The sequence below is a fragment of the Stegodyphus dumicola genome, chromosome X1 (genome assembly GCF_044657685.1).
Source record: "Stegodyphus dumicola isolate Sdum_Otavi_A_Nest chromosome X1, ASM4465768v1".
Classification (NCBI taxonomy): Eukaryota; Metazoa; Arthropoda; class Arachnida; order Araneae; family Eresidae; genus Stegodyphus; species Stegodyphus dumicola.
This window is the reverse complement of record NC_140780.1, coordinates 105,629,645-105,773,823: the sequence shown is the minus strand read 5'-3', so window position 1 is coordinate 105,773,823 and position 144,179 is coordinate 105,629,645. Positions and strand designations below refer to the sequence as shown.

Here is a 144,179-nt window from a genome sequence, read left to right as displayed (position 1 = left end):
TTCGAATTGTACACGAAGCGGACACCATCAGTACGTCACCTTAAGGCATTTGGAACGATTGCCTATGTGGGAATTCCAAAGGCTAAAAGAAATTCTAAGCTTGATCCAAAGGCAACGAAGGGCCGATTGATTGGGTACAGTGTACGAACAAAAGGGTACAAGATTTGGTTGGAAAATGAGCAAAAGGTAGTAGAAACCCTAAATGCTACTTTTAAAGAGTCAATTGGAATGCAGAAGAGTGGCAGTGGAGCTGCACTGGGCACCCTTCCTGATTTGGAATCTGAAGAAAGGGTAGAGTTCCAATCTAATGATACTCCAGTTGGCTATTTTCCTGAAATAGAGGAAAGAACCGATACCAATGTACCTTCTTCTACAATTGGCACTGACACTCAATCTACATTGAGACAAGTAACTTGGCTTCGTAAACCTGTTCCAAGGCCAGACGGCACTCGTACGGATGTGTATTATTTTGAGAGGGGGTGTAATCAAAGACTGCGATCGCCAAATGATGTAGAAAGGTATTGCATTGAACATAATATTCAGTATGATCCTACCTTGTTTGATTTCTTGGGAAGCAACACTTATAGTGGTGAAATCGACCCAACTGGTACTCCTTCAACGTCATATACCCGAGATAGCTGACTAGAGGTTTCAATTCCAAACACTTATAACCAGGCAATGAAATCCACAGAAAAGCTTAAATGGATAGAGGCAATGGAAGAGGAAATGGCCAACATGCCAAAGCATAAGATATGGCATCTTGTTCCACTTCCTAAAGACAAGACTCCACTAGGTTGCAGGTGGATTTTCAACATTAAACGTGACGAATTTGGAAACATTGTTTGTTTTAAAGCTCGTTTAGTGGCTCAGGGTTATCAGCAAATTAAATACGATACCTATGGTGAAACCTACTCTCCTGTAGTCAACTTTTCAGTAATAAGGCTCTTTTTCTCCCTTTTAGTCGCACATCTTGGATGGGGAAATATACAATGCGACGTAAAAAGTGCCTATGTCTACGCTCCTTTATCAGAGGAAATTTACATGTCCCAACCTCAGGGTTTTGTAGAGCGAGATAAAGAAACTTTTGTATGTCGTTTAGATAGAGCCTTGTATGGTTTGCATCAGAGTGGGCGATTATGGTACTACGAGTTGGATAGAACACTATGTAACTTAGGGTTTATCAAGTTTGAGTGGTGCAATTGTATCGTTTTAAAGATTTTGCCATTCTGTTGGTTTATGTTGATGATATAGTTGTGTTTGGAAAAAGTGAAGTTCAGGCTAAAAGAATATTAAAAGTCCTGAGTTCACATTTCGATTTGAAAATTTTGGGTAAAACAAGAAAGCTTCTGGGTGTGGAATTTGAATATGAGAACAATAGTGTTTTAATTCATCAGCAATTATATATAGAAGACATAGTTGATCGATTCAAGTCTTTTAAAATACAAATTACTTCCCTTCCAATATTTAAAGGTGTGAAATACTCAAAGTCTCAAAGTCCCAGTACACAAGAAGAAACGACTGAAATTATGAATTATCCTTATAGAAATGTTTTGGGATGTCTCTCGTTTCTTTGCAATCGTACTCGTCCGGATATAGCTTATGCTGTTAATATATTTTCTCAGTTCCAAAGCAATCCTGGTAAGTTTCACTGGGAAGGATTACTTAAACTTTTAGGGTACGTTTCCAATACCAGACAGCACAAACTTAAACTGGTATGCAAGGAACTGAAGCTCAATATATATTCAGATTCGGATTTTGCTTCAAGCAGGGATGATATGGTGTCTATTAGTGGACAAATAGCTTTGTTGGGAGAATCACCTGTATCTTGGCGTACATTTAAAGAAAGGGGAGTGAGTTTGTCTACTATGGAGGCTGAATTTATCTCCATGACTGAATCAGCAAAAGAATTAATTTGGTTTAAAAATATTTTGGATGAATGCATTCAGTTTAAAATTGCAAGTAACTATGTTTCAAAACCAATATTGTTTGCTGATAATATGGCTGCTATATGTTTTACAAAATCACCCGTTGAAAACTCAAGGACAATACATATAGATGTGAAACTATTTTTCATTCGTGATCTATTGATCAGGGAAATTTTTGATTTAAAATATGTTCCAAGTAAAGATAATCTGGCTGATCCCATGACAAAACCACTGACTAAGCATAACCTGATAAGATTTTGTGGAACAATTTTCATATGAAATTTGTTTTTATGTGTATTTAAGTTAAGAGTTTTGTTTATTTGAAAATAATATGTTATAAGTCATATGTGATAGGTAAATGTAAAACTATATAGTGTAGAATGTTGTATGAGTGACCAGGGCCCTGGGTAAATGTATTGAGTGTATGATCATACATATGTCTTTGTACTGTTTTGTAACATGTTGAACTTTCTTGCTATGGTAAATTTTTGAATAATGGGATAAGATGTTCCCAAAGGAAAATTTTCTTAAAAATTTCTGAATGCAATTGTGATATTTATTTATTCTTGTTTTGAATTTCGTAAAGATCCTGGCATTCAGTTTTTATTTCAGGTCGGAGATGATGATGTGGGAGGCATTTGTTGGAAAATATAGCTTATTTTAAACCTTTTACTGCATCATCTCTCCTCCTTGAAATGTTTATTTAGTTTAGTCCTTATTTTAATGTAATATAGTAGTTACTTTTACTTCTTTTTCTTGCTGCCACTGTTTGCATTGAGAACGGACTGTTTCAACCCAATTAAGATGCAAAAACGAAAGTGATGTTACGTCATCTGAAAAGCCGATTTGTGCCGATAGCTGATTGGTTGCCGTGAGATGACGTCATTCCTACTTCGGCTCTGGCTCAACCCTTCTAGTTCCTGCTTTCCTGGCACTTGAGTGAGCGGTTTCCAGCCCCTTCAGAAGGATGCATGCAGTCCGGTGATTAAAGTGCCTTGGTTCCGGTTTGCGGGATGGCTGTTCCTGAATAAAGTTCCTTGGTGCCTGTCCGCGGGATGATTGTTCCGGAAAAAGTTCCTTGGTTCATATCCATAAAATGATTGTTCCAGAGGCTACCATATGAGTGACTGCTGTGAGCGGCATCCATGCTCTTCAATAAAGGCGGCATTTAAAACATGTGAGCGGCGATTCCTCGTGCAAACGGAGTTAGGCCGGTTTTAAGTGCTTTCAAGAACTTGATTTAAATTTCAGGTGTTTTTCTCGACCATTGATCATGGACGTTTTGAATGTGCAGCCAATTTCATTTTTAAGCCGCATAATTAATGGTTAGGACATTTTTGTTTGTATTGAATGCCAGTGTTATGGAGACCAGGTAAAAATATTATTTGATGAATGATGGTTATATTATATTTTTCCTAAGACTCTGATATTGTTGAAATTTATTTTCTGTGTTTTTATTCTTTATTATATTGTTAATAAATTGATTAAGTTTAAAACCTTTTTATTGTCTTCAATGTCTGCACAAACATATTATCTCAGGGAGCTTTTATTGCTACTACTGCTAAATGTTTAATTTCTTTAAACTTTAAACTTTGCTTTAGCATCATTTTGGTTATGGGCACCAGCCCCTGAGTTATTTTTAGTGCAGACTTTTGAAGTTTAAAGTTAATTTAGGACTTAAGAGATTGGGGGGGGGCGGTTTTTTGTTAAAATTCAAATATGTTTACTGTTAGTGTCATGCATAATATTGCTAAACTTGATGGATGTAATTATTTTACATGGTCTAAAGATATGAAATTTGTTTTAAATGAAAAAAATGCATGGCTTTTGGTCAAAGGTATTGAAAATGTCCTGATTTAAATGATGTTAAGGGTATTACAAAAGAAATTATTGCCGACTATCAAAATAGAAGTCGATTGGCATTATCGTTAATTTATATGAATGTAAGCCCTGAATATAGAAACTTGATATGTGAAATTGATGACCCGGTAGTGGCATGGAATACGCTTGCCAAATACTTCCAGCCAGATTATCGGTTTAGACATATGTCCCTGTTTTCAGAGTTCTTAAATTGTAAAATTAAGCCAAATGAAAGTATTAGTTTCTTTTCTTCTAAATTAAAACGCGTAACTGAACAATTAGCTGATATTAATCAGGCTGTAAGAGACGTATATATATGTTTCCAGTTTCTTAGGTTCCTTCCAGATAAATTTGATCAAGTAGTTCAGAACGTTTTGAGGTGGCCAGATGAAAAGTTCATATTTAAAGATGTTGAACTTGAAATACTAGCAGAGGAAACGCGTCTTGGTTTAAGAGAGATATATAGGGAAAATTCTAATAAGACTGTAGAAGTCCAAAGTACTCACAGTGAACCCAAATTTAAGCAGATTAAAGGGCTCAAGTGTTATAAATGTGGCCGTCCAGGTCATATTCAAAAATACTGTAGAATGAAAGGTAATTTTTCAAGATCACCCTCACCTGCTTCCTCTGTTTCCTCAGCTGTATCTAGTAGTAATAAAGCATCTCCTAAGTGTAAGAATAAACCCAAGTTGAGTAAAGATAAAAATAATTCCCATGCCCAGTCCCATTTTATAGCTCAAGCTAATGTTAACAATTTGGAGGAAAACGATGATAGTTGGATTTTTGATACTGCAGCATCTCATCATTTTTGTAAAAATCGTGAAGTGTTTGATATTTTTTCTTCTGTGAAAAATGAGAATATGCTAGTAGCTATTGATGGGGTAACTTTTCCAATTCATGGGAAGGGTACTGTTAAAATGAAATTTGGGGATACGATTATTTTGCTTAAAGATGTGTTATACTTACCTGAACTGAGACGAAATTTAATATCTGGACCTAGGGTGGATATCAATGGAGCGAGATTTTATGGTAAAAATGGGCAAATTAAAGTTGCTGATGATAAAAATGAAACTTTGTACAAGGCTAAGTTGATAGGAAGTAACTATCATGTATTCCCGAAAATAGTCAAAAAGGGGGGCATATCTGTAAAATTTGAGGCATCCACAGTTCCGCATAATAATAGTGAATTATGGCATGGTCGGTTTGGTCATATAAATTATGTTACTATTGTCAGGACTAGTAAGAGACATTCAGTTCGAGGTCTTCCTGTGTTAAAGCACTCACCTAATTTGTTTTGTGAACATTGCCAAATCAATAAGCAAAGACGAATCTCCTATAGATCCTTAGAAGGTATTCAAGTAAAGAGACCGCTTGAAAGGGTTTTTTCTGATGTATGGGGACCTATTAACATTCCAGGTAGGAATGGTGAACGTTATTTCGTTTCCTTTATTGACGAATATTCTCGTTATGTGGTAGTGTACCCCATTGTGGAGAAAAGTCAGGTGTTTGAAGTATTTGAAAGGCATATAGCACGTGCGGAAAGATCTTTGAACCTTAAGTTGAAATACTTTAGGACTGACAATGGGCGAGAATATGATAATGATCAATTCAGGTCATATTGTAATAAAAATGGTGCAAAGCACGAATTTACAGATGTATATACTCCGGAACAGAATGGAGTTTGTGAGAGATTTAATCAGACAGCTGTCAACAACGTACGTGCAATCTTACACGATAGTGGAATGAGTTCCGAATTTTGGTCAGATGCAGTAATGTATTTTTCATATTCATTTAATAGAATTTGTCATAAGGGCCAAGATAGAACCCCATTCGAATTGTACACGAAGCGGACACCATCAGTACGTCACCTTAAGGCATTTGGAACGATTGCCTATGTGGGAATTCCAAAGGCTAAAAGAAATTCTAAGCTTGATCCAAAGGCAACGAAGGGCCGATTGATTGGGTACAGTGTACGAACAAAAGGGTACAAGATTTGGTTGGAAAATGAGCAAAAGGTAGTAGAAACCCTAAATGCTACTTTTAAAGAGTCAATTGGAATGCAGAAGAGTGGCAGTGGAGCTGCACTGGGCACCCTTCCTGATTTGGAATCTGAAGAAAGGGTAGAGTTCCAATCTAATGATACTCCAGTTGGCTATTTTCCTGAAATAGAGGAAAGAACCGATACCAATGTACCTTCTTCTACAATTGGCACTGACACTCAATCTACATTGAGACAAGTAACTTGGCTTCGTAAACCTGTTCCAAGGCCAGACGGCACTCGTACGGATGTGTATTATTTTGAGAGGGGGTGTAATCAAAGACTGCGATCGCCAAATGATGTAGAAAGGTATTGCATTGAACATAATATTCAGTATGATCCTACCTTGTTTGATTTCTTGGGAAGCAACACTTATAGTGGTGAAATCGACCCAACTGGTACTCCTTCAACGTCATATACCCGAGATAGCTGACTAGAGGTTTCAATTCCAAACACTTATAACCAGGCAATGAAATCCACAGAAAAGCTTAAATGGATAGAGGCAATGGAAGAGGAAATGGCCAACATGCCAAAGCATAAGATATGGCATCTTGTTCCACTTCCTAAAGACAAGACTCCACTAGGTTGCAGGTGGATTTTCAACATTAAACGTGACGAATTTGGAAACATTGTTTGTTTTAAAGCTCGTTTAGTGGCTCAGGGTTATCAGCAAATTAAATACGATACCTATGGTGAAACCTACTCTCCTGTAGTCAACTTTTCAGTAATAAGGCTCTTTTTCTCCCTTTTAGTCGCACATCTTGGATGGGGAAATATACAATGCGACGTAAAAAGTGCCTATGTCTACGCTCCTTTATCAGAGGAAATTTACATGTCCCAACCTCAGGGTTTTGTAGAGCGAGATAAAGAAACTTTTGTATGTCGTTTAGATAGAGCCTTGTATGGTTTGCATCAGAGTGGGCGATTATGGTACTACGAGTTGGATAGAACACTATGTAACTTAGGGTTTATCAAGTTTGAGTGGTGCAATTGTATCGTTTTAAAGATTTTGCCATTCTGTTGGTTTATGTTGATGATATAGTTGTGTTTGGAAAAAGTGAAGTTCAGGCTAAAAGAATATTAAAAGTCCTGAGTTCACATTTCGATTTGAAAATTTTGGGTAAAACAAGAAAGCTTCTGGGTGTGGAATTTGAATATGAGAACAATAGTGTTTTAATTCATCAGCAATTATATATAGAAGACATAGTTGATCGATTCAAGTCTTTTAAAATACAAATTACTTCCCTTCCAATATTTAAAGGTGTGAAATACTCAAAGTCTCAAAGTCCCAGTACACAAGAAGAAACGACTGAAATTATGAATTATCCTTATAGAAATGTTTTGGGATGTCTCTCGTTTCTTTGCAATCGTACTCGTCCGGATATAGCTTATGCTGTTAATATATTTTCTCAGTTCCAAAGCAATCCTGGTAAGTTTCACTGGGAAGGATTACTTAAACTTTTAGGGTACGTTTCCAATACCAGACAGCACAAACTTAAACTGGTATGCAAGGAACTGAAGCTCAATATATATTCAGATTCGGATTTTGCTTCAAGCAGGGATGATATGGTGTCTATTAGTGGACAAATAGCTTTGTTGGGAGAATCACCTGTATCTTGGCGTACATTTAAAGAAAGGGGAGTGAGTTTGTCTACTATGGAGGCTGAATTTATCTCCATGACTGAATCAGCAAAAGAATTAATTTGGTTTAAAAATATTTTGGATGAATGCATTCAGTTTAAAATTGCAAGTAACTATGTTTCAAAACCAATATTGTTTGCTGATAATATGGCTGCTATATGTTTTACAAAATCACCCGTTGAAAACTCAAGGACAATACATATAGATGTGAAACTATTTTTCATTCGTGATCTATTGATCAGGGAAATTTTTGATTTAAAATATGTTCCAAGTAAAGATAATCTGGCTGATCCCATGACAAAACCACTGACTAAGCATAACCTGATAAGATTTTGTGGAACAATTTTCATATGAAATTTGTTTTTATGTGTATTTAAGTTAAGAGTTTTGTTTATTTGAAAATAATATGTTATAAGTCATATGTGATAGGTAAATGTAAAACTATATAGTGTAGAATGTTGTATGAGTGACCAGGGCCCTGGGTAAATGTATTGAGTGTATGATCATACATATGTCTTTGTACTGTTTTGTAACATGTTGAACTTTCTTGCTATGGTAAATTTTTGAATAATGGGATAAGATGTTCCCAAAGGAAAATTTTCTTAAAAATTTCTGAATGCAATTGTGATATTTATTTATTCTTGTTTTGAATTTCGTAAAGATCCTGGCATTCAGTTTTTATTTCAGGTCGGAGATGATGATGTGGGAGGCATTTGTTGGAAAATATAGCTTATTTTAAACCTTTTACTGCATCATCTCTCCTCCTTGAAATGTTTATTTAGTTTAGTCCTTATTTTAATGTAATATAGTAGTTACTTTTACTTCTTTTTCTTGCTGCCACTGTTTGCATTGAGAACGGACTGTTTCAACCCAATTAAGATGCAAAAACGAAAGTGATGTTACGTCATCTGAAAAGCCGATTTGTGCCGATAGCTGATTGGTTGCCGTGAGATGACGTCATTCCTACTTCGGCTCTGGCTCAACCCTTCTAGTTCCTGCTTTCCTGGCACTTGAGTGAGCGGTTTCCAGCCCCTTCAGAAGGATGCATGCAGTCCGGTGATTAAAGTGCCTTGGTTCCGGTTTGCGGGATGGCTGTTCCTGAATAAAGTTCCTTGGTGCCTGTCCGCGGGATGATTGTTCCGGAAAAAGTTCCTTGGTTCATATCCATAAAATGATTGTTCCAGAGGCTACCATATGAGTGACTGCTGTGAGCGGCATCCATGCTCTTCAATAAAGGCGGCATTTAAAACATGTGAGCGGCGATTCCTCGTGCAAACGGAGTTAGGCCGGTTTTAAGTGCTTTCAAGAACTTGATTTAAATTTCAGGTGTTTTTCTCGACCATTGATCATGGACGTTTTGAATGTGCAGCCAATTTCATTTTTAAGCCGCATAATTAATGGTTAGGACATTTTTGTTTGTATTGAATGCCAGTGTTATGGAGACCAGGTAAAAATATTATTTGATGAATGATGGTTATATTATATTTTTCCTAAGACTCTGATATTGTTGAAATTTATTTTCTGTGTTTTTATTCTTTATTATATTGTTAATAAATTGATTAAGTTTAAAACCTTTTTATTGTCTTCAATGTCTGCACAAACATATTATCTCAGGGAGCTTTTATTGCTACTACTGCTAAATGTTTAATTTCTTTAAACTTTAAACTTTGCTTTAGCATCATTTTGGTTATGGGCACCAGCCCCTGAGTTATTTTTAGTGCAGACTTTTGAAGTTTAAAGTTAATTTAGGACTTAAGAGATTGGGGGGGGGCGGTTTTTTGTTAAAATTCAAATATGTTTACTGTTAGTGTCATGCATAATATTGCTAAACTTGATGGATGTAATTATTTTACATGGTCTAAAGATATGAAATTTGTTTTAAATGAAAAAAATGCATGGCTTTTGGTCAAAGGTATTGAAAATGTCCTGATTTAAATGATGTTAAGGGTATTACAAAAGAAATTATTGCCGACTATCAAAATAGAAGTCGATTGGCATTATCGTTAATTTATATGAATGTAAGCCCTGAATATAGAAACTTGATATGTGAAATTGATGACCCGGTAGTGGCATGGAATACGCTTGCCAAATACTTCCAGCCAGATTATCGGTTTAGACATATGTCCCTGTTTTCAGAGTTCTTAAATTGTAAAATTAAGCCAAATGAAAGTATTAGTTTCTTTTCTTCTAAATTAAAACGCGTAACTGAACAATTAGCTGATATTAATCAGGCTGTAAGAGACGTATATATATGTTTCCAGTTTCTTAGGTTCCTTCCAGATAAATTTGATCAAGTAGTTCAGAACGTTTTGAGGTGGCCAGATGAAAAGTTCATATTTAAAGATGTTGAACTTGAAATACTAGCAGAGGAAACGCGTCTTGGTTTAAGAGAGATATATAGGGAAAATTCTAATAAGACTGTAGAAGTCCAAAGTACTCACAGTGAACCCAAATTTAAGCAGATTAAAGGGCTCAAGTGTTATAAATGTGGCCGTCCAGGTCATATTCAAAAATACTGTAGAATGAAAGGTAATTTTTCAAGATCACCCTCACCTGCTTCCTCTGTTTCCTCAGCTGTATCTAGTAGTAATAAAGCATCTCCTAAGTGTAAGAATAAACCCAAGTTGAGTAAAGATAAAAATAATTCCCATGCCCAGTCCCATTTTATAGCTCAAGCTAATGTTAACAATTTGGAGGAAAACGATGATAGTTGGATTTTTGATACTGCAGCATCTCATCATTTTTGTAAAAATCGTGAAGTGTTTGATATTTTTTCTTCTGTGGAAAATGAGAATATGCTAGTAGCTATTGATGGGGTAACTTTTCCAATTCATGGGAAGGGTACTGTTAAAATGAAATTTGGGGATACGATTATTTTGCTTAAAGATGTGTTATACTTACCTGAACTGAGACGAAATTTAATATCTGGACCTAGGGTGGATATCAATGGAGCGAGATTTTATGGTAAAAATGGGCAAATTAAAGTTGCTGATGATAAAAATGAAACTTTGTACAAGGCTAAGTTGATAGGAAGTAACTATCATGTATTCCCGAAAATAGTCAAAAAGGGGGGCATATCTGTAAAATTTGAGGCATCCACAGTTCCGCATAATAATAGTGAATTATGGCATGGTCGGTTTGGTCATATAAATTATGTTACTATTGTCAGGACTAGTAAGAGACATTCAGTTCGAGGTCTTCCTGTGTTAAAGCACTCACCTAATTTGTTTTGTGAACATTGCCAAATCAATAAGCAAAGACGAATCTCCTATAGATCCTTAGAAGGTATTCAAGTAAAGAGACCGCTTGAAAGGGTTTTTTCTGATGTATGGGGACCTATTAACATTCCAGGTAGGAATGGTGAACGTTATTTCGTTTCCTTTATTGACGAATATTCTCGTTATGTGGTAGTGTACCCCATTGTGGAGAAAAGTCAGGTGTTTGAAGTATTTGAAAGGCATATAGCACGTGCGGAAAGATCTTTGAACCTTAAGTTGAAATACTTTAGGACTGACAATGGGCGAGAATATGATAATGATCAATTCAGGTCATATTGTAATAAAAATGGTGCAAAGCACGAATTTACAGATGTATATACTCCGGAACAGAATGGAGTTTGTGAGAGATTTAATCAGACAGCTGTCAACAACGTACGTGCAATCTTACACGATAGTGGAATGAGTTCCGAATTTTGGTCAGATGCAGTAATGTATTTTTCATATTCATTTAATAGAATTTGTCATAAGGGCCAAGATAGAACCCCATTCGAATTGTACACGAAGCGGACACCATCAGTACGTCACCTTAAGGCATTTGGAACGATTGCCTATGTGGGAATTCCAAAGGCTAAAAGAAATTCTAAGCTTGATCCAAAGGCAACGAAGGGCCGATTGATTGGGTACAGTGTACGAACAAAAGGGTACAAGATTTGGTTGGAAAATGAGCAAAAGGTAGTAGAAACCCTAAATGCTACTTTTAAAGAGTCAATTGGAATGCAGAAGAGTGGCAGTGGAGCTGCACTGGGCACCCTTCCTGATTTGGAATCTGAAGAAAGGGTAGAGTTCCAATCTAATGATACTCCAGTTGGCTATTTTCCTGAAATAGAGGAAAGAACCGATACCAATGTACCTTCTTCTACAATTGGCACTGACACTCAATCTACATTGAGACAAGTAACTTGGCTTCGTAAACCTGTTCCAAGGCCAGACGGCACTCGTACGGATGTGTATTATTTTGAGAGGGGGTGTAATCAAAGACTGCGATCGCCAAATGATGTAGAAAGGTATTGCATTGAACATAATATTCAGTATGATCCTACCTTGTTTGATTTCTTGGGAAGCAACACTTATAGTGGTGAAATCGACCCAACTGGTACTCCTTCAACGTCATATACCCGAGATAGCTGACTAGAGGTTTCAATTCCAAACACTTATAACCAGGCAATGAAATCCACAGAAAAGCTTAAATGGATAGAGGCAATGGAAGAGGAAATGGCCAACATGCCAAAGCATAAGATATGGCATCTTGTTCCACTTCCTAAAGACAAGACTCCACTAGGTTGCAGGTGGATTTTCAACATTAAACGTGACGAATTTGGAAACATTGTTTGTTTTAAAGCTCGTTTAGTGGCTCAGGGTTATCAGCAAATTAAATACGATACCTATGGTGAAACCTACTCTCCTGTAGTCAACTTTTCAGTAATAAGGCTCTTTTTCTCCCTTTTAGTCGCACATCTTGGATGGGGAAATATACAATGCGACGTAAAAAGTGCCTATCTCTACGCTCCTTTATCAGAGGAAATTTACATGTCCCAACCTCAGGGTTTTGTAGAGCGAGATAAAGAAACTTTTGTATGTCGTTTAGATAGAGCCTTGTATGGTTTGCATCAGAGTGGGCGATTATGGTACTACGAGTTGGATAGAACACTATGTAACTTAGGGTTTATCAAGTTTGAGTGGTGCAATTGTATCGTTTTAAAGATTTTGCCATTCTGTTGGTTTATGTTGATGATATAGTTGTGTTTGGAAAAAGTGAAGTTCAGGCTAAAAGAATATTAAAAGTCCTGAGTTCACATTTCGATTTGAAAATTTTGGGTAAAACAAGAAAGCTTCTGGGTGTGGAATTTGAATATGAGAACAATAGTGTTTTAATTCATCAGCAATTATATATAGAAGACATAGTTGATCGATTCAAGTCTTTTAAAATACAAATTACTTCCCTTCCAATATTTAAAGGTGTGAAATACTCAAAGTCTCAAAGTCCCAGTACACAAGAAGAAACGACTGAAATTATGAATTATCCTTATAGAAATGTTTTGGGATGTCTCTCGTTTCTTTGCAATCGTACTCGTCCGGATATAGCTTATGCTGTTAATATATTTTCTCAGTTCCAAAGCAATCCTGGTAAGTTTCACTGGGAAGGATTACTTAAACTTTTAGGGTACGTTTCCAATACCAGACAGCACAAACTTAAACTGGTATGCAAGGAACTGAAGCTCAATATATATTCAGATTCGGATTTTGCTTCAAGCAGGGATGATATGGTGTCTATTAGTGGACAAATAGCTTTGTTGGGAGAATCACCTGTATCTTGGCGTACATTTAAAGAAAGGGGAGTGAGTTTGTCTACTATGGAGGCTGAATTTATCTCCATGACTGAATCAGCAAAAGAATTAATTTGGTTTAAAAATATTTTGGATGAATGCATTCAGTTTAAAATTGCAAGTAACTATGTTTCAAAACCAATATTGTTTGCTGATAATATGGCTGCTATATGTTTTACAAAATCACCCGTTGAAAACTCAAGGACAATACATATAGATGTGAAACTATTTTTCATTCGTGATCTATTGATCAGGGAAATTTTTGATTTAAAATATGTTCCAAGTAAAGATAATCTGGCTGATCCCATGACAAAACCACTGACTAAGCATAACCTGATAAGATTTTGTGGAACAATTTTCATATGAAATTTGTTTTTATGTGTATTTAAGTTAAGAGTTTTGTTTATTTGAAAATAATATGTTATAAGTCATATGTGATAGGTAAATGTAAAACTATATAGTGTAGAATGTTGTATGAGTGACCAGGGCCCTGGGTAAATGTATTGAGTGTATGATCATACATATGTCTTTGTACTGTTTTGTAACATGTTGAACTTTCTTGCTATGGTAAATTTTTGAATAATGGGATAAGATGTTCCCAAAGGAAAATTTTCTTAAAAATTTCTGAATGCAATTGTGATATTTATTTATTCTTGTTTTGAATTTCGTAAAGATCCTGGCATTCAGTTTTTATTTCAGGTCGGAGATGATGATGTGGGAGGCATTTGTTGGAAAATATAGCTTATTTTAAACCTTTTACTGCATCATCTCTCCTCCTTGAAATGTTTATTTAGTTTAGTCCTTATTTTAATGTAATATAGTAGTTACTTTTACTTCTTTTTCTTGCTGCCACTGTTTGCATTGAGAACGGACTGTTTCAACCCAATTAAGATGCAAAAACGAAAGTGATGTTACGTCATCTGAAAAGCCGATTTGTGCCGATAGCTGATTGGTTGCCGTGAGATGACGTCATTCCTACTTCGGCTCTGGCTCAACCCTTCTAGTTCCTGCTTTCCTGGCACTTGAGTGAGCGGTTTCCAGCCCCTTCAGAAGGATGCATGCAGTCCGGTGATTAAAGTGCCTTGGTTCCGGTTTGCGGGATGGCTGTTCCTGAATAAAGTTCCTTGGTGCCTGTCCGCGGGATGATTGTTCCGGAAAAAGTTCCTTGGTTCATATCCATAAAATGATTGTTCCAGAGGCTACCATATGAGTGACTGCTGTGAGCGGCATCCATGCTCTTCAATAAAGGCGGCATTTAAAACATGTGAGCGGCGATTCCTCGTGCAAACGGAGTTAGGCCGGTTTTAAGTGCTTTCAAGAACTTGATTTAAATTTCAGGTGTTTTTCTCGACCATTGATCATGGACGTTTTGAATGTGCAGCCAATTTCATTTTTAAGCCGCATAATTAATGGTTAGGACATTTTTGTTTGTATTGAATGCCAGTGTTATGGAGACCAGGTAAAAATATTATTTGATGAATGATGGTTATATTATATTTTTCCTAAGACTCTGATATTGTTGAAATTTATTTTCTGTGTTTTTATTCTTTATTATATTGTTAATAAATTGATTAAGTTTAAAACCTTTTTATTGTCTTCAATGTCTGCACAAACATATTATCTCAGGGAGCTTTTATTGCTACTACTGCTAAATGTTTAATTTCTTTAAACTTTAAACTTTGCTTTAGCATCATTTTGGTTATGGGCACCAGCCCCTGAGTTATTTTTAGTGCAGACTTTTGAAGTTTAAAGTTAATTTAGGACTTAAGAGATTGGGGGGGCGGTTTTTTGTTAAAATTCAAATATGTTTACTGTTAGTGTCATGCATAATATTGCTAAACTTGATGGATGTAATTATTTTACATGGTCTAAAGATATGAAATTTGTTTTAAATGAAAAAAATGCATGGCTTTTGGTCAAAGGTATTGAAAATGTCCTGATTTAAATGATGTTAAGGGTATTACAAAAGAAATTATTGCCGACTATCAAAATAGAAGTCGATTGGCATTATCGTTAATTTATATGAATGTAAGCCCTGAATATAGAAACTTGATATGTGAAATTGATGACCCGGTAGTGGCATGGAATACGCTTGCCAAATACTTCCAGCCAGATTATCGGTTTAGACATATGTCCCTGTTTTCAGAGTTCTTAAATTGTAAAATTAAGCCAAATGAAAGTATTAGTTTCTTTTCTTCTAAATTAAAACGCGTAACTGAACAATTAGCTGATATTAATCAGGCTGTAAGAGACGTATATATATGTTTCCAGTTTCTTAGGTTCCTTCCAGATAAATTTGATCAAGTAGTTCAGAACGTTTTGAGGTGGCCAGATGAAAAGTTCATATTTAAAGATGTTGAACTTGAAATACTAGCAGAGGAAACGCGTCTTGGTTTAAGAGAGATATATAGGGAAAATTCTAATAAGACTGTAGAAGTCCAAAGTACTCACAGTGAACCCAAATTTAAGCAGATTAAAGGGCTCAAGTGTTATAAATGTGGCCGTCCAGGTCATATTCAAAAATACTGTAGAATGAAAGGTAATTTTTCAAGATCACCCTCACCTGCTTCCTCTGTTTCCTCAGCTGTATCTAGTAGTAATAAAGCATCTCCTAAGTGTAAGAATAAACCCAAGTTGAGTAAAGATAAAAATAATTCCCATGCCCAGTCCCATTTTATAGCTCAAGCTAATGTTAACAATTTGGAGGAAAACGATGATAGTTGGATTTTTGATACTGCAGCATCTCATCATTTTTGTAAAAATCGTGAAGTGTTTGATATTTTTTCTTCTGTGAAAAATGAGAATATGCTAGTAGCTATTGATGGGGTAACTTTTCCAATTCATGGGAAGGGTACTGTTAAAATGAAATTTGGGGATACGATTATTTTGCTTAAAGATGTGTTATACTTACCTGAACTGAGACGAAATTTAATATCTGGACCTAGGGTGGATATCAATGGAGCGAGATTTTATGGTAAAAATGGGCAAATTAAAGTTGCTGATGATAAAAATGAAACTTTGTACAAGGCTAAGTTGATAGGAAGTAACTATCATGTATTCCCGAAAATAGTCAAAAAGGGGGGCATATCTGTAAAATTTGAGGCATCCACAGTTCCGCATAATAATAGTGAATTATGGCATGGTCGGTTTGGTCATATAAATTATGTTACTATTGTCAGGACTAGTAAGAGACATTCAGTTCGAGGTCTTCCTGTGTTAAAGCACTCACCTAATTTGTTTTGTGAACATTGCCAAATCAATAAGCAAAGACGAATCTCCTATAGATCCTTAGAAGGTATTCAAGTAAAGAGACCGCTTGAAAGGGTTTTTTCTGATGTATGGGGACCTATTAACATTCCAGGTAGGAATGGTGAACGTTATTTCGTTTCCTTTATTGACGAATATTCTCGTTATGTGGTAGTGTACCCCATTGTGGAGAAAAGTCAGGTGTTTGAAGTATTTGAAAGGCATATAGCACGTGCGGAAAGATCTTTGAACCTTAAGTTGAAATACTTTAGGACTGACAATGGGCGAGAATATGATAATGATCAATTCAGGTCATATTGTAATAAAAATGGTGCAAAGCACGAATTTACAGATGTATATACTCCGGAACAGAATGGAGTTTGTGAGAGATTTAATCAGACAGCTGTCAACAACGTACGTGCAATCTTACACGATAGTGGAATGAGTTCCGAATTTTGGTCAGATGCAGTAATGTATTTTTCATATTCATTTAATAGAATTTGTCATAAGGGCCAAGATAGAACCCCATTCGAATTGTACACGAAGCGGACACCATCAGTACGTCACCTTAAGGCATTTGGAACGATTGCCTATGTGGGAATTCCAAAGGCTAAAAGAAATTCTAAGCTTGATCCAAAGGCAACGAAGGGCCGATTGATTGGGTACAGTGTACGAACAAAAGGGTACAAGATTTGGTTGGAAAATGAGCAAAAGGTAGTAGAAACCCTAAATGCTACTTTTAAAGAGTCAATTGGAATGCAGAAGAGTGGCAGTGGAGCTGCACTGGGCACCCTTCCTGATTTGGAATCTGAAGAAAGGGTAGAGTTCCAATCTAATGATACTCCAGTTGGCTATTTTCCTGAAATAGAGGAAAGAACCGATACCAATGTACCTTCTTCTACAATTGGCACTGACACTCAATCTACATTGAGACAAGTAACTTGGCTTCGTAAACCTGTTCCAAGGCCAGACGGCACTCGTACGGATGTGTATTATTTTGAGAGGGGGTGTAATCAAAGACTGCGATCGCCAAATGATGTAGAAAGGTATTGCATTGAACATAATATTCAGTATGATCCTACCTTGTTTGATTTCTTGGGAAGCAACACTTATAGTGGTGAAATCGACCCAACTGGTACTCCTTCAACGTCATATACCCGAGATAGCTGACTAGAGGTTTCAATTCCAAACACTTATAACCAGGCAATGAAATCCACAGAAAAGCTTAAATGGATAGAGGCAATGGAAGAGGAAATGGCCAACATGCCAAAGCATAAGATATGGCATCTTGTTCCACTTCCTAAAGACAAGACTCCACTAGGTTGCAGGTGGATTTTCAACATTAAACGTGACGAATTTGGAAACATTGTTTGTTTTAAAGCTCGTTTAGTGGCTCAGGGTTATCAGCAAATTAAATACGATACCTATGGTGAAACCTACTCTCCTGTAGTCAACTTTTCAGTAATAAGGCTCTTTTTCTCCCTTTTAGTCGCACATCTTGGATGGGGAAATATACAATGCGACGTAAAAAGTGCCTATGTCTACGCTCCTTTATCAGAGGAAATTTACATGTCCCAACCTCAGGGTTTTGTAGAGCGAGATAAAGAAACTTTTGTATGTCGTTTAGATAGAGCCTTGTATGGTTTGCATCAGAGTGGGCGATTATGGTACTACGAGTTGGATAGAACACTATGTAACTTAGGGTTTATCAAGTTTGAGTGGTGCAATTGTATCGTTTTAAAGATTTTGCCATTCTGTTGGTTTATGTTGATGATATAGTTGTGTTTGGAAAAAGTGAAGTTCAGGCTAAAAGAATATTAAAAGTCCTGAGTTCACATTTCGATTTGAAAATTTTGGGTAAAACAAGAAAGCTTCTGGGTGTGGAATTTGAATATGAGAACAATAGTGTTTTAATTCATCAGCAATTATATATAGAAGACATAGTTGATCGATTCAAGTCTTTTAAAATACAAATTACTTCCCTTCCAATATTTAAAGGTGTGAAATACTCAAAGTCTCAAAGTCCCAGTACACAAGAAGAAACGACTGAAATTATGAATTATCCTTATAGAAATGTTTTGGGATGTCTCTCGTTTCTTTGCAATCGTACTCGTCCGGATATAGCTTATGCTGTTAATATATTTTCTCAGTTCCAAAGCAATCCTGGTAAGTTTCACTGGGAAGGATTACTTAAACTTTTAGGGTACGTTTCCAATACCAGACAGCACAAACTTAAACTGGTATGCAAGGAACTGAAGCTCAATATATATTCAGATTCGGATTTTGCTTCAAGCAGGGATGATATGGTGTCTATTAGTGGACAAATAGCTTTGTTGGGAGAATCACCTGTATCTTGGCGTACATTTAAAGAAAGGGGAGTGAGTTTGTCTACTATGGAGGCTGAATTTATCTCCATGACTGAATCAGCAAAAGAATTAATTTGGTTTAAAAATATTTTGGATGAATGCATTCAGTTTAAAATTGCAAGTAACTATGTTTCAAAACCAATATTGTTTGCTGATAATATGGCTGCTATATGTTTTACAAAATCACCCGTTGAAAACTCAAGGACAATACATATAGATGTGAAACTATTTTTCATTCGTGATCTATTGATCAGGGAAATTTTTGATTTAAAATATGTTCCAAGTAAAGATAATCTGGCTGATCCCATGACAAAACCACTGACTAAGCATAACCTGATAAGATTTTGTGGAACAATTTTCATATGAAATTTGTTTTTATGTGTATTTAAGTTAAGAGTTTTGTTTATTTGAAAATAATATGTTATAAGTCATATGTGATAGGTAAATGTAAAACTATATAGTGTAGAATGTTGTATGAGTGACCAGGGCCCTGGGTAAATGTATTGAGTGTATGATCATACATATGTCTTTGTACTGTTTTGTAACATGTTGAACTTTCTTGCTATGGTAAATTTTTGAATAATGGGATAAGATGTTCCCAAAGGAAAATTTTCTTAAAAATTTCTGAATGCAATTGTGATATTTATTTATTCTTGTTTTGAATTTCGTAAAGATACTGGCATTCAGTTTTTATTTCAGGTCGGAGATGATGATGTGGGAGGCATTTGTTGGAAAATATAGCTTATTTTAAACCTTTTACTGCATCATCTCTCCTCCTTGAAATGTTTATTTAGTTTAGTCCTTATTTTAATGTAATATAGTAGTTACTTTTACTTCTTTTTCTTGCTGCCACTGTTTGCATTGAGAACGGACTGTTTCAACCCAATTAAGATGCAAAAACGAAAGTGATGTTACGTCATCTGAAAAGCCGATTTGTGCCGATAGCTGATTGGTTGCCGTGAGATGACGTCATTCCTACTTCGGCTCTGGCTCAACCCTTCTAGTTCCTGCTTTCCTGGCACTTGAGTGAGCGGTTTCCAGCCCCTTCAGAAGGATGCATGCAGTCCGGTGATTAAAGTGCCTTGGTTCCGGTTTGCGGGATGGCTGTTCCTGAATAAAGTTCCTTGGTGCCTGTCCGCGGGATGATTGTTCCGGAAAAAGTTCCTTGGTTCATATCCATAAAATGATTGTTCCAGAGGCTACCATATGAGTGACTGCTGTGAGCGGCATCCATGCTCTTCAATAAAGGCGGCATTTAAAACATGTGAGCGGCGATTCCTCGTGCAAACGGAGTTAGGCCGGTTTTAAGTGCTTTCAAGAACTTGATTTAAATTTCAGGTGTTTTTCTCGACCATTGATCATGGACGTTTTGAATGTGCAGCCAATTTCATTTTTAAGCCGCATAATTAATGGTTAGGACATTTTTGTTTGTATTGAATGCCAGTGTTATGGAGACCAGGTAAAAATATTATTTGATGAATGATGGTTATATTATATTTTTCCTAAGACTCTGATATTGTTGAAATTTATTTTCTGTGTTTTTATTCTTTATTATATTGTTAATAAATTGATTAAGTTTAAAACCTTTTTATTGTCTTCAATGTCTGCACAAACATATTATCTCAGGGAGCTTTTATTGCTACTACTGCTAAATGTTTAATTTCTTTAAACTTTAAACTTTGCTTTAGCATCATTTTGGTTATGGGCACCAGCCCCTGAGTTATTTTTAGTGCAGACTTTTGAAGTTTAAAGTTAATTTAGGACTTAAGAGATTGGGGGGGGGGGCGGTTTTTTGTTAAAATTCAAATATGTTTACTGTTAGTGTCATGCATAATATTGCTAAACTTGATGGATGTAATTATTTTACATGGTCTAAAGATATGAAATTTGTTTTAAATGAAAAAAATGCATGGCTTTTGGTCAAAGGTATTGAAAATGTCCTGATTTAAATGATGTTAAGGGTATTACAAAAGAAATTATTGCCGACTATCAAAATAGAAGTCGATTGGCATTATCGTTAATTTATATGAATGTAAGCCCTGAATATAGAAACTTGATATGTGAAATTGATGACCCGGTAGTGGCATGGAATACGCTTGCCAAATACTTCCAGCCAGATTATCGGTTTAGACATATGTCCCTGTTTTCAGAGTTCTTAAATTGTAAAATTAAGCCAAATGAAAGTATTAGTTTCTTTTCTTCTAAATTAAAACGCGTAACTGAACAATTAGCTGATATTAATCAGGCTGTAAGAGACGTATATATATGTTTCCAGTTTCTTAGGTTCCTTCCAGATAAATTTGATCAAGTAGTTCAGAACGTTTTGAGGTGGCCAGATGAAAAGTTCATATTTAAAGATGTTGAACTTGAAATACTAGCAGAGGAAACGCGTCTTGGTTTAAGAGAGATATATAGGGAAAATTCTAATAAGACTGTAGAAGTCCAAAGTACTCACAGTGAACCCAAATTTAAGCAGATTAAAGGGCTCAAGTGTTATAAATGTGGCCGTCCAGGTCATATTCAAAAATACTGTAGAATGAAAGGTAATTTTTCAAGATCACCCTCACCTGCTTCCTCTGTTTCCTCAGCTGTATCTAGTAGTAATAAAGCATCTCCTAAGTGTAAGAATAAACCCAAGTTGAGTAAAGATAAAAATAATTCCCATGCCCAGTCCCATTTTATAGCTCAAGCTAATGTTAACAATTTGGAGGAAAACGATGATAGTTGGATTTTTGATACTGCAGCATCTCATCATTTTTGTAAAAATCGTGAAGTGTTTGATATTTTTTCTTCTGTGAAAAATGAGAATATGCTAGTAGCTATTGATGGGGTAACTTTTCCAATTCATGGGAAGGGTACTGTTAAAATGAAATTTGGGGATACGATTATTTTGCTTAAAGATGTGTTATACTTACCTGAACTGAGACGAAATTTAATATCTGGACCTAGGGTGGATATCAATGGAGCGAGATTTTATGGTAAAAATGGGCAAATTAAAGTTGCTGATGATAAAAATGAAACTTTGTACAAGGCTAAGTTGATAGGAAGTAACTATCATGTATTCCCGAAAATAGTCAAAAAGGGGGGCATATCTGTAAAATTTGAGGCATCCACAGTTCCGCATAATAATAGTGAATTATGGCATGGTCGGTTTGGTCATATAAATTATGTTACTATTGTCAGGACTAGTAAGAGACATTCAGTTCGAGGTCTTCCTGTGTTAAAGCACTCACCTAATTTGTTTTGTGAACATTGCCAAATCAATAAGCAAAGACGAATCTCCTATAGATCCTTAGAAGGTATTCAAGTAAAGAGACCGCTTGAAAGGGTTTTTTCTGATGTATGGGGACCTATTAACATTCCAGGTAGGAATGGTGAACGTTATTTCGTTTCCTTTATTGACGAATATTCTCGTTATGTGGTAGTGTACCCCATTGTGGAGAAAAGTCAGGTGTTTGAAGTATTTGAAAGGCATATAGCACGTGCGGAAAGATCTTTGAACCTTAAGTTGAAATACTTTAGGACTGACAATGGGCGAGAATATGATAATGATCAATTCAGGTCATATTGTAATAAAAATGGTGCAAAGCACGAATTTACAGATGTATATACTCCGGAACAGAATGGAGTTTGTGAGAGATTTAATCAGACAGCTGTCAACAACGTACGTGCAATCTTACACGATAGTGGAATGAGTTCCGAATTTTGGTCAGATGCAGTAATGTATTTTTCATATTCATTTAATAGAATTTGTCATAAGGGCCAAGATAGAACCCCATTCGAATTGTACACGAAGCGGACACCATCAGTACGTCACCTTAAGGCATTTGGAACGATTGCCTATGTGGGAATTCCAAAGGCTAAAAGAAATTCTAAGCTTGATCCAAAGGCAACGAAGGGCCGATTGATTGGGTACAGTGTACGAACAAAAGGGTACAAGATTTGGTTGGAAAATGAGCAAAAGGTAGTAGAAACCCTAAATGCTACTTTTAAAGAGTCAATTGGAATGCAGAAGAGTGGCAGTGGAGCTGCACTGGGCACCCTTCCTGATTTGGAATCTGAAGAAAGGGTAGAGTTCCAATCTAATGATACTCCAGTTGGCTATTTTCCTGAAATAGAGGAAAGAACCGATACCAATGTACCTTCTTCTACAATTGGCACTGACACTCAATCTACATTGAGACAAGTAACTTGGCTTCGTAAACCTGTTCCAAGGCCAGACGGCACTCGTACGGATGTGTATTATTTTGAGAGGGGGTGTAATCAAAGACTGCGATCGCCAAATGATGTAGAAAGGTATTGCATTGAACATAATATTCAGTATGATCCTACCTTGTTTGATTTCTTGGGAAGCAACACTTATAGTGGTGAAATCGACCCAACTGGTACTCCTTCAACGTCATATACCCGAGATAGCTGACTAGAGGTTTCAATTCCAAACACTTATAACCAGGCAATGAAATCCACAGAAAAGCTTAAATGGATAGAGGCAATGGAAGAGGAAATGGCCAACATGCCAAAGCATAAGATATGGCATCTTGTTCCACTTCCTAAAGACAAGACTCCACTAGGTTGCAGGTGGATTTTCAACATTAAACGTGACGAATTTGGAAACATTGTTTGTTTTAAAGCTCGTTTAGTGGCTCAGGGTTATCAGCAAATTAAATACGATACCTATGGTGAAACCTACTCTCCTGTAGTCAACTTTTCAGTAATAAGGCTCTTTTTCTCCCTTTTAGTCGCACATCTTGGATGGGGAATATACAATGCGACGTAAAAAGTGCCTATCTCTACGCTCCTTTATCAGAGGAAATTTACATGTCCCAACCTCAGGGTTTTGTAGAGCGAGATGAAGAAACTTTTGTATGTCGTTTAGATAGAGCCTTGTATGGTTTGCATCAGAGTGGGCGATTATGGTACTACGAGTTGGATAGAACACTATGTAACTTAGGGTTTATCAAGTTTGAGTGGTGCAATTGTATCGTTTTAAAGATTTTGCCATTCTGTTGGTTTATGTTGATGATATAGTTGTGTTTGGAAAAAGTGAAGTTCAGGCTAAAAGAATATTAAAAGTCCTGAGTTCACATTTCGATTTGAAAATTTTGGGTAAAACAAGAAAGCTTCTGGGTGTGGAATTTGAATATGAGAACAATAGTGTTTTAATTCATCAGCAATTATATATAGAAGACATAGTTGATCGATTCAAGTCTTTTAAAATACAAATTACTTCCCTTCCAATATTTAAAGGTGTGAAATACTCAAAGTCTCAAAGTCCCAGTACACAAGAAGAAACGACTGAAATTATGAATTATCCTTATAGAAATGTTTTGGGATGTCTCTCGTTTCTTTGCAATCGTACTCGTCCGGATATAGCTTATGCTGTTAATATATTTTCTCAGTTCCAAAGCAATCCTGGTAAGTTTCACTGGGAAGGATTACTTAAACTTTTAGGGTACGTTTCCAATACCAGACAGCACAAACTTAAACTGGTATGCAAGGAACTGAAGCTCAATATATATTCAGATTCGGATTTTGCTTCAAGCAGGGATGATATGGTGTCTATTAGTGGACAAATAGCTTTGTTGGGAGAATCACCTGTATCTTGGCGTACATTTAAAGAAAGGGGAGTGAGTTTGTCTACTATGGAGGCTGAATTTATCTCCATGACTGAATCAGCAAAAGAATTAATTTGGTTTAAAAATATTTTGGATGAATGCATTCAGTTTAAAATTGCAAGTAACTATGTTTCAAAACCAATATTGTTTGCTGATAATATGGCTGCTATATGTTTTACAAAATCACCCGTTGAAAACTCAAGGACAATACATATAGATGTGAAACTATTTTTCATTCGTGATCTATTGATCAGGGAAATTTTTGATTTAAAATATGTTCCAAGTAAAGATAATCTTGCTGATCCCATGACAAAACCACTGACTAAGCATAACCTGATAAGATTTTGTGGAACAATTTTCATATGAAATTTGTTTTTATGTGTATTTAAGTTAAGAGTTTTGTTTATTTGAAAATAATATGTTATAAGTCATATGTGATAGGTAAATGTAAAACTATATAGTGTAGAATGTTGTATGAGTGACCAGGGCCCTGGGTAAATGTATTGAGTGTATGATCATACATATGTCTTTGTACTGTTTTGTAACATGTTGAACTTTCTTGCTATGGTAAATTTTTGAATAATGGGATAAGATGTTCCCAAAGGAAAATTTTCTTAAAAATTTCTGAATGCAATTGTGATATTTATTTATTCTTGTTTTGAATTTCGTAAAGATACTGGCATTCAGTTTTTATTTCAGGTCGGAGATGATGATGTGGGAGGCATTTGTTGGAAAATATAGCTTATTTTAAACCTTTTACTGCATCATCTCTCCTCCTTGAAATGTTTATTTAGTTTAGTCCTTATTTTAATGTAATATAGTAGTTACTTTTACTTCTTTTTCTTGCTGCCACTGTTTGCATTGAGAACGGACTGTTTCAACCCAATTAAGATGCAAAAACGAAAGTGATGTTACGTCATCTGAAAAGCCGATTTGTGCCGATAGCTGATTGGTTGCCGTGAGATGACGTCATTCCTACTTCGGCTCTGGCTCAACCCTTCTAGTTCCTGCTTTCCTGGCACTTGAGTGAGCGGTTTCCAGCCCCTTCAGAAGGATGCATGCAGTCCGGTGATTAAAGTGCCTTGGTTCCGGTTTGCGGGATGGCTGTTCCTGAATAAAGTTCCTTGGTGCCTGTCCGCGGGATGATTGTTCCGGAAAAAGTTCCTTGGTTCATATCCATAAAATGATTGTTCCAGAGGCTACCATATGAGTGACTGCTGTGAGCGGCATCCATGCTCTTCAATGAAGGCGGCATTTAAAACATGTGAGCGGCGATTCCTCGTGCAAACGGAGTTAGGCCGGTTTTAAGTGCTTTCAAGAACTTGATTTAAATTTCAGGTGTTTTTCTCGACCATTGATCATGGACGTTTTGAATGTGCAGCCAATTTCATTTTTAAGCCGCATAATTAATGGTTAGGACATTTTTGTTTGTATTGAATGCCAGTGTTATGGAGACCAGGTAAAAATATTATTTGATGAATGATGGTTATATTATATTTTTCCTAAGACTCTGATATTGTTGAAATTTATTTTCTGTGTTTTTATTCTTTATTATATTGTTAATAAATTGATTAAGTTTAAAACCTTTTTATTGTCTTCAATGTCTGCACAAACATATTATCTCAGGGAGCTTTTATTGCTACTACTGCTAAATGTTTAATTTCTTTAAACTTTAAACTTTGCTTTAGCATCATTTTGGTTATGGGCACCAGCCCCTGAATTATTTTTAGTGCAGACTTTTGAAGTTTAAAGTTAATTTAGGACTTAAGAGATTGGGGGGGGGCGGATTTTTGTTAAAATTCAAATATGTTTACTGTTAGTGTCATGCATAATATTGCTAAACTTGATGGATGTAATTATTTTACATGGTCTAAAGATATGAAATTTGTTTTAAATGAAAAAAATGCATGCCTTTTGGTCAAAGGTATTGAAAATGTCCTGATTTAAATGATGTTAAGGGTATTACAAAAGAAATTATTGCCGACTATCAAAATAGAAGTCGATTGGCATTATCGTTAATTTATATGAATGTAAGCCCTGAATATAGAAACTTGATATGTGAAATTGATGACCCGGTAGTGGCATGGAATACGCTTGCCAAATACTTCCAGCCAGATTATCGGTTTAGACATATGTCCCTGTTTTCAGAGTTCTTAAATTGTAAAATTAAGCCAAATGAAAGTATTAGTTTCTTTTCTTCTAAATTAAAACGCGTAACTGAACAATTAGCTGATATTAATCAGGCTGTAAGAGACGTATATATATGTTTCCAGTTTCTTAGGTTCCTTCCAGATAAATTTGATCAAGTAGTTCAGAACGTTTTGAGGTGGCCAGATGAAAAGTTCATATTTAAAGATGTTGAACTTGAAATACTAGCAGAGGAAACGCGTCTTGGTTTAAGAGAGATATATAGGGAAAATTCTAATAAGACTGTAGAAGTCCAAAGTACTCACAGTGAACCCAAATTTAAGCAGATTAAAGGGCTCAAGTGTTATAAATGTGGCCGTCCAGGTCATATTCAAAAATACTGTAGAATGAAAGGTAATTTTTCAAGATCACCCTCACCTGCTTCCTCTGTTTCCTCAGCTGTATCTAGTAGTAATAAAGCATCTCCTAAGTGTAAGAATAAACCCAAGTTGAGTAAAGATAAAAATAATTCCCATGCCCAGTCCCATTTTATAGCTCAAGCTAATGTTAACAATTTGGAGGAAAACGATGATAGTTGGATTTTTGATACTGCAGCATCTCATCATTTTTGTAAAAATCGTGAAGTGTTTGATATTTTTTCTTCTGTGAAAAATGAGAATATGCTAGTAGCTATTGATGGGGTAACTTTTCCAATTCATGGGAAGGGTACTGTTAAAATGAAATTTGGGGATACGATTATTTTGCTTAAAGATGTGTTATACTTACCTGAACTGAGACGAAATTTAATATCTGGACCTAGGGTGGATATCAATGGAGCGAGATTTTATGGTAAAAATGGGCAAATTAAAGTTGCTGATGATAAAAATGAAACTTTGTACAAGGCTAAGTTGATAGGAAGTAACTATCATGTATTCCCGAAAATAGTCAAAAAGGGGGGCATATCTGTAAAATTTGAGGCATCCACAGTTCCGCATAATAATAGTGAATTATGGCATGGTCGGTTTGGTCATATAAATTATGTTACTATTGTCAGGACTAGTAAGAGACATTCAGTTCGAGGTCTTCCTGTGTTAAAGCACTCACCTAATTTGTTTTGTGAACATTGCCAAATCAATAAGCAAAGACGAATCTCCTATAGATCCTTAGAAGGTATTCAAGTAAAGAGACCGCTTGAAAGGGTTTTTTCTGATGTATGGGGACCTATTAACATTCCAGGTAGGAATGGTGAACGTTATTTCGTTTCCTTTATTGACGAATATTCTCGTTATGTGGTAGTGTACCCCATTGTGGAGAAAAGTCAGGTGTTTGAAGTATTTGAAAGGCATATAGCACGTGCGGAAAGATCTTTGAACCTTAAGTTGAAATACTTTAGGACTGACAATGGGCGAGAATATGATAATGATCAATTCAGGTCATATTGTAATAAAAATGGTGCAAAGCACGAATTTACAGATGTATATACTCCGGAACAGAATGGAGTTTGTGAGAGATTTAATCAGACAGCTGTCAACAACGTACGTGCAATCTTACACGATAGTGGAATGAGTTCCGAATTTTGGTCAGATGCAGTAATGTATTTTTCATATTCATTTAATAGAATTTGTCATAAGGGCCAAGATAGAACCCCATTCGAATTGTACACGAAGCGGACACCATCAGTACGTCACCTTAAGGCATTTGGAACGATTGCCTATGTGGGAATTCCAAAGGCTAAAAGAAATTCTAAGCTTGATCCAAAGGCAACGAAGGGCCGATTGATTGGGTACAGTGTACGAACAAAAGGGTACAAGATTTGGTTGGAAAATGAGCAAAAGGTAGTAGAAACCCTAAATGCTACTTTTAAAGAGTCAATTGGAATGCAGAAGAGTGGCAGTGGAGCTGCACTGGGCACCCTTCCTGATTTGGAATCTGAAGAAAGGGTAGAGTTCCAATCTAATGATACTCCAGTTGGCTATTTTCCTGAAATAGAGGAAAGAACCGATACCAATGTACCTTCTTCTACAATTGGCACTGACACTCAATCTACATTGAGACAAGTAACTTGGCTTCGTAAACCTGTTCCAAGGCCAGACGGCACTCGTACGGATGTGTATTATTTTGAGAGGGGGTGTAATCAAAGACTGCGATCGCCAAATGATGTAGAAAGGTATTGCATTGAACATAATATTCAGTATGATCCTACCTTGTTTGATTTCTTGGGAAGCAACACTTATAGTGGTGAAATCGACCCAACTGGTACTCCTTCAACGTCATATACCCGAGATAGCTGACTAGAGGTTTCAATTCCAAACACTTATAACCAGGCAATGAAATCCACAGAAAAGCTTAAATGGATAGAGGCAATGGAAGAGGAAATGGCCAACATGCCAAAGCATAAGATATGGCATCTTGTTCCACTTCCTAAAGACAAGACTCCACTAGGTTGCAGGTGGATTTTCAACATTAAACGTGACGAATTTGGAAACATTGTTTGTTTTAAAGCTCGTTTAGTGGCTCAGGGTTATCAGCAAATTAAATACGATACCTATGGTGAAACCTACTCTCCTGTAGTCAACTTTTCAGTAATAAGGCTCTTTTTCTCCCTTTTAGTCGCACATCTTGGATGGGGAAATATACAATGCGACGTAAAAAGTGCCTATCTCTACGCTCCTTTATCAGAGGAAATTTACATGTCCCAACCTCAGGGTTTTGTAGAGCGAGATAAAGAAACTTTTGTATGTCGTTTAGATAGAGCCTTGTATGGTTTGCATCAGAGTGGGCGATTATGGTACTACGAGTTGGATAGAACACTATGTAACTTAGGGTTTATCAAGTTTGAGTGGTGCAATTGTATCGTTTTAAAGATTTTGCCATTCTGTTGGTTTATGTTGATGATATAGTTGTGTTTGGAAAAAGTGAAGTTCAGGCTAAAAGAATATTAAAAGTCCTGAGTTCACATTTCGATTTGAAAATTTTGGGTAAAACAAGAAAGCTTCTGGGTGTGGAATTTGAATATGAGAACAATAGTGTTTTAATTCATCAGCAATTATATATAGAAGACATAGTTGATCGATTCAAGTCTTTTAAAATACAAATTACTTCCCTTCCAATATTTAAAGGTGTGAAATACTCAAAGTCTCAAAGTCCCAGTACACAAGAAGAAACGACTGAAATTATGAATTATCCTTATAGAAATGTTTTGGGATGTCTCTCGTTTCTTTGCAATCGTACTCGTCCGGATATAGCTTATGCTGTTAATATATTTTCTCAGTTCCAAAGCAATCCTGGTAAGTTTCACTGGGAAGGATTACTTAAACTTTTAGGGTACGTTTCCAATACCAGACAGCACAAACTTAAACTGGTATGCAAGGAACTGAAGCTCAATATATATTCAGATTCGGATTTTGCTTCAAGCAGGGATGATATGGTGTCTATTAGTGGACAAATAGCTTTGTTGGGAGAATCACCTGTATCTTGGCGTACATTTAAAGAAAGGGGAGTGAGTTTGTCTACTATGGAGGCTGAATTTATCTCCATGACTGAATCAGCAAAAGAATTAATTTGGTTTAAAAATATTTTGGATGAATGCATTCAGTTTAAAATTGCAAGTAACTATGTTTCAAAACCAATATTGTTTGCTGATAATATGGCTGCTATATGTTTTACAAAATCACCCGTTGAAAACTCAAGGACAATACATATAGATGTGAAACTATTTTTCATTCGTGATCTATTGATCAGGGAAATTTTTGATTTAAAATATGTTCCAAGTAAAGATAATCTTGCTGATCCCATGACAAAACCACTGACTAAGCATAACCTGATAAGATTTTGTGGAACAATTTTCATATGAAATTTGTTTTTGTGTGTATTTAAGTTAAGAGTTTTGTTTATTTGAAAATAATATGTTATAAGTCATATGTGATAGGTAAATGTAAAACTATATAGTGTAGAATGTTGTATGAGTGACCAGGGCCCTGGGTAAATGTATTGAGTGTATGATCATACATATGTCTTTGTACTGTTTTGTAACATGTTGAACTTTCTTGCTATGGTAAATTTTTGAATAATGGGATAAGATGTTCCCAAAGGAAAATTTTCTTAAAAATTTCTGAATGCAATTGTGATATTTATTTATTCTTGTTTTGAATTTCGTAAAGATACTGGCATTCAGTTTTTATTTCAGGTCGGAGATGATGATGTGGGAGGCATTTGTTGGAAAATATAGCTTATTTTAAACCTTTTACTGCATCATCTCTCCTCCTTGAAATGTTTATTTAGTTTAGTCCTTATTTTAATGTAATATAGTAGTTACTTTTACTTCTTTTTCTTGCTGCCACTGTTTGCATTGAGAACGGACTGTTTCAACCCAATTAAGATGCAAAAACGAAAGTGATGTTACGTCATCTGAAAAGCCGATTTGTCTCGATAGCTGATTGGTTGCCGTGAGATGACGTCATTCCTACTTCGGCTCTGGCTCAACCCTTCTAGTTCCTGCTTTCCTGGCACTTGAGTGAGCGGTTTCCAGCCCCTTCAGAAGGATGCATGCAGTCCGGTGATTAAAGTGCCTTGGTTCCGGTTTGCGGGATGGCTGTTCCTGAATAAAGTTCCTTGGTGCCTGTCCGCGGGATGATTGTTCCGGAAAAAGTTCCTTGGTTCATATCCATAAAATGATTGTTCCAGAGGCTACCATATGAGTGACTGCTGTGAGCGGCATCCATGCTCTTCAATGAAGGCGGCATTTAAAACATGTGAGCGGCGATTCCTCGTGCAAACGGAGTTAGGCCGGTTTTAAGTGCTTTCAAGAACTTGATTTAAATTTCAGGTGTTTTTCTCGACCATTGATCATGGACGTTTTGAATGTGCAGCCAATTTCATTTTTAAGCCGCATAATTAATGGTTAGGACATTTTTGTTTGTATTGAATGCCAGTGTTATGGAGACCAGGTAAAAATATTATTTGATGAATGATGGTTATATTATATTTTTCCTAAGACTCTGATATTGTTGAAATTTATTTTCTGTGTTTTTATTCTTTATTATATTGTTAATAAATTGATTAAGTTTAAAACCTTTTTATTGTCTTCAATGTCTGCACAAACATATTATCTCAGGGAGCTTTTATTGCTACTACTGCTAAATGTTTAATTTCTTTAAACTTTGCTTTAGCATCAGTGTGAATAGCCTTTTAGCTATTTGCACCGTCGGTGCGATTAGCCACTGGGCATCAACACATTATAGAATAAATTCAATCACTCTTTGAATTTTCTCATGTGTGCTTACTAACAGTCCATTTCTATTAGCTGCCACCGTTAAATAATACGTGAAAAAATATAATTAACTTTATCCTTCTACGGTTAACCTTTTAATTGAGAACATATATATAGATGTGGTGGGGAGTTAACAGACAACCAGTAAAGTATTAATTATGATTTTTGAACCAATCAAGATTTTTAAAGAAGCAGGCATGAAGCTTCACAAGTGGCACCCTAACCCCCCAAAAAATGTTATTGAATTGTGGGTAAAACAAGGCTTTGTTCCAAAAGAAAATCAGGAAGTTCTTTTAATGGAGAAAATTAACGACACTCAGACGCTACTCTCAAAACGTGCCATTACAAAATAAAATATGTCACTGGCATATTCACAAAGCCTACAGACCATTTATCTACGGTCTGCTCTCATTGGATGAACCATCTGCTTGGCGGTCATATTTGGAATGGCGAGTTATCGCCTTGTATGCGTGGTAATTAACGCCAAACGGAAACAGCGTTTATTTCATTCGATATTTTTTTAGTTTATGAATGAAAGCTTAGAGGAATTGTGTGGAATATAATTTAAATAACTTACTGATCTTATTAATAGTTTACTTGTATTTGAATTTAAACTTTTAAAAGTACGTAATTGTTTTACAAGAAAAAGGTGTTTATATGGAGATAGCATATGCATTTTTTCGTCATTCTGTTGTGTAAATTTCCATAGAGCATTAATTTATACAAATAAAGGAATATTAAAAAATAAATCAAATGAAAACATTCAGTAAACATTTAAGGGCATCGGATACCTATTCTTTTTTACCTAAATTATGAAGTAAGTATAACTAAAATTATATTTTAATCCATTATGCGCTATTTCTCTTGAAGCGTTTTTCGGGATCTTGGATCGTAATCTTCCTACTGGTACCTACTACAAAGAGTACAAACCAGTAAATAAAAATAAGAAAAATTAACAAAAATAGAGAAAATAAAGGGGTTTAATTTTTAACACCTCGCCCAAAGGTGTAAAGACAAATATAAAGACAGTCATTCAATAAAGTTAAAATAAAAATAATCCGTGTAGAGCAGAGTATATGAAAGCTACGAACAGGGGCAGAACCGGCGATCTAGAAGGTCTGAAAATTTTTTCCGCGTTCGTTATCGCTAAGCTGCGGTTTCTTCGGCGAGTTTTGCACAATTTTTGGTACACGACGCTCAAATACAAATTGTAAAGGTGATGAATCAGAAGTCGCCAAGCACTAATTTCTGTAACCCTACGATTCCAGTTTTAACCAATCGGAGCAAACAGCAGCAGAAACGGTCTGTAGGCTTTGTGAATAAGCTCGCCACACGGGCGCCAGTTAGCATTTCGTTTCCGAACTAGATGGAGCGGACTGGCCCATGAACTTTTTGAAAGACGGCAAATTACCTGTTCCATCATGTATTGGAATTCCTCTTTGGTAGCTTAAAGCTTGTCTGGAGGTAAGCGTCTTGGTTTAGAGGCAATTGGAGGTCCCGTAGTTTCAATATAATGTAGCACATCGTGCTTGGGGTTGGAAATACCCATAACTGGGCACGTGATTGTAGGGAATTCTCTGAGAAGTTGATGCCATGTGGAGTTACTCGAAATCAGTTTAATGCTCAAATCTTGACTATTGCGAATTACGGATAAGTTGGTTATGGAATCTATCAAACGGCGATTCTTAATTAATGTTGCAGATTGCGTTGTTCCTTAATCTTCTAATTGGATTCAGCTTATTTTTTGCAGACGTTTGAGCAATTTTATAAAAGTAAGCTTGAACTTTCGATTATGTTAAAAAGAATTTCCAATTCTGGAGCTGCCAAAGGATCAACAAAGTGAAAGCATGTTTCAATGTCCATCAAACAAAAAATGGATAAAGACATATCCTTTGCTTATCTAACGATTCCGAAATCTGTTTGTCAATTTCAGGCTGCTCTGCGGGGAACGTCGTGGCGCGCAATGAACTGGAAGTTGATCTGTCAGCACTATCCTTATCTTAAGGGCAGATGTTTTTTATTTTATTCGGCTTATAATTCCTTACTAAATGTAGTATTTCATCTCGATGTACTCGGTCTTTGATATGATTTAAATCAAATTCCTCGTCATTCTAATTATCACGAATACACATCAAATAGTTTTCTGGTTTTTCAATTTTCTAATTTCGACTATTTGTAATGTATGTCTTACGCATGCGCGCGTTAAAAGAAATGTTTAATAAAGTAAACAAATAAATATTAAGCTTTTTTTGTAAATTTTGATACCCTTTAGATCATAATTGCTCTTTATTTCATAAATTACGGTTTCATATTTTTAATTTTATAATTTCTGCATGCCTTCTTACCAAATTTAAATTAAGGATCCTATAATCCAGTAAAACTGATAATCCAGATTCGCTGAAGTCCCAATGAGCCCGGATTAAAGATGTTTGACTGTATTTCGGTACAGCTTCTTTCACAGCAGTTTTCAAAATTTGCAGTGCACTGTCCTCGTAGTACTACCTATAATTTTTTTTTATCTTAATACAATTACTATTAGATATCATTTTATCATCATTATTGTTACAACATTAGGGTGTTAATGACATTAGCTCCATTTAATCCACTCCATGCATGAATATGCAGCTCACCTAGTGAAATAAATCAAATGTCGGTCCTAGTAAGGAAACTAAACTTATGGCATTTATCCCTTGCAAAACCCTCATGTGAGCACTTCATAACTTTTTAACATGTTATTTTTAAGTTATTTTTAATCAGCAGAAAGAGGAAGGTTCAACATGACCTCTGCAGATAGTGGGCAAATCCATTTTAAAAGTCAAGGCAGCTCATCTTCTGAATGCCCTGAGGAAGGGGAAAATCATGTGAATACTTTTCAAATTTCCAGAACGCTGGAACACATCAATGTAACTATACACCTACAATAGTTCATGCATGGGAAATGCAAGATTAATTCAAGTCATGCATACCTAATCATACATCAGCTGTCATGCACATGACAGCACTTAATATTGCAATAGCTATTATACCAGTCAACATAATCACTGGAATAAGTTTTTCCATGCCCCAATGTTTGGGGTATCACCAGTTGTACCAGCCAACACCACTGTCCCAGAAAATGCTTTCTAAGTCATATGGAGCTTAGATTTTTTACATGCGGATTAAAAATTTTAAATTTTACTAAATTGTTTATGTTACCTTCAGTTTTTGTCTGCAATAACTGTAAATAAACTTAACACATATTAAAGTGAATATATTTCATACATCAGATTGGTAGCCACATGTTGCCCTGATATTATGTATGGATGGCTCAAAGTTTAATGCTTTATTTTCTAAGTCTCTTTGTATAAAATGTATGACACTATAAACAATAAAGAATTACTTTATTTATATTGACAAATAATTCTCACAATCACAAGCTAGAAAATATGAATAACATGAGAAAAATGTATATATAGTACAAGGATTACTTATACAAATTTTTAGAACATTTATTACAATTACAATGATTTTCTAAACCATTTAGTCACAGAAGTTCACTAAAATATGATGAAATGGAAAATCTAATCAGCTGTTATTTTGACATTGGCATCTTGGTTTTGTTACATTAATGCACAAGGAATGACTGTTTAATCCGACAAAATATGAAGAATGTACCAGAGAAATAACAGCAATAAAGTCTTGTGAGAGATAATTCATCTGCATCATGAAAATGTCACTTCTCTACTCTGAAATCACTTCTGATAAATGTAGACTTGCAACTGTAAGAGGGAAAAATTATATATATAATTACAAAACAAAATATAAAATGCCTAGTATTTTCAAGCTGCAAAAAATTATCATTAAAGACAAAGTACGAAATTTAGAACCAGTGCTTAGATATATAAACACACACACATGCATAAATAGGATAGAATTATACTCTAATATTTAATCATTGCAGATGCTCCTTACATATTATATAAAGTCAGCCAAGATAGTAAAAATTATTTCGTGCTATCCTGCGGTAGTTTACCCTTTGGGAGCCAAAGGAAAATAAAATACTGTTAATCACATAGAGATACTACAGAAAAGAGTTCTTAGTATCGCCACAAAATATTCTTATTTGATAGACATTTAACAGGTGTGTAAAAGTCACACTCATGTTTAACACGCTGACTGCCGCATGCATTTTATGTGGTCTGCCTATGGCACCAACATGATTTTTTTTATTACATGATGTATATTATGTTGAAATATTACTTACAGATGACAGCATGAGTTACATAATTGTATTTAATGAATTTTTGGAGGCAGGGGTCACTGTGAATCCCGAGGCACTGCAGATCATTTTTGTGATTTATTATTCTTCAAACCATTATAGTAACAATGGTATTACTTAAAAATTTATCAGCTGCCCAACCAGTATAGTGGTTAGCGTCCCCGACTATTGTGACAAAGGGCCCGAGTTCGAATCCCGGAGAAGGTATGGATGTTTGTAAAATATATATGTGGCAAGCCGAAAGTTCTCTTGAAAGCTTGGCAGTAGGAGACGAGGGGTGGGAGACCCACGGACCCGTCTCCCAGGGTGCTCTCCATCACAATTGGGGGTGGAATTGAGCTAAATCGCACTGTCACCTGTAAGGTGCTTAATGCAATTGCCGTTCAGTAAACTTGCACTCCTTGCCACAAGGGATTTTGTGGGCTTGGCAGACAAGTTAGCATTAGCAACAACAAAAATTTATCAATATCAAAATATTTACTGTATGCATTTTTACTATTGGTCACATTGATGGGCACAGGTGGCCCCCCACAGTGCCAGCCACCAGCGACCCCCATGGCAGTCAAAGTGTGATGCCACAGAAGAAAATATGATTTTAAATTCTCATTTCTTAACTTTTCAGGCATACATAGCTAGAAGTAACTGGTCTGCTCATTAAAATATAATTTTAAAGATATAAATTCCAACAATAACTTGCTTGCCAAATATCTGCAGTAAAATTAAAAATCATTTATTCATAAAATGTTTGGGCTTTCATGTTTCTGTACCCTTCAAATTTACTAAATTTATTCCAATAGTTAAAGCTAATGAATCTTTTTCTGAAAGCTATTCAGATATGCTGCTATACTGAGCAGTAAACAATGAAATGTTGATATATAAATATAAGCAACTGCAAAAGAATTTATACACCACTATAGTTCTTTACAACTGCAAATTTTTTGAAAGTATATTTCATTGCTCCAGTAACTGAGCAGAGGTATACATCTCTACGATTTGGATTATAATTCTTTTTTTGGATGAAAATTTCTGCAATGTTAAGAACAACACATTTTACATTTAAATCTTTCTTAAGGGATAGAAATATTAAATTTTAAACTGTGATTTATTTCAGCACATTGAGCTGGTCACTAAATAACTTACTTTTTTCCTTAACCTAAACTGGAAACACCAGAATACTGAAGCATTATCTGCTGTTAACTGGCAAACTAAATTTACCGACTGCACCAATGTGGAAAATTCTCCTACCATACTCTAGTCACGTACATGGTCCAGCATCAAAATTGCTTCGGGGAGCACATGCAGCCCACAAGTTTCACACCACTTAGTGGTTTAGTAATACAGAGCCATTAGCGCACATATATTGAATGAGGATAAAGACAATAATGAGATTTTTTTATAATGATTTAAGTGCACCCCTAATGCAAAAATGTCCCAAAATGATTTAAACACTTTTTTAACTGAATGATTTCAATTCTAAAACTGGGAAGGAGGAATTTTTACCTATTAGAAAACATAGTTTGCATCTACTAGGAGCGATGGGATTAGACTGATTTTGGTGCAGAACATTAATTACGTGGTCATTAGAATCACCATATAGAAAACAAATTACAATACATTCAGCACAAATATATAAAATTCATTATACACTCAGCACAAATATATAAAACAAAGTAACTTAGAAGTCGCCTGAAAGATGTACCAATCTCAGCAAAAGATGAAAACATGTTTCTTACAGCTACTTTTAACAATTATTAAAAATGCTCGCTCAGCTAAAAATAAGGACAGATACGCGTCCAACAGTTTGGAGTGTGATCTCAGACATAGATGTATATCTGGCACTTGCTACGCATATTGTCTACAACATAAGTTTCGGAAATTCTTCATTTGACGTTTAAGTTCATTTTGAGTTGCTATATGGTTTGACAGAAGATTCTGACTTCGAGCAATCACATCCTATGTGTGCTCTATGAGATTTAGATCAAGGGAATATGCAGGCCATGACATGCGCTCAATATCTTCCCCTACTGGTGTGTCGACACTTCAGCTGTACTATGTAGGCAGGCATTGTCATCAATAAACATAAAGTCTGGACCAACTGCACCACTGATACCCACATATTGAAGACTGATAGGATTTCGGACAATTTCAGTGCAATACCGCTATGATGTTCACTATACCTCCGTGAAAGACGTAAAGCGAAGTTCTGCCACTATGCATGACGTCCATTAACACAATTACTCCAATTACATTTGATCAGTTTCCTAGATATTCTGTGGGCAGTAGTAAGCTACCTTCACTAGCTGGTGTCCAAAGTCACTACCGATGGTGAAGCAGGATTTGTCAGAGAACTTTCTGGACCACTGCTGCTGACCCAAAAAATATGCTGCTTATAGCAACATAATCCTTCCTGACGCTGTGCTTGTAGCTAAATGCATGTGAGAAGTATATGAGAACATAAGTCAACACTGTTTAATTGCCAAGAAATGGTTCTCACAGGTGTACACGGCAAGGGCAAGGAGTAGCATTTATGTTCCTTTGAGGGGGGGGGTTAAGACTCCATCATACTTTTGCTGAGCACTTCCACCCTTGGCAACCTTCTTTAACTCTTTGATGGGCACACTGAAAGTTTTTCAGCTTTTAATGAAATTAATTGATAACTAGTACCTTTGAGCTTCCTAAAAGTGAAATGTATTGAAAAAATAAATAAATAAATGTTGGACACCTTGGAAGGGAGGTGGGTGGCAGTTTGGGAATGAAACCACTGCCCATGTAGAACATGAAATCTTAAAACTTTTTGGGCATTGATTTTTACAGCAAAATAATACATATAAGTATAATTAGTTATGTTTTTTGTCAAATATTAACAAAAATATCATTTCTGAAAATTAACTCAAAAATTTAAAAATATAGTACAAATAATTTATTCTTATTTCAAGAGGAAATTTCACATTATTTTATTCTAAATGTATAAATACACTAAATAAATGCTAAAAATATAAAATTTATAACATTCTATCTTCATATTTTCAACAAACATAGTATACAGAAGTTATCAAAAATACATATTAATACTCACATATTCAACAGCTTTAAAAATTATGGAACTTTTAAAAGCATGTGATGCTTTTCTGATAATTACATAATGGTACAAAATAAAAAAACACAGCTATCTTTAAAAAGAGACTAAAACAATAAAAAGTTCCTGCTCGATCTTTTATTTACTTTTCTTTTCTGAAAGGAAAGAGCAATACCTTCTCCCTAAACTTATAACATACTCATTGTGTTGCATAACAAACTAATCACATTACATCCTAACAATCAGAAAAATACATATCAAAGTTTTAGCTCTAATATCATATTACAGATCACATTATACCTTAGCAATCAGATAATACATAAGAATGTTTTAGCCCTAAGATTGCATTACACTTTAGCAAACGAAAAAGACATAGGAATATTTTAGCTCTAAGAGGGCAGTGGTTTTGGTAGAAAACCATATGTTGAATTATAAAAAAGATGCAAAATTTATTACTGATTTCTCTCAATATTAGTGTTTTTACATATAATAATACATAAGAATGTTTTAGCCCTAAGATTGCATTACACTTTAGCAAACGAAAAATACATAGGAATATTTTAGCTCTAAGAGGGCAGTGGTTTTGGTAGAAAACCATATGTTGAATTATAAAAAAGATGCAAAATTTATTACTGATTTCTCTCAATATTAGTGTTTTTACAAATAAAACAGTATGCAAATAAAAAATTCATAAGTTATACTTGAGTAACTAGATACATTTTTATGGAGTTTGCAAGGAAAGTTGAAAATTTTTTATCTTCGTTTGTTTTAAGTTTAACCACGTCTAAATTGATACAGAATAAAGGCTTTGTTTTATGCTGCCACCTGTTGGTTCTTTTGAGTGTTAAATACATGGAAAAAACACTGCACAATTGAGGAAAAAATTTCTTAACAGCTAGTTTCAAATGTTGACTCCGCACCACAAGGGGGTTAACTGCAGGACAATAATCTTTGATCCACCTACTGCCTTAGCAACTAGAGTACCTGGAGCTCGATCAAGATCATACACATTCAAATGATGCCTTACAGACATTCTGAAAATTTACAGTAATATTTTCAGAAACTGAAGTGATTTTCTCTTAAATGTAACTGCTTGCAATTTTGAATATGGAAACATTGTAATATAATACTGTAATAATTACTGTAAACTGGAAGTTCCATGAAGAAATCTGAGAATTAAGATTCCTGCAAATATCTCATTAAAAAGAGAAAGTAATGCATAAGGTAAATAACAGTGAGACATATTGCCTGTGTGAGCCTAGAATACGACCTGGTGCAAATCGAGGAATACTAAATTAAGTTTGCTTTGAAATCACGACAAAGGAAAAAATCATATTTCAGATAGATGGTTATCGAGCTGCTTTTAGAGTCTTGTGGAAGGGAGAAATGATTGACCTTTAGAAAGACACTGAGTTGGCTTTGCAGTCCTGGCAAAGGCAACACCAAACATTAGTGGGTGGTGAACACTGGTCACTAAAAATCTGATGAATTATCTTTCAGCACTGAATCAAAAAATTAGTTCAGCTATTCCCCCATTTTCAATACAGAAAGAAAAAGTTGCATCTTCCCTAAGGGTGATTTGGTAGTCTTCCATTTATTAGCAATATCAACAGCATCACTAGACCAAAATCTGACATTATGAAGATCAAAATCTGAACAGATTGTTAACAAATAATGTCCATACTCATTTCACCTGCACATGTACAAATTCATGGAAACAATGATTCACACATTTTACATTCACTGTGTTGTAAATGTCCTGAAAATGCACCAGATATGTCTTTATTCCTTTTCCGTAGTCATTACAGTAATTATCATTTAAATTTCTTTTAGCAGTCCTCGGTGTTATAAATAAAATTCGCAGAATGGGCATGTGTAATACATTGTATTCTGACCAAATACGGAGGAAATGAAAACACACAAACCTTGAATAGCTACTGCATAAACACGGACTGTAGTAATGTGACCAAATAAGGTAAATCAAAACCCCGTCCTTATTTTTACACCACATTAATGAGGACTAGATAGTACCTACATAGTATTGTAACCATATTAATACACATGTTCACTCTCAGAATGCATAACCAATGCCATTTTATAAACCTTGTAAAACTACTTCCCTGGCTCAACATTCTACTATAAGACAAAATTTTTAGATATTGATTAAGTTTTCAGAATTTAACTAGAAATAAAATACTTTCTTCTACCTCTATTATTCAAGCTTGAGGCCTTAAGTGAACAATACATTTCACTCAAAAAATTATAAAATCATATCTTTTTAGATTAAAAATCCTTTTAAATTCTAAGTAAATTCAGTATCTGATTAACATAAACTTTGAAAATCAATACTTAAAAAATAAAATGAGTAAAGAAAAAAAAAAAATACTAAAAATTTACCCCATATGATGGATTTTCCACTGTCTTCAAAGGTATCATCCTCTTCCAAGGTTCCGACTTTAACCTTCTAAATGTAATCCATGAAAAATGCTAAAAGGCAATATATATATATATATATATATATGATGCATGTGTATATATAATATATATAGAGCGAGAGAGAAAGAGTATATATAATACTACTGACTTTGCTTCGACTTAAAATGCTAATACATGTAAGAGCAACTAAAAATTTTGAGAAATATTACAAAAAATGTTTTCAAAAGCAATCAAGCTGTATTATGTAACACTGTATTTTATGCAGAGATAAAAAGTTGCAAGCTCTTTTTGGAGAGGGCTGGATGAGTAGCTTCACTTGAAGGCAACAAATTTACACAAATCATACCATACATTAGAAATTATCAACATTTAACCCTTTGTTGCTCAGTGTACATGGAACACCCAAATTGAATCGCTTGTGAAATCGTTAAATTCAACCGTCAATGGATAAAAATGCCATTTTAATATACTTCAAATTTCTCTTTTTAAAAAGTAGATGGCAGCATATCAGAAGGAGACCCAGAATTTTCATTTATGATGTGTTATTAAAATCCACTTATTTTCTAGTAATTTTCTATATTTTTTTTCTGACGCAAAAAAAAAATTGTTTGAAAAAAAATTTCCGCATAATTTTGATGGCTGTACTCTATATTATTTGTTATATATTTTTTTTACATTTTTCATACAAAAAGCATGTGCAGAATCATTAAATAAAATGGGGTGTTCCATTGGTGGGAACACTGAGTCTTTAACAATCTCATGCTATTGTGCATCAGAATATCTGTCTTAGGAGAAAACATCTGTTGTATATGTTTCCTATTTACGTTGTTTTGGGGGAATGAATTCAAACAACGCAGTCTTGAGGCGTGAGGTGTGGTTTGTGCTATGAAAGCCCTAATATGGGCATCTTGAAATTTTTGTGAGTAGTTTTCAGGTGGGAACTTTATCAGTAGCTTGAGGCATCTTTACTTAGGGGAGCTGCACGAATTCTTTTGCTATCGCTTTTTAGTCTCTTTTAGTCTCATTCCCGTTTATTTACAATAACTGTGTAGATATTTTTTGCACATGCATATCTTATAGCTTATTTTTCTTCATTGTTAATATTAATTGCAGTTAATTTTTTATTATTAATTTTCCATAAATGGCAGGAAAACCCTCTTCGGAAAGAGTTTCTCTTTTTTCTTGGAATTCTAAACATATTGTTGCACGGAACAGAAGCCGCACAAAACAAGTTTTTCTGTTCAAAACCTGCAAAGTTGGTTTGTGCTTCTATCAAAACGATGTGACATGCTTTGAAATTGAAAAAATTGTAAATATTTTTGTACGTAGGACTTCTGTATATACATATATTCATCTCATTTATCCATATATTCAAGATTATTGTGTATATCTAGAAAACCATGTATACAGCCATAATACATTGTTTTTTCATTACTATACATAAGCTTCTACTAATTTCCATGCTTCACTGCAATGCTCTCTTAGTCGCCCTTTTAAGAGCTCTGGTGGTGCAGTGTTCCACCTCATGGAACAGCCACAGAATTGAAACGGTAAGCACAATTTTTACAAAATTTTATCTGTATACTCCTTTAGGCCTAGATAAACCACATACAACTTTTCTTGTTAAAATACCGACTTTAAAGTGTAGTGCACCACAAAGGATTAAAACATTTTCTTGTCTTATAAAATGGAAAAATAAAATTTATTTGAGATGCAATTATATTTGTAGTCATGCCTGCCATATTACAAAAAATAATGTAGTGGAACTACCACAAATATCAAATAGAAAATATAGGTACAAGTAAAATAACACGCAGAACAAATGGTTAAAATACTATAGCCACAAGAATCACCACAAGTTGCATGAATATGCAATTCTGAAAGCTAAACAAACCTTCAACTTGAGAATTGAAAATGAAGAGGAAGCACGAGTTCATGCGAACAGTATAAAAAAATTACAGATAGTTCCAGCTAAGGAATGGTATCATCTAGGAATAAAAAGAAAAAACAGCTGCAAAATAATTTTTTTAAAGCTGAAAGTAAGGATGGTTTACAATTTGTATCAACAACTATAGTGAAAGATTTTTAATGAATGTGAAATACCTAAATGAAATCTAATTTGAGAAGGGAAGATGTTTTTTGAATAATTTTGCCTAGAAAATTGGCAAATGTCATATTTTGGGCAACAGTTGATTTACATGTTTCCTTTTTCCTAACATGTCTCATGCTCCTTAATGCGAAATTTCAAAGCTTTCTTAATTTGACCAATGTATATTAAGCCACATTTGCAAGGAACACTGTATATACTCCAGAAATTCATATCCAGTACGAGGTCCTTAAGCACGGAACTGAGAATTTTATTGATAGGAAAGGATATTCTGTGTAGTTCAAGTTTGCCCTTGATCAAGGACTCAACTACTTAAGAGTGATTGCAAATTGAAAAAGGCTTTTTACCTTTTATCATTGACCAAATAATTAATAAATTTTCATTTCAATATAACAGAAAGCATTCTTTTGTTTTGAATGTTTTTGTAATACCTTCCATATTCCCCCCCCCATTTGCAGTTTCATATTTAAAGACTCCATTCCTGATATTCCTTGCCAATGCAAATTAATATAGATTGGTCAAATTAACCAGTTAACTGTGGGGCCCTTGTTTAAGACTGTGCACCGTTTTGTGTCGCCAGAATCGAGCCATGACGAGTGAGTATATTCGTCAATCACAGAGTAAGTTGCGCTAGTAAGATATTGGATGAAAAAGATGGGTTTATTTTATAAAATTGAAAATTTTATTACTAATATTTACTTATTTGGTTAACATAAGCATATATTACATACATATTAAACTAAAAATGCAATAAATTAAATATTATACATATAAAAGTAAGAATTTAAATTCCTGCTGTGGAGTAATATTCAGCAAAACAGGGTACTATACACAATGGGACTTTGCAAATCGAACACCAGTAACGCGACTCCTTCCTGATCTTACGTTTATAGCAATGCGAACACCTTCGCGTAGGGTTGTTTTTTTCGATGTTCCGGCTATATAATCCGGAACATCATTCCCACCTAATTGACTTATATTAGGTCTTAAATGGCAGAGTTTGTGTCGATTTATTTCTTTCAACTGAATACATCGCAAAAGTGTCTTCAATAATATTCAGCAAAAAGTTGATACGCGATAATGTTCCATTACTTTTTTTTTATATAATATGAACGCATTCAGACACATAATGTCTAAGAAATGGAGAAATATCTTTTTGTAGTACTTTTTGAGTCATTTTCTTGCTGTGGAGAAATGCACAGCTACGCTAATTCCATCGCTCATATCCACTCCAGCAATTTTTTTATTATAATCAATCACTAGCTCCAGTTTTCTTTCTTATTATTTTCCTTTTCTCTGTTTCTATTACGTTGCTTTACACTCGTGTTGTTTACACTGCTTTATACGCATGACGAGTATACTCGTCAATACACAAAATCGTGCCGCTTCTCCATGACAAGTATAATCGTCAATCACAGTTAACTGGTTAAGAAATCTTTGAAATTTTGCACTAAGAAGCATAGACATAATTTAGGAACAAAAAAGAAACATGTTAATCTTGTATTGCCAAACACTGCTGGCTTAAAAAAAATACATTTTTCTTTTCTGACACCAGTTGTTATGTTATTTTCTTCCCTCACGTTGGCACGGGGTTCGTGTGGACTTGGAGTGAATAACGACAACACTTCATGAAGTATCGAAACACACTTTATTTATCAATATTAATCAAGACAACTCCAAAACACTTTTACAGTCGTCGAAGATCTATTATAAACACGCTGGAACAATCAGCAACACAGCCTTCACACTGTTATGCAATAACGGTGGAGACAGCTTCACTGCAAAGCACCAGAGTAGATCTCCCGACTCTGCTCGGTCGTTCTCGGAACTCCACGTACTCTCGAGACTCTCCACACTACAACTCACGATGCCCTCGACAACACACAGAGCACAGCTCCCAACTCTTCGTTCAGTTGTTCCCGGAGCTTAACACACTCTCTCGATGATGCACTAAGAGACTCTTTGATGCACTCGACGACCAACTCGGGGCTAGACTTCAAGGCACTTGCTCAATGACCAACTATCAGCTCGCTAGACGAGGCACACACTAACTGACTGTGGACCAGCAGGGTTTATTTAGCTTTCGTTCTGTGTTCGAGAACATTCTGGGCTAAACCGGTAAGAATTCGTTCCAGAAGATTCTCCATCTGTCTATGACATGTCGCCAAATGTGGCAACCCTACATTCCTTTGTCATTTTATGGCAACCCTAAAAGTGCTTTGCAGGAAAGCCATCTTACCAAGCCTGTACATTTCGTAACACTCTTTTCCGTTTCTCTATTCGCAAAATTATTCAAAAACCATCTTCAACAGAGAAATTAGATTTCCTAGAAATGACATTTTTCACTTAGCATTTTTTTAAATCTTTGAAATTCCAATTTTGAAACATCTTATTTAGTTGTGATGATTTTAAAGAAAAAATAATTCCAGTACGCCTGTTAAATTGACACGGTCCATGAATCTAAGACTGCTATATCAAACTAGTCATCCAGAGGCTGCTTCCAGCCCCCTATATATTTCAATTATGTATTTGTAGCAAATATGGTTTCTATAGTTTTAGAAAAATAAAGATAACGGCTGAGTTTGCACTTAAGTTATTTTAACATCCTTGTCTGTATGCTTGTATGTCGTATGCCAGACTATGTGTTTAGGATAGAGTGGAAGCATTTTCTACATCAATACAATCAGTAAATTATTCCACCATGCAACAGCTGGTTAGAATTTTGGTGTTTCTCCCCCTTATTAAGTTAGTACTTCTGATATACAGTACAAAGTCCGTAATCCGGATGTCCATTATCCGAAATGATCTATAATCCGGACCTCAAAGCTACAAACTTTTTTTTGGGTATGCTTTATGCATGCGTGTTTAATGTATAATGGACGGTATAAGCTAGACTAAAATTATCTTTACTGATTCTAAGGCATTTCAGTTAATGTTACAGATTGCGCTGTTCCTTAATCTTCTAATTGGATCCGGCTTATTATTTTTTGCAGACTGTCAGAGCAATTTTATAAAAATTAAGCTTGAACTTTCGATTATGTCAAAAAGAGTTTCCAATTCTGGAGCTGCTAAAGGATCTGCAAAGCGAAACCATGTTTCATGTCCATCGAACAAAAAGTGGAATTGCTGCAAAAAAATGGATAAAGGCATATCCGTCTCAAAATTATGCGAGGAGTATGGCATTGGATGACACAAGAAAAAAGAAAAAGGAACTTTTTGAATTTTTTGTGGAAGCATCTTAAACAACTTACATTTGATAGAAATGTTTAATAAAGTAGGCAAATAAATATAAAGCTGCTTTTTTTTTTTTTTTTTTTTTTTTTTTTTTGTAAATTTTGATCCCCTTTAGATCATAATTGCTCTTTATTTCATAAATCACTGTTTCATATTTTTAATTGTATAATTTCAAGAAATCTTACCAGATTTAAATTGATGATCTATAATTCTGAAAAACCCCTAATCCGGAATCGCCGAAGTCGTGATGAGTCCAGATTACAGACTTTGTACTGTATATATATTCCTTGAGTCAATTACCAATTGGTTAGCTGGATGCACACCTGCACTGTTCGTATCACTATATAGTTGGAGACAAAGTACTGTATGGCTTTTATGACTTGTTTATTGGTGCTTTTTGTTACATCTACTATATCAATACCTATCATTTGGGGAACGGCACATAACTTTTGGATGTTGCTTTCATATGCGAATTCATCTTGTTGAATTTAAGTTGCAAAATAATAATAATAATAATAATAATAAAAAAATCTGAAATGTTTCAGATTTTAAATTACGTCCAAAGGGGCATTTTTTAACATTTTGTGTGTTACCTTTCTTTATTAAATATCATGTTCCTCGCACTTAAACCATAAGATCCAGTGCAACAGCAATATCGCAAAATAGTTTTAAAACGAGCATATCTTTAGAATTTCCGATACAGAGACTCACGCGCTGGAGATAAAAATGTTTTTTCTGCACAACGTTGCCATTGCTCACTTTGAAATCCTTGAGTTTGTTAATCAAAAATTCGTCAAAGTTTTAAAAAATAGGAAATCGATCATAAAACAAATTTCAAATTTCAAATTTGGTCTTCCACATGCTCATATTCGTTGGAGGATTACGTTATTCAAAATTCGATGACTCTATGTACCGTTGTTTTATCACAATACGAGAAATATACATACATTTATGCAGATTTTTCATTATTTAATTTCTTCAAATATAATGCAGGACTCTAACATTTTGTAGCAACAGTTTGAAAAGTGAACCGATATTTATGAGTCCGACGCAAAATGCCAAAACGAAACTAATAGTCCTTCGGGATTCAAATCCCTTTGGACTAATAATAATAATAATATGGATTTTAACTAAGAGATTAAACTACACAAACAATGTCTTTATAAAAAAATGCTGTTTTTACTCCAAGGCTACAATTTTTATCAGAATTGAAATGCCTTCAAGTGTCAAGTAAGAAATAAGGAAGCTTATAATTATTTACTTACAAACCATGTATTTTTCTCCATATATCACAGAAAAATTTCATGCATCACGAAGGAAGTGGTTGTTTTTGATTAAATTGAATATGTGTATAGCTCATACACAGATAATAAAATGATTAAAAAATCAAGAAAACTAAGCTTTAAAAACATTAGATATTAGATAAATACATATTTTAAGGGCACTTCAGTTACTTCATGAAAAGTACAAAGAGAAGAAATTTTCTATTTTTCATATTTACCTTATTCTTTAAAGTACCACGCAATCTACTTATTGGCACGCGTTCTGGATTCAAGCGAATGTGACATGAAAATGTGCATGCTATAAAAAAATCAATATATATTCAGCTTAAAATTAATAATTTATCTATTTCAATTTTTTTTAAATACAGAATACATCAATATAGCTTTAATGATAAATGGCACTTCAATGGATTAATCAAAGCTAACGCAATTGTTTTCAAAAAGCAACTACACATACAAAAGTCTCAAGACTAGTTCAGATATGTATTAATGCTTAATATAAATCTTGCATTTCTCACACAAATAATAACATAACAGCATACATTGGCCTTCCATTAATTAACCAATAATTATTGAGAAAAAAAGCTGGCATACACTGATGACAAACTATTAATTCAGCAGAGCAGTGAATACCATATTTACCACCTACCTTAGTACAAGGTTCAGAATTTTTTTTTTTAATATTCATGTAATTTTTTTCCTTCCTCAAGGCATTCACAATGTGAGCTCCCTAAATTTTAAACTGGATTCATCCACACAGTGGTTCTTTTCCTCTTACTAACAGAGATAAACACCTGCAAACTACCTTTGAAGGTCATGCCAGATCTTCCCCTTTAAATTCACTAACAATGGTAACATGTTGAAAATAATGCAGCATACACATGAGGATATTGCAAGGCACAAGTGGCATTAGCTTGATTTTATTGTTAGGTAGCCACAGCCAGCCCTTGCTATATCATGGAAAATGGTATAAGGATTTTGTCTAAATGTCCTAATTGTTGAACTTCTATCCTAAGTAGAGTTATCCATCTGCAAAAAGGCAAACATCAATTAGTCAGCTGCACTTTTATGCAAGCACAACTTTATCTACTCTGACTGGCTACAGCTAAAGCCCTGTTCAACTGTTGTGAAAAGTATTCAAGTATCTTCTCTTTTTTTTTAAAATAAAAAAAAGCAAATAATAATGTATTATTTAGTTAATAAAATCTGGGAACAGTGAGTATTGTCATTAGGAGATCCTGTTGTGCAATGCTGTTGTTCCAATGATGCAGTTTAAACTTAGTAATTCTAATTAAAACTACCCTATTTTTTGCTCTGCTATTTGTTTTCTGTTTTAGTTATAGAAACAGTTTTTAGGTTATCGGCCAAGCAAACTCACGTACTGTGACGTTTTGACTTGATAAGAGAAGAATGAAATTCATTAAGCCTAACCTAGTGTTTCATTTTTGCCTTAGCAATCGAAAGTGGTTTAAAAATCAAAGGATGAATTATCCACAATGCAAGTAAGGCTTTTAGCAAGCGAAAGCGATTGTCTTATATGGAAATATAGGAAAAAAATTATTTTGAGCTATCATCCTGGTGCTTTTTCAAAATTGAGGAAGGAACTAGTAGATGATACAGCTGCTCAACAAGAGAAATGTAATGAAGCTGTTAAAAGTTTCAAACTGTAAATGTAAGTGCTACGGTGTTTTAACAAATTCTATGACAGAAGAAACTCTTCAAAATATTATGAGATTTCAGACTGCTAAAGAAGGATGGTTGGAATTGCGTAAGTTATTTGAAGCATGGTCGGAAAATCAATTGTATCAACTGTATTATATCAAACTGCATGTACATATATATATATATTATATCAACTATATATAATATACGCATGCAGGTTTTTCAGTTCAAATGGAATAAGTAAAATAGTATGGTAGCTTATCTTTCCAAATAAGAAAATTTACGGAACAAGTTGACTTCAGGACTTGAGAAGATAAAAGAAAATAAGTTACCTGACATTTTTAATCAACTGCAAAATTTCAGATGTTTTACCTAAACAATACCATTCATTTAAATCAATTTCATAACCCTTGGGTGAAGACAAGGGAACAGTTGAAGAGTTAAAGGTGCAGCTTTGCTCTCATGAGAGTTTAAAAATCATTAGAACAGCAATAGGGCTGAACAAGTGGCATTAGTAATGTCGAAATATGAAAAACAAAAGCAATATAAAAAAGGCAAATTCAGAAGGTAATCATGAAAAGAAGATATCTTTAATTATTGCAAGCAAAAATGACACTGAGTAAGAGTGCAAACAGTGGACTGCTGATGAAAAACCACCCAAGAATAGGTCAACAAAAATCATTCAAGAAAATACAGGCAGTTTAGTGCTGATGTCTATTCGCGAAGAAGGCTGTGAAGTTGAGACTGATCCAATATCATTTTGGATTGGTAGTGGAGTTACAAGACATGTCACAAACTGTTCCACACATTTTACTGATTTCGTGAAGTTTCATAGTCCCTGTAGCATCAAGGCTGCTGGAAAAGAAACTTTAGTTGCTCTTGGTAAAGACACAGTGTGTGTGTCAAGACAACTATCGATAATAAAATCCAAAGAATCTACTTAAAAGATGTTTGGTTTGTAACTAAGATAAACAGAAATTATTTCTTTACTTGCTGCTCAAGACAGAAATCAGAATAGTAAATTTACTGCAAAAGCTATAGAATGCTGGTTAAAAGTTAAGAGTCAAACACTACTGTTTGGAACTCGCAGTGTATATGGTACCTTATACAAGGCAGCTATTAGACCAATCATGTCTGAGAAAATTATATAAGTACATGCTGTGAAAGCAGATAATTCCTTGTTGCAGTTATATCATCAAAGATGGGGACATCAAGATAAACAAGAACATGCATGAGAAAGAATTAGGCACTAAAGTGCCATTTCAAAGAAAATTGTATGAATCATGTATTTTTGGCAAAGCACACTGTATATCATTTGGCATAAGAAAGGAAGCCAGCAAGCCTGCTGAATTAATTTCAGCTGATGTTTGTGGACCTTTTGATGAACCTTTACAGATTAAAAGATACTGCATAGCATTTAAAACCAGCTATAAAAAGTTTCAGTATAGTTCTTTTTTCAAAGAAACATCTGAAGCTGCAAATATGTTAAAGCATATGCTTGCACATGCTAAAACCTTAGGACATTGTCAAGAATTTCCCAGCTACAACGGAGATGAGTTTGAGAGTGATAAAGTGTATGTAATTTTGCATAGCGAAGGAACAGCTCAAAGACTAAAAGCACTTTCTACTCCTGAGCAAAATGGCTCCAGTGAACAAGATACACATACAATAACTGAAATAGCAAGAAAATTTACATACTCAAATTCTGAAACTAACTGTCATATATGTACTACACATAACTGGCAAATCATCATTAGAGGGCCTGAGTCCTTTTGATGTATGGATTTAAAAAAAAAAAAAAAAAAAAAAAACTTGAATAAAACATCTACACATAACAGGAGCCACCTGTTATGCTCATATTCCTGAACAAAGGAAAATGGACAATCAAGCTACAAAGGCTTATTTTATTGGATATCATAGAGATGAAAGAAGGCAACAATGCCCTGTTCACGTGATGTTATATTTAATGAAAAGGTCACAAATTGCCCAGAAAGGGTGCAGTTGCCCATTCAAGTTAAGACAGACTAATTTCAGACTCCAAGTATTATTCAGAAAAAGATAAGTCAATAAAGCTTCTTAGTGAAGGCGATAATTCGATGAAAAAAACGCAATAAATAAATATCTTGAAATATATCAGAAGACTCTGAAGAACAGAAATGTGAGGATATTAATTTGAGAAATAATGTATAGTCAAGATACCTAAGAAATACAGTTAAATTGAGAAAGCGAAATGTTTTGAAAATTATATAATGACAGGTGAAATTTTTATTGCTGATTCTAAAGAAGCTGGTTCTTATGAAGAAGCTATCAACTGTACCTGGGGATTGACTGGAGGGCAACTACCAGCATTCTGGCTAGGACCTATACCTAGACAGACTCAATTTCTGGGATAAAAAAATTAGTCTTCACAGTGACTAGAACCATCATTTATTGTCGTAGGTTCAGGCTCAGCAAGGAACATACTGGTACTGACGTGTCTGCCCTTTGGCTATAGGGACATTACATGGCTAGATATTGAAGGTTGTCCTTGGGGGTTTGGCTCCCATTGGTCAACACTGGGGAACAGTCTTTGACATCAATATTCATTCTCTTTGTTGATGGCTGCCTTGACTTAATTTCATAACTCCTGACTGTGCAATTTTGTGCTAAAGGCTTCTCTAAGCCTAGTTCTGGGAGTTCCTCCTTGTATACTGTAAATAAAGTGTATACTGGAAAGAAGATAAAAATTCCGAGATGGTATCACGGATGGAAAATGAAACATGAACTTTAGAAAAATTACCACAAAATGCTAAAGCAATACAATGAAAGTGGGTTTACAAAATCAAAAAGGATTCTGATATTTCTATTGATAATTTAAAGGCTAGACTTATTGCAAAAGGGTTTACTCAGTGTTGTGGAGTTGATTGCAATGAAACACTTAGTCCAGTAGCAAAGTTAGGAACTGTTTGTTCAACTTTCAGTATTACAGCCAACGAGAAAATGTATCTTTCTCAATTTTATGCCTGTTCAGCATTCTTATATGGAGCACTTGAAGAATACATATACATGCAGCAACTAGAAGATTATAGTGATGGTTTTGACAACGTCTGTAAACTGCATTTCAGTTTACAAGGACTAAAACAAACTTCATGCTGTTGCAATAAATATTTTGGAAACTTTGTGCCACAACTTGGCTTTAGGACAAGTGAAGCAGATCCACATTTATATATAAGAAATAAAAATGGCAAGAAGCTAATCTTATACTTATGTGTAGATGAAGGTTTGGTAGCATCAAACAGATTTACAAGAAATTGAAAAACTTCTGAAGAGAACTGAAGTCGAGATTCAGAATCATGACTAAACTAGCAGTAAACTTCCTTGAACTTGATTAAAGATCTTGAAGATGGAAATATCAAAATTAGTAGGCAAGCTTATTTAAAAAAACTTCAAAAATCTGAGATAGAAGAGAAAACCCATATCAACTCCTATCCCAAAGGAAAGTTTAACTGAAAAGTGGAAGGGAGATGAGATAAACACAGACATTTTTGTAGGAGCTTTAACCTACCTTCTGTTAGGTACAAGACCAGATTTAGCTTCATGTGTTTCATTCTTTCACGTTACCATAAAAGGTTAATCGAAAGAGATTTGGATAAATGTGAAATGTCTATTCAGATACATAGCAGATTCCCTTACTAAAGGTGTCACATGTAAAATAAACCAGGAGTTCTAGACTGCTATAGAAATGCAGATTTTGGAGGATGTCAAGAAACACTGAAATCTACAAATGGCGTAGTGATGTTATACAGCTGTAAAGCTATATCACAGGTTAGCCAAAGACAGCCAATCATTGCAATCAACAGCTGAAGCAGAAATAATTGCAGCTAGTGAATGTTCTAGAAAAGCTAATTGGTTAAAGTGATTATTTAGTGATGTTACCAAGTTACTTAAAGTTTCAGTAATTCGAGCAGATAATACTGCCTCAGTGAGAGTGTCACAAAATCCCGAGCTTCATTCAGGTACAAAACACATCAACGTCAAGCACCTTTTCATGCGAAAGAAACTTCTGTAAAAGCAAATCACTGTGCAGCAGATACCCACAGAGGAGCAAGTTGCTGACATAATGTCCAAGCCTTTATTTAAAACAAGACTTGATTCTTTGTAATAAGATGAGACTCTTGTGACTTTCTCTCCTAGTTTATTATTATAACTGTTCTTTTTCTTATCGATAAGGAGAAGTTAAAAAAAGGAATGTGAATAATTGTTCCAAACATGATGGTGTCAAAACTACCAACAGACTATTTCACTTTGATTCTAGTTTGATTCAATACTGTAGAATACAGGAAGACAAATTGAAAGAAGAGTGTGTTTTGGAGATCAAAAAACGATTAACCCGTTCAATACGGGCGTGTCATATATGCATCAGCAGCAAACGTTATCTCACGGCCGGGTGTGTCATACTTGAATCGCCATTTAGTTCACTCGTATGGCCAGCCGTACCACATTTGACTTTTTAGATAGAACATTTAATTAGTATTTTTATTGCCGCTAGATGTAGCTGTATGTCTGTTATGGTGAAATATATCAAAAGTTAAGTATGTTTACCTTCATTCCTATGCAATGTTTTTAATTTTTGGTATTTTGTTTCAGAATGAGACAGGGTTCGTACACATTTCCTTACATGAAAATTAAGGACTTTTAAGGACCATCAAAGAAAAAATTAAGGACCTATCAGCAAACAAAAAAAACGAATAGAATAAAGCAATTATCCATACAACCGACTTCATGCTTGTAATTTCACTTTAAGAAACTAACAGAAGTGTGTATTATGCACTATTATTAAATTCAATTTAATACTTACCATAAAACAATTTTGAAAATTAAACTAACTCCCTACAAGTTATGAAGTACATAACATTAAATTAGGAACATAATTTCTTGAAAAACATGTATAAGTGTATTTTACACTAATAATAGTCACTATCTTAGAGATTTAATGATTATTATTTAACTTATTTGATATTTATTTAAACACAGTCAACTACTATTATAATTACAATGTAAGAATATTTTACAGATTAAAATAACTGATTTGTAAACATACAATTTATTTCCTTGGTTTTTTTGAAAGATACTAGAAAATAAACTGTACAATAAAAGATTCAAAACATTTGTGCTTTTTTTAAATCTGAAATCTTTTCAGGTATTTTAACATCTAATTTATTTATGTCTATTTCCTTTTCTTTAACTATTCTTCTAAGTTCATTTGCTTTGATAAACAAATCAATGTTCCTGCTGGTCTCAGCTTCATCTGCTAAAGCATCTACTTCTTCATTAATATCTTTAATGTCCCTTTGAAGAAATTTTTTCTTCTGCTTCATATAATCAATTTCTTCCTCGATAATATTTCTTTTCCTCTTTGAATTTTCAGATTTAGTTAAATATTTTTGTTCTTCTAAATACTGCATATATTTAGACCTTGCAGAAGCTGCTGCTGATCTCATTTCTTTATTAATTTCGATATTACAAACATCTCCAGAAAATTTTATGTAATCAAATACTGTGCGTTGAAAAATGTACGATGAGTCACTTAAATTTTCAATTTCAATTTTTTTATTTACAGAGAAGCTTCTCTCCACAGAGGCCTGTCCATGTGACAAGATAAGAATCATTTTCACTTATTTTCCATACTTTTGAATAGTAAAAATCATGAAAATAAGAAGTGAGAAATGTGTCAAGAGAAAGAATTTGAGGATCAAAAGTAGAAAATTCATGTAAATTTGTCTTAACTACTTTGTTTAGAAACTCTCCAAACTGCAGCAGAATTTCATCATAATCATCTTGTAAAACACGTTTATTCCGCATTAATACCGTTAGAACTATTTTCATTTTGTTCTGGGCCTTTTCTGGACTTTAAACCATCAATCGCGGGTCTATACAAGATGCATTTCGAATAAGAGAATAATTTATTGGACATATAGACATTAAGTGTTGTACCATTGTTAAGACACATTGTTGACCTTCTTGTTTCAATGCAAAACTTTCAGCTTGTGAAATGCCCTTCTTGCGGCATTTATCATTCATTAACTGCTCAGCAATGAATCCCAAATAAACTTTACTTTTATCATTATAACAATTTGGATCATTAAAATTAAATTTATAAAGATTTTCTGCTTTAGTTATTTTTGAATATTCTAGTTTCAAAATTTTAAAGTGCTGAAGGCAATCATTTACAAGTTTAAAGATATCTTCAGCAAAAAAGGGAATAAGTAGTTTATCACTTTGATAATATTCAAAGAAAGGCAATAATATTTTCGACAGAGAGAGAAAAAAAAAAAAAAATATAAGAAATGTTTTATCTTTAGTTGCCTCCAAAATATTTGAGAAGGATTTCGATGATTTTTTTTTAAACTTCCCCATTTCAACTTTTTTAATGTACAGTAGCAAGTCATCCCATATTTCAATGGCTCTTTCAACTGCTGGGACATTTTGCAACCATCGGTAAAAGCAGAACTTCACAGGTAGCTCCTTTAAGCCAGATATACTTATAAAATCTTCACGTCTTGCAGGAGAATCTTTAAAAATCCAATATAAGAAGGATAAGAATGATGGAATGTCCCAGCCAATGGATGACATCCCATGCTTGAAAGCATTGTTAAGAATGTGTAAACCGCATGTCCCTAATGTCAAGCATTGAATGTTAGGTGTCCGCCGATAAAATCGCGGGCGAAAACGTTGCAGAGAAAATAATGCAAGGCGAAAACGCCGTGCTACGAAACATCGTGGGAGAAAACATCGCAGTTCTAAAACATCGTGGTACAAAATATCGTCGTCGAAAATAAAGCGGTTCAAAAACTTCGCAGTTTAAAAACATCGTCGTTGAAAATATCGCAGCAAAAAATAATGTATCAACAAATCATTGCAGGACGATAACATCGCAGACCTGCTTTTTTCAGGCTTTAATAATTGTAAATGGATATTCCCATAATGATTTGTGAGCGCGAGATGGAAAGAAAGATAATTTTTACTTTCATATTTTTTATTAACTAATCAATTCTAGATAAAAAAAGTAAGAAGGAAACTTAATACTCAAGAATAAACTGATGCAGAAGAAATAATTTTCATGAAGAGTATTAGATTGACAAAAGTGAAGAAAATAATCTCATAATTAGCAATTTTTTATAGATAAGTTCATGCAGTTAAGTAGCTTCGATTTTCTAAACATTTTTAGATTATACTTTTAATGAAAATTTACCAGTACAAACTTTATAAAAAATGATTTATTAATGACCTTTGTTAGTTAACTATGTCAGTTTAAAATTATATTAAGTGCTATAAGTTGCCTTAATTTTCTATGCTTAAATTTCCTTCTCACTTTTTCAGCAAAAATTTTAGTTAATAAAAAACATGAAAGTAAACAATATCCTTCTTTACATCTTGTGCTCACAAATCATTATGGAAATATCTATTTACAATTAATAAAGCCTGAAAAAAGCATGTCTGCGATGTTATCGTCATGCGATGATTTGTAGATACTTTATTTTTTACCACGATATTTTCGACGACGATGTTTTTAAACTGCGAAATTTTGAACCGCTTTATTTTGGACGATGATATTTTGTATCATGATGTTTTAGAACTGCGATGTTTTCTCCCACGATGTTTTGTATCACAACGTTTTCGCCTTGCGTTGTTTTCTCCGCGACGTTTTCGGCTGTAACCGAATGTTATATTCCTTTGTCAAGTCCTATTGCAATAAATCATAAAATTTCCAGTTTACTGCAGGACCATCCATCGATATTTGTAAGAGTTATGACAAGTCTAGTTTTTCAACACATTCATAATATTTAGATAAAATAATTTCACTTGTTGCATGCCCTATAAATGCAGAAGTAAGGTACTGAGTTCTGACCTTATTTTCATGATGCCAGTACCTCACATGAATATCTAGTTGCTTCTTTTGATTTGTCAGATTAAGAGTCTCATCAAATAATAATGTAAAAAACTCAGCATTTTTACAATGCTTTAGTAACAAAGTTTTAAAATAAGGGCCAAGATCAAAATAACAGATATAAGCACATTTCTTTTCACCACATGAAAACTGTTTTGCAATGGAACTATCCAGGAACATTTTAGTGAATAACGGCCCAATATCATCGCATGATTTAAAAGAATAGTGGCTTTTGATGCACTTAAAAGCCCGCAATATTTCTACATCTGTAACTTCAGATTTGAAAAGAAAAGAATTGATTTTATTATTTTCTACACTTATTGATGTTGAATTAGCAGTTACATCTTTTCTTGAAGTGGATGGTTCTTCTAACTTGACAAAATTCATGATACTGTTAGAAGAAACTCTGCAGTTAAGAAGGGAGAGATGTTTTGCACCTAAAAAAGGCATTACATGCAAGGCATTAGTAAAATTAAGTATCGCATATATATGTATATAATGTATGTATATATATATATATATATATAATAAGAAATGTATACTGAAAATATACATTTTTTACTATATATATGTATAATATATATATACAGTACAAAGTCCGAGATCCGGACATCTAATATCTGGAATGATCTAAAATCCGGACCTCAAAGCCACCACCAACCAATTTTTTAGGGCTTTTTTGGAGGGAAGGGGTTATGCTTTACGCATGCGCATTATATTTTTTTCCTCATCATAAAAAAACATGCCGGAAATCTCGATTCTTAATCTCAGTTTGGCGCTAAATAAAATATCTCATTATTGAAGAAATAATTATTTTAGCATAAATTTGTGTGATTAGTAACTTGACTCCATAGCTGCGTATCTGCTTGGCATAATCTGAAACCGAAACATTTGTAAATTTTACACCAACTAATATTTTATATCCTTGATGCCGAAATCGCGAATCATTATTTATTGTATTTTGCTTTCATCACCGCGTATTTATCAACGGATGACAACTTGAGTGATGACTCATGCAGCGACGCCAAATAACAGAGTATTATCCGATTACAGATTTAAGTTTAATGTGCTAAAATGTTGACAAGGGGAGATTTAACAGAAATTTCTTTCCTTATGCTACAAATAGATTTTGTTAATGATACTCGTAGGACAAACGATTATACTTAGTGCTATTTGAATTAAGAATAACTGATTTGTTATTCACATAAAGCCAGAACCAGCGCCAGAGCTCACATGGCCGCACCAGGCGGCAGAATTTAGGGAAGTTAAACAGAAGTTTTTCATTGCAATGACAATGCCCCAATCATCAATCAATTAATGGAGGGCGAAATCTGTAGTATGGTTCTAAATCCTGAAAATACAGCTACCGATAGTGAAGAAAGTAACAGAGAGGTTACTGAACGAGAAAAAATTTTGATTGACAAGTTATTCGGAATTCTCGACACAGCAATTACAGGACTTGAACAATGGAACTTAATAACTGAACAAGAAATTATATGTCTATAGTATTAGTCTAAAGTATTAGCAGAGAAAACAAATCAAACAACTCACATTGAAAGAAATGTTTAATAAACATATAAATATTAAGCTCTTTTCTTTTGTAAATTTTGATACCCTTTAAATCATAAATGCTTCATTATTTCATAAATCACGATTTCATATTTTCAATTTTATAATTTCTACGTGCCATCTTAGTAGATTTAAAATGATCTAATATCCGGAAAAATCTCAAATCTGGGATTGAAGTCCCGATGAGTCCAGACCTCGGACTTTGTACTGTATAAATATATATCCCACATAGCACAAAAACATCCTTGGGATATCCCAAGGATGTTGCTCGCGGGATATGCGCACATCCTCAGGACATCCCGGAATATCCCGCGAACCTCCTAAACACCTCCTCCCGAATGCTTAATGTCACATCCCGGGATATCCTCAGGACATCCTAACCAAGTCCATACTTGCCAACCTATGACACTCAAAAATCAGGAGATTTTTTTAAGAAATCAGGAGATTTTTCACAATGTTAAGAAGACTTTTTAAATGATAAAAATATGGTTTTTAATAATGAATTAACTTTAATAGTAACTAATTCTTAAATGCAAGCAACACAAAAATACCTTACACATAAAAAAACATTTTTATTACTTGCATCGTTTACGGAAATAAAAAAAAAAAGGAGGGAATTTTAGTTTAGAAAATTAGGAAGTTTCTTTCTTAAAGAACTAATTTTATTCACTGCAATTGACATATAGGCCTGCTTTTGCTAAGAAAAGTTTTTCTAATGTGTCATCACTAATATTAGATCTAAATTTTGTCCTCGTTTACGCAACAACATTGAAAATCCTCTCACACTCTGTACTACTATGGGGAACTGTCAAGATGGCCAACACAATTCTAGACAGTTGGCTATATTTTAAAATTCCATCAGCACCTTTCAGTTTTCCAATTAAACTCCACTGGGTGTCAATCCTAGCTGATTTTATAACTTCATTCAAGTTTTCTAATTGTAAACTGCTGTTATGCAGCTGTTGGAACTGTTTCAATTTTTCCTTCCTTTTAGAACTCCTTTCAAAATAATAATAAATATCAACATCCACATTTATTGGTAAAGAAGCTGCCCCTTTTTCAGCTGCTAAATTTAAGAGGTGACAGGTGCACCTCATAATCTGCAAATCTGAATTTTCCTTTCTTAAGATGCCTGCAACACCAGTCTTCAAGCCTACCAATACTGGTGCATTATCGGCACCAAGTGCTAAGCAATTATCCAGAGGGCCTGCATTTTCTTTTAAAGTTTAATAATTAGCTGTGGTATATTAAAGCCTGTCAAATGTCCTTCTAAAATGGGGACAGAAAGTAAACTGCACTCAATTTCTTAAGAATCTGGATTAAAAAAAGAAACAACAATTGGATACTGTTTTGAATCGGTATTATTGCTTCTATCCGTAGAGAGACAGAACGGAGCTGTTTTGTGCAATCAACAACTGAAGATTTATTTTCCAAACTCATTTCTTTAACAATTGCACCTGTTTTGGTTCTTGCACTTGAGTATTTCTTAGCAATTTCACTATTGGGAAACATTTTTCTAAATAAAGCTGCAGCGTGATCCGATGCATTCAGTGGCAGGTTGTGCTCCAGTAAAAAGGCAGAGAACAGACATTCTGCATTAATAACTTTTTGGTCCTTTGTTTCTGAAGAAAAATTTAATTTTTCGTTTTTTTAAAAAACAACTCATGTTATCCTTGTGTTTTTGTGTTCGCACATGTTTGAGAACATTCACCCTTCCATATTGCGAATTCGAAAAATCACAACGACAGGCGGTGCACATCGCAAATTTATTACATTTCCTTGAGGAAATAATGGAAGGAAAGTCAACTGTGTACGATTTTTGAAACGTACACGAGTATTTCATTCTCGCAGACATAACAAAAGATGATAATTTCTAAAACTATTTCCCGAAGGCACGTGCACTCACACAACTCAGCACAAATTGAACGAAATAACTAAATAACATCCAAATAACAGCTTGCCTTGTCCTCATTGGCTAATATATGCCAGCTGACACGCAGTGGAGTTCGATGCCCATTGGAGAACTGCAGAACGACGTTTCTGGGATACGTATAATGCTCTCACTCACAAAGCATAAGTTATCTGATTCGTAAGGTTTTGTTTTAGATACAATCTAGAGAAAATTCAATTGCTTTCAGACGTCCAAAATCACTTTTGTTCATATAACAAAGTATTAAGACAAGTTCCATAAAAATCGTGAGAAATTTTAAGAATAAGAAAAAGTCGGGAGAAATATATTGTAAATCGGGTTGGCGGGAGATCGGTCGAAAGTCGGGAGTCTCCCGCCTAAATCGGGAGAGTTGGCAACTCTGCAAGTCCCATCGACAGCGTGCGGGATGTTATTAGGATATGAACTCCTACTTATTACATCCTCGGGATATCCCACAAACCTTTTAAGCACATCCCATTATATCCTAAAAACATCCTATCTATGTCCCATCGACAGCATATGGGATGTTATTAGGATTTAAAGTCCTACTTACTACATCCTCAGGACATCCCGTAATATCCCAATTTCCTCCTAAACTCATCCTCCTGAGCGCTTAATGTCACATCCCAGTATATCCTTAAGACATCCTATCTACGTCCCACTGACAGCGTATGGGATGTTATCAGGATTTGAAACACTAGTTACAATATCCCTTTAACCTCTTAAATACATACTCTCAACTGCTTAGTGTCACATCCCAGTATATATACAGAGGAAAATTCCAGTGAATAAAACTGAAAATTTTGCTTTTAAGATATCAAAAATCTTTTGATCATTTTTAAACATCCAATAGCCCCCAAATTGAATTATTCATAATTAAATTATTTTACAAAATCAGTCTCTAATTTCAGTTAATTTGTATTAAAAATTGAATAATAAAATTACCCATTTAATAATCTTTACATAAATGAATCATCTTTCTTTAAAACATGTAAGGAATTTATAGTGTTTTGATGACACTGTTGGGAAATTGTTAAAAGGAATAAATTGTATTTTTAAAACTAAACCAATTCCTAGCCTCAGAATAAATAAATATGTTTTCGTAACATGAGAATGCTGCAGGCTTTTTTATATATTTAATATTTAGTTGTAAAAATTTGACATTATGTTAACAATTCTTTATATCATTCAAAAGGTAACTCAAGAAGCTCTTCTAAAATTCTATCTTTCTGCTCACACAATTAAAAAAAAAAATCTGAAAGGCCTCAGATTTTAGTAGTCACTCAAAGAGGCTAAAAGTTTATGAATGCATAGATTATCAATACAGATGGGGCACTGGAAATAGCAAAACATTTTATAAGATACTGACACCAGAAAGTTATATGTCTTCTATATATTTGAAAAATGAAGAAATATATCATGTAATTATGTAGAAATATTAAAATGTTTTCAATTAGATATATCATGAATTAAATGCATTTTAAATCAATCAGATTAAAAATTAAAAAAAGCATTGTTAAGAACTGTGTGTAATGCTTTTAAATAGCTTGGCTTGTTAGTCAATAATATATTAGATTTTAAAGGTAAATATGTTAAATTTTGCCAAACGGCAAGACTTGAATGAAAAGCGAAACAAGTTTACGACTGACGATATGAAGTCACATTTCAAAACTAATAGCCCTTTTAGATTAAAAAAAAAAGTTCTGAAAATAATTTGCAATGGTTCATTGGTATTATTTTACGCAAAATTCAGTAAAATGAAATTTACCCGTTGAAATCAGCACCAAATTAAACTTTGTAAATTGTAGCGCATGTTAAAGGTTCTCTCATCCAGAATTTTATTACTAACCATTCATTTCAGAGCAAAATAAAACAGTAATTGCCATTTATATGACAATCAATATCAAAAATTTAAATCTGCATTTTACGCAACATAGAAAAACTTCAAAAGATCTACTGTTTACCATGCAATTAAGGCATTTTATTCTGCTATCAACTCTACCAATTATTAATTCCATTAAGTATATTCAGTTTACTCTTTCTGCTCAATATATGCAATGTAAAATTTTCCATAAATTTATTAATTCATTTTATTTTGAGGTGAGCTTTTATTCAACTCTCAATGTCAACGAGAATGTTTAGTTCATTTTTTATTCGGTCTCAAAAGAGAAATCAAAATACGTGGATTGATGTACGTGTATTTATGAATCAAAATACATGAGAAATCACAGTAAGAAAAGCTCTGCTACCTTAAACTGTGATTATATATAACAAATGCAGTGAATTATAGTTAAAAAATAGTGAAAATATTTATATTTCTGAACTATTTCATATATAACATTTTCAGTTTCGCATATGTGGCAATTTAAGAACTTTTTTACGTATACCAATTTTTTGAAATATCTGCAAATTTTTGCATCTTTAAGGAAAGCTTATTCTTTCACCTGTAGTATATAAGTAATGGTAATTTACCAGATAAAATTACTTAATGGGGAATACAGAAAAATATCTAACCACTCACCTTTGTGACTTCATCTGCAAAGAGACTAAAAAAGCAGTTCAGCTAAATCTGCTATAATAAATATTTATAATAATGCTAAATTATGCAATATCTATTAATATGACAAATTTTTGTAAAGCTATTTATTTATTTGGATGAAAAATAAACACATTCAGAAATTTATGGCACTATATTATGATTAACAGAGGAAAAATATTTTTCAAAATTCAAAATAGTTTTTATTAATCCAATTTATCACATTTTATTTGAATTCATGAAAAAAAAATGTTATATCCATGTATTCTTATGTATATAAGAACTCTTGATAAATTGGATCTCTGTCATTGGCTTTCACGGCACCTAAAATAAAAAAACAGTCACAATTACTACATGTGAATATAATTCATAATTAAATTTAAACAAATGACTATTAGAATGCAAATTAAAGGAAGCATTTAAAATATTTTAACATTTAGTACCTATAAACAGAGTAGCAATTATTTGATTTTTCGATTATAGTAAAATAAACATGGGGGATGCCTTTTAAAATTTTTTATGTCAGAAAATAAACTCAAACCACCAGCTGAACATATGAGCAGTTTTATCAATCAGCCACTGGTAGGTAACCTGGATACTGAATCAACATATAAAGTTGCCAAGATAAAGAGAGAAACAAAATTATGATAATCACATCTTACCTATTCATAAAACTATTTTAAATTTAATGTGTAGGCAAGTCCAAAAAGAGTGAGAATGAATTTATTTTGCAACACAAAGTAAAGTCTTGCAGGAGCAAAAAAAACTTGTCTCATGAGATTGGCAAGTAAAAAATAATTAACTGCATCTGGTAACATTTATCTGACAACACATAAGTAATTGTTAGCTACGTGCAGAAAATAAAATCTGATCAGGGGCGTAGCTAGAGGGGGGCAAGGGGGGCATCTGTCCTCGGGTGCAGAATACAAGGGGCGCCAAACTGATGTTAGAACATTTTAGAATTTAATGTTTTCCATCCTTGGCAAGCAGTAGGGGGGGGGGCGAAATCTTCAGTTGTCCCTGAGCACTGAAAACCCTAGCTATGACTCTGAATCTGATCATGTTAATGCAATTTTAAACTTTTGAATTTAACCGCAGAAATTTACCAAAGAAGTACTTGTAACAGTAGTAAATGAAGATGTGGCTAATCTTTACTGTATGGTACACCTTGGTTTCTGTCTGAAAAAAAATCGCAAAGTGGTATTGGTTGTTTGTGAAATGTGGAAGCCCATTGCGTCAAATAAGTTTTTCGGTAACCCTAATGTTGATAATGTTGGCGAAAGTAGCCTTTGGGAAAAAAAAAACTTTTTTTTTTTTGTCAATAAAAAGGAGTTATTTCTGCAAATATTGCCAACGTGCTGTGATAAATTTAGTTTTGGGCTACTTTTTTTAATAGTAAACCTTTTGTACGGTCCCAGGTTTTTGGTTCTTACCATTCTCTTCAATTGCTGTGTTTGGTTGCACGGAAGTGGTATGGTCTTGTATTTTGAACATGCTATTTATTATTTTGGTGTGGGTACCATCGTTTGAGTATGTCTGAGGTGACTAAGAGACAAAAAATTTAATTGAATTGCTTACCTGGAGGATGTGGTGGGAAGGCTAAACATATGCATGTGAAAAAAAAGGTACGTTAAAAAAATGACATTTCATTTATTTTTTTGTCTCTGTGTGTTAATTTTTGTTAGAAGATTTGTTGTTTAATGATTTTATGTTAGGAAATATGTATTTTTGGTAACTTATTCCTCTCTGTTTGTGTATTTTTGGTTGTCTGTGTATTAAGACAGTGGCGAATTTTTTCTGGTAACTATGATATTTTTAACTTTCTGATTTTCTTAAAGTGAAAATAGATCAATGTGTACATGGACAAAGTTAAGGCAGTGCACAATGCCCAGTTTGTGCAGTTCTCTGTTTTAATAGGTCGATGTGTACATGGACACAGAGTTTGTGTATGTCTTTGACTTCTTATTTTGGTTTTGTGTAGCGGCCACCTTGAAATTGGTGCCGATCCTCTCAGGTGACGATCTTGATATAAAAAAAAGAAACAATTCGCCAAGGGTTACAGTAGAGTAAATTTTTACCAAAGATGTTCTACCATAATCACCATTTCAGTGGTTTAAACACTAGTGGAGCAGTATGCAGAGATGAAGATTTGAGTTTTGTTTACACAGCATGATGGTTTAGGCACTCCATCCATTACAGTGAACAAAATTATAATAAACATAGCCACAATAATTGTCTATAAATATTGATGTATAACACTGCATTAACTAATATATTTCTTATGCTAGTATATACAGAATCCTTAATCGAAGGGAAAATCAGAAGACTGTGCATGCATTTTCCTTTAACTGAAACATGGATTTGACCATACAAATCTCAGTCTTATGGGACATGCCACACTATGCAGATAGACAGTAAAAAGTGCTTGTGTTGTTTTTATTTGTTAGAGGTATGAAATAAATATACTTCTAGATTTTAATTTTTTCTTTTCTTGTTTTACATTTGGATTACCTATCAAAAAGTAAGGAATTTTGATATTATTACAATATCGGAGTTAAAATAACAATTATTGGACATGTTAAAGTAATGAAAATTTTAAATTAGGTTAAAAAGTAATCCTTAATGTGGCATATTTTTGAATTAAACTCTATCGACATTTAAAACAACAAAACGTCCCTCTTTATTAAGGACTTTAATTAACTAATTTTAAATGCGGAGCTATGAATGGATTTTTCCCCTTGCATGTTATAATAACTGAAACAAAATTACTCTGATACAGTCAAAATTCCTAAATGCAAGTACATAAAATTTACTTTAGCAATTTAAAGAGATGAGACATGAATAAATTTCTATCAAAGAATAATTTATTAAATTTGGCCCGTTCCATAGTAAACTTTAACCATTAGATTACATTATTACACCATGTTATCAGTTTGAAAAGCAAGTCATATGCCAGATCTTGGATGTAAAAGAAATGCACAAAATAATATACAGATTATTGAAAAATGATGTATACCAATGTTTATAGGTATGATTAAATGTAACAGAAAATTTACTGTCACAACCACATTTTTAAAAGAAATGTATTATTTTAACATTTTACAATATTTAAGGTATGGCATTAAATGCAACATTATGTGCCTGAATATAAGTTAGTAAATTAAAAAAAATAATAATCATAATCAAAGAATGAATGTCATGAAAAATTTCAAAAACAAGCAGAATTTAATTTAGAAGACCTTTAGACACTTATGATAAATAAATTTGAGAATTCTTCACCCAAAATTAAATTATAATTAACTAAAACCAGTTTGACTGACCTTCTACAAAATCCTTCAGCTGCAATTTTTTCTAGCTTGAAAACCAAATTCTTCTCCACATGGTAATAACATCTTAACCAGTTGAAATTCCTGCAGAAAGTTTGATAACACAGTAATAGAATTAATAGAATAGAAAAATTAACACAAAAGTATAGAACATCATTTAAACTTAACATTATTACAAATTTTGGTGCTTTCTGACTTTCTGCAAAGCTGTGAAAATTGGCAAAATGGTTAGTTTATGGTTCATATCTACTGCTCTGTTCACAAGTAGTAATTCAAATAAGCACTTTATAAGAAACAAGAAATTTTAGGATGCACACACACAAAAATATACACATTGGGTCAATATTCACATATTTTTCATCCAATGGAATACTATTCAGAAATAAAGATTAAATATAAAGCATGTAAATACATGTGTGTGGTATGCATATTCATAGTTTGCTATTATCGTGTGCATAATCTTGCTGATTTAGCATAAGTTGAAGCTGTGAGGGCAGATGATAAGAAAGTATCAGAATTTTTCATGTATAAGAAAATATTGCCCTGACAATAGTATCTCAATTGTTTAGCACTGACATTTACATAGCGCATTAGAAATATATAGTAATATATGTATAATAAAAAGATAATTGCATATTATTAATTCATTTTTTAAATGCCAAACTTTAACAATTCTTTTACATATAATTAAACAGAATTCTTTCACATGAACATCTAAAATCCATTCTTAATTAAAGAATAAATAATAAAACCATGTAAATTTCTTATCAAGCCGATCATTTCCGAAATGTCTACTTCTGAAAGTTCGAAGCATTTCTCAATATATTATTAAATTACTAAACTAAGCATCAATGATCGTCATGTTCGCTAATGTGGCAATATCTTTCACACTTCTTTGTTACCACAAGTAACAAGGCTTCAATAAATCTTTAACTGTTACATGCTACTTTTGTCTAAAATTTGTACAAATAATAAAATTAAATGAGCTCTTTATAATATGCTCAAAGAAATAATTTTGTATGAAAATTTGTATGTTATATATTGGCCTGATTAATGATTCAGGAAATAATTCGGGTTTTCAAAGTGCTTCCAATAATTCAAATTTCAGCTTGTGTCAAAATAAAATCTATAACACAAAGATAAGCAAATTTCCTTATGAACAATGCATTTTAACATTATTCAATCACTGGCAATCACACAGTACTGATTGCTTCAATAAACATTACTGTAACTGTGTTATTTAAAAGACTGTAATGTTTTAATTATTTCCTTAATTAAAACATTACAGTCTTTTCCTCCTTCTAACACCAAAAGAAAACCCAGATAAGAAATATAAAAATATCAGTAAAAATAAATTATATTATTGAATGACACTTTACATTAATTACACTTATGCATATATTATTTTATTATAAATTATTTCAAAATCAAAGAAGAGAAGGGGGAGAAACTTTAATATTGACATTTCTAAAATGATATAAACATTAATCATTTAGTACAGTTTGTTATTTCCTGCAAAAAGAATTCACTTTTCTGGATAGCATTTATATTTCCATCTCACTTTCAATGAAACATTAAGAGAAATGCATATAATTTAAACACCAGTTTATTTTATTTATCAGACAGATTATGTCAACTCGAAAAAACCTATCAGTAAAATTTGGTAGTAATAATTCTGAATGTTAGGTAACTTGCAAGATTCAACAAAAATTATAAATACTTTTATTATAATGACAATACTACAGTAACATGAACATAAAAATAAACTGCATATAACTATAAAATAAGCCAGCATATAATAATGGTGCATTGGTTTCTAAAACAATGGGCTCGATAAAAAATACATGTATTATGATAGCTATTCATATTCTTCAGCTTTCCTAATATTCTCACGTTCACTTTACATAACTAAAGTATCTAAAAGACAATAAAAATGAAAACAATATTTATGAGAAAATGTTAAAAGCAATCATAAGCATTTGATTGAATGACCATATTTTGTCTTCCTGCAAGTCGAATCTTAAAATGATATGCAGTTTGAAAAATGCTTAATCCTTTTATAAAATATTCAAAAAAGATTAAAAAAAGGTACTGTTCTGTTATCAGGACCGGGTTCAGAATTGTATTTATGTATGCTTGTATATTTGTATGTTTGTGTGTCTACATATACACATCTATGCACATACTTACGAACACAGGTTCATACATTTCCGATTCTGGTCCCAATAACAGAACAGTACCCCCAAAAAAACTTGAATTACAAACTAGATTAAGATAATGTTTCAACCATACGTATTTTGGACAAAACAATGCAAACTCTTATTTTTATACAATTGTTCAAACTATTTAACATAAATTTATTGCTGCAATAAAATAATAAGCAATCTGATCACACATATTATTTTGAAACTGAATGCATAAACTAGACTAAAAAAATTCAGTCATAAACATTTGGATAGCAGGGCAAATTAGATATTTGAAAAGACAGCCAGCCATTGAGATACACGTAATTCACGACAGAATGGTAACAATTCATAAAGCTGTGAAACATTTAACTGTCAAAATGACATAAATAACATAAATTCGAAAAGCAAAAAAAGTAAACATACAAGTATTGCAACTGAACTTACCTTTCAGGCAACAAAAAATATCCACACAAGTTAACCTCATGGCGCGGCCATTTTGGATTTCGTTTCAAATCAGACAGATGTTTACGGATTTGCGGAAGAATACGAGGAACTAGTAGTTTGCCGGATACAATGTGCAATGACGCGAAAGAATATAGTTCTGTAGAACTTCCTACATTATTCCGTAATAAACAGTACTATTTCCTAATTTTTTTCTTTATCTAATTAACTAATTAATAGGGAAATAGTTAAATAATGCCGAATTCATTTTTAATGAAATGTAAAATTTTGCATGTATGGGACGACCACCTTCCGTCCAATATTTCTGAGAATATAAACAAATTTTGGAATCTGAGAGTATCAGTAAATAAATATATAGAATATCGCCTCTCAAACGACCACTTCTGAAAGTGACCAATAGTTCTGAGATTATAAATAAATATTGATATTAAGCATTATTTCTATAAGACGACCATCTCTATATAAGACCAAAGTTTCTAGAATCTTGGATAGTCATCAGAGAATTATTTTTACTGCGAAATTGTCGCACGACTGTAATTCAATATCAATAACGGATCGTGCGATTGAAAAACATTTTCTGTCCTGTAATTAGAGGAAAAAAATTTTCTTTATGAGGTATTTCTCCCGCTTTCATAGCGTGCCTTCGTGGTGTAATAGCTCTGCACGCAGGGCCGGTATTTCAAAGGTCCGTGGTTCGATTCACGGCGAAGGCGGTTGCTAATTTTTCATCTCTACGGTTTTCCAAAAAAATCCTAATGTCTCTAGAGTGGCGCCCGAATTAAAAAGGTGTTGGATGAGGTATATCCACACCCAGGATTTAGTGATTGGATCCCCTTAAAAAAAAAAGTCGGCCTTTGAAAAGAGAAGTAATATAAAGTATTTCTCCCGCTTTCCTAGCGTGTCTTCGGCCCACCAGCGGCCGAGCGGTAAAGTCGCTGAACCCTGGTAGTGCGATCCGAGGTTCGAATCCCGCGAACGGGCTGGCTGCATGGGTGTTTTCATGGTTTTCCCCACGTGTAACGTGTATACGAGCCAGTTTCCCTTAGAAAGTTCTCCACGAAGACATCCCTCCCCTTAGGCAGATAGCCCTAGTATGCTTTGCCATAATTAAATACACCACCACCACACCAAGCGTGTCTTCGTGGTTCTGCACACTGGGCCGGTATTCCAGAGGTCCGTCCTTCGATTCCCGGCGAAGGCAGTTGCTAATTTTTCATGTTTCCTGCTTCTAAAAAAATACCTAATGTCTCTATACCCAAATTAAAAAAAAAAAATTCGTTTCCGTAATTAAATATTTTTTATAAAAAAAATATATGTTATTTAGAATTTTTCAAATATTCTAGAAAATGCTAATCCATTGAAAAAAATCTTTTCCATGACTAAATAAATTTTTAAAAACGTCAGAAAAAGTAGCAGTTAAAATTAATAACAAAATAACAAGAATAAATCATCAATCATATCAATATTTTTAATGTACAGCATTTAGAAACAACTTAGTAAAATACATATGAAAAATAAAATAATGTGCAAGTTTCAGATGTGCAATGTCCAAAAATTAAAACTGGTAAATTTAAGAACAAATATCCTCAAAATGTTTGACAACGAAAGTCCTCCGGACAACGCAGAATGAATGTCCTCAGGATGTGAAATTGGTGAACTCCTCAGGACATCCGAGAATCAACATCTTCAGGACATCCTGTCATATCCCGGGACATAGCGACTTAAATAAGACATCCTCAGGATGTTAAATTACGATCTCCTCAGGACATCTGAGAATCAACATCCTTAGGACATCCTAAGTATGTCCCGGGATATTGCGACTTAAATAGGACATCCTGAGGATGTTTTGTGCTATGGGGGATATATATATATATAATACGGAATGTATATTTTCAGTTAAACTTCTACCCAATAACTTTAGTAATTCATGAAAGTTAATTTTGCGTCTAGTTAATTCAGGAAAATTAGTTTCAATTAGTTGTTTTCAGCTTTAAAAATATTAAAATTTTTTTAATTAGTTAGTTGTTTTCAACTAATAATTGTATCGCCATTAGCAAAAATAATGCATTACTATTAACAGCATAGGATTAAACCAAATACTTAATTGTCTATTGAAGCTTCAAAATGTATTTCCGAACTTCACTTTTTCTCGGCTAGCGTTACCGAATTTGTCCTTGGCGACCTAAAATCGAAATGGAGCCGACAGATTTCCCACGAAATTGATAACAGACCATCTGCAGAAATAAACTCATAATCCCGATATCCCATACATATAGTATGTGCAAAAGAGAATAAACTCCGTAGAAGGTGATAAAAAATTAATTTATGGCTTAATTGAAACAAACACAGAAATTAAGCTAAGCAAAACCGTGTAAAAAACAAATTGAAATGATAAAACGAAACTTAATTTTCATGTGAATTTTCAGCGCCGACTCTCCCATTATAGAAATTTCAATTTGTTTCAGACAAAGACCACATTTAGCTTTATAAGGATTGTCATCCATCAATATCCAGTCTTTGTAGTCAGCTTGATGAGTCCACAGTTTATTGAAAATGCACTTTCCAGGCATCTCGTTCCTATCGGCGTCGGAAGGTTGTGGCCTTCCAGGTTGGGACTGCTCTAATTTTGGCAAATATTTTCAGAATCCCCCCTTTTTTTTTCTCGAGCACCTTCATCATCACTTTCGCCTCTTAAAGAACTTCCGGCTTCACGCTTTCGTCACAATCTGCCTAAATTTATGGATAACACCTGTTTCGAAAGATTGGGTGAATAGCCAATCAGACACCGATACTTTCGTTCGGGGTAGCTGGTTTTTTTTTTTTTTTTTTTTTTTTTTTTTTTTTTTATCGTTTGCAACGCAAATCCGCCAACAGATTGGTTAAGAGCCGTGTAATTTTAATTCCATATTCATGAGAAATCGCAATTCACACTGAGAATGGCAATCATTAGAAATGATAAGAAATGTCAAATGAGCAAAATTAAGGACCGTTTATTCATTTTGGCCAAAATTAAGGACTTTTAAGGACCAAAAATCATTTTTGAAAAAATTAAGGACTTTTAAGGACCAAAAATCATTTTTGAAAAAAATTAAGGACTTTTAAGGACCGTACTTGTGTTCTTGCTGCAATGAAGTACTTTTTATTTTTGCGATATAATAGGGATAGACGCTCTTTCATTAGAGAATTTTTTTAATTACTCTTATATTTTTTCTTTTTTTTTTAAATAACTCTTAGATTTTTCGGGCTTTGAGATGAATATTTTTTATCATCAGTGGAACGTATTTTTTTTAATGGCAAACAAAAGCAGTATCTAAATGTAGAATATACACAAATGCTAATTCGTTAGTGTTGAGTAATGTAATGCCTCTTACTGCGTCATTTTATATAAACAAATGAACATGTTCGCGATGCTCTAGAATACTTTTAATTTAATTTATAAATTTTTATTTTTATTTTTTTTATCCATTATAGTGGAGTAGATATTCTATTATTAGAGACTTTTTTATTATTCTTTGAGTTTTCCGGTATTGAGACGAATATTTTGTATCGCTTAGCGAAAGTTTTTTTTTTTTTTTTTTAATGGCAAAACGAAAGCACTATCTGACCGTAGAACATATACAAATGCTAAATGAGTCAAAGTTGCCGACTAAAATAGCAACGGATATTATATTCCTCTGACATATGCAACGTTGGACTTTGCGTACACCCATGTTTCAAAGAATATCATACTCTGTCTCCTTTTGAAATATTGCTTACATTTCTTTGTTTGCTCATTGAGTTTTTATGAAAGACAGCTTTAATATTTTTTGATTCTAATTGTGTGTTGTGTTAAATAAAATCTGCGATTGTTTGGATATTTTCCCATATATATTTATTTGTGGGATAAGGGAAATTATATTATTCTAAAATGAGTATTTTATAAAATTTTTAAGGAAAATATAATAATAAAGCTTTAAAATTAATTTTGACAACTACCTGAATATTCTTCTCTTAATGTACCAAAAATTGGAACAATTGGATGAAAAATTTCATTTATACAATTTGTTTTCCAAAGTTAGGCTTAGCAGCGTGAATTGCCCACCCCCACAAGAGGACGCATTTGTTAACGTACCATCCCAAGACAACGCTTCAGTAACAGAGTCATGAACGGGTTAAGTTTCCAAAAACTGGTCATAAAATGCTAAATAATAAAACAGGACACAGAAACAATGGCACTGTTATGTTTGAGAAAATGATACAAATGAAAATGAGGACTGAAGAGAAGAAACATGGTATTAATGTCCCAAAATTTAAAATGAGCACAAGATGGGCCATTTATTTCATGAGACAAAATGGACTTAAGAAGAAGAGCAATGCTTGCACTGCAGCTACCAGAAGATTATGCTGAAAAGGTGCTAAAATTTCAATTTCATAATCCAGCAAGGAAAAGATTACGATTATGATCCTGGTTACATCAGGAAATGCAAATCAAACTGCTGTATTTTTTGACATGTCTAGCATTACTACACTCAATCAAAAGGAGGCATCTTTTGCGTTAGCAAAAACTACAGAAGGTGAAAAGGTATGTTGCACTCTAATGTTAGTAGTGACTACTGATGCAAAAATTGTCTTAAAATTTTTAAGCCTTCCTGAAACTAAAACTCCCTAATGGTATCACATAATTAGAATACACAACAAATGCTAGATGTTGTCTGACTTAATGAAAGCGTAGCTTGAAATTACAAGGATCCATCAGCCAGGAGCTTTTCTACTTACATCATTACAAGGGTTGGGCAGTTTCTATGGACATCTCATGTAAGATTTAAAAAACAAATAAACACAACAAACACTGTTCCTGTTACCATTCCTGCAGGACTTATAACACTTCTGTAACAATTAGACATACCAGTACATGAATCCTTCTAAAGCTACATAACATGTAGATGTGAGCAGGGTCGCAAAATTTCACTAGTAAAGGAATAATCTAGCTACCTTCCACTGGGTGCATGGGCTCTAACTGTTGGAGAAATAATACTGGAGAGCTTCAAGAAAATGGGGATATGTAATGTTCTTGATGATTCCGATGATCAATGCACATGGCGAAAATGGTGCTAGCTTGCAAGCTGTAGCACACTACAAAGACAGCAGTTCCAGCAGCATTAAATACTTTTAGGCCTAGGGAGCAGCAGTGGATAATAATGAGTGGAGGAGATTTAAAATATATGGAAGTACAAATGAAAACACCTTATCAGATAGTGTAAAGGTAATATTACTACAGTCAAAAGTCATTAATTCGGACACCCATAATCCGGACCTCAAAGCTAAAAACTTTCTGCGCATGCGCCACGTCGACACATGCGCATAGGCGTTTACGCGTGCGCGCAAGACCTTTTACCACTGCGCATATGCGTGTGCGCAAGCACAGAATACGTTTTCGCGTGCGCGTTTTATGTATAACGGAGGGTATAATCTAAAATTATCTAATTATCTATTTCAGTTAATGTTGATGATTGTGTTGTTCCTTAATCTTCGAATTGGATCTGGCTTATTATTTTTTGCAGACTGTAAGAGCAATTTTATAAAAGTAAACTTGAACTTTCGATTATGTCAAACAGAATTTCCCGATTCTGGAGCTTCCAAAGAATCGTACAAAACGAAAGTATGTTTCGATGTCCATCAAACAAAAAGTGGAATTGCTGCAAAAAATGGATAAAGACATGAAGAATGTGACAGAGAGGTTAGTGAAAACGAAAAATTTTCGATTAACAAGTTAGTCCTCGGCACAACAATTAACGGGACTTGAACAGCGGAACTTTGTAACTGAACAAGAAATTGTGTCTGTTTATAGAATTAAAGAGAAAGTATTATCACATAAAACGAAGCAACTTAAAATAACTTACATTGTAAGAAATGTTTAATAAAGTAAACAAATAAATATTAAGCTTTTTTTTTTAAATTTTGATACCCTTTAGATTATAACTGTTCTTTATTTCATAAATTAAGGTTTCATATTTTTAATTTTAGAATTTCTGCATGCCATCTTACGAGATTTAAACTGATGATCTATAATCCGGAATCACCGAAGTCCCAACGAGTCCGGATTAACGACTTTTGACTGTATTAATTATTATTCAAATGTAGCTTTCTCTTCAGTAAATGACATTGAGATAGTTTATATATCCATAGATACTTTTAAATATTGCTTTTAACTATACAGTACTTCTATACAGCCATATTCTTTTAAAATGAAATTATTTGCATAATTTTCTTGTTGATTTTTGTAGGATAAAATTAATAAAAAGGGGAAAATACCAAGTAAATATGATATTAAAGCTTAAATGATGCATGACTTGCCTTCAAAAATTTGACCAAAAAGCACAGCACCAGACCTTTTTGCCAGCTAGTGTTGCCACATACTAAATGCAATTGCCCTGATGACATCCTACTTAGCTATCAAATTTTAGGAAAATTAAATAACTTGTGGGGGATTATAATTTTATTTTCTAACATTTCTTTAATCTGTTTTCCAATTATTTTTTTCTTAATTTTATCACATCTATAATCCTGAGCTATTTGGGTACATAGCCGGGATCAGAATCAAATTAGTTGTGAAAATTTTCTTAGCAGTGTTTTCAGTTTAGTCTTTTCTTCAAACGGCAAAGTTCAATTTTTGGCAATCAGATTTCCTCCTCTTGTATCTTGTCCATCTGCACCTGCAATAAGGCATCCTGAAAATTTTATTTTTTGCCCGCCATGGATAAAAAATCAATCCCCAACATTACTGACTCCCAACATCACCCTATTTGCTACAAGCAAAGTTTTTGCTATAAGGAAAGTAACTGTTTGTTCTTCGTTTCTAATTTGGACATGCAGACCTATTTTCCTGAGGCATACGTATTGCTTGCCCTGAGTGGCAATGATTTTCTGCCTTCAACACACATCTTTTAAAATTTTTCGTGAAAAAGGTCTTCTGACAAAAAAACTGCATTGGGCTCTAGTGTCTAACAAATAGTAGCTGGCATGTTATTTAACAAAATTTGGATTTCTGGTGGAGCCAAGTTCTTAAAGAACACTGTATTTAATTCAATTTAATTCAATTGGGCTTTTCTTGCATCAGGTGTAAGCACACCCTCGTCATCAACGCCATGAATTAGTTTAAATTCTGTTTCTTCACCCCCCTTTTTTTTTCCTTGTGGCTTACTCTGGTGATCACCAAAACTTTTCCTTTTCTGACCACTATTTCTATTACCACCTTTTTGTGATCACATCCATTTAACAGCAAGTGTATTGCCTATTCTGGCTAACCTGTGGCCTTAGCTCCCATGATTATCTCAAAAAACTCTCCAGCTGGCTTTCATCCATATTCCGCTGTACACATATGTTCCACCACTCACCGGCTTTCGAACTTTACTGCTAACTGAAATAAATTTTCAAATGTGGCAGGATTTCTTACCTCAAAAAAGTCCTAAATTTGGGGCAGCAGCCTTGGTAAAATCACTCTAATCACCTTATGCATCTGGCCTATTGCCATAACAACACACTGAAAATTTGGATTTTTCTTAAAATAAATTTGATCACTCCTTGACCTTATTCTGAAATTTGCTGAAAAGGGTCAGCTTCAGTTTAGCTTGTGTTTTACTGCTGAGAATGCTTTTATTAAAACATTTTTAAACATTTCCCAGGTGTAGATGCCCCTTCCTGGCTCACCTAGCACGAACATGCCTATGCCTTTGTAATAGCTTATCACTTGGCCATTAAAATTTGCCATAGTAATGAAAACATTTTTAATTTCCTGAACATGATATAATATGAAATGCAAACCCAACTGTTCAAGAAATGACATAATGGAACTCTTTCCATCAAAAGTGGCAGCGGGTTTCAAGGGGCACACGTGGTCTCGACTATGAAGCCAAAACCCTGCACTGGGTTGACTGGTGTCGCCGGTGGAACTTGAAGCCTTGAAACAGCCAATGTAAATTTTACTGTCCACTGACATGGTTTGTAAATTTTTCAGGTGCCAAATGTAAGATTCTATCTGAATTAACTTTGCTGGTTAGATCTTTAATTGATCAGTGATGCGACTATTCGCTAAATTCAAACTATATATCAATGACAAGACATAAGAAATGTGAAAAGACCCTATTATTCAACTCAAGAATTAATTTACAGACAGCAGTCTTGGTGCTTACACACTCAGCAAATACTTTTGGCTATAATTCAAACTAGAAATAGAATATTAAAACCAAGTATAAGTTAAATAACTAGCCAAAGCTGCAAACATAATTAACGGGAGTTGGCTCTTAGCCCTACAAAAATGTAGACAAACCAGCAGTTAATATGCTTGGCTGTAAAATAGCAATGTTAAATCAGCAAAACTATGTGGCCAAATGGCAGAACGCATTCTTTCTGAAGTAACTCAGACATCATCTTAAATAGTATCTTTCTACCCTACTTCGCACATCAAGCAAAACCGAAATATCTTTCTGGCAGGAAATGGAAATGAAGGAAGACAGGAAAGATAAATAACTGAACAAAACTGGTTAGTTTAAAGCTTATTGTTTAAAACTAAATGTTTATATTTTGAAACTAAGATGATAAATGATGCCCAAGGACTGGACAATGGCTCATAAATAATAGTCTTGCATCTCCTTCATAATTTTCTTAACTTTCTGTTTTGCAAATGAAGATGCAGAGGATGTTCCTTGATGCACAAAAAAGTCTTCAGGTTTCAATCAGATGTTGTGACACATTCATGTGACAAATGCTACTAGGTGAGGTTGAAAAGACATCTTTATATTCTTCTATTAAACAACTTGCAGCTTGAATCTGTTTAGCATTTATATCTTTACTTTCAGTTAAATCTTCTAATCTCGGTTGATTTTACTTCTGATTGAAGGAATTTCACACGATATTTGTTACAGGAGACCATGAAGCAATTTCTTCTTTATAGGAATGTGCGAGGCTTGCTGTGTCTGTCGATAATCCTAACTTGCATATTTTCCTTTAAGAGCAGCCACAATTAAGCCTTTTTGAACGAGTAGTTTCTTTTGGGAAATAAATAATCCCAATTGCAACTTCTTGAAAGTTTTTAATGAACTGCTAATGATGCCTGTTTATATTTGACACAAGGACAGAGCCATATACAGAGTGCCTGTTCAAATAAATGCCAGGCTATATCAGTCTGAAGAATTGTCATGTTTGTTTCATTGTATAATACCATGTGTGATGAAAAACCATCGACTTCTCCTTCCATGCATAGCCCTCAATATGTGAAATGTAGAGAAGATAGTTGAAGACACTTTTTGCATACACGAACCACTGCTCCTTGAGATGGCTGCTTATTAGCTTTCCTGCTACTATTTTGACATACTTTTTCTTTCAAACTGGAAGCGCATAACACTGTTTTTAAAGACTTCCTTCTCTGTTACAGTTTCAATATTTTATCTTACTTTTATCGTTGTTCCATTTTGTTTTCAATGTTTCCAACATTTCCATTTTTTTCCATCAGTCTTCATTGTTTTCAGCATTGCGTCCTTTATAGTGCTGACACCCCTTACAAGCTAATGATCCTTTCTATTGGCATTTTACACAGTCTCCAATTCGATGGCATGTACTAAAGCATTCTTCAGATCTATTACCCACTAACCAGAGTACTTGCTGTGTATCAGGATCCCTGATAACATCCACAAAATACTGAACCCTCAATGCATCTTTAATTTCATGGCTGCAATCCAAAAATGCTAACTGCATTACTTTTCAGTTCCCAGTTCTTGAAGTGTCTCTCCTGCTTTCTGTTGTCGACTCTTAAGCTGCAGGCAGTGGTAATCCTTGAAATATGTTTCTTCAAACCACAATTCTAGCAAAAGTGTTAATATTTGAATGTTTCTTGGAAGGAACAGGGTTCGTACACATTTCTGCACACGGAAATTAAGTACTTTTAAGGACCATTAATGAAAAAATTAAGTACCTATGAGCAAATGGGAACTGAATAAATTCATATAAAAATATTATCTATGCCTGAATTTCACTTTTGTAATACCATCCTAAAAATAAAACAGATCCCTAAGTAGTATGCATTATTACTAAACATAACATAATTATTAATGAGTTTGAGAATAAAATAAACTTTATGCAATTTATCAAGTAGCATTAAATATTTTACACTTATAATAGTTTGACATATTTGAAAGAAGGTAAGTGACATTTACGTTTTACTAACAGTAGCTTTATGTTGATTTTTTTTATGCCTCATTTTGTCACATACTTGATGAGTCTACATTTTTTTCATAAATAGCAGGTAGATTTTGTCAAACGGCATACGTTAAAAAAAGAAGTAAGATCATAATCAGCATGATTCATAATGAAAGACTGAATGTTGTCACCGCTATGGCTAATCTAGAGAGAGACCTGCTGATTCGAAGAAACCTGAAAGGCCTGATGTAGGCACAGTTGGCAAGTGTTGAAAGTCAGTCAAGCTCTTTTTTATGCAGTTAGTGTCACAGCTTCGCGTAGAGTTCCAGGGGTTGTAACCCAGTTAATATACTACTTTAAGGTCACAATAAGCCATTAAAGCACCAGAGGCGATAAGTTGTTTTGTATTATTTTAAGTCTCAATAGATGCAAAGAATACGTTTTACTTGAATTTTTATTTTTTTGTATTTTATCTTGTGACCACGGTGGTTTGGATTGGATTATTTATGGCAAAGCACACGAGGGCTATCTGCCTCAAGGGAGGGATGCCTTCGTGGAGGAATTTCTAAGGGAAACTTGCTTGTATACACATTACACATGGGAAAAACCACAAAAACACCCATCCAGCCAGCTCGTTCTTGGGATTCGAACCTCGGACCGAACTACCAGTGTTCAGTGTCTTTACCGCTTGGCTGCTGGTGGGCCTGACCACAGTGAGTATTAATGAAAGGCAATAACTCGCTTTAACATGTAGAGAAAATTTTTAAGCATAAACAGTTAGTTATCAATAAATAAATTAGGTAGGTTAATAACCTTAGTCATTATGGATTTACATGGTCACTATTAAATTTTATTTTTTAACAATATTTGTTAAAAAAAGCCCTATCAAAATCTAATAAAATTTCACAGTTTAAAATACATGTAATTTATGACATTGATTCTTAAATGATATTAGTATAATTACACATTAAAAGCTACAAAACATTTATGTTTTGTAACAACAACACTCAACAAAATATTTATCTGTCATTTTAATTTGAAGCCTTCCCAGATATTTTGGCTGGTTTACATCAATTTCCTTCTCTTTAAGCATCTTTTCGGACAATTAGAGATTTGTCTCAATATGCAAAAAACAATGCTCTTGCTAGTTTCTGCGTGCTTTATCTCCTAACTTGCCAACCTCTCCACAATGTACCTATGAGGGTTTATTTGATCTGGTAAAAGTTAAATAATCCAAACCCCTCGACAGACATAAAGCATATTATCGCTATGTCTGAAAGTAACTGCAATATCAGACAAAGGTTTAAATAAGCCTCTTATTTAAAAAGAACTTAAAACATAAAGGCATGTTCTGATGCTAACAAAATCAATTACAGCTCACGGTGATATAATTAAACAAGAACAGTCAAATTCAAACTAAAAATGTGGACTAGTGGTCAAAGATTACACAATTTAGTTTTAATTTAACCCTCTAAGCGGCAAGCCCATATATATATGGCCTAGAATATTTTTTGTGATATCTGTAAGAATGTATATCTACGTCCATATTAAAATATGTCAAAGAAATTGAGGCAATACAGTCAAAAGTCTTTAATCTGGACTCGTCAGGACTTCGGCGATTCCGGATTATCGATTTTTCCGGATTACAGATCATCAGTTAAAATCTGGTAAGATGGCATGCAGAAATTATCAAATTGAAAATATGAAACCATAATTTATGAAATAAAGAGCAATTATCATTGAAAGGTTACCAAAATTTACAAAAAAAAAAAAAGCTTAATATTTATTTGTTCACTTTATTAAACATTTCTTTCAACGAGTGCATGCATAAAGCGTACATTACGCATAGTCGAAATTAGAAAATTGCAATCAGAAAACTATTTGATTTGTATTCGTGATATTTATAATGATGAGGAATTTGATTTAAATCATATCAAAGCCGGAGTACATCGAGATGAAATACTGCATTTAGTAAGGAATTATAAGCCGAATAAAATAAAAACATCTGCTCTGAAGATAAGGATAGTGCTGACAGATCAACTTCCAGTTCATTGCGCGCCGCAACATCCCCCCCCCCCACGCACAGAGCAGAGAGAAATTGATAAACAGATTTCGGAATAGTTAGAGAAACAAAGGAGCCTTTATCCATTTTTTGCAGCAATTCCACTTTTTGTTTGATGGACATCAAAATATGCTTTCCCTTTGTAGATCCAGCATTGGAAATTCTATTTGACATAAACGAAAGTTCCAACTGACTTTTATAAAATTGCTCTAAGAGTCTGCAAAAAATAATAAGCCGGATCCATTTCGAAGATTAAGGAACAACGCAATCTGCAACATTAACTGAAATAGATAATTAGATAATTTTAGCTTAGCTTATACCATCCATTATACATTAAACGCGCATGCGTACACGCATATGCGCATGTGTAAAGGCTTTTTGTGCATGCATCATTGCGACGCAGTAAAAGTTTGTAGCTTTGAGGTCCGGATTATAGATCATTCCGGATTAACGACTTTTGACTGTATATCAAAAGTACACAAATCCAGGTATGTAATACCAGGAGAATTTTTCAAATCAAAAACATAATTTGTTCTCATAGTAGTTTTGGGAAATTTGTGCTTTCTTAGCAAAAACCCTGACCACTCAGAGGGTTGGCTCAGTAACTCTATCATATTAGGAAATAGAAATGGGAAATTATAGTAAAGGCTGAAATCATAAATAATTGAGTAATTTATATAATAATAACTGCACATATCTTTGAGGAATAATTTTCTTTATGTATTTAGTTTCCTTCTTACACACATTTCCTTTTCATTTTAGAATTTTTTATTTAATTTAGGATTTTTGTTATTCTAAAAAACACTAAATGCATTTAGAATGTACAGAAAAAAAGAGGCTAATTTTATTTCTTTAGTAATAAGAATATTCAGAAGAAATATCAAATATATATGGTAAAGGCCAGTTACAGAGCTGATGTGGCAGAATTTTTAGAATTGAATGACATACTGAACAACAAAATCTATAAATGGCAAAACTTTTAGAACTTAGAGCTGGCATTGGATGCATTTAGAAAGGCACTAGGCAACAGAATTTAGGATCCACAGAGATTGCATCAAGTGGGAAAATGTTTAGTGCCAGCTATGAGTATGATGCATTAAAACATATTAGATTAATCTTTTAAATTGTAAGTTTCCAATTTCTTCATTAATAAAAAAATCCCTTTCTATAATGCCTGCCCATGTGATAAGATTACAAGCATTTTTAATATTTTCCATGCTTGTGTCTAGTGAAAAGTAGAGAAAATAAAGGGAAGATAAACATGTTAAGATTCTAGTATCAGAAGTAAAACATTCAAATATTATCTTTTCATTGTTCTTCTAGATGTTCTCCAAAAAGTAAGAAATTCATTGCAAACTTTCTGTAAAATACATCAATTATGTGTTGATACCATGGAAAAATTTTTCATTTTGTCACATATTTCTCGAATCTTCTAGAACCGTGGGCTCTAGAAATCTTGCCTTCAAATCTTTCTAAACTTTCCAAGCTGCAATGTCTAAAAACCTAAAAAAAAAAATTATCCCTACCAATTTTGTAACAGCAAAAGGCCAGAAATAGTTTGGAAAAACAAAGGGGATGGAAAAAGTGTAAAATTAATTTTATAGAGAAAAGCTGATGCATATTCTAAGAATTCTAAATACTACGGGACAATTACATGGGTAAAAACTCTCACTATGAAAAAATTAAGAAGACATTTTTAATTAATTACATAGCTAATTTTGCTTTTGCTAAGAGCTGTTTCATAAATTGTGCTTTATAGTATTATACTTTGTTTATTTTTCAGATTCAAAATATTGTATAATAAGTTGCCAAACTGAAACTTTATAATATGACAGCCGAAAAATAAAAATGTTTTTAATGTTATTTTTTAAATATACTTTCAATATATTACCATTATTTTAATGAAATTTCTCAATGTTACGATGTTTTAAAAAAAAAAAAAAAAATCGGCGAAAAATTCTCAGATCTCGAAATTAAAAATTTTCTATAGAAGCTGGTCTTAAAATCGCCAAAATGTTGATAAGTCGCCAAATTTAGAACCGTTTAATAAAAGAATTCACACACCCAAAAGCGAAAAGTTGTTTAAGGGCTCTTTATTAAAAAAAAAAAAAAAAACGAATTTTGCTATGCGTATGTTTCACTTCTTGCTTAGAACCTTGAGTTCACTCTTATATTGGAACCCGTGAACCCATTCAAAAGATATGTCAGTGAATTGCCAAAAATATTCCTCCAAAATGCTAATTCACACTCAAAATGGCAGTTGTAAAAATAGAAATTTCAGATGATTAAAATTAAGGACCATCTGCTGATTTTGGCCAAAATTAAGGACCAAAAATAGATTCAAAAAAATCTAAGGACTTTTAAGGGCTCTTAAGGACTGTACGAACCCTGAGGGAGCACCTGCAAAATGTTCACTGCCTTTCCTTGTAAACAAGCTGCCATATTTAATCTTCTGATGACACAGTCCTACTGATTTGCCTAAAAAATCATTTGAAATTGTGTTTTATACATGATTCATTATCACTTCCTGTCATATGGCGAGAGCTAAATTCTGAGATGAAATTTAACGAGAATGTTACTCAAAGCAAGATAAGCTGGAACATTCAAAATAGATAATCTGACACACTGTTTACGGATGAAACCAGTTCTAAAATTTTTTGTTCTACACAAAAGATCTCTTCTCAAGTCTTGTTCAGACCTGAAATTTTTTCAGAAAGGATTTTATATTTTTAATTTCTTTGTTTACAATTCCTAGCATTTTCGATTTTGCCTTCTAAACTCTTCTTCAAAGGTGGCTATTTTCATATTCATAGCACCGAGAATTTTTCTTTCAATAGTGGCAATATTCTCCTTCATTTCATTGAGGACTGATAAGTGCTCAATGAAATGAAGGAGCTTTCATTGAGGACTGATTGATACTTTATTTCTGGTGCTTCCTTCCTCATCTCAGCAGCATTTACTTCATTTTCACGGCATTTGCTTCTATCCAGATTTTCATGCCTGCTGCTTCCCTCTTCATGTCAGTGGCATTTCTGTCGATGGAGTTCTTTCCTTCTGCAGCTTCCTTCCTTATCTCAGCAGCTCCTTCACATCTCACTGGCTTTTAATCATGTCAAATAATAGCTTTCAGCTGTTCTTCCATCGTCATGGTTATCAGCATTTAAAAAAAAAAAAATCTGACAAAATATTTGTTGCAAATGATTGATATTTCTTTAAATAATAAGTCCAGATAAGTAGGAAGAAATGAATAATTAGGAAAATAAGCACAATCAATAGCACACACAGCACAATAGCAGCTGGAAGGAGAACATGGATATTTATCCTCCATAACACATCAAATAAATCATAAAGTCTCTCAAATCACTCTCAGTGTAAACACTAACTTGTAATTCAGCTAACTGCTAAATCTCACAGCTGATTCACAACTAACTTCCTAGCTCTTTGAACCGCATTTATACGTTGCCGGAACATCAGAAAAAACTGGTTGTATAGCTTTGAAAATGGGCTCTTGTGAAAAGTTGGCGAAAAATTGCCAAATATCACCAAGTTCTTTAGGAACAAAATCGCATGCATCTGGCCTCCTAACTGATCCATTTTTACAATTACAAAGCCACTGAACTCAGAATTAAAAGATATACAATGCTATGCAAGAAATAAACACTTAAATACAAGATATGTGGCCACAAAATTAACACAAAATAATCTATGAAATTATTACTCCAAAAACAATAACTAAAAATACTACACTACAGAAAAACAAAAATACAATAAAAAGATTACAGTATTAACCAATACATTGAAGAATAAATGTGTATCTGAACAACAGACTCCAAACTAATAAAAATTGCACCACCAAAAACAATGTATGGTATCATAGTTATAGAAACTCCGATTTAAAATCTAAATTATAAAAAACTAAGCATTATTTAAGAAGTTGAGATATGGTATGAACTAACTGTCTCATAAAAAGTCAGAACAAACATATTTAAATACAATAAATTGTATAAATCTTAATACCAGAAGTATTAAATTAAAAAATAGTTTATAGTAAAGTGTGTATGACAAAATTGCTCTAACAGCTTTTATAAATGTTTAATATTTAACACCGAGAATTATATGGCACAATTTAATAACTAAGCCTAATACTTAAATTTTCTGCATAAAAAATTAGTTCATTCATGTAGTGGTAAAATACTGTTAAAACAAATTGCTCATATGATAATTTGGTACTTTTCCGTTTCGCTGGAGCAAACCTCGCCATTTCTCTTTTGCCGGTGAAATCTCGCCAAGCAGACTTTATTGGTGACAACACACAGTATACACATAAAAAATGTTAACAAATGTTAGTTCTAAGATTTTTTTTTTATTTTAAAGGCATAAATATTTTAATATAGTTTAAAATTTTTTCAAATGGATCTTTTGTGTTCTTTCGCCACATAAATTCGGCGAGGTAACTTTTCAGATGGTGACGTGCCATTCCTCTGTGTTTCTTATTCCGCCATTTGGCGCTACCCCATAGTTTTTCTATTTTTTGTGTGTGTGTTCCAGTTTCCGGATCTACAAAATTGTATTTATGGTTCACTTTGAAATGTTCGAAACTTTCCTCTTCCAGGTTTTCAGTGCAATATGATTTCCATGAATCAGAATATATCATAGTTCCTTTTTCGATATTTTCCTTTATTGCCTCTAATATAATAGTCATGGATCGGTTTGGCACCTTCACAAGGAAACATTCGTTTGTTTCACGACAAACTCCACCAAAGATCCATTGTTGTGGTAAAATCCATCCCGCATTCTTTTTGCGCTTCGTGAAAATACTTTCATCCATTTCAGTATTGTTGACGTAAGTAAAGAATCCACACAAACCTCTCGCATATAGTTATTCCAATCTACAACTGTTCCATAACAAATTTCCAACTGATTTCATACTATTTTCTTCACTCCAACCATAAATAAATATTACAAACTTCAAGAAACTCAAACTCGATGATTCAAACCATATGTCTTTCCGTATATTTCTTTTACTGCGACAAGTTCAAAGGTTGCACGCCATTGAATTTCGTCTCCGAAATATAATTTCATTTCATGACTATTATCACAAATAGCAGTGTTAGGCAAAACATCTTTTGCTTGAAAGAATCTGACATTCTTCCTCTGTCCTGGGCAATCTCAAATTTTCATTCATTTTTCATCCATTTTTAACATAATTGTAAAAAGATGTTAATTTAAGAATTTACTATGCTTTCATGGTACAACATCTTGATTCGCCGTTTCACATCACATGATCCCAAATGATTTCATCTCACGTAAACTACGCTACAAAAATCTGATTCTCGCAGTAATTATCTATATTAATTTAAAGTTAAATCTTAGTATGGAATATGAGTTTAAACGCAAGAATTATTTCAATTTTATTATTAAAAAAATTCTATGTAACTGTATGCCAATACTGAAAGAAACGATCAATCTGATAAGAAATAGCAGGGACTTGTTTTGAAAATGTGACGTGAAACGTTATCAGCGAGGATATTCGGTTTGCCATCGGTTGTAACATTTTTGGTGACTCTATCGCTTGCAGCGGCGAATCTGAAAATTGCGGCAGCCAAACGGAAAAATACCGATAATTTTTTATTGTACATAAAAATGATAACAGTAAATGAACTTAAAATGAAAGCAAAAGCAAATACTGGGCTTTATAAATTATTTCAATTAGCAAAAAAATAATGGCTTACTTACAATTATGATTATTTTCATTCATAAAAATTCATTCTACTTACCATCAGAATATAATTTCAGTGAATCGCAGGTATTAATATTGAGGCAGATGTTAGTTAATGTAGTTTCACAATAGCGGGCCAAAGTCTCACTAGAAAAATATAAATAGGTTGCAAAATCTTAAAATAGCCAAGCAAATAACCTACAAATAAACAAGTGCAAATACTAAAGCACAGCTTATATTTTATAAATTAAAAGACTTATTATTGAACAAAAATGCAAAATATTTAATGCAACTGAAATATTGACCATTTACTATGATGGCTATTTATTTAAACGAACTAAAATTTTACACATATAATAGCAATTATACATACAGATTATTATAGCCTGAAACAATCTCTACTGTTAGTTCTTTCTTTTAAAAAATCTTAGAACTCTCGTAGTGTCTGCGTGAGGTCATCCCACATGAGGGAAAATTATCTGTACCAAAATTATATACAAAATATATTTTATTGTTAACTCAGTGTGTGTTCTATTATTTAGATTTGTACCTTCACTTCTCCTTCTTTATCCTCCTTTTCATCACCAAGATTCAAACGGGGTATGGTATTGAAGGGGAGTGTTTTGAAAGTTTTAGATATAAGGCTTTTGGTAGTGATGCTCACAGCTTTACTTTCCCTTCCCCAGCTCTGCAAGTTAGTATTCTGGCAGTAACCATTTTGCTAAACAAAATTAAATCACACAATTAAAGTTTTAAGCCAATCTATGTCCCAGGCTTAAGTTCAAGGTACTTGGTCAAACCTTGCCAACACAGATGGCCATGCTGCTCCATAGTTGGTGAAACCATTTAGTCCTAATTAATGCCCTGTAGATTTGGAGCTTAGCTATCTGCACCCCAAGAAGTACTGGAAAGAAATTTAAAGTTCTGTTTTAAACTTTTTTTTTTTTTCCCCTTTAAACAAATGCGAGGTGGAAAAGTTAACCTCCTATCAAATATAAGGCCAAGAAATTTTACCTCCGATAAAACCAGGATCAAGCAGCTCTCCAGATGGAGCTCTACACCAGGATATATGTTTCTCTTATGACAAGAATGAAGACAAATGGTCTTCTGGTTAGAAAATTTAAATACTTCACTATTTATCCAATTAACAATCCTGTTCAAGACAATTTGGAATTGCCTTTCTATGCAGTGCATTGGCAGCTTATCCGAAGATCATCAACAAATAGAGCTCCATTTACTATTGGGGGGAGATGGAGTTCCTTTAAAATGGAATTCATTGTGAGGCTTAAGCACAGCAATCAGCACACATCCTTGTAGCACACTTCTTGAATGAAATTATCAGAGAATTTAACATTACTTTGAATGCTGTTCCTGAAAACGTTCTGCATGAAAACTGGTAGGTTCCAGTGCAGGTGGCTACCATACAAGTCTCGAAGTATGCCATACCTCCAAATCTTATTGTTAAGTTTTTCTCTGTAACACAAAAGACGAAAACTATGCAGTTTCTTTCCCAAAGATATTTCAAATAGCTGTCTAAAAGCAAGATGTTGTTGATACTAGATCAAACTCTTCAGAATCTGCTATGGTAGTGAGAAATGAGAATATTTTGCTCCAGGTGATACACAAGGTGACATTTTTTTTTTCAACAACTCTGCAAAAGGCAGCTGATAAGTGTGAATGGACGATAGTTGATGGCATTTCTCTAATCCTTAGCATTGCTTTAAAATAGGAATAATGAAAGCTTTTCTCCAAGCTGGTGAGAAAATATATTCCTTTGGCATCCTATTATAAACAGCGAGAAGGATCGTCAAGGAAAAATGCTTAATAATTAGATAATTAATGCCCTCAAGGACCCAAATTAGTCTTATGTGTCTGTAACAGAACACTCTTTACCTTAAACCTGGTGAAATTCATATTATAGATCCCAGAGTTAGAGGTATCAAACTGAGTTTTCTTTTTCAGATTTAAGTGGATGTTTTGGAGTATCTTCTGGCTCTCTCTAATGCTATTTATAGCAATATCTTTTATACTGCTAACTATTCTACCATCTTTTTTCTAGAATTAAAACCAGGTACTCAATATAGATCCCTCTTGCTTTCCAGACCATCTCCCACACTTGTTTGATTGGTGTAGAAGATGTTATTTCACAAATGAAAGATAACTACGAATTCTGACTGTGCCAGCATACTCTCCATGCCTCAACTTTTGCCTCTATGAAGGCTCAGTTTAGTCATGCTAGGGTAACATCGAAAGGTCATGGTAAGGTAATATACTCTGTTGTCTGTGAGATTCCTTATATTTTCTGCTCTACCATGGTTTGGGTACTACTGCCAGATCTGTAGCATCTGTGACATAAGTAACTGCTCTGTCAAACAAGTTGTTGCTCACCACTTTTTTCTGTGAACAAGGCACAAAGAGCAAAAAGATCCTGCTCAATCTGGTAAAAATCTTAGAGGTCCGGAAACCCATTAAGAGAAATGAAGAGTGGGCAGTGATCATCATTCAGTCCCTACACTACAGGGGGGATGGGTAGCAAATGGCCAGATAAATGGCATAGAATGTTCTTAAACCCTGGTGAAAATAAGTGCTGTCACTATTATTTAGCAAATCAAGACACTGATCTTCTAAACTTTGTATTTGCTTTTCACAAAAGTGTCTCTGCTGCCCCCAAAAGGATTGTGCCTGTTAAAAATCACCAACAAGTATGCAAGGTAATCTGTCCAACATGATCATTAAAGTAACTTTGATGCTTTCATCTGGTGGCAAATAAAATGGAGAAATTGTGATCAGCATGCTTATGTCTACCGAAACAGTAAATACCTCGATGCAGGTTTGCAGCTATAAGGCAATCAAATGCTACCACTGAGTGGTTAGCAGACCAGTATCAAGCAGAAGCTACATTATTCATGTCATCACCTCTGAAGCTTAATTTTCTTATCAGGTTTTAAGAACATCTCTTGCACAACAAAGCAAGCAGGATAGTGGATATCAATTACGTTCTTTATACTATCAAAAACCTTGGTGGAAATTGTAGCAGTTCAACAATATTAGGATAGTCATCAAGAATGTTTATGTCACGGTTGATGCTGCTTCGTTTGACGAGGAAGGAGATTTTGGGCAAATTCCAATCCTCCTTCAATTTCCCTATTCTCAGAGTCCAATTCATCAGATAACATGCTCTCAAAAGAGCTTTGTCTGATATTCCTACGATTTTGAATGCTTAATTTGCTTTGTAATTTTTCTAGATTTAAAGACGTTTTTATCTTTGGTTTCATGACAAACATCATTTCTGGTTTCAAATGCAGTACTATTTTTCTATGACATTTGTGTGGTTTCTTTATAATGTGCTATCAACTGTTTGTATGCCAAGTGACTTTAATGATTTTACAGCAGCAGTAGCGTAAGATTATTTGAAAGTGTCTGTGTGTAATTCAGAAACCTCCTAGCTGTGGGATACGGTACACTTTTGGTTAGTTTGGCACACATTTTTTTAGCACAGAAGTCTTTTTGGTTATTTTGGTACCAAAATACTTTTGGTTATTTTGATACCAAAAATTCAAGATTATGTGCATAATAAAAGATAAGATAAAGAAATCTGAAATTTATTTTTCTTCCATTATGAACATGACCTTGAATATGCCAGATGATCTCTGCAATTTACAGCTTATCCAGAACAGTGTATTAACACAATGATCAGCCTCATGAGCTAACTTGCGAGCACTTTGAACGCATCACAGTGCCATGGAATGAAGTTTTCAAATGCCCAAATCTCTGACATTAAAAACACTGTATTAGATTGTGATCATATGATTTTACTGGGTTATGCAGATAGACTGCTTTGATGAAATTTGGCATATATCTGAAGTTTGAATGCCTGGGTATGTGCTTTGTATCAATAAATTCATCATATTTTTATTCATTTTGCATGGCAGATACATTGAGCTTTTAAGTCTTCAACTATTTCTCTCTCTATTATTGTAAGAGGTTCCAATATTACCCCTCAAGAAAAATTTTAGTCATAAGGAAAGTTTGTGATTTTCATGGTTCCAAAACATGTAATTTTTGATAGCTAAATAGACTGTTAAGCATTTCTAGTTTCAACTAAGAAGGCACCACTATGGAGTTTCTTGATCTATCCAAAAGTTCATCAATGGCAGATATCACACTTATTTATTAGGAAACCCCCTACTTTCACTGCTAATCTCTAAAAATCTATAATTTTCCATTGTTTCATTTGCATTCCACTTTGCTCTATATTTTTTAAGAAGCGATATATTGAAAACATTACTTGAATTTTGTGTAAGAGCCATTTCTGGGATAGTAAATGATTCAGACCCAATGGTCTTGCTCACCAGAGAGTCCAACAAGGGGATACAGATCCCAGCCTCATGGCTAACCAAGTCTATACACAAAATAAAGCCCCATAGTCAGCTTTCTCAAAAGTGGGAACTTTCACACCTTTAACTCCAAGCCATCGACACTAAGAACTAATGACCACCTGACTGAAATTAGCAGGGGCAACTATGTGCTTCCCATCTGAAATAAAGTAGAGTTAAGAAGCGTACTGGGGACAATACTTCGGCCTTCAACTATCATTTCTCACCATGTTAAGCCAGACACAAAACGTTTAACTGCATCTCACAGTCAGGCTCATCTTTAAAAGAGGAAACTACAAAGGAAAAAGGAAGGAAAAAGTAATAGTTTGGGGAAGGGGGAAAGCAAAGAGGAAAGATTACTAGGGCTCTCGTATTATGGAAAAAAAAATTCAAGGGTCTGAAGGGTCTCTGTCTGCTATGCTTTAGCTGAGCACACTGGGATAGCCTTCACGCCTAGGGTGGCCTTACCAGAGCTAGATTCTGAGTATACTTTGCCCATTCCACTCAGTGAAACACACACCCTGCCACAAATAAAGTATAGGAAGACTGGGAGGGATATGGCAGCTACTGAAAGAAAAAATGTAGTGAAAGCTAAAAACTTTTATTTACACCTCAAGTTAGAAATACCTCAGATAAGAACAAATTACTGGATCATGAATCCCTGAGACTATCACAAACAGTTACAGGAGCACTTTGCAAGACCCGTCATTTCAGTTTCACAAGATTGATTTGGTTTATATGATTGTGGCAGAGAATGCAAGGGCTATCTCACTAAGGGGAAAGATGTCTTCATTGACAATGTTCTACGGGAAACTGGCTCCAATCAATGTTACACATGGAGAAAACCACAAACTCATGCAACCAGCCCATTCTCCTGGAATTGAACATAGGTCAAACTACAAGCGTTCAGTAACTTCCCACTGGTAGGCTTATTTTTTAGAAGAATAATTTGGTAGAGAGCTACTATGGTTAGCTTGCTGCCACTATATGATGGGGCTGATCCTAGCTACAGTGCTTTCTCTGCACCTAAGACTATCCAGTTTGCTCTTTAAATATTTCAAAATTGGAATGGCAAAACAAGCGATTTCACAGTCTCAAAATAGATGTAGAGACTGATTACTTTAAGGAAAATGCACTAGAATATTTACCACACTTAAATAACAGTAAATTACAGCCTAGATATAACTATCTAAAGCTTACCAAGGCAACAACAGCAGCTTCAGATAACCTCCTTTATTATGTATTATAAGCCTACATTTTTACAACCAGCAAAATACCTTCAAACTCAATGAGAGAAAAAGAATTCAAAACAAATGCTTAGCTACATCTGATGTTTTCACTTATGGCTGGATTCAGACACCATTACTAACCATAGCCTCTGTTAATGACTTAAATTTGAGGCTAGACTTAAAACAAGTATGGAAATATGTATGAAATCAGTAACGCTTCAAGTAAAGCATTATAGGATCATTTATATTTCTCCGACTAGCTGGAACTTATTTTCTCAGAATATCAGACACTGATACAAAGAGTTTATCAATAACATGACACTGAATTAAAGACAAATAATACTAAGCAATCCTGCTCCTCCCAGAGATATGCTAGATCGTAAAAGATAAACCATTTACCTACTCGAACAGCAATGGAACTCTCTCACAAGATGACTATAATTTTTAGCTTTTTAACCAAACCTGCGGAAGGAAAAAGAAGTTTTGTACACGTTATTTCTTACATGTTTATACTCACAAATTCCTACATAAAGAAGAAAAGAAAGCTTTCATTAAAGTACTTCTAACAAGATGAAAATAAAATTGATAATTAATGTCAAATAATAAAACTAATTAGTTAACAAGTAACAAGAAATCAGAAACACTAGGTGCACATGACAGCAAAAAAACAAAGCAATCTTTTTAATTCATATCAGTTATTAGTATGGATTCGATATAAGAAAACTGTTTTTGCACTCTTTTTAACCCACTGCCTTGCATGGTCATATCGGCTATTCAGATTTTTGTTCTGTAATCTGACACGTGAAAAGAAAAAGCCACACTGCTAGTTGAAAATTAAGAATCTAGAAATTAGAAATGCAATGCAAAGTAACCATGGTTCCACTTTTTTTATCATAAATAACAAAACAAAAGTCAAAATGATATATGTGGTAAATTATATGTCATAAAAATTAATTTAAATTCTTTATTTTTGAAGGAAAATTTTACAATTATACTACCATTTTGCCTGTGTTTTAGTTCATAAAACTATAGATTTTTTTCGCAGAAGTCCGTTTGATTGCTCCAGTTGCTGTTATGTAAACAGGAAAGGGCAATTTCGTAAATACAAAATAAACATTTAAGAGTTTTTAAAAATGTGTTAAATAATTTTTACTTAGTTTTACTCTTCTCGCAACTAGAAACAGTTATAGCAAATATGAGAAAAGTTTGGAACAGATTTTCCATATTTAGAATTTTGCATTTTGAAGTAAACTGCAAAAACCTTTCCAAACTTGCATTTCTTTTTCTGTAGTAAGAACTGAAATAAAATGCTCAAATATTTTCCCTAAAGAGGAATTTTTTCTTGTTGATGGCACCGTTAGCATAATTTAGTTGATACAGACAAATGCCGAAAATCCGCCGACCTGACATCCGCCAACCCCTGAAATCCACATTGCCTCTCAAAATATAAACATTCAGCTTATAGGTTTCAGAAACCGCAACATCGGTTACGAAATATAAAAAATAATAAAGAAAAAATACCGAATAATAAAGTCATAATTACCGAATAATAATGAGTTATAATGGAAATACCAAATTATTGACATCATGATAAAAGTTTTTTTTCCCTATAATCTGCATCGAGGTAAAAAAGCAGACAATTCACTCTTCTTTCAAGTTCACGATTCACGTTGTTGTATTTTCTGAGCTTTGTTATTTCACGAGATTATTTAGTCCAGAACACGATAACAAGGAATAATCATATGGGGATATAGGGTTGAACGCACAAGTCCGAGGGGGCAAGAGGTTGCTGAACATTGGGAGGAAGTCTGGCCATGATTAACACACATAAGAGATACACTTATACACCCATTTTAAGACAGATAAGAAACGCACTCACGATTTTACTACTTGCAACATAGAAAAACGTAAACACGTTGCGTTGACGGTAATGCAAAAAGTGCAAATTCTGCAAGAGATGGAGGCAGGTGCTACTCCTTGGTTTAGAGCAGAATCGTATGGAGTTGCGACGCGATTGTGTATGCTATATGGAAAAATAAAGAAAAGCTGTTGAAATTTTACAGCAACAGTGATTCTAACACCAGAAATCTTTGCATGAGGCGAAATCGGCAAACTCAATGCTGTCTACATATAATATAATCAATTAATATATGTAATAATAATTTAATGCATATAAGTTATTGCAATAATGTATATAATAATTTAATTAAATGTATCTAATACGCCTTATTTATTTTGCACTTTTAGTCTGAATATTATGATTTATCCTTTCTGTCCTGAAATCTGCAAAATCCTAAAATCCGCACAACTTCTGGCCCAAGCTTTGTGGATTTCTGGACTTCTACTGTACTAGTAATTCTCATTCAAAATTTACTTATACTAATAATGAGCAGTCATCAGTCTTTTAAAACTACTAGCTTTATGCACTAAATTTTTTTTAAGGACAACTATTACTCTATCGCCTTGATTATAACTGAACAGAAGAAAGAAAGAAAGGCTTTTCATACATGAGCAAAATACTCATTCCACATATTTTCAAAAACCCAACAAATCTCTCATTTTTTGTTTAACAGTTAATGGCACTAGCAAATTTTTAACAACAATTCTATTTATGTATTGTAACATTTAAATGTTATACCTGATCTTTTATGTGTGGACGTAAAGGTATTACATATTATGTAATGTTTTACTTAACATATTACATGCTGCCAGTTTTCAACAATATTATTTGACTTTTTCCTAGGTTACTTTAAAATGTATAAGGATAAGACACATCTTAATGATTTATTAATTTTCATAAGAATATGAGAGAGTAAAAATGAAATATTTCTCCAACATTTCTCCTTTTCAGAAGCATTAAAATTACATATACAGAGCGTTTCACAACTATTGTTCAAAAATGTGCATACAGGTCCAGAACACGACAACAAGGAATAATCATATGGGGATATAGGGTTGAACGCACAAGTCCGAGGGGGCAAGAGGTTGCTGAACATTGGGAGGAAGTCTGGCCATAATTAACAGACATAAGAGATAAAGAGACGCACTTATACACCCATTTTCGTGTATGAGCGAAAGGAAAGTATTTCACTTTTCAAACAGTGAAATGACAAATATGCACCTTGTTTATTGGGCAGCTAATTACAATCAAAATGTCTCTCAGGACTGTACCTATCCCAGTTTCCCAAAACATGAATCCCTGGTCATGAGATATTCAGACATCTGCATAATCAATTGTGTGAAACAGGAAGATTCAAAGCACAAACAAATGGTACTAGTGTTGAGAGACTAATGTGAACACTTCACCTGGAACAGACCATGCTGGCAGAAGCCAAGTGTTATTGTGTGCTGTCTCCTTCATGTGACAATTAGTGAGACACTCAAACTGCTATAAGCAAAAGCCAACTCCAATTCAAATACCAAAACTGTTCTAAGCAGCACACTATACAATGATGGTGATTAATGAGGCATGATTAAACACACAGGCAAAGAAGGAAGCTTCTGAAAGGCTTTTTGCTTTGCATTCTTTTTACTTTTATTGTCATCTTAAACTTTTCAATACATCCAAGAAGAAATGAATGCACATCTCCACTGAAGAACTCAGCACGAACTTTCCATCATAAGAGCCCTAAATCAAAACAGTACTTATCCTTCTACGCTGACCAGAATCAACTACTGTGCTTCTACGCTTGTGTCAGAAATGAGATACGACACAACATGATCTAGAGACAAGTACTTGAGTTGTATACTTGAGGTGATGTTTACACATGTCTCATGCAGCATCTGGCACGTACTGCATGATGATGAGTAGCAGCCATACCAACTATACAGCATGAAAGCTCTGTCCACCAGCTATTACCAGCAGCATGTGGACTTCACACATTGGTTTCTTAGGCAGATGACTGCAATCTCCAACTATGTAGCTGATGTGTTGTTTACAAATGAAGTAATGTTTACATTGGAAGGCAAGTGCAATGTGTGCAATCAGCATGTGCATGCACGACAATCTGAGTATCAACATCACTGCAGTATTAATGTCTGGGAAGGTCTGCTTGATGACAGAGTGATCGGCCCCTACACGCTTCCATCAAGACTGGATGAAGTGAGTTATCGTACCTTCCAGGCACAAGTAATATTGGAATTGCTGAAAGATGTATCTCTCCATGTGCAACAGTGCATATGGTTTCAATCTGTTAGTGTTTCAACATATTTCTCTCGTATTGTCTTTCAGCACCTGGATGATATGTTTATGTTGCAATGGACTGGACAAGCTGGACCCATACCATGACCACCTTGATCACCAAACCTCTTCTTTACTGATTTCTTTGTTGGGGGCTATGTGAAATGTCTAGCGCATGAAAGTTGTCGAATTGGACATGGACCTATGGGTACTCATTATTGCAGGAAATGATGTTGCTGATACTTGCAGCATTCTTACAAACATTTGTTGATCAATGCATCATCACTGCAAGGCATTGTGCTGAATCTGCAGGCCCCAACTTTGAGCACCTCCTTTCGCAGTTTCAATTTAAACAACACAATTGTGCATACTTTTCTTGTTCTAACAAATCCTCATTATTTGTGACCTGTCTTGCATCTTTCTGTCTCTGTGGTTGTGCAGCATGTTGGGGTTGCACATGCAACCTATGTTTTTACATTATTATTGCCTGTTAACATATTCCGGACCTACATGCACATTTCTGAGCAATAGCTGAAACAACTTGTAAGTTAAAACCACATTTCAGAGTTCTGAGATCTAACCACTGAATCTTTAATTAATATAGGCTTACATTGTACAGTTAAATAAAAAGAGGCTTTTCCACTTTGTTAAAGTGAAAAAACACATGTTAATAAAGAATAATTCACTTGACTTGGAAACTGCAATAAACTCCTTACTTTATCATGTCAGACTCCATAACTTCAATTTCAAATACAAACTCTTCATATCGCTGACCTAATGTTCCAAGGACTGTGAAAACTACATCTAATTTCTGTTGTCTTTCCAAAAATTCTGTTGCCAGTTCCATAAATTTATGAATATAACTGCACACTCCAGGATGCACACATTTCTGAAAACCCAAAAGAAAAAAATGCAGTTAGAAATTACGATTCAATATACTTTTACCAGACTTCTATACATGATTAGTAATAACAGAGATAGAAAAAACAACAAAAGTGATTTACAGAGAAAAAATTTTTAAGTTACTTGACAGAAAAAAATGTCACATTATGAAGACTGTGTCATAAACCTACGCAAATTATGACAGTCTCATTTTAATCATACGATACAAATGCAAGATAAAGAAAAAGTGGTTTACAAAGTTAACTTTTGCAACTTTTCCATGCATACAAAACTAAATTATTTTACTACAATTTATATGAGAAAAGAATTGAAGAAGCAAGAAAGATTTTGAGATACTATATAAAGTCCAAGACCCAGTCTCACTAGGACTTCGGCGATTTTGGATATCAGGAGAATAAGAATTATTTTGGCAATTAGAATTTTTCTGGATATCAGGTCATCAAATAAATCTGGTAAGATGACATGCAGAAATTATTTATGACCTTAAGGGAATCAATTTACAAAATAAGTTCAAAAAAATTATTTACTTGCTTTATTAAATTTTTTTTTTTTCAATGCAAGTTTTTTAATTTGCTTCTTTTTTGTGTCCTAAAACTTTCTAATTCTACAGGTAGACACAATTTCTCGTTCAGTTACAAAGTTCCCATTGTTCAAATCCCTTAAATGCCATGTTGACAATTTCCGCTAAAAAGCCAATTGAAATTTTTTCATTTACCACATCTCAGTCACTTTTCACAGTCAATAGTGATATTTTCAGGATTTAGAGTCATATTACACATTTAAGCCATCTGTTAGTTAATTGATGATTGGGAGCATTATCAGTGAAATGAAAAACTGGGCTTCATTTATTACTACTTCTTCACAATTTCTCACCAAGTGGAAAATTTTCCCTTTTGTTTGCAATATCCAAAATGTTCAAATTCACAGCTATATCATAAAGCTTAGCTAGCATCCACTATACACTTTTGATTATCTATAATGAGACTAGTGACTAGAAATGTATGGTTCACTAAATCTTCTCTTGCTTCAGTCGCGCGCTGAGGAAATTAGGCCAGAATTACATTAGCTATTTATTATAATTATATCCCTTTCTCGGATATGCTTAAGATTTATCTTCAGGGCAGGCACTAGGCATTTTGTAGCCTGATGCAGTCTCTGCAGATACAAAATTCTCCTGACAAGCACCTCTCTAAATTCTAAAACATTTTAACAGCCCAAATTTTGCATTGCAGTCACTTCCCTAAATTCTAAAGATTTTTCTCATCTCTTAATTTTGTTACTTGGTGCTTCTCTAAGTTCTAAAAATTCTGACACCAAGTGCAGTCACACCTGCTCAGTCTTGGGCTTAAATGAATATCAAGTCAATTGTTCTCAATTCAAATAACACTAAATGTAATCTTTTTGGCTATGAGTATTTACAAAATCAATTTTTTGGATGTGGAAAGAAATATGTTAAATTTTTTCTCATCAAAACGCTTTAAAAAAAAAATCAGATTACAGTGCATGGACTGACAGCAGCTACATGACAATATATAATCAGCCGGCTAAAAACTTTTTATAAATAACATGATGCAAGAGTTGGTAACATTTTCTATTTGATTGGACACAATTTTACTTCTTCATATAGTGAAAGTAATAACACCTGCTTCCAGGTATTAATAAATAACAAATAAAATTAAATAAAATAAAAAGCATAAAGTAAAATAAATAATAAATCAATAAATAGTAATTAGAAATACAAAATAAACATGAGAAATTTAAATTTAAATTCATGAAGTTAAGACATTTAAGGATAAACGAAATACAAATTATCTGAATAGCTCTTCTGTTCATTTAAAACTATGAAGGAAAATTTTCATTCAAGTACCACAGGGAAAATACTTATCACATGTATAAACAAAAAGTATACCAAATTTCAGTACAAAATCAATTGCAATTGTCTTTCATAACAGTACAAATGCTGATTAGGCATCAAACTTCATATTGCATAAATCATGAAAAATTAAATTTGATGCAAAAAAAGTTACCGTATTTGATGGCATATAAGACGCACCCTTATTTAGAAGGCTACACACAAGGAAAAAAAGTTTCAACTTAAAGTACGGTTTATTTTAGTTCTCACGTTTCGTAAAAGCCAAATAAACAATCAATAAATGCAATTACCAAACATATTTTTATTAAGGAAAACTAACAAATGGCAAGCTATTTTGAACATGATATGTATATTTCAATAATGAACAAATGAATGAATGGCAAGCAATCAAACATAATACAAAATAAAGCAGAAACAACAAAAAACACAGATTCAAGGAAAACGTTGCCTATCATGAAATCACTTTCAAAAACCATAAAAATACTATATTCAACACTATCATCATCATCGAAAATGAGAATATCCTCATCAGTACTGTTTCCATCATCGCTAGTATCACCTTCTTCGAATAATGCATCGTCTTCTGTTCCATCAAGAGCATTACTGATTCCACATTTCTTAAAGGACTTAACAATTAATTCAGCCTTTACGTCCTCCAAAGATCTTTTTACCCACTTGCACACTTGTGAAATAGAGGGCCGCTTCATTTTACCTGAGGGTGTGAGGGTATAATGTGGCTCTCCCATCCACTTGTTCCATCGTTCTCGCACTTTTTCCTTAAATGGCTTATTCACCAATACATCTAAAGGCTGCCATTGGCTAGTCAGTCCACCAGAAATCTGGGTTTTTAGTTCTCTCACTTTATTCTTTATGGTTTCAGTTCTATGGGTGCTAAACTGATCCAAAACGAAAAGAGAGGGATTTCTTAAGAGTCCACCAGGTCACCTCGCCCATACGTTTTGTAACCACAGTTTCATTCCAGCTTTGTCCATCCAGCCTTTTGGATGAACATGAACAATTACACCCGTTGGACGCTCCATAGACGTAATGTGACCGTCGAACCTGTTCGAACTTCAACATCAGCTTCAACGCTTTTTGGCGACAGATATTTCACGCATGCGCAAAATAATTATGGCAGATGTAGAAAAAGTTATGTGTGTCTAGACCTTTATCCGGGCTAAAAATAGCATTCAGTATTGAAAGTTAATCTGTGTCCTTCATGTATAAAACGCAGGTAACTTTTTTGAGACCAAATTTAGAAAAAAAGTGTGTCTTATATACCGTCAAATACGGTAATGCAAAGTTTATATTTTTACAAGTAATGTCTCAATGAATCCTTTTTAATTGGGCCAATTTTTACTAAACCTCAAACTTCAACTATGAAACAAAGAAGTACTAAAATTAATTTTACCAAGAATTCACATAAACTCATTTATGCAGTCTACTTTCACTATGCTTTGCATAATGCAATGCCACAGAATAAGATTATTAAATTCTTCCTAAAAACTTCCACGTAAGCTTTAATGGCATGATGCATATATAATAAAATTTCAATTCAGGAAAAAAACAATGATTTTGAGAAGCAGGTGCTCTGTGGGCACAACCATTTTAAGAGTTCCGTCTCTTTCAACAAATAAAATTCATATTAGGTCTAGTAAATTTACAAAGGGGGTCATGAATGTGATTATAACATCATCATTAGAGTCTGTTTATTCTTTGAAAATAGTGCTTGATTTTACTAACATACTTTCAATACCATCATACGACTTAACTTATTCTGGATATAATAAAATCGAGGAAAACTTGCCTTTATCAGATTATTTTGGCTGACTCCCAGTTTTATTTTTTATTTTTGTTATTTCATATTTTCTTCTGATATAAGTCCTCAGAATGAATGAACCAATTTATTATAACAGAACTTTTAAGCATTTTTCTGTTCAATTACTTCCTTCTAATGTTGTTAAATAACTCTGGATTCAAAAGTTTAATCATTAGCAACTTCATTTCTAGTCTTTGGTTGACCATCATTTCAGCTGGAGATGGGAGAAATCATGTTATAAAGGTTGGGTTGAAAACCGCCCTTTCCGGAAAAGACAATTCTTTAATCAGTTTTCCTGTCTTTGCTCTTTTGTGACTTTGCCTTATTTTGAAATTTAACATTTCTTGCCCACTGATGACATTTGGCATTCATCTTTTCTATCAGTACAGTATTTTTTCTATTTCACTAAGCATAAGTTCTTATACAAATAGTTTCATTGAATTTCTTCTCATTTATCTAGCAATACTGTATTTAGAGACCTTTGTTCAATTAACAACAGGTTCTGTACACAAACTCTATTATACAGAGTATTATGAAATTTTTCTTTCACATGTTCGAAACTGGCTTTTTGGACAGCTTTATACTACAGATATTTTATATTTGGATAAGCAAGATGTCTCCACTTTTTTCATCAGCTGTCACTTCCATCCTTTTTGGAAGGCTCTACAAAATAGACTACAGCTCACTCTACAAAATCAGGCCAACCCAATAAGTACGGTGACCAGACGTCCTTTATTTCAGAGGACAGTCCTTTATTTGAAGGCTCTGTCCTCTAACTTTATTTATTTCCTGAAATAAGCATATTGTCCTTTATTTTGAGAAATCGTCGCAAAATCAAATTTCTCAAATTGGTTTTCTGCAACTCTAGATCGTAATATGTAAATATAAACCTATATTTACATATTACATTATTTAAAACTCATTGAACATATTAATGTCTGCTTCTATTGTTTTAATAAACCTTTTGAATTACTAAGTTTTTTGGAGTTTTTTTTTTTTATCAGGAGGCGTCCATAAATGATCGCAATATTTGGGATAATTTTGACCCTGCCCATCTCCAATCCCCATGTCACAATTTGTCACACCTTGGAAGACCCCAAATTAACATTTGTGACGTCACACGAATGCACAAACCCCCACCCCTAACACAAAATTATTGAGCACGAATTTTAAATTACCATAACCCCCCTCCTCATGTCACGTTACAAGTGTCCTTTATTTTCTCCGAAAAAATATGGTCACCGTACCAATAAGGCATAAATTACCTTTCATATCAAACTCATATGGAGAAAATTTCTTAATAGAACTTGCATATCAGACCCTTTATGGGATTCTCGAAGGAAGTGGTAACAGCAGAGGAAAATTTATAATGCTGGGGAAAGCGAAAATCAAAGTGTCAAAAAAGCATAAATTTAGTTTAGATAGGAAATGCTAACAAAGGCAATCTAGTAAACAACCTTAGTAAGCAGTCACTCCATCATCCCTCTCGGTCTCTGTACAGAATGTGCTTTGTCTGTACTTGTTTGACGCATTCTAAAGTGGTACTTACTGGTATTTTTAAGGTATGTCGGGCTATATACAACATTCACTCTTTTAATGGGGGCACATTTTTGTTAAATCATTATACACATACTTTCTGTGTTCATCATATCACATTAAGTGCTGTCCCTCCCCCATAAATAAATTATGAAACCAACAAGAAAAATAACCAAAAGATCCATATAAGAAAAATTGGGACAAATATCATGAATGATTAGCAGCAGCTATCAATCCACAAGAGGTAAAATGTGCTATTCGTTAACATATTTTTAAAATTGGATATATTGGTGTTTTAGTAGTAAGACAGCACAAACATTCAGATTATCATAAAAATAAAAGCAGTGAATACATTACTATTCATTTCTTTAGATTTATTATAAAAGTAAATTCTAAAGAAGAAGATATAATAACTGCTCAGAAATAGCTCAAATATACCACATAGTTAAATACGATTATTCCTACAACTTACATGATTGCAGTCCAAAATTAATTAAAAAACTTTACCAAGATCCCAAAGCAGCTGCAGAAATATCTCGTGGTAGAACAAAACCTGAAGCAATGGTTACAAATGTGCTTGGTAAGAACGTTACAACGTTATTGTTGTGTGTGTGATTATGGCAAAGCCTCGAGGGCTATCTGCCTAAGAGGAGGGATGCCTTCGTGGAGGACTTTCTAAGGGAAACTGGCTCGTATACACGTTACACATGGGGAAAACCACGAAAACACCCATGCAGCCAGCCCGTTCGTGGGATTCGAACCTCGGACCGAACTACCAGTGTTCAGCGACTTTACTGCTCGGCCGCTGGTGGGCACGCTTAGTAAGAACGAAAAAGTTGTTAGGAGTAGTTTTGAACAAATTGAAAAATTATGATCCACCTTTATATTTTTTTTCTCATATTCCCAGTGAGAGTTCAGCATTTTAATACGGAATTTGATACAGTAAATTACATAACTGACCTTTGAGAATCCGGACGGAAATTGTAAAAAGACATTAATTTAAGAATTTACTATGCTTTCACAATACAACACCCTGATTCGCTGTTTCATATCACGTGATCCCAAATGAACTCATCTCACGTAAACTACACTACAAAAATCGGTACTATTCCGTTTTGAGGACCGTAAAATTCGCCAAACTATTGTTGATGCCAGTGCTGCCAAAAATAATTGCGGCAACCCTAACGTAAGAAAGGAAGTATAATAGTAAATAACCATCTAAGATTATTGTTTTAATTTATATGAAAGGTTAATTTCATATAACACTTTTTTATTATTATAATTTATATAAAAAAGGCTAAGCATAACTGAAAGGAAGCATAAGAGTAAATAACAATTTCAGATCATTATTATAATTTATATACAAAAAGACTAAACATAACTGAATGGATTCCTGCATCGCTATTTCGTTACCGAGTTATCACTAAAGTATAATTTCATCTCGTTTCAAACATAATTTTCTATAATAAATGACGCCTTTTCTTTGAAAAAATTCTATTGCAGACTTTTCCTCATAGACAATTCCCAAATTGTTAAATTCATAGGATATCAAAAAAAGATTTAAAAATTGAACTAGTATTTCAATGGCATCTTAAGAAATATAGAACTATCTAAACTTATGCAATTTGAAATCAGCGCGTACGCTAGATTTGGCATGCTGTTACATGGGGACGTTTGCTAGATTTGGCGCTTTTGCGCATACATTTTTGCTGCAATTTTTTACGATCCTCAAAACGAAATAGTACCCAAAAATCTAATTATCTCAGTAATTGTCCACATTAATTTCAAGTTAAATCTTAATTTGGAATACAAGTTTAAATGCAAGAATTATTTCAATTATGAATAGCTTATTCAGAAAGTATGTAAAATTGCAGTGCTTTACTTCGCTAGTGCATTCTCATTATAATTGATGAATTTAACTCTTGACTTTGCCTTTTCTATATTTTCGCCTTCAGGTGAGCATTGTGATTGCATCCTAATTGACTTAATTACAGTGAATGGAATAAATGTTTAATTAAAATCAAATATATTTGTAGATTGTCTAGAGGCATAATTATTTAATGGAACATTGTCGCAGACTACCGTGCAGTACAAATTAAGCAAATTATCATTCTGGATACTGAATGTCCCAGAATCTAGATGTCTAATATCCAAATCAAGAGAAATTTTTTTTCCAACAAATTTAAGAATGGAGAATATAATACTCAACAAAAAGGCAAGGGATGCTGCTAAACTGATTTATCTCCCAATTAACATCCATGTCACTTTCAGATACCAGCTAGCGAGGAAATTATATCATGGGCAATGACGATACTTTGATTAACACTATCCATCACCCCACTTTGGGTACTTGAGTGGTTGTGGGAGTTAGCATTTTCCCACTTGATCTAAACAAGTGATACTCCAAGATATATTTGTTTAGTGTATGATAGTGCTCATATTGTTTTTCTTTTGTTGGCACAACAATGGGAAAGGGTGAAAGAAATAGATTCGGAGGAAAATTGACATAGCACAGGTTCAGTTAGTTCGTTCTGGATGAATATTGCCGCAATATCATGCAGAACCGCAACATTTCTGGCTCTTTAAAATTTAAGGCCACAAGGCGCACAATGTGGAGTAGTCTGGTGCATAAAAGTAAGAGGACGAAATAGGTAGTAGGAAGGAGGTAACAATGTATCATAAGGCAAGCAAAATCAGAACCGCAATGGAGAGGCTTGACAGTGCTGTGTAAATCATAATAAGTTACCAACATAAAAATAAGTATAATATGTATGTAACACTCGGTAAAATAAAAACATTACAATTAGGAGTGAATACACAGTGCATATACATATAAAATAAACATATAAATACAGAAAAACACAAGCAAATGCAAAGATAAAACATATGTTAAGTTGGGAAATTGGAATTGTGGCTGAGGTGAGCTGCATATTGTCGTAAAATACACTACAAGTCCGAAATCCGGACTTGTTGGGACTTCGGCGATTACAGATTTGGGATTTTCCCGGATATTAGATCATCAGTTTAAATCTAGTAAAATGGCATGTAGAAATTATAAAATTAAAAGTATGAAATTGTGATTTATGAAATAACGAAGTATTTATGATTTAAAGTGCATCAAAATTTACCAAAAAAAAAAAAAAGCTTAATATTTGTTTACCTTATTAAACATTTCTTTCAATACAAGTTGCTTCATTTTTTGTGCTGATACTTTCTCTTTAATTCTGTAGACAGACATAATCTCTTGTTTAGTTACATTGTTGAAGTCCTGTAATTGCTATTTCGAGAATTCTGACTAACTTGTCAATCAAAATTTTCCGTCTTCAGTAACATCTCTGTCACTTTCTTAACTATCAATAGCTGTTTTTTCTTTTTTTTTTTTTTTTTTCCTTCTTCTTTTTTTTTATTTTTTTTTTTTTTTCCTGGATCTAGAACCATACTACAGATTTCGCCATTCATTAATTGATTGATGGTTGAGAAGCATTGTCATCACAATGAAAAACTTCTTTTATATCATCTTCATTTATTACCTGCTTCTCCACATTTCTTTACAAAATCTGTTAATTGGAAAATTTCACCTTTGTTTTGCGATATCCGAAAACCTTTAAAATTAGCGGCTATCACCATCAAATTGAGCTATTCTTCACTATATGCATCATGAGCTTGGCGACTAATGACAAGTTGTTCCATTAAATTTTATCTTGCTTCTATAGCGTACTGAGACAATTAAGCCTGAATTGTATTAGTTTAGTTATTTATTATATTTATGTCTATTTCTTGCACATGCTTAAAGCTTATCAGAGTTCTGAATAAATAAATTCCCACCATATACTTAAGTCTTATTGAGAGCTGGCGCTAGGTACCGTACCGCTCTGTGGGTCCTAAATTCTTTGACTCCATGTGGCCACACGACCCCTGGCGCTGGTTCTAGGTTTATGTGAATAACAAATCAGTTATTCTTAATTCAAATAGCCCTAAATGTAATCTTTGGTCTATGAGTATCATCAAAAATTTTTTTTTTTTTTTAGCATATGGAAAGAAATTTTCCCTCGTCAACATTTTTTTAGCGCATTTAACTTAAATCTGTAATCATCGCCAGGCGTAATGTCAACATAAAAAGTTACCATACTCCTTTATTATTCAATTACTCAGATTAAAAAATTGCTTAGGCATCGCTACATGAGTCATTACTCAATTTGTTATGTTTTGATAAGCATGCAGTGATGAAAGTATAATAAATAATGTTTCGACAAGCTGGCATCAGATCAATGATGTATCTATGTCGAATGTTTGCGTTTGAGATGTATGCCAAGCAGATACGCAGCAACTGCGCCAAATTACTGATCTTGCAAATTTATGCTAAAATGCTTGTTTCTTCAACAACAAGGTATTTTATTTAGTGTCAAAGTAAAAATAAGAATCGGGACTCTCCGGATGTTTTATTATGTGCAGAGGGGGGGATCAAATGCATACGTGTAAAGCCTACGAGAAAACGTTTTTGGTGGTTTTGAGGTCCGGATTTTAAATCATTCCAGATAATGGATTCCTCTAGAATTTCGTACTCAGAAGACATGAAAATTATTTAAACAGTCACAGCTGAGTGCTTGTGAAGGAAATCTTCCACACTTTCCATCTTTAAGTCTCAGCGCAGTATATCATTCCTTAGATAAAAGTGTGCATTAGTAACTGTTCTTAAGAATTTTTTCTGGATAATTTGCAATTGAGCTACATCTTTTTTCATAGCAGCTAACCAGGGCGGCGAAGAATAGGAAAAAATGGGCTTTATAATAGCTGTGTAGCTATGTCTTTTCTTATTCAAGTACAGTTTGGAGTAGTTTCCTAACAATGAGTTTAAAGTTCTACTAACAGCTACAGCCTTTCTTTTCACATTTTTAATTCAGAGATTTATTAAAGACTATACTTAAATGCATAGCTTTCTGCATTATAAGGATTTCTTCATTGAATAGATGCAGCTTTTACGAAAATAAAGTTTTGGGATGCCTCAGACAGACTACCAGCAGTTGAGACTTATGCAAGTTTATTGTGATTCTCCAATTCTCACACCATAATTCCAGGTTTGGCATGGTATCCTGCAGTTTTGGGATCACGTGATCCAGCTTTTCTTGACTTGACGGCAAAAGCCATACCATCAGTATAACAACCTAAAAAGTGGTTGTGATCAATGTGTGACTCTGGTATATCAGCAACATAAAATAAATAGATTATAAGACCTAAAATGGACCCCTAGGTGATGCCTGTTCTTATGTACTTCTTATCAGTTGAACCCTTACCGATGTTAATGTTGAAAGCCTTATTTTGGATAAAAGACTTCAGAAGAGGAATCATCTCTCTGCTAAAGTTGAATTGGATAAGCTTATAAATTAGTTCCTCATGCCTGACACGGTCAAATGCTTTCGGCACTTCTAGCATGAGTAAGGTAACACACAATTTATTATGAAGAGCACTCTTAATGAACTCCGTCCATCTAACAAGTTGCTTAGTGGTGGACAGTGAGCATCTAAAGCTAAAAATTGTTCCTCTGAGAACAAATTCAAATAAGGCTACAGTCTTGCAAGAATAATCTTTTCATAAATTTTGCCCAAGCCTGCGAGAAGGCTAGTGGGATTGTAACCTTCTGGGACTGTTAAATCTTTTCCTGGCTTTGGCAGTAAGATAATTTTAGCATTCTTCGAAGCACTTGGAAAGTATGAATTTTCCAGGCAGGCATTTAAAATGTTGGTATACTTTGTTAATAACATTCAAAGGAAGATTTTTAATGGCTAAATTCGAAATTGTGTTGTGCCCAGGGGCCTTTCAGATTTTTCAGTCTCTTAATAATGTTTCTAACTTCATTTGGCATAGTGAAATAAGTTTTATTCTTTGCAGTGGGCACTACGAGCTAGTCATTAATTAAATTGTGCATGTATTGAACAAAATCAGGATTGCATACGTTTTAATTTGCAGAGAATTTTTTTTCCTACACATTCAGCTAAGATAGTTGCTTTATTATTAAGTGCAAGTGCACCATCTGAATAAATTGGTCTATTAGTGATAGGCTTGAATTTCAAATTATGAGCAAATGTCCAGAAGGAATTTCTAGTTTCATTGAAATTTAAAATTTTAACCTCCCATTTTTCTCTTCTATAAGTGCTCATATCTTTTCTTAATTACTCTGTTCAATGCATTTAATTCCTTTTTTAAGCTGGAGTCTCATGTGCTGCTCCAATGCTTTCATAATCTATTACGAGCTTTAATTTTCTCCCTAATATAAGGGGGAAGTCTATCAGTATAATGACCAATAGAAATTGTTTTAGTGGCATTTGTAAGTGCAGAATTTATATTTTTGGTGAGGAGATTAATGGCGGCATCTACATCACTGGTAGCTTTGAGACTTGAAGTAACTGGTGGATTATTGGTGAGAAGATTACTAAAAAGTTCCCAATTTGTGGTTTTTTTTTTTTTTTTTTTTCCACAACATTTTCAACCTGCTTGGTGGCGCCTAGAGTAACAAGAACAGGAAAATGATCGGAAGTTAATTCTTGCCTAAGTTCTAAGACCACTGGGATTTGAAGTGGTCGTGAGAACCAAATCCAAAATATCTGCTTTCTGATGAGAACCATGGCAAGAGGTTACTTCCTCTGGAGCATACAAAGTAACAGGGTTATTTGTGATGAAATTTGCTAACCTTTAACTGCTTTCATTGGTACATCTACAATTTCATAATGTGCTCTTTGCATTTAAGTCCCCTGCTAAAACTGTCGGCTTGTTGTCAGGAAGAAATTCTGTGAGCAGATTTTCCTTTAAAATAACATTAGTTATAATAAGAGCTAAAATACACATTATCATAATTAGGGAACAAAACTGACTGTGACAATCTCGTGACCATTTATTTGATCATCTGAAATAAAATATAATTGTAAGGAATTCTGTACAAAAATTATGGCTCCCCCACCTGTGTGTTAGCCTATCACAAGGACAGCATCTATAATTTGGGATTTTCATGCTACAACTGGGTGTAGCATACGTCTGATAATAAAGCAATATCTATTTGATATGTGAGAAGAAAGTTATGGAGCTCATGAATTTTGTCATGAACGCTACGAGCGTTTAAAACAACTAAGCATATAGCAGCTCTATTAATTGTAACTTTACCCATTATTAGTATTATTAGTGATGGAAGTTTCTTGATTAGCTTGAGCAACTTGCCTCATTTGTTGGGTATGTGGGAAGCTAGTGTTTTTAATAAAAGAGACAAGCTTAGCTAGATCAGAGAATACTTTTCTTGCTTCGCTAATTGCGTCTGCATATAATCCTGCAGAAAGCATCTGTGCATAAGAAATCAAAAGTTTTCTACGAAACGGCTCGAAAAAAACCTTCAATTTTTATTTTTAGAAATTGTTTACAACCTTTAAAACTAGAAGTCTGTGATAAACTAGAATTTGCACAACTTAGCTCTCTGTGCTTATCATTTTTGTAGGAGCAGACCCTGGATAAATGTCCTTGAGCACATCGAACACATTTTGGAGTGTAGTTACAGTCAGTAATTTATGAAATAAAGAGCAATTATGATCTAAAGGGTATCAAAATTTACAAAAAAAAAAAAAAAAAAGCTTAATATTTATTTGTTTACTTTATTAAACATTTCTTTCAACGTGCACATGTGTAAAGCATACAATACGCATATAGTCGAAATTAGAAAATTGCAACCAGAAAACTATTTGATGTGTATTCCTGATATTTATAATGACGAGGAATTTGATTTAAATCATATCAAAGACTGAGCACATAGAGATGAAATACTGCATTTAGCCGAATAAAATAAAAACATCTGCCCTGAAGATAAGGATAGTGCTGACAGATCAACTTCCAGTTCATTGCGCGCCGTGACGTCACCCCCGGCGAGCAGCGTGAAATTGATAAACAGATTTCGGAATGGTTAGAGAAGCAAAGAATATGCCTTTATCATTTTTTTTTTTTTCAGCAATTCCACTTTTTGTTTGATGGACATCGAAACATGCTTTCGCTTTGTAGATCCTTTGGCAGCTCCAGAATCGGAAATTCTTTTTGACACAATCGAAAGTTCAAGCTTACTTTTATATAATTGCTCTAACAGTCTGCAAAAAAAAAAAAAAAAAAAAAAAAGCCGGATCCAATTAGAAGATTAAGGAACAATGCAATCTGCAACATTAACTGAAATAGATAATTAGATAATTTTAGCTTAGCTTATATCGTACGTTATACATTAAAAGAGCATGCGTAAACGTAATGCGTTTGCGCATGCGCAAAATGTTTGTAGGTTTGTGGTCCGGATTATAGGTCATTATGGATTATGGACGTCTGGATTAAAGACTTAACTGTATAAAAAAGGAACATGTTGATGTAAAGTATAGCATTAAGAAGACGAGAAAATCCTAGATCTGCAGAGGTTTTTTGGTACTTACGTATTTACGCAACCAGGCCAAAATTCGCATAAATCGCCAAATTTGGCGACCCTACTTACTACAACCCTACGTGTTATACGTAGTTTTTCGTTACATGCGGATTATTAATTACATGCGGGAGATACTATGTGCCCTTGAAATGGATGAAAAAGAAAGAAAGCAAATAGGCGGCGAAGGACTTATTGTGAAAATAGATGAAAGTTTATTTGTAAAAAGAAAAAATAACACATAATAATGGTTAGAGAAACAAAAAATATGCCTTTATCCATTTTTTGCAGCAATTCCACTTTTTGTTTGATGGACATCGAAACATATTTTTGCTTTGTAGATCCTTTACATATTAGTAAATATATTTCGAATATAATCTAATTCGAAGATTAAGGAACAAGGCAATCTGCAACATTAACTGAAATAGATAATTAGATAATTTTAGCTTATACCATCCGTTATACATTAAACGTGCATGTGTAAACGTATTATGTGCAAGCGCACACCTTTACTACTGCACACACATATGCGCAGTAGTGAAGGTCAACGTGACGCATTCGCAGAAAGTTTGTAGCTTTGAGGTCCAGATTATAGATCATTCCGGATTATGGGTGTCCGAATTGACGACTTTTGACTGTATAGCGACAATATCATTCAAGAATTTTTTATCTATTTTAACATAAAATCTGCTTTTTGGAGTATAGCAAGGTCACGGCAGAACACAATTGCAGATAATTTTAAAAACACTTGGCAACTTATGGCCATCTATTATATTTCATGATAATAATGATTTTAACGACAGCTACAAATCTGTTAATTTCCAGATATCACAAAGGCAAAATTTTCCCTTAATGGAATTTGCAGAAGGAAAAATAAACGATGATCATATAACAAAAGATTTAGATAATGCAATGCTCCAATAAAGAAAGAGCTTAAACAACTTACATAGAAAGAAATGTTTAATAAAATAAATGTTGAGCTCTAATTCCGTTAAGGCGATAAATATTTCATTATTTGGCTAATCTTTGGAATATGGTAACAGGTAGTTTGGCGACATTTTGGTAAGGCCATAAAGGTTACTAGCTAGGATTTCAGTAGTGTACATGGATAAAGTGTGCGCAATGCCATTTTTGCGCAATTTTGGTATGTTTTTTTAAGTGAAAATAGGTCGACGTGTACATGGATACCGTGTATGTGCAACGCGGCAAGCAGTTTGCGATTCTGCACTTTCTCCCAATTTCGCACCTAATCTTCATCATGATTAAGCACTTTTGTTCCATAAAAGTTCTAGCATAAGCATAATTTGGCTAGCAGATTGTTGGAAAAAAATGTTGAGTAAAACAAAAAACATGCCTTTACTTCGTGAAAACAAAATGGCGTCCAAACAAAAACTAGCAGGTTGCTGTAGCAGGGTTGGTCGCCAAATTTTCGCCAAAAAATTGCCAAGTTACCATAATCCAAAGATTAACCCATTATTTTATAAACAATTATTTCATATTTTTAATTTTATAATTTCTAGATTATATTTAAACTGATGATCTAAAAACCAGATATTTCCGAAATCTGGAATTGCCGAAGTCCCGAGAATTCCAGACCTTGAATTTTGTACTGTAACAGATGCATCAAATTTAGAAAAGATTAATTTATCTATCACATTATTTGCAGATCTATCATTGAATACATCAGTTCGGGTAGAGTAGACTTTAAGGTAACCCTTGTATTATGGCGAAGTTGTTATTTGATTTATCGCCAAGTTGTTGTTTCATTTATGATAGCCTGAGTAGTTGGATGTTATGGAAACCCTATTGTGACGTAATCGAGTGCATGATTCTGGGAAATTTTGAATCGTGGGATGTTTTGTAAGCATTTTTTTGGTGTGTGTTGGTTTGATTCTTTAGACGGTAGAATGGCCGAATGTAGTAAGATTAATTTGAAATTGCTGTACGATTTGGAGCGAAAGGGGGAAAACAGCTTTAATTGACTGTTGTGTAAATGTACGTTTACTTAGTAGCCATTATAAGTGTTCTGATCGTTTCGATGGTTTTGAATGGGTTTGTAGGAAGAAAGGTTCAGATGGTCACTATGTGAAGCATTTGATCAGAAAGAGTACCTGGTTTGAAAAAAGTCATTTGAGTATGATTGATATTTTGATTTTTACGTGGCTCTGGGTGTACGAAGCAAATTCAAAAATCATGGTAAGTGAATATTTGTTTTTGGTAGTGCTTAAATGTATAACATGTTTTTCCTTTTTTATGTTATTTTATTGTTTGGTTTAAAATGTATTTTATTGAGATTATGTATTTTTTGTTTGCCTATATTGTAGAATTTGGTGCTCCTTTGACTTTTTAAGTGAAAATATATCGATGTGTACATGGATAAAGTAAAGGGAGTGCGCAATGAAAGTTTGTGCAATTCTGGGATTTTTTTTAAGTGAAAATAGGTCAATGTGTACGTGGATAAAGTTAAAAGAGTGTGCAATGCCATTTTTGTGCAATTCGGGGATTTTTTTTTAAGTGAAAATAAGTCGATGTGTACATGGATACCGAGTTTGTGCAATTCTTTGTATTGTTATTTTGGCTTTGTGTAGCGGCAATTTTTTACCCAAAATATCGCAAGCCAAAATAACAAGTCAAAGAATTATACAAAATCGGTATCCATGTACCACCAAAAATCACCAAGTTGTACCCTAAACCATACTTTTACCCATCAGTTCTAACTATAATGAGTAATAATCCACTAACAAAAGAGGACATATTTTCAAAATCAATTATGTCGACTTTTAGTTCCTAACATGGTGTATATGGGAACTAAATGACGTTTTAGAGGTCCTTCAGTGTCAGTTCATATAAACTTCTCAGATCTGATGTCAAACACATCTGAGATGTGACGTCTTCAAAATGCGAAACAATTTTCTCTACATCGGAATTCATTCTAGGCCAAAAATATAAATTGTTTCTATCTTTTTACAGTTTTTCAATCCAAAACGTGCCTCATGAATTAACTGTAGCATTTTTTTACAAGTACAGGTACACACTTAAGCAAGCACTTACATTACGTAAGCATATTAGGTACCGTTGGGCCTTGCAAATAGCTAAGTTTCTGCTTTAGATTGAATTCTGAAGGACAGCGGCTCGGGGTGCAGTACGAGGAACTTCCACCACTGTTTCCCTACCACCACCGTCTCAAGATCATATGCATTTTGAAACCTAGTGTATCACCAATGTGTGTTTTGACTGCCCCCTTTCTGCACAGATATTATGCACTTGCAAACATCCATGCCTTCTCTGGGATTTGAACAAGGGCCCTTTGGTGCAGCAGTCAGCATCACTAATCACTATCATACCTGAGCAGCTGTTTTACAAATAGCAAGAAACTATATTTTTTCACTAAGAAATATTAAACGATCATTGGTATATAGATCATTCTAAACTAAGGCCACCAATAGCCAAGTGGTTAAGACTGCTGAATATTGGTAGTTCGACACAAGGCGATCAGGCTGGCTGCATTGTTTTCCCCATGTGTGAAGAAAATATGAGCCAGCTTCCTTTAAAAAATCCTCCAGGAAGGCATCTCTCTCCTTAGGCAGCTAGCCCTCGTGTGCTCTGTCAAATTCAAATTACCTAACCTCATCCTATAATAAGAATTCTCTTGCGTATATTTATATGATTTAAGCCATCCTGATCTGGGATATACTGATTTTATACATTTCAAAGCCAACTGCAAATCTAAATCTGATTCAGTTTCTCATTTACCTTTATTAAGCATGGGTATGCATGTAAGCATGGGTCTTAACTCATGCACTGTTCATCACTTCACAACATTTATTCAGAAAAGTTGCTAAAATGGCCAGTTCTGAATAAAAATTAAGCTTGAACTTTCAATTATGTCAAAAAGAGTTTCCAATTCTGGAGCTGCCAAAGGATCTACAAAGCGAAAACATGTTTCGATGTCCATCAAACAAAAAGTGGAATTGCTGCAAAAAATGGATAAAGGCATGAAGAAAGTGACAGAGAGGTTAGTGAAAACGAAAAAATATTCTGATTGACAAGTTAATCGGTATTCTCGGCACAGCAATTACAGGACTTGAACAGTGGAACTTTGTAACTGAACAAGAAATTATGTCTGTTAATGTTACGCAAGAAATTATATGTTACCTGGTGAAATAAACATTCATGCGGCCATTAAAATTAAAATGGTTGTCGGAAAAGGCAGACAAAACTGCAGAGCTCAGCAGAAAGAACATTAATTACATTGTCCTTACACCGAGTGCACCTTACTACAGTTAGACAAGTTTCACACAAATTCGAACTTGGTGCACTGTCTTTTAACACAACCTGAGCACTCGTATCAGGCTAAAATGTTGCAGCAAGTTCCACATTAACTGTTTCATTTGTGCATAACTTAACAATTTAAACTTGCAAGATAAAAAAAAAAAATTCCTTCAGATACGCCACCCGCAGCAGATATGCCACAGATATAAAATTTCAACTTTTAAACACGTATAAGCCATGGCTTTTTTACCTGAAATTATGGTACCTCTAAATTTCATACTTGCACATTTATATTAATTTGTTATGCTAATTAAGAATAACACATATAAACTATAAAACACAAGCACACAGTGCAATATTTTTTTAAAACCAAGCACAAGAACACAAAGCATTACTCAGAATTATTATTAATTAAATATCATAACTAACCTTTATTACAATTTGAGGTCCACCACAGAAATAATAATGTAACTATTCACAATATATAGTCGAAAATAATGAATTGCCCATAGCAATATTTTGAAGTAAATAACACGTTAATAATAAAAGGAGATTAATATTTATACTTTCACCAAAGTTTACTTAGAAAAATCCTAAATCTTCTTCTAAATCGAAATTTTTAAATCTGAAAACTATGCTTTCATCTTGCTCTTCAGTAATGCATAAATACACATTTTTATCTTCAAAGTTCAGCTAATCCATCTGGTTTACAATAAACCCTTGCCAAGGGCATACTCTCAAAACACGATTTCCCATAGATGCAGTATCTTAAGTTGTTTCCATTCAATTTATCCAGTGCTCTAATTTCATTCATACATGGTTCAACATTCATTTATTGACCTTGAGTGCTTGCTGGCATCAGCTTCAGCCAGAAAAGTCAACTATTTAACTGAGAATGAATGGAGAACTAGATGATCTTGTAAGACCAGTCAACAATGAAAGTAATAATAATGAGGATCAAGTTCCTGTAAAAACAGCTAAAATATTTAAAAAAACACAAGAACTGCCTGATTTTGCAATGAAAGTTGACCCAAATGAAGAAAGATCAGGACACTTTTGAGAAGCAATGAAAAACTCTACAAAACATTTAAAGAGATTCATCAGTGATTGTTCCAAGCAAAAATGACCAGGTTTTTAAAAATGTAATTGCATCGTGCTTTTATTAAGCAGCAATAAGAAATTTTATAAATTAACATCCTTCTTTTTTTTTTTTTTTATCTTTTACTTAACACAATATTTAGGTCTATTTAAATTGTATATACTTCCTTAATCTGAATTATAACTAAAATATTTTTTCACACGGAACTTCAAATTCCTGTGAAAGTACAAAATGCTCAGTTTTAGTAATGCACGTTTAAATTCAATTCTTTTGTCACTTCCATAAGCTAAACTCTTGAGAAAATTCACATGAGAATCAGTTAACAACGATAAAAAGACTCCGGTTTATAGAAAATTCCTAAAAATGAAACCATGAAGAATGCAAATTCGAGGGCTCTTTATAAAACTAATACAATCTCTTGCTGCATACTAATAGCAATTTTCAGCACAAAATTGTTATATCATTATCAATTTATCGTAAATCAAAAAAACATACCAAAGCAAAATAAAGTTGAAGAAAATATAATATTATAAATAATTACTCTTCTTTACAAGCTCAATTTCGCAAGTAAAAAGGTAATTTCTGAGTATATTTTAAGTTAACATCTCGTTTATTATACTAAACACCATATACAATACGAAAGAAATAAAAATGTTAAAAAATCTACTTACCCATAGAGGCAAATTATATTGTTGCCTTTTCTCGAAAGCAGCTTTCGGATAAACATCACGAACGTACAATATATAATGCAATACAATTTCCACTAATTCGGTTATGCCTTCAACCACCATTCCATTTAAATGGCGTCAATGAAATACAATAAAAGATGTATCAAATCCACTTTAATACATTTTTCAAACAGCTTCGGAATTTCGTATTTCTTATTACAGTATACTATATGTAAGGTTAAACCACACAATTCAGCTCAAAACAAAGTATAAATATTTACATTAAAATTTTTACAAGCCCTATTACTAACAATTTAAATGCCGTGCCACGAATTATTGCCACCGATTATGCCGAAACTGACAGTTTGAAATTCTTAGCGTAAACTCATAGGAAATCGAACCAAAGAATTTCTAAGGAGAAGAAGTAAAGGTTACCCTAGGCAAATGTGGCTCAGACCAAGGCCAACTTATATACTCAAGGCCTGCCAGTGTGAAAATATTCTTTTCTGTTTTCGGTGGCCTACCTGAAACTTCTACTGATCGCAAGAGGACGCTACGCTTTGCGACGTTAACAATGAGCAGAATGGTACCCCAGACAAATAATTGTCTTGTTATGTGCAAAATTTAAAAATGATTAATCTATAGTAGTCAGAAATTATACATTCTTTTTATTAAAAATACTTTTATTTAGAAAGAAAGCATGAAATTTCAAGTTATCACATTTTCTTTTTTCATATATAACCGTCGGATACTTCATTCTGATTTGCATTCCTGCTTGCATCTAAGAAGACATCTGTCTACTTTGTCTGTCCGTCTGTCTATTTATCATATGTCATGAGGCGCGTACGATGGAGGCAGGATCTTAGAAGAGCTCCTAAATTTTTAAAGTTGTTTTTCAGAAAACGTTCATTTATTTAGGAAAAAGTTTCGCGAATATCCTCTACATTGTCTCATTCTCAAAACCGAAAGTTCTCCTGTACCTAAAGGCCTTATCTTCCTTGCAATCTTTTACAACACCAAGACGGAACATTCAGATAAGTAGAGCTTCTTTTCTCTAAGCTAAATCAAATATCTGTCACTAAAGTACCTTTAAATTCATTTATTTATTATGATCATTATTATTATGCTCATTTTATTATGTTCTGGCATTAAATACTTAGTAATTGCTTTAAATCTTTTTTTTTTTTTTTTTTTTTTTTTTTTTTTTTTTTTGTTGTTGTTGTTGTTGTTGTTACCATCTCGAAGGGACGCTATCCTTGTCAGTAGCCCATATCAGTAGTGTAGTCTGTTAGCGTCCATTAGTCTGTTAGTCTGTCCATTGGGGCCCCCTTTGAGGAATTTCTCGAGAGGGAAAAAACACGATCTTGAGCCTCAATGTATGCATAGATTTGTAGTTTTTGTTCCTTTGATCTATATTTCCTATCTATTTAAATTAAAAGCATATATTAATACAGTGTGCATCAACTTGATAAAATAGTACACATATAACAAATTATGACCATTATCTTAATAAATAAATAAAATGCTTATTTTTTAAAAAAAAAATAATTAATATTAAAATAAAAAAACTCTGTAATTTATTTACTTATTTATTTTTGCTGATGTGTTCTCGCCTTGTTTTAGATTTATGATTTTATCTGATGGTGTTTTCTGAGTATATGAATATGTTGGAAACCGCAATAGATTATGTTACTTTAGTTAATGTATAATTTTGCATGATATTATATGTATCTTGATCTTATGTGTCTTTTGTTACTGTGTCTCAAGGTAGAGGTTAACATATTGTTTCCCATGTTAAAAAATAAAAATTTAATTTAAAAATTTTTAAATTTTAGTTTCCCTGTTATAGCAAAAGTTAGCTTCTAAACTAGACTTATACTCTTATGTGACTGGACCCCTAATATTTATATTTTATTATTAATTTTCCCCCATCTACACATCTATTCAGCTTTACAAATCACACTCATTACACACACCTGGAAGACTTTATTTAATGTAAATGATAACAACGTCCTTTGACTACACTCATCGACACAATCCTGTTTTTTTTTTTAAATTTTTTTAACAAAATTCTCTTACTTCCTTTCCTTTTCTTTCTATAGGCCCTTTTTTAAAAAAAAAAATTATAAATAATTTTTTTTCCTCTCCATTACTTTTGGGCCATTTATTTTTTACTTTATTTTGTCCCATCTTTTCTTCCTGGCCTTTCGAACTCGTATAAAATATACGAAGTTCCTTTTTACTCTCCTCTGAAATTCGAAATTGCCCCCCTTTCTATATACCTTTCCTTCGCACCTATGCTTGATTTTTCGCCCATCGGTGCAGAAAGACTTAGCGGGTGCAACAAAAGACATCTGTCTACCTTGTCTGTCTTTGTCTGTCTGTCTGCTTGCATCTAGATATACGCTATTTTTAATTTTACTTATTTGAGTTACCTATTCTAATTTAAGGGTAAGTTAGAGCACATGTTTTACTTTTAAATTATTTATATAGTACGAAGTTAGCAGGTAGCTTCAGAACATAAACTATTTCAGCGCAAAATTTTCATCGTATTAATATCAGTTGTCCTGTGCAACAAAATAATTTGAAACCACTATTAAATATGTAATTAAGAAATTAATAAATGATGATCTAAAATTTGTTAATACATAAGAGAAAAAGTATTTCTAAAAGAGATTTGGTTTTAGGTACTGAAGATTTTTTTCTCTTTTTTAATTAATATAAAATGCTTTTTTTAGGAAATATTAAAAACTTAAAATTTTAAATCATGCAGATTTAGAGTTCTGAAGAGTAAACACAGCACTACAGCATATAATAATAACATGTATGACAGTATGTATAATAATAACATGTACCTACAGCATATAATAATAACATGTATGATATTAATCACCATGAACCATATATTCCCTCTGTCCCAAATTTGTTGCTACATTTGAGTACTCATTATTGATACTGAAGATTTTATCATTCTTTTTGTACATTTTCCAGAATTTTCAGGGTGCTACGTTATCAATCAACAACTTACCAAGCATTCCCTCCTTAAATCAGTACCAAATTAGTTTCAAAAATCCAGCTTTCGCACAGCCTTAAGCCACGCCCCATTTTGTAAGGACTCATCCATCAGTAATCGCTTAAAATCTGCAGGCTAATTAAATGTAAATTAAATGATCTGCCTCGTCTATACGAGCCAGTTGCCTCAGAAATTTTTCCACGAAGGCATCCTTCATCTTAGGCAGACAGCCCTCGGGGCTTTGCCTTAATCACATAAACACGATCTTTCTGAAATACGGGCGGTAGAGTCCTTACAAAATGGGGCGTGGCTTAACAGCATGCGAACTCTCTACATTTGCGTCTATAAAATTGTCCCAAAATAAGTGCTACATTTGTGGAAATTAAAACTGAGAATGAAAATCTAGTATGCAGCGTTACATTCCTTATAGCACATTGTGTAATTTTACTGATGTTGATCTGCTAAACTACATCGAAAGTTATTTTGACTCCGCCTACGTGAAATGTAGCAACTAGTTTGTGACTCATCCATCAGTAAGAAGGGAATATAATATTTTGAGACTGCTGGTGTTGAATACTAAATATTTCAATATCATTGACCGCCTATTTTAAAAAAATAAAGCCATATACCCTAAAACAAACTGTATTACCTCTATTAATTGCATATATATGTAAGGATTCAACATCAATCTCTTACACTCATGTCCATAAATTAAGGATAATTCGGAATCACGCGATACTCGAACTCTAAAATAAATATATCACCTATAAAATCACTACACACATCTTCAAGAATCATATGCAAATTTCAGGTAGTAACCAGATGACACCGATGGTACGTCACAATGACGAGAGTGTAAGAGAGTGATATATAAGGAATACAGGCAAAGAAGTAAAATTGTTCGCAGGCGCTTTATAAGCATTTCAGTGCAATAACCGAATAGTTATGACACAAAGGACGCATTTGGATGATTTTTTACGTGGTAGAATTATCGGCCGTCTGGAATGTGGGCGTACCCAACTGGAAGTATAAGACGAACTTGGAATTGCCCAGAGTGTCATCTCCAGGCTTTGCAACGATTCTAAGATGATGGTAATGTGAGTAGAAGTTACAGCACAGGTCGGCCCAGAGTTACAACGCCGAACGAGGACCGTTTGCCAGCTACTGCCAAAAGAAACAGGTGGAGCACAGCCTCAGACCTGTCTCGTCAGCTCTCTTCAGCCACTGGTACGAAAATTTCAAGGCATACCGTGTACAGACGCTTAGGGCAGATTGGTCTATATGCTCGTAGACCTGTCAGATGCGTTCCACTTACTGCAACTCACTGTCGCCTGCGGTTAGCCTGGAGTAGAGAGCATGCATTGTGGACACCGCAACAGTGGGCTTGTGTGATATTTTCCTACGAGTCCAGGTTTATCCTGCAGTCTGATTCTCGCCGGACTTTCAAATGTAGAGCTCCAGGTACCCGTTACCACCAAGAAAACATCATTGAACGACACTGTTACGGTGGTGCAGGAGTGCTGGTTTGGGGTGGAATTATTCTGGGTTCCAGAACTGACCTGCATGTTCAAATTGGAACCATGACAAGCCAAATCTATCGGGACGTCATTCTGGAACAACATGTACGTTTGTTTCGGGGCGCCATGGGCGCACAATTTGTGTTTATGGATGACAACGCCCATCCTCACCGTGCAAACATCGTAAGCGAATGCCTTCACTCGGAGGATATCACCCGTATGGACTGGCCAGCATTCTCACCGGACTTGAATCCAGTAGAGCACGTGTGGGACATGCTTGGCCGACGAGTTGCAGCCCGTCAACCTCCTCCTACATGTCTACCGGAACTTCGGAGAGCATTCCTTTTTTATTGGTGTAGTATCCCCCAAGATCAGATCGATAATTTGATACTCAGCATGCAGAGGCGTTGTACGGACTGTATTGCATCGTCTGGGAGACATACAATGTATTAACAATTATACCAACCATATAATATTGGTTTTTCGTAAATAGGGTTTTTTTGTAATTTGCTCCAGGGAGAAGAAATCGCTAATTTTTTTAATAATATCAAACATATAGCATCTTTTTCGCTCTTTACCTTTTGTTTAATAAATAAGCTTTATAAATAAGTAAAATTTGTTTTGCTTCTAACTCTTTCTTTGCCTGATTTTGCATTATCCTTAATTTATGGACATGAGTGTACTTCAAGTGCAACCACAAACACTCAGCCAGGTAGACACAAATTCATTCACAGCATATTGATACATCACACTAATTAAAATGAGATATGCGCTTTAAAATTTTGAAGCTAGTACAGACAGCATTCAAATGTTTCTGAATCAAAGATAACAAATACGAGAGCTAAAAAGTAATAATATATATACATTTAGATACATAGATGATATTATAACTTTCAATAATAATTCTGCTTTTGAGCAATTCAAAATTTACCCAAATAGTTTAACACTTAATAAATCGAATACGAATCAAGATACTATTGAATATCTAGACCTGCTAATTATTAAACACAGCAAAATTAAATTATATGATAAAAGAAAGAATTTCCATTTTCATACTATTATGCTAATTAATTGAAACTCTAATATCTCTAGAAAAGTAATAGAAAACACGTTTCATAGCCAAATAATCAGAATAAAAAATATATGTACTGAAATAGAAGATTTAAAAGAAGAAATAATAAAGCTAATTAATGTTCAAGTTGAAAACCAAGTACCACCAAAATTTATTAATTTATATATTAAAAAGGCAGGCATTAACTTTACTTTATAATTTTTTGGCTCTTTATGGTTTTTTAACACTACCTTAAACCTTAGCTGGAGGGTAATGGAGGATATAGAAGAGTAAAGGAATTATCTTGTAAGTTTTTATTGTAAATAAATTTGTAAATATGTATATTTAATCAATACTGGACTCTTTCCTTTTACTAATAAAGGGCCAACTCTTTTCAAAAGTCTCAATTATAGCCCGAATTGAGTGAAGATTTTAATCTTCTTCTACGTTTACATACTTTAGCTAGTATTTAGTAAAGTTTTGATATACCAGTTGGAATCAAATTTATTAAAACTTTCAATATTTTCTTTCTTTAAATTTAGCTTTTAATAAACATTTTTTAAGGAATTTTGGGGAAATTTCTAGGATATTTCTGGGAATTTTCATTTTCTTTCTTTTAATTTGTAGGGTTTATATTTATTTTAACTAACATTTATTTTAAGTTTAAACTATCTTTCCTGTCAAGCCTTACTTTCCCCTGGAATTGCCAATGCCAGAGTATGTAAATTTTAGTAGAACGCGCAAGGATTAAAATTATCAGCGGAAGTATTCTGAGTTAAATAGAAAGGAAACGAGTTCGAAAGAGTGCTTTCTTACTTCACGAGCGTGGGGGTGGCTAGTTAGAAAGTGAAGAACCACGCGTTTCGGCCTGTGTGCTTGCCTCGGCAATTTGTTAATCTTTCAACGTAATATTCAGAAGTTTGCTAAAGTATCAGCGGTATTTTAGAACGCCGTCAGGTTAGTTACGTTTAGAGAGCCTCGTAGTTAGTCACTTGTTACTATTCTTTTCTTAGTTTCTTATTTTTATTTTACCGCCGGGTCGGCGTAGTTTGTGAGCGTCAAGAGCACGCATTTGTAATTTCTAAAGTTGAATAAAAAGGAATTTAAACCCTTCTCAAGACTTTGGTCTATTTCCAGTTCTCAGCAGTCACCACTTTGTTGCGTGCAGGTTGGAAGCGCGCAACTTTACATTAGCGCCCGAACACTTGTCGAACTGAAATGGCCGAAAATTGGATGGAAGCTGTGGGACAACAACAAGAAATGGCAAGCCAATTGGAAGGATTTGGATACCTGGTCCAGACGTTGAGAGCGTCAATCAAGCCAAACGTCAATTTCGACGGAAAAAATTCGGTTGCGATATTTCTAGAAAGCCTCGACAATCACTTCCAGCTCTACCCTTGTGCCTGAAAGATAAAAAGTTACCATCGCCACATCTGCACTAAGAGGACAGGCCGCGCTATGGTGGAAGAATATAGGCAAATTTTTATTAGGGGAATTCGGAGGCCAGTCATATACATTTGAAAATTCCAAAAGATCGTTATTAAAGGTCTTTCCCATAGTGAAAGATCGAGCAAGGCTAGAAGCCGAACTATATAGTTTTTATCAACGGGATATAGAAGAGTTGGACTTTATTCTGCGAAAAATTAAGCTGACGGATATGCTGTATGGGAAGAAACCCGACGCGGAGATTATTGAAATAATCTTACCAAGATTGTTATCTGCTGTTCAAGACTACTTCGAAATTAGAAACCCAAGCACATTGCAGGAGCTCTTCGAATTGGCGGTCAAGTTTCAAAATCGCAGAATATCGGAAAAAGCTAGAGGGGCATCGTATTCTCAAAGTATCCGAAGACAATCTTCAAATGAGCAGACCAGAAATGCAAACCGCTCTTATGGGGGAAAGAGCTATCAAGCTAACTCATCGAAGCTCGAAGGTCAAGGCCCAAAAAGGAAATTCGAAAACAACCGTCCGCGTACCCAGAAGGCAGAAGTTGAACGGAAAGCTTTAAACGAGTAGAGGGGCCTGTGAAAGCGGTCCAGACCCCGGAAGTTTTGAAAAAACCCTCAAAAAGACACTTAAATACGGTCATCGTAAAGAACTCACATCTACCAATTATACAAGTTCTGGTTGGCGATGTACCAGTAGAAGCCCTCATGGATACAGGAGCAGAAGGTAATATTATGAGTGATACATTTTTCAAGAGGAATTTTAATAGGTTACGATTATTTAAAAATAAAAACACAGAAATTATAGCGGCGCAAGGAAAAACCTGTCAATGCATCGGGAAATTATCATTAAACATACAGGTAAAAGATGAAAGCCTCAAAGTATTAATTTTTGTAGTGAAAAATTTGCAAAATCCACTTATTTTAGGTATGGAGTTTTTAAGGGCCGCGAGGGCCAAACTGAATTTTCAGGACAGTTCTATTGTGCTGGAGATGGACCGGAGGGTGGTGGAACCAGTGGAACAACCGCAGTTGAACTTAGCCATTTGAATGACCATGAAAGTTAAGCCATCCAGCAAGTGGTGAGTACTTTTTCAAACTTGTTTTCAGAACGGTCTGGTAGCTGTCAAATAGTTACGCATTAACTAACATTAAGTCATACAGTTAACTGCCAACAAACCCTGTAGGACTAAACCTTATCGCTATGATAAACAAAAAGAGCTAATCATAGAAGAACATATTCAGGAAATGTTAAAGAGCAAAATAATAACGCCCATAAATAGTGAGTACGCGAGTCCAGTCGTACTATGTAGGAAAAAGAACGAGTTTCTTCCTTCGGATAAAAGGGCTTGGAGGTTTGCTATCGATTACAGAAAACTGAATAGTATTACTAAATTCCCAGTTTACCCTTTGCCGGTTATAGAGGAAATTATTAGAAAGATTAAATCTACTAGATACATGACTACTTTGGACTTAACGTCTGGCTACTATCAAATAGCTATGAGACCCGAAGACATACATAAAATCGCGTTTATAACAAAATCGGGCACTTATGCATTTTTACGCATGCCCTTTGGGTTGTGAGGGGTCCCTTCAACATTCCAGAGAGCTATGGACATTGTTCTAAAGCCTGTCCTAGGAAAATCGACTTTAATCTATCTAGATGATATAATTATAACGAGTAGTACGTTGGAACAACATATTAAAGATCTAGAAGAAGTTTTTAAATTATTAAAAGAGGCCGGTCTTACAATTAACGCCTCAAAATGCAAGTTCGCAACTAAAGAACTTAAATATCTGCGTTATAAAATTTCGCAAAAGGGTATAGAAACTCAAGATTCAAAAATAAAAGCAATCAAGAATTTCCCACCTCCCAACACTGCCAAGAAACTTTCTCCTTTCCTTGGGTTATGTTCTTACTATCGGTCATTCATAAAAGATTTTGCTAATATTGTTGAACCCTTGTTAGTAATTAAAAGAAAGAAAAGTAAATTCACGTGGACAGCGGAAGCAAATACCGCTTTCGAAAGATTAAAAGAAGCGCTTATCAATGCCCCTGTTTTGAAATTCCCGGAGGGGGACGAAAACCTGGAAATTGCAGCAGATGCATCGGACTATGCTGTGGGTGCGGTTCTTATGCAAACTAGCCATCCTTTGGCATTTTTTAGTAAAACGTTGAATCATACACAACGGAATTATACAGCTACAGAGAAAGAAACATTAGCCGTATACTGTACACAAATTTCGAGTTTATTTCGGCAAAGCGCCAGTAACAGTCTTTTCGGATCATGCGGCTGTTGGTAGACTTTACTCGGGGAAAAACCTAACGCCCAGGTTAATAAGATGGGCTTTAAAACTCCAAGAATATAATCTAATAATAAAATATAAACCGGGTAAGGAAAACAATGTAGCTGACGCACTTTCTCGTATAAAACTGGACGATGAAGGTAATGAACTTAAATGCGCTGTGTTGACTTCAAAAATTTTAGATTCTAGAGATACAATTATTGCTGAATTGAAAGCTGATCCAGAATTTGGAAGTATCTATGCATATTTGAAAGACCGCCGAAAGCTTTGAGCACACAGATATCGATGTGATAAGAAATAGAGCAGAAAACTATGAAATAATAGATAATTTATTATTTTATACGAAAACAACAAACGAAAATCTCGAGTACAAACCAGTCATTCCAGCCTCGTTTCGATTAAGCATTTTGAAGGAATTACACGACGCGAAAACAGCGGGTCATTTTAAAGTCAGAAAGACTTTAAAAAGGGTACGCGAGGCGGTATATTTCCCCCAATTATACAAAATAGTAACTGCGTATGTCAGGTCCTGCAATCAATGTCAGTTAATAAATGATATTAATTACAGCCCGGCCGGGTACTTAAATAGCATTCGCGCTACATTTTCGAATGAAATTTTAGGCATAGATCTTCTTGGTCCTTTCCCCCAGAGTGAGTTAAATAAAAATCGTTTTCTTTTAGTAATTGTAGATCATTTTTCAAAATGGATAGAAATTGTTCCACTTAAACGCGCGTCAGCCAAAACAGTCGCAGATGCATTCTTACACAGATACATTTTAAAATACGGTGCACAGATAAAAGTCATTAGCGATAACGGTAAACAATTCATTAGTCAAATATTTGAAAACATATGCACTGGACTTGGCATACGCCATATCAAAATGGTTCCGTATAGACCACAGGCAAACATAGCAGAAAGAGTTAATAAAAACATTGTAAAAATAATTCGAAGTTATGTTAGCGCACATCACAAGCGCTGGGATGGCTACATAAATGAGTTAGCTTATTCTTTAAGAACGGCAAATCACGATACTACGGGAAAAACCCCAGCAGAATTATTTTTAGGACGAAAGTTAATTACGCCATTAGATAAATTATTCTTTGTGCAACAAAGAGAGCAAGAATTTAAACAGAAAGACGTGCAAACACTTATTGACCAGGCGGTTAAAAGCTCGGATACGGCAAGAAATAGGCAAAAATTATATTATGACAGAAAACGCCTTGAAGCAGATTTTAAAGTTGGGGATAAAGTGTTGAAGCGGAAGTTTTCTTTATCAAGTGCCCCAGACAATTTTACTGCAAAGTTAGCTCCAAAATTTGAAGGCCCCTATGTAATTCAGGAAATCAAAGGAGTCGTATTGTACCTTAAGAACGAGAGAGGGGAAATCTGTAAAGCAAGTCCCGACCAGGTGAAAAAATATTATAATCAAAATGATTTTGAAATCCTTAAAAGTTTCTTGCAGGACTCAAGCGTAAAAGAAGTAGAAGGTCCAGAAGTAACGTCACCCGTTCCACCACCCAAGAAGCAGAGAACTGAAGAGAAACCTAGCCCTTCTACAACCCATGCGACGGTACCGAAAAGAAGAAACGAAAACTTTCAGACTCCAGCATTTAAGAAAAACAAGAAAGCAAAGCCGCCGCGTAAAGAAACCTTCGTAAAGAGGAAAACACCACTTACAACGTATCGCAGTAGAAATTCTACATCGAGGAGAACGCTCCCAGGGCCAGAGAGTCAGGTGCAAACAAGGCCGCCGTTCCCGATAATGAAAAGCCAGCAGGAGGAACGAAAAGACCACCACCAACAGAAGAAATTCAAGCATGACTCCAGACCGGAGAACACCAAGACCAGCCGTCCAGGGGAAAAACGGAAAAGACAGCAACCCGACGACTACCACTCCAAGAGGCCAGCATGCAGAGGGCGAAAAAGAAAAAGTAACGTGGACGACACTCGGAGGACATTAAGGAGAAGACTGACGTCCATGAAACCTATAACGTGGGAGCAGTTCTGCCAGAAAAGAATGTCGGAGTTCCAATCATCGAAAACTCAAAGATAAGTTAAAATCTTCTATAAAATTTTTTTATTTTGTTCCGAAATGTTATGCGTAAATACAAAGTTCTATGTTTTGACGGAAGTCAATGTGTCTCGGTTGAGACTTAGTTTTGTTTTCCTATATTTAGCTAAGGCAAAAGTACTATTTTCTTTAAGTATAAAATCTAAGAACAAGCAGTTTCTGTTGGTCGAAAGACTAATTCTGTTATGTTAAAGCTAAAATTTGGCCGAAGATAAAAATACTTCGTATTCTTGTATTAATAAGAACTTTAGTTTCAGTGCCGCCAGCTTGGCGAAGAATGAGTAAAGTAAAAATTTATTTTTCTCTTATTCATTTTATGGTAAATTGTAAAATCATATGTATTAGAATTTTGTAAATATACATAAATACTTGAAAGTTATGTAAAAGTATAATTTAGTCTAGAAGCATAAAATTTTAGATGCTAAAAGTAAATGCTCAAAAGCAATGAATTCAAATTTAAGTATTAAACTGTAGATAAAATCATGCTTTAGAGCGAAAGCCTGCATGTCTAAAGATGAATGAGGGGGAATTTAGAATGAATGTGTTTTGTAGGGTTCTCCACCTACACTTGAATTTTAAGAATGTTAATCCTAGCTCATCGAGTTGTAGAATGTCGAGTAAGGTGTGTCTATTTGGTCGTTGAATTCTAAGAAATCATTGTGGTTAGGGGAAGTGTTGCAATACTAAAACACGAATATTCCAGTTTGACACCACACATGGTGGAGAGCCAGGGTAAAGTTAAATTCATGTTTGAATACTTGAATGAATGTGATGGTGTTGGTGTATTTAATTATGGCAAAGCACACGAGGGCTATCTGCCTAAAGGGAGGGATGCCTTTCGTGGAGGACTTTCTAAGGGAAACTGGCTCGTATACACGTTACACATGGGGAAAACCACGAAAACGCCCATGCAGCCAGCCCGTTCGCGGGATTCGAACCTCAGACCGAACTAGCAGTGTTCTGCGTCTTTACCGCTCGGCCGCTGGTGAGCCGTTGAATGAATGTGAATTAGGCAGTAACTAAGGAAAATAAATCGTTCAAAAACAAAACTTATTCAGTGTCAAGAATGTGTAAAATATAATGTATTTAGAAAAATACTGATACTTATTTCTTCCAGATGCTGGAAGAAAGAGAACAGATTGATTGCTGAAGTCCAGGAAAGGTTGTAAGAAGAGAGAGTTATATAAGTATATACAGAAATTTATTCTACCTTTTGTAAGATAACAGATTTTTTTTTTTTAATGTAAACGAGGCTTTTAAAATTTAGTTCAGAATTGTAGAAACTTTTCAACAGGTCGTTTGTAGGACCTGCTTCCAAGTTTTCCAAATTCTGGCAGCGGCAAATGTAGGGTTTATATTTATTTTAATTAACATTTATTTTAAGTTTAAACTATCTTTCCTGTCAAGCCTTACTTTCCCCTGGAATTGCCAATGCCAGAGTATGTAAATTTTAGTAGAACGCGCAAGGATTCAAATTGTCAGCGGAAGTAATCTGAGTTAAATAGAAGGTAAACGAGTTCGAAAGTGTGCTTTCTTGCTTCACAAGCGTGGAGGTGGCTAGTTAGAAATTGAAGAACCACGTGTTTCGGCCTGTGTGCTTGCCTCGGCAGATTGTTAATCTTTCAACGTAATATTCAGAAGTTTGCTGAATAATCAGCGGTATTTTAGAACGCGGTGAGGTTAGTTACGTTTAGAGAGCCTCGTAGTTAGTCACTTATTACTATTCTTTTCTTAGTTTCTTATTTTTATTTTACCGCCGGGTCGGCGTAGTTTGTGAGCGTCAAGAGCACGCATTTGTAATTTCTAAAGGTTGAATAAAAAGGAATTTAAACCCTTCTCAAGACTTTGGTCTATTTCCAGTTCTCAGCAGTCACCACTTTGTTGCGTGCAGGTTGGAAGAGCGCAACTTTACAAATTTAATAAAAAATCTTTTTTTTTTTTTATTTTCTAAAATTTTAAAACATTTCAGTTTTACTTTATTACTTTATTACTTTTTAATATGCAATTTTCACAAAAAACATTTTTTTACTTTACATTATTTACACAATTTTGCAACAGAACACACATTTAACATTACAAACAAGTCTACATTTATTCACAATAACCACTTAACTCTACTTCAATCAGAGTACTCTTTTTATGATTTGCAGAGCAAACTTACATCTCTTGATTGGCTCAGCTACTAAACTCCCTACCATAAATAGTTGGTCAGTTAAAATTAAAAACTTGAATTACATACTTTTAGGATATTCTTTGATTTTTCTAGTTTTATATTTAAATATTTTAATATTAAAGTTTACAAAATTTTTAATAAAACAAAGATAGCAGCTTGGCACTCAACTTTACTTACATTAGCGACATCTATATAATTTGCAGAACACTTACATCACTTAGGAAATACTTTTGCAGACCCCAACGCTAATATGGTTGGTAAATTAGAATTAAAACTTACTATTTACTTGCTTTTAAGAATTTTTTAAAGTATTTTTTATGTAGTTTTTAAGTATTTTCTAGATATGTAATTACATTTTTAAGTATATATTTGTGTTTTTATAAATTATGAATTAGTTCTTTTTAGTTTCTTATTGGTTTACATAAATTATGTCTAGTTCCTTTTTAGTTTCTTTTTGATTGATATCCATATTCGTGTCGGGGAGGTTTCTGTAGACAAGGGTTTCTAAAATGCATTGGTTTCTAAATTAATTTTTTAAAAAATTTAATTTAATACTAGACTTTACATTGCTTATTTCTCAAAATACTTCATTATTGGTATTTTCCTTTAATTTTTAATTGCTAATTTCTAAGGGTACCACTTTATTGGTATTTCTTTTTGGACTTTCTTAACTATGTATTTACTTTTGGTTTTGACTTTTAGCCTTCCTTGCATGAATGACGAAACACGAATTGAATGATTGAAGAGTTAGGTTTGGATGCAACTTGCCCTTGATAAGTCTGTCTCCTGCTTGCTCAACAGTCATTCACTTATGCATTTTTTTAAAATTTTTAGATTATTTTAATTTGCTAAATTGGTGAATTTATTTTCATGATTTGGTTTTGCACTTGATTTACTTATGCTATCTGAATTTAATTGATATTGTAGATTGGTTCGCAAATTAAAATTAAAATTAAATCCTTTATATGTTAGCGCTTTTTTTAATTATTTTAACTTTAATTTTGCTTTTTTACGTATATACATGTTTGTTAAAATTTAAATTAAAATTTATATTTATATATATATATTTAATGCATTTAAATTCAAATGTATAGATACATATGAATTTAATGCAATTAAAATTTAAGAATGCATCCAAGTATATATTTTACACGAAATGCTAATATATATGTATATACATATATATGATAGGTTAAAATATCATTTATGCAGAAAACAGAGATTATCTCCAGAATGATAAAAAAAAATTATGATATTTTTATTTCAGGAAGACGAAAAAATGACATGAAGCTGATATTTTTTCGTCACACACATATTCAGAAGCTTCTTTCTATACAAAAGCTGAGGGAAAGAAACATATCAAAAGAATTTTAAAGCTTTAAAATTTTACGTGATGATGGCTTTTGTTTAAGAAATTTTGTATTATGTATTTGTATTAAATCTGTATTACATGAAACTGATGGAAATGCTATCCATCCAACAGTTATATGTTGGCAATAATTATTGAAATACAATTGTAAAAATTATTTTAAAGGGAAAAAACTTTGCAGTATATAGCACGCAACAATATACCATCCTATGTTACTACATTTACGCGGCACGTTTTAATAAAATACACTTTTTGTTAATAACAAGCCACATTACAAATAGAGAACGTATAGCAAAAGTGTAGCAGAATGCGAGCGCCACCTAGTGATGAATTTCGCGAAAGTCACTGAAAACTGGGAACCGGAATTTCGTTTAGTCTGGCAGGCCTTGAGTGTAAGTTGGCCTTGGTCAGACCAAAGAGACACATTGTGTCTTAGAAATTCTTCGATCGGACATCGCTGGTGGTTCTTGAGGCAAAAACCGGTAGAAGTTTCACCTCTAGTTGGCGCTATATGCTATATGGAAAATGCATTATAAAGTTGAAACTTAATAAACATAGATGAATATATATATTATATATATAACATAGATGAATATATATATTATATAGAATTATATATCAAGAAATTGTATTCTTGCGATGAGGACTTGAAAATTATTTGCAAAGTGCGCTAATACTAGTTAGTTTCTTTAATTACGGCAAAGCCTCGAGGGCTATCTGCCTAAGGGGAGGGATGCCTTCGTGGAGGACCTTCTAAGGGAAACTGGCTCGTATACACGTTACACATGGGGAAAACCACGAAAACACCCATGCAGCCAGCCCGTTCGTGGGATTCGAACCTCAGACCGAACTTTCAGTGTTCAGCGACTTTACCGCTCGGCCGCTGATGGGCCCCGCGCGCGCTAATACTAGAATAATGAAAATGCGTTGAGAGTAATAATATGGGTTGCAGTAAAGTACAACAAAGTCCTATTCCCGCTTTGGATAATTCAAAACAAAAGTCCTAATACTTTGCCATTTTAAATCACAGTCTTTAGTCTAATATCTGTTAAGACACAATAACACGCCGAATAAATACTAATTCAGAAGTCAAACAACAAAAATCAGCGTTAATTTACAAAATTTTCACAGGACTAGTTTCGATGGTTTTACCGAACCATCATCTTCAGCTGCAAAACCGCAAATGAACAAGATAGGAAATAATGTTTAGATAAGATAAGAAAGCCTGAACAAGAATAAGCAAGTGGCGCCATCTGTTGGCGAAACCAGAACTAAAACATAATTTCTCTAAAAGCCGAAGGCAAATTTGGATTAAACTAGAACTGAATAGCAGGATCAATAGAATTCATTGTTAACAATGAATTCTATTGATCCTGCTATTCAGTTCACTTTTGAACTTGAGACTTGCAATTCTCTTCCGTTTCTCGACATTCTGGTCACACGTAACACATCCAACTTCAGTACTACAGTTTACCGTAAACCTTCATCGGTTTGCCTTCCACCACACTTTAAATCATGTCATCCGACTAAACAAAAGTTAGCTTCATTTTATTCCTATGTTTTCCGTGCTCTTCAAGTTTGCTCCTCCAAACTAGCCCTTGATGAAGAACTAAATTATTTAAAAGCAATAGCTATTGACAGGGGCTTTTCACCCAACATTATTAATCAAGCAGTTAAAAAATTCTCATCTCAACACACTAAAAGCCACACTCTTATTTTAGGAGATTATAAAAATTCTGTTGTCATTCCCTTCTTTCCATCAATTAGCTATAAAGTTGCACATATTTTGCAGAAATTTAACTTTCGGGTTGTTTACTCTCCCATCAATAAAATTCCAACTTCTATACTCAAGGACCCCATTCCGGATATGAATTCCTGGGGTATTTATACGATTCCTTGCCAGTGCGGTTTAATTTACATTGGCCAAACTAAGAGAGCCTTAAAATTTCGCGTCAAAGAACATGAGGCATATGTTAGAAAAAAGGAAACACAACAGTCTTCTGTAGCAGCAACAGTCTTCTGTTGCTCAAAATTGTTGGTCCGAAAATCACACTTTCAATTTTTCTGCTGCCAAAATTATTCAAAAAACATCTTCCATTGGAGAACTGGATTTTCTAGAGGCATTTCACATTCATAAAAATCTTTCTTTCTGTTCTAGTTAACGATCCTAATTCCAATCCAAATTTGCCTTCGGCTTTTAGAGAAATTATGTTTTAGTTCTGGTTTCGCCAACAGATGGCGCCACTTGCTTATTCTTGTCCAGGCTTTCTTATCTTATCTAAACATTATTTCCTATCTTGTTCATTTGCGGTTTTGCAGCTGAAGATGATGGTTTGGTAAAACCATCGAAACTAGTCCTGTGAAAATTTTGTAAATTAACGCTGATTTTTGTTGTTTGACTTCTGAATTAATATCTGTTGCTTTGATGTGATTTATTAACTATAAGCAGGGGGCAAAAAACGAGGTTATTGCACTTTTGGCCTGCGTTGGAGAAGTTTAATATGCAGGGTTATGATGAACAGTACGAGGACGCTTGAATGGATGTACAATTGTTTGATCATAATTTGCGAGTTGTGCTATATGATGATGTTCTGAATTTTGTACTCTTCTGAAGAAATTATGCGCGGTCATTATATTTGATCTATTAGAAACACAGTCCATTTTCAAATCCAACTAATATTTCTATTAGTTCGACTCCAATTTGGATTTTGTCTACAAAGGATTTTGAATTTTTGTATGATTACAAAGTATTTTAGCTTTCGTAAGCCATTCCGTTATAGGTACGTTGTAAAGCTACTATAAAGAGTTCTAAGACTACTATATATCTCTAGTAGTTCTTGTATGTTGGTTTCTTTAGAGCTTGTAGTAAAAGTTTCGAATATTCTTCGGAGAACAGCCTTAATTGCGCCAACTTGGCTGCTTTAAGGGTATGGGCGACATTTCACTATGCCAACGGAAGTTAAATGTCATGTGAGGAATTGGAGCTAGGGAGAAAAGGAAAATATATTGGGAAAAGCTGGATTAAGATGTGTTTGTGTCTGTTTGGTAACTGATTGCTAATTTAATTATGTTATATTGCTAAATTAGCATTAAAAGTGAAGTAATGTGCACTTATGACGAAAATGCAGGGTAATTACTTTTGGATTGCTTCAGTATCATTCCTTACCGTAAAATTCTTCCATCCTGGATCTTTTGTGGCTTTTAGCAGCGCAGGAAATTCTTTTTCATTTTTATCTGGGCTTGTGATTATATGGTGATGTTATTTTACTTTTTGGCTTATTCCGAGGATATTCAGGACAACCTTTATAAGCCGAAATGTGATTATCGCCACAAAGGACACATTTATCTGGTCCCTGTTCTTTCGTATGAGTGCATTCCCATGTTTTATGGTATTCCGCGCATTTCATGCACCTGTATTTGTTATAGTATGTCGCCTGGCTGTATCGATATCTCTGGCATCGATGACACTGCGTTGGTCCTGGTTTAGATTTGTAGCCTTCCACTACGACCCGCATTGATCGGAGATATTCAATTTTCAAAACACGTTTTCCTTCGGGTGTTCGTTGTACCTCAACCAGGAACATTGGAACATTGAAAGCGGAATAATATTTCCGTCTTGGTACTTCATTAGCAGTCTTATTTTCCCGAACGGGATATTGAGTGTTTTTAGTTCGTCTTCAATACCTGATATTTCTGTATTAGTCAGTATCTTTTTTTAGCACAAACTGTTCAGGTTTGCAGCGAAGTGCTCTAGCAAAGTCACTCACACAAAAATAGTGCTGAGATGAACTAGCAGCGTTACTTCTATTTGACACAAATGTTATTCTCGCGTAGTGTAAAAGTAAATTTTATGGAAATTGGATTTGCAAACAAAAACGATAATACAAATTGTTGTGCACAGGTTGGAAAAAAAAAAAAAAAAAAAAAAAAGGAATAATTTTCTATAAATTTCCGAATGTAAATAGTAAACTAACAAACTCTTCTTTTGGATATAACGTTCTTGTTAACTGATAAGAGTACTATGAATTAGAAAATATGTTTCTTCACGAATGTGCATTACAAGCTCTTTACTAGTGATTATAATTTGCTATGTAAGTATATTTCTTATTTTCTGTTAATTATTTAATTTCGGCTTATTATCGCAGTTTAGGAGTTCATATATGTTTTAATGCAGAGGGTTATAAATTTCGTTTAGGGAAAGTATGTGAGATATGAATGTCAGTACTGTGTTGTTAATTCATTTATTAATTCATCTTTTTAATAAATTTAATCGAGTTTCATAAAAGAGCGTGTCGTAGGGGTTCTGTTGATAATAACAATCAGAAACTTTTGTGACGCTGACTGAGAATTGTAATCATATTCCTAATTAAAATAATATACAGCCATATAATCTGCATCATTAAAAAATATCATTGAGATCTTTTTTAAGACTGTCAAATGATGCTGTATTGTCTGAAATATTACATACAAAATCTTTGTAGACAAATCAATATTTGAAATGCATAAGAAGTACAATGATATAATATTTTAACGTTATTTTCTCAGGTTGTTCTAATTACAAACTTATATGTGGCACATGATATGCATTTTTCTTTCAGGTAATATATCAGAAAGATCACGATTAAAACCATCAAGAGTATCACATTTCGTCTATGTATGTGTAAAATATTATTATGTCTTTGAATTATTGTTAGGGGAGCTTCCTGGAGTACCGAAGGGCCCGGGTTTGAATCCCGAAGAAGGCATGGATGTTTGTAAATGTATAGTGTCTTTGCGGTATACGAGCACTCTAAATATATATTGAGCTGAAAGCCCTCTCGAGAAATTGGTGATTGGGGAAGAAGGGTGGGAGATCCTCGGACCCATCCCCCAGGGTGTTCTCCATCAAAATTGGGGTAGGAACTGAGCGAAGTCGTACTGTCACCTGTATGGTGCTCAAGGCTCTTGCCAGTGACAGGCTCAATCTTTCTCTCCTTGCCACGAATAATTTCGTGGGCTTGTCCTGATGTTACTGCCAGAGAAGTGAGAGAAGTCACAACGCAAGAACACAACAAATTATTGCTTGTTTTGTAAGGATTTAAGTTTTACTAACGTTCGTTTTATTTTAAATCTTTACTATCACTTCTTATTTTCTACTTCCGGCCAGAATTAAAAGCTTTAACTTATTTATGCAAATTTGTCTTGCGAACGCCAAGTACTTAAGTTGTGGCTTTTTGCCAAGCATGAGAGAGGAAGGAGTGATTAGGAGCAGGCCGCTTGCCATAGCAGTTTTACTCGGCCCAAGGCCCAAGGCGATATTTTCCGGAGTACCTTTGCAACTTAATGCAATTACCTCCACAACTTCGTTAAGAAAACTGAAGTAATTAAGAAAAAGCACTGGCTAAAGGGGAATGAAGGACACCGTTAAGGGTTTACGGGGAAAGAAGAGAATAAGGAGTCCACGCTAAGGACGAGAAATTCTTTCTGCTTTCAATTTGTTGTACAAAATTGAAAGAGAGAGAGGTGATGAATAAGGCGAATTCCTGAATGCATTGCATTAATGGAATCGGGAAGGTTGGAAGACAATCAGCCGAGAAACATAATTTTCCAGGGCTTGGGAAAGGTATATTAGGTAATACGGAAAACCGCAGTAGTTGCTAATGCCTTGGGGATGGGCTGGAGGGGGGGAGAGAGTATAACGACTAAAGCTCGAAGCAAGGGATGGAGGAGCGAAGAGGAGGGGGGAAGGGGATTCGAGAGGCGAAAAAGTTCTCCTACCGCCCGTGGCGAAGGAAGAATAGGAGCAACTTTTGGAGCGGAAAGAACCGTGAAGAAAGTTAACTGTAAAAAAGACGGAGAAGTTTTAAGAGAGCTAAAGGGAAGACAGGCGAGGAAAAGTGGTTTAAGTTGGAGAGGAGAGGTGGATTAAAAAGGGGGGAGAAATAAAAATAGGGACAGGATTAAACTGGATTACCTGATTAAAGATGATAACTGAAGATATGCAAGCTTGTACATTTATATGCAGATTGCTGGAAACAAAAATTCATATTATAAAAGTGTTTGGAGTAGCATTGTGAAAGAGATAAATTTTGATGATTAGAATAATTATTTAAATTTTAATAGTTAAATAGTTTAAGTAGGTTGATAAAGTATTAAAGAATCTTTAAAGCTATTATAATTTTGAATTTTAATTGTCTGGACCGTGTTTTATGAAAAGATGAGGTCTTGGCAAGTGGAGGAGCATGTTAACTATAGCAGTACGGATATAGAACCGAGAAACGAGGCCGAATTAGGTCCGGCGGGCATGTAGTAATATAGAGATAATTAAGGGTCGCCGGGTTAGGCCCGTGAAGTGCTAGTTAATTTTAAAAATTTTTAGAAAGAATTCCTAGTCAAGCAGACACCTCCGCTTTGGCTTCCTAGGAAAGATGTTGAATGTTCTATCTAGAACGCTCCTAGGTCGCTTAGCTGAGCTGGGCTCAGTTGGATCATAAGCAGGAAGTGAGTGCAAGACTGGGTTTTCGATCTGTGATAATCTATTAAAGAATTTGGCCGAATTTTGCCGGAAAAAGGCATCAAGGGGTAGAATTTTGAGATCGTTATGAAGCACTTCATTACGGACGAAATAATGAGCATTTGTCAGAATACGAAGCGTGACGCTCTGGAATACTTGAATTTTCTTCAGGTGGCTATTGGCGGCAGTTGACCATACGACAGCTGCGTAGGTCAGGATTGGAAGGATGGTGCTTTTATACAGGAGGATCTTGTTGTTGAGAGAGAGGTTGCTGGTTCTTTTTAGAAGGGACATCAGTTGAGTTCTTGTAGTACGGGCTTTGGATATTGCATAGTTGATATGTCTATTCCAGAGCAGCTTCGCATCCAGATATACTCCCAGATATTTGTATGAGTCCACCCAGGGTACATTTTCTTCAAATAATCTGAGTGGAGGGAGTTGACTATGGACATTCTTCTTTCTGGAAAAGAAAACTGTGGCGGCACTTTTTGCGACATTAATTTTGATTTTCCAGGTAATGAGCCAGGACTCCAAGTCTGTTAAATACAGCTGTAGGTGATTGAGAGTGGCATGTAGTGTTGAGTGCTGTGAGATGATGGCTGTGTCGTCTGCATAGAGTGCTAGATCGACACTTGGTGTTTGTGGTATGTCATTTACATACAAGTTGAAGAGCGTAGCGCTAAGAATTCCTCCCTGAGGCACCCCCGCCAGGATAGGACGAGGAGAAGAGACAGAATATTTAACTTTGACAGAAAAGGTACGGTTAGTGAGGTAAGAGTGCATTATGTGCACAAAATTTGCCGAAATTTCAAGTCGCATGAGCTTGAATAAAATTCCGATATGCCAACACCTGTCGAAAGCCTTTGCTACGTCTAAATAAACAATAGCTGTAGGCTTTCCACTGCGAGATCCTGTGTGAATGATTTCAACTACCCTCAGTAGCTGGGCCTGAGTTGAGTGTTTAGCACGAAAACCGAATTGCTGAGGAATAATAATATTTCGGTTTCGGCAGAAATCATTCAGGTATCTAAGCAGTATAGCTTCGTAAATTTTACTAAGTGAAGACAGGAGGCTGATCGGTCTATAATTTTGAGGGACCTTTGGGTCCATTCCAGGTTTTAGAATAGGAATGACTAATGCATTCTTCCAGCTATGAGGATAATATTTTAACCTTAGCATTGAGTTTATCAAAACTGCTAGGTAAAATGTGAATTTTACTGGTAAATTTTTAATCATGCGATTAGAAATCCTATCCAGGCCAGGTGCTTTTGCAGGGGTGAGATTTTTGACAAAGGCAGAAATCTCAGTCATTGTTGTGGTGATGGGTTCCTCAGAAGTTGTATCTGAGGAAAGAAATTCTTCAACTTGGTGTTGGACTTCATGCGTATGCTCTGCACAGGAATCGAACATGAGTCCAGTGTTAGGTGAAAATTGTGTTTGAAGGTTGTCCGCTATGCGTTCAGCTTTTTCAATGTCTGTTAATGCCATCCGGTCATTGACCGTGCCCATTAGGGGGGGAATGTCGTGTTTTGGTTTGCGAAGCCGTGCGCTAGCAACCCAGAGGCTATTATCAGAAGTCTTTAAGGACTTAAGGTCGTTTGCGTATTTTTCGTCTGTGTATTTCTTAATGTCAGACTTGATCTCATTCTGGATCCTTCGCAGTTGCACTCGAAAGTCTTCCAAACGTGTATTTTGCCAATCTCTGCGAAGGCGGTTTTTAATTTTGATTTTTTCTTTAATGTGATCAGGTAATTTATAATAATTTTGCCTGAATTTGGGTTTGGAAGCTGCTGTAAATGCGCTTCCTAGGGTTTGGTTGAGCCTGTCAATGGCTAAGTCAACCTCCTGATTATCGTTAATTTTGATAGGGGGGAGAATACCATTTTCCAAGACATACCGAAAGTTGTCCCAATTTGTGGAGACTTGCGCCGGTAAATTTTGGTTAATTTTGGATGTTTTAAGGGTGAGGTGAACCGGATAATGGTCAGAGGACAATTCCGGAATCACTTCGATCGAATAATCTACTGGAATATTTTTAAATAAGGCCAAATCAATAATGGAAGGAGCACCTAACCCCCCAGGAAACTGGAAATGGGTAGGTGTGTTTGGCGCAATAATTTGGATACGGGCGTCCTGAGCCCAAATTTTGAGTTTATCGCCATAGTTGTTGGCAGTGACACAATCCCAACTTCTATGACGGGCATTTAGATCTCCTGCGATAATCAGGTTATTTGCAACACCACTTAATTTTCTGAGATCAGGGATAAATGCAGGTCCCTGTCTCGGAGGCATGTAGCAGGACGCTACTGCTATTGGGGGACAATTTGGAATATGAATTTGTACTATAGTCGCTTCTAAGGCCTCCAGTGGTGGCGTGGGTATCCTAGAATGTTTTAGGGAGCGTTTTACATATATGCTAGTACCGCCACTAGCACGAACAGTGTCACTGATGCATACCTCTCTGTCATTTCGGTAGCAGAAATAATTCGCGATGTTCGCACTAAGTCCCTCAACCAGATGTGTCTCCTGAACGAGGAAGAGGTCCATGTGATGCTCATTAATAAAATCCCGGACTTCGTGAATCTTCTTCTTGATTCCATTGGCATTCCAGTAGGAGATCAGGAGAGTATCTTCACCAGTTGCACAGTTGAACGTGAAGCCTTTAGTTCAGGAGGCCGCAGTATGCCTCGTAAATATAAAATGCTCTCTCAGGCCCCGTGGAGACATTTCGGAGCCTAGGGAGAGCATTTCTAAAAGCTTCAAGGAGAATCTGATGTTCAATTCCAAATTCAGAGGCTATTTGGAAAACGCTCCTGAGAGTATCTGTGCAGCTGCCATCATCTACAGTTGGGGCTGGAGCCTGGGCCGGTGGTGTTGGCTGGAGGAGAGGACTCTGCTTCTGTGCTTGCTTCGGAGCTTGCTTCGACGCAGGAGCTTGCTTCTGTTCTTTTGTAGATGATGGTAGTCCGGGATTTTTCCGTCCGGAAACGACATCACTAAAAGAGGGGTCCGTGCTGCTATGTGGAGCTTTAACCGGAGCCGGTACAAATTTTGAAATCCTGCTATCCGATCTAATAGGGGGGTTTTATTCTTATTTGCTGGGTTTCTGGGGCAGTGAAACCAGTTGGCTGCGTGCCGCCCAAGGCAGTTCGCGCAGGTGTTAGCTTCCTCCGGGTCTCTGGTGCATTGGTACGCGTAATGCGGTCCGGCGCACCTCAGACACCGGATTGGCAGTGTGCACACTGCGGAACTATGGAAGAAGCCCTGGCAGCGCCAACACTGGCTCGGCCCCTTCTTCCCGATGTGCTTTTCGAATTTAATTTCTATGCCGAACATTGACGTTTCTTCAAAGATATCATAAACGTTTAAAGATGGGTTCAGTTGAACTAAAAATAATGGCATGGGATAGCGGGACCTGTGCCTACGGAGTTGTGTTACATTGATGACTGAGTAACCTAAAAGTTGCAATTCAGACTTAATTTTATCTGCTTTTGCAGTGTTGGGCAAGCCGCGTAGTATGGCCTTTACGGGCCGATCTTGCTTTAAATTAAACGATTTATATTCGGCGCCCTGATTATTTAAAATTTGGGCCACCGAACGATAATCTTCTTCTGTTTGCATCTCTATACGCAAAAACTTGCCCTTCATCCTGCATATAGCCGTAGGCACAGTTGCTTGCACTAAAGATGTAAGGAATTCAAAATCTTTAGGCTCGACAAAAAAGAATGGAATCTTTCTTTTGGAATTCTTAGAGCTTTCAGTAGGGGGGGGGTACCGTCGCCGGGTTGCTCCACTAGATCATCGTTCTCTTTCTCCCTCTGAGGGGGGATATCAGTAGGCTAAGTGGGAGGTAATTCCTCCTCTGGTTTCTCGCTCCAAAATGGCGGAAGGCTATTGTTTAAGACTGGTTTTGTGGGGGAAATCGGCGCTCCTCGTGCAACAAGATGGCGAGGAGGCCGCTGAAAACCTTCATTATCAACTTTACGAATTTTCTTATTTTTTGGAAATTCTGAGTTTTCGCGAGAATTTAAGGATAGTTTTTGAATTTTTTTAGTATTGTTTAGGATTTTTTCAGCATGTAATTTTGCTGGCTTTAAGATTTGGTTATTGCTTTGATTTTTGGCTAAATTTTGAATTTTATCCGAATTATCAGTTTTTTCTGAGATAACATCATTTGAGAGTTCTTTTGCAGATTTAAGTAATTTTTTAATGCATTCATCCTCAGTTGGGGGATTGCAAATAAAGGCAAATTGAGGCGTTTGGCAAGAGAGGTAAGGTTAGAAAGCGTTACCTGTGATTCATGCTGAACGCACTTCATGTCGAAGCTGGCGAGAGGCGTCGATCGTCGGGCTCTGCTGAGATTCTGTTCCAAGTCGGTGAACCGGGCCTTGAGAAGATACAGTTGTTTAATTTGGATCAGAAGATCATCAGGATTCATTTCTTGAACGGGATCGCAGTCAGAGACAGGGACCGTAGTATCCATCTCGGCGTTGGTATCGTTGGGGTTGCCGGCCATGCTGTCTGGCGTCGCGTCGCTGCAGGTGGTTTGTGGGGAGCTCATTGTAACACGTCCTCACTCCACGAGAGACACCCTGCTAATGTTTTACTCGGTTGCTGGTTGCCATCAAGGCCAGAGGTTTAATCCTCTTGATAATTTTAAACGTATTGTAGTGTTAGCAGTTCTCTATACTACATACGGCTTTCTGTTAATATACGGCCAATC

At 34.4% G+C, this 144,179-nt stretch overlaps 1 protein-coding gene across 1 annotated transcript; it reads right to left on the bottom strand.

Moving 5' to 3' along the window:
• Positions 1 to 35,052: 35,052 nt before the first annotated feature.
• Positions 35,053 to 118,501, bottom strand: LOC118197002 (mitotic spindle assembly checkpoint protein MAD2B-like). Its single transcript, XM_085807885.1, has 6 exons — positions 118,019 to 118,501; positions 98,134 to 98,306; positions 87,691 to 87,779; positions 48,302 to 48,381; positions 41,421 to 41,510; positions 35,053 to 35,447 (listed from the first exon to the last, which is right to left on the bottom strand). The coding sequence occupies exons 1-6, from the start codon at positions 118,136 to 118,138 to the stop codon at positions 35,421 to 35,423; spliced, it is 579 nt and encodes a 192-aa protein (XP_085664011.1). The 5' UTR covers positions 118,139 to 118,501; the 3' UTR covers positions 35,053 to 35,420.
• Between the last annotated feature and the right edge of the window lie 25,678 nt (positions 118,502 to 144,179).

Bases quoted from the DNA above. Each gene is read 5' to 3' on its own strand.
- LOC118197002 (XM_085807885.1), bottom strand. From the start codon at position 118,138: ATGGTGGTTGAAGGCATAACCGAATTAGTGGAAATTGTATTGCATTAT. The intron at 98,307-118,018 runs GTAAGTAGATTT...TTGGGTTTTCAG, and splicing joins AATATAATTTGCCTCTATGG to AAATGTGTGCATCCTGGAGT. The intron at 87,780-98,133 runs GTAAGGAGTTTA...ATATTTTTCTAG, and splicing joins ATGGAGTCTGACATGATAAA to TGAGACTTTGGCCCGCTATT.